At 45.5% G+C, this 126,491-nt stretch overlaps 3 protein-coding genes across 6 annotated transcripts; 2 read left to right on the top strand and 1 right to left on the bottom strand.

Moving 5' to 3' along the window:
- Nucleotides 1–57,282: 57,282 nt before the first annotated feature.
- Nucleotides 57,283–81,680, bottom strand: ASB8 (ankyrin repeat and SOCS box containing 8). 3 transcript variants are annotated; one of them, XM_040356537.1, is made up of 5 exons: nucleotides 81,586–81,680; nucleotides 75,369–75,423; nucleotides 64,050–64,165; nucleotides 60,528–60,632; nucleotides 57,283–57,953 (listed from the first exon to the last, which is right to left on the bottom strand). In XM_040356537.1, exons 2-5 carry the CDS (start codon nucleotides 75,397–75,399, stop codon nucleotides 57,321–57,323), a joined length of 885 nt encoding a protein of 294 aa, XP_040212471.1. In that variant the 5' UTR covers nucleotides 75,400–75,423; nucleotides 81,586–81,680; the 3' UTR covers nucleotides 57,283–57,320. The 3 variants fall into 3 exon arrangements, with proteins under 3 accessions (XP_040212471.1, XP_040212472.1, XP_040212473.1); XM_040356538.1 differs by lacking the exon at nucleotides 81,586–81,680 and adding an exon at nucleotides 81,385–81,556; XM_040356539.1 differs by lacking the exon at nucleotides 75,369–75,423 and having other exon boundaries at nucleotides 81,586–81,652.
- Nucleotides 81,681–83,733: 2,053 nt separating this feature from the next.
- Nucleotides 83,734–93,867, top strand: NHLRC4 (NHL repeat containing 4). Its single transcript, XM_040355592.1, has 2 exons — nucleotides 83,734–84,048; nucleotides 92,483–93,867. The coding sequence occupies exon 2, from the start codon at nucleotides 92,487–92,489 to the stop codon at nucleotides 93,552–93,554; it is 1,068 nt and encodes a 355-aa protein (XP_040211526.1). The 5' UTR covers nucleotides 83,734–84,048; nucleotides 92,483–92,486; the 3' UTR covers nucleotides 93,555–93,867.
- A 5,170-nt stretch (nucleotides 93,868–99,037) lies between these two features.
- On the top strand, nucleotides 99,038–125,475 carry PIGQ (phosphatidylinositol glycan anchor biosynthesis class Q). Of its 2 annotated transcripts, none has more exons than XM_040356536.1 (11): nucleotides 99,038–99,144; nucleotides 103,522–104,167; nucleotides 106,452–106,583; nucleotides 107,298–107,418; nucleotides 110,242–110,368; nucleotides 110,682–110,835; nucleotides 113,701–113,812; nucleotides 116,171–116,251; nucleotides 121,409–121,523; nucleotides 123,503–123,564; nucleotides 125,074–125,475. In XM_040356536.1, the coding sequence occupies exons 2-11, from the start codon at nucleotides 103,527–103,529 to the stop codon at nucleotides 125,224–125,226; spliced, it is 1,698 nt and encodes a 565-aa protein (XP_040212470.1). In that variant the 5' UTR covers nucleotides 99,038–99,144; nucleotides 103,522–103,526; the 3' UTR covers nucleotides 125,227–125,475. The 2 variants fall into 2 exon arrangements, with proteins under 2 accessions (XP_040212470.1, XP_040212469.1); XM_040356535.1 differs by lacking the exon at nucleotides 99,038–99,144 and adding an exon at nucleotides 101,137–101,294.
- The last annotated feature ends 1,016 nt before the right edge of the window (nucleotides 125,476–126,491 follow it).

Genomic DNA, 126,491 nt, shown 5'->3' with positions numbered 1-126,491 from the left:
CAGGTGTAATTGACTTACACCGTCGGATCTTAGGATGCAATTCTAGGCTGGCCGCTAGGTGGCGATTCCATTGCGGTCGGCGTAGAATATGCAAATGACTAGTTACGGCGATTCACGAACGTACGCTTTACCCATCGCTCTAAATTTACGTTGTTTCCGTCGAGATACGCCGCGTAAAACTAAGGCTGCCCTCTAGGTGGTGTAACCCATGTTAAGTATGGCCGTCGTTCCCGCGTCGAAATTTAAAATTTCACGTTGTTTGCGTAAGTCGTCCGTGAATGGCGCTGGACGCCATTTACGTTAACGTCGAACCCAATGACGTCCTTGCGACGTCATTTAGCGCAATGCACGTCGGTTAATTTGACGGACGGAGCATGCGCAGTACGTTCGGCACGGGAACGCGCCCAATTTAAATGGTGCTCGCCCCATTTGAATTAGACGGGCTTGCGCCGAGCGGATTTACGTTACACCACCGCAAGTTTACAGGTAAGAGCTTTGTGAATCAGGCACTTACGCTGTAAACCTGCGGCGGTGTAACGTAAATGGGATACGTTACGCCGCCGCTGCGCAACGTAAATGTACCTGAATCTGGCCCAATAAGCTGGAAAAAAAACTAAAGCAGCTGACAACTACGGGCGCTTTGTTATCTTATATTGTTATATACACTCAGGAGATTGGAGACAGCAGGTTGCATTAGTATATATGTTGGGCAATCTATGAAGTCTCTCTCTTCCTTCTGCAGCAGGACACGTCAGATTTCTTGCTGCAATCCCCAATGTACAGAAATGTCAACAGAGAAAGTGCGATCCCCTTATAACAGCTGATGGTAGAGAGACCGAAGAATTCTGGTGCAGAGATCTTGCTGTTGGAGCCAACAAAAAATAGCTTACCGTATTTTCCGGCGTATAAGACGACCTTTTGTACTTAAAAATATCGTTCAAAAGTCGGGGGTCGTCTTATACGCCGGATGCAGAGTCAGTCCATTGTTCAAAAGTCGGGGGTCGTCTTATACACCGGATGCGGGCGTCCATTGTTCCAAAGCCACGCCGCTTCCTCGCTTTTTTAAATAACAAATATGGTGGGCCAAATCTTCAAAGGAGATACGCAGGCGGAACTGCTGTTCAGCCTGCGTATCCCTGTGGCTATCTTTGGAAACGATCCTCAGAAGGATTTTTCCAAAGATAGTCAGAAGATCCGACATCTGTAATAGACTTACACTGTCGGATCTTAGGATGCAGTACCGCATCCGCCGCTGGGGGCATTTCGAGTCGAAATGCCGCTTTGCGTATGCAAATGAGTACTTAGGCAGATCCACAAAGCTTTTTAGCTTTGTGTTTTCTGCGTAAGTTACGTTTTGCATGCGTAAAATTAGGGATGCTTTTACAAGGCCTAAACTGTTTAGACCTTTTTCGATCGCCGCGTTTTTTTTTAAATTTTGAATTTTTTTTCCCGGCGCGTATTTTTTTCTTTTTTTCCCGACGCAACTTTATTGTCCCGTCGCGATCCACAAAGCCCGGCGTAAAGTACGTTCGCGCGATGCACGTCGGGAAAAATTATGTCACACGCATGCGCCGAACGTCCGGCGCGGGAGCGCGCCTCATTTAAATAGGAATCGCCCCCTCGAGCAGACGACCGCCTTGCGACGGAGGCACTTAGGTTACACGGCGTGTAATTTCTAGGTAAGTGCTTAGGTAGAAATTTAACGCCTGTGTAACTTAACTGCTGAAAGTTAAGTTAGGCAGCTTTTTTGAGAATTTGGCCCGTTATACTTATCTGTTCTATGGAATGGTTTTGCACAGAGAAGTCCTTCTCCTCCTCTTCTGGAGTCTGCAGCCAGCGCTTCTGGCTCTTCCTCTCGCCAAGTAAGCTGGGGAGAAGGCGCTGCAGGGACTGGTCTAACAGCAGAGAGGAACTGAGGATCAGTTAAGTAAATCTGCTTTTCTGTGTCCCCTAGAACTAAATGTTCCTCTCCCTTTTATAGGTATTATGTGATGTGCATCTGAGATCCCTTTATGAACCCAGGAATCCTAGGGGGACGCAGCCGATCACATTAGGGCAGGGGGAGGCAACCCAGGGCCCTCCCAGCTGTTGTGGAACTACATTTCCCATGAGGCATTGCAAGGCTGGCAGTTACAATTCCTCCCAGAGGCATAATGGGACTTGTAGTAATGCAACAGCTGGAGGGGCCCCCAGGTTACCCAACCCTGCATTAGGGTGTGCCCCCCAAAGCTAAAAAAAAAAAATGTGTGTGTGTGCGTGTATGCATGTACGACGCTGTTGCAGATTTATTTCTGGGTTCGCGGGCTCCAGCAATGCGATTGGTCGGAGCTACGATGACGTCGTCATATGCTGATTCAGTGACTGTGCAAGTTTAGGAGATAATCCCGATACCTACAGGTGAGTCTTATTATAGACCTACCTGTAGGTAAAAGTGGTGTAACAGGGTTTACGACCGCTTGCCACCCGCCCACCGTCGAATGATGGTGGGACGGTTTTGGCTCTCATTCTGGGTGTTGCTAGGACACGGCGCGACCTGATCTCTGTAAAGGGCTGCGGATCTTTAACCATGTGATCGGCTGTGTCCAATCACAGCCGGTTACATGTAAACACGGAGATGCCGGTTATTGGCTCTCATCGTCTGACAGTGGCAGAGTGTGTGGCAGGAGAGCCAATCAGCGGCATCTCCTCGCAGGGGGCATCGAGACACGTAATCAGGGCACTGATCACAATAAAGTGCCACCAATCAGTGCCCATTAGTGATACCAGTCAGTGCTGCCCATCAATGCCCATCGTTGCTGCCCATCAATGCTGTCAGTGTCCACCTGTGCCCCATATCAGCGCCACCTATAAGTGCCCAAAAGGTGTGGCATATTAGTGCCGACTCAGCGCACATCAGTGAAGGAGAAAAATTCCTTATTTACAAAATGACCGAAACTAAGGAAAACTTTATTTTTTTATTTGTCTTTTTATGTATTTATTTTTTTCTTATTTTTTTTCTGTTTTATATATTTTTTTCTGTCTTTTTATTTTTTTTCCTATTTATTTATTTTCTGTCTTTTTTTTATATAAACATTTTTTGTAAAAAAGCAAAACAACCAAAAAAACAACCCAGCAGTGATTAAATCCTACCAAACGAAAGCTCTATTTGTGTGAAGAAAATGATAAAAAATTTCATATGATTAAAGTGTAGCATGACCGCGCAATTGTCATTCAAAGTGCGACAGCGCTGAAAGCTGAAAATGGCCTGGGCAGGAGAGGGTAAAAAAGTGCCCGTAGGCAAGGGGTTAAACACCACAGGGTATGGTTGCTGACACAGAAGAAAGGGTAACCTCTACAAAGACCATCCCTGAGCTCCAATCAGAGGCTTTGTCTAGGCTGCGATGATGTCATCAGTCTCCTCCCCCCTTAGGGATCAGATTGCAACATTGTAACAAACTTAGAACATCAGGGGCTGGTCTGTGTCAGGCATTTGTGGACACAGACAAAACCTGCACAGGCACCGGGAATTACATGACATGATGAGTCACCTCTGATGCAGCATTTTAGCCCAGGTGACCCTGGATGATGCCTAAACACAGATGGTGCTGTCCTTCTGGAGAGATAAGCAGATGTAGGAGGTGTCAGAGGGTGCGCTGTGATCTCCAGGAACATCCATCAACCTAAAGAGAAACCCCGGACCTCAGCTACCGACACAGATCCAATATGTAGATTAGAGCCGCATTGCCCGCCACAATGTCTGATATCTGTGAATACCCCGCCCACTCCCCCTCCATAAACTGATCAGCCAATCAGCTGCTGAGCTGGTGATTACAGGGAGGAGACTGCACTCAGCTTTCTGTCCTCATCATAAAATCTTTATTATTTTCTCGGGTTATACCGCCCCCTACAGGAGGCCCGGACACCCGCACACAAAGCTGTAGCCCAGCCCCCCTATGAATGGGACCCGGCAGGGAAATTATAAAGGGCCCCGGGGCCCCCGGTATGTTCTATAGGAAGTTCCTGGTAAATGATGAGGCAATGACCTGAAGAGCGATCTGTGGGGTCACTTCTTCCCAGAAGAGTCCTGGAAAGCGCCCCACATAGAACCCGCCCTGAAGGTCACTTCCAGCCTATCCCTGCCATGGACTCACCCTAGTGCCCGCCCCCCTACTGGAGGTCGGTGATCGGAGCTCCTCCCCCATGGCTGTGATTGGCTGAGGTCAGAGCGTCCCTTAACCCCTTCCTCACCGACGTACATCTCTCATTATCTCAGCTTCTGGAAAGGGAAGAGGATGGAGGAGAAACCCAGGAAAAACCTTCTCTTCTCATCCCCATTGGGGAGATTTACCTTCACTTCCTGTCCCATAGACACAACAGGAAGTGAGAGCAAATCCCTCCAAATTGAGGCAATCACCAGAGCTGTCCCCACTGGAAGATGCCCCCCCCCCCCTCTATTCCTGTTATGGTGACTTTTTCTGTCCTAGGTGTCCCCATTGGGGAGATTTCCCTTCACTTCCTGTCCCACAGAGAACACAGGAAGTGAGAGGACATGTCTCCAAAGTGAGGGAATCACCGGAATTAGTGTCCCCATTGGGGAGATTTCCCTTCACTTCCTGTCCCATTTCGTCTGTTTACAGCTGCGGATGAGAGTGGCTAGTTTTTATAATATTATTTATGTTATAAAAGTATATATAAATATATTATACATACATACATTTTTTTTGGTTTCTATTATATTATCTAAATTCTATTATAAAAAATAATAATAATACCATTTTATATATATATTAGTGCTGTCAAGCGATTAAAATTTCTAATCGCGATTAATCGCATTAATGTCATAGTTAACTCACAATTAATCGCGCGATTAAGGAGGTTCACCCTTTAAAACATTTTTTTTTTTGTTTTCTTATTTTTATTTTATTTTTTTATAATATTAAATTGTGTTTTTTTTTTTTTTTACATTTTGATCACTTTTATTGCTGTCACAAGGAATGTAAACATCCCTTGTGACAGCAATAGGTGGTGACAGGTACTCTTTATGGAGGGATCGGGGTCTAAAAGACCTCCGAGCCCTCCTTTGCACTTCAAAGTATTCAGATCGCCGAAAACGGCGATTCTGAATACTGTGTACTTTTTTAAATCCGGCGCCATTGGCAGCCGAGAAACCCGGAAGTGACGTCATGACGCCGCTTCCGTGGTTTCAATGCGGAGACTGAATCAAAGCCGTTTACGGCTTAGTGTCAGTCTCCGCCTGAACACAGAACGTGGCGGATGGAGGATCGGGTCTCCCGGTGGGACGGGAGGCCCGGTCAGAGCGGCGAAAGGCGGCGTTCGGGGGGGGATGTCCCCTCCCACTCCTCCGGCATAACAACAGAGCGGCTTTTAGCCGCATCGGTTGTTATGTTTGGATAGCCGATCGCCCGCTCTAAACAACGGTACCGGGATGATGCCTGCGGCTGCAGGCATCATCCCGGTATAACCCCTGAACGCCGAGGACGCATATATGCGTCCCGTCGGCGTGAAAGGGTTAACCACTAGCCGACCGCGCACCGCGGGCATACGTCGGCAGGTCGGCTCGGCTGGGCGAGAGCACGTAGTATAACGTCCTCTCTCTCAGCCGCCACTAGGGGCGCGCGCGCGCCCCCCCCTCGCCCCCGACTCCCGTGCGTGTGCCCGGCGGGCGCGATCGCCGCCGGGCACACGCGATCGCTCGGTACAGAGCGGGGACCGGGAGCTGTGTGTGTAAACACACAGCTCCTGGTCCTGTCAGCGGGGGAAATGCTGATCTTCGGTTCATACAATGTATGAACCGAGGATCAGTGATTTCCCCTAGTGAGGCCACCCCCCCTCCCACAGTAAGAACACACCCAGGCATACTTAACCCCTTCCCCGCCCCCTAGTGTTAACCCCTTCACTGCCAGTGGCATTTTTATAGTAATCCAATGCATTTTTATAGCACTGATCGCTATAAAAATGCCAATGGTCCCAAAAATGTGTCAAAAGTGTCCGAAGTGTCCGCCATAATGTCGCAGTACCGAAAAAAAAAATCGCTGATCGCCACCATTACTAGTAAAAAATATATATTAATAAAAATTTCATAAAAATACCCCCTATTTTGTAAACGCTATAACTTTTGCGCAAACCAATCAATAAACGCTTATTGCGATTTTTTTTTACGAAAAATATGTAGAAGAAAACGTATCGGCCTAAACTGAGGAAAAAATTTTTTTTTATATATTTTTGGGGGATATTTATTACAGCAAAAAGTAAAAAATATTCATTTTTTTCAAAATTGTCGCTCTATTTTTGTTTATAGCGCAAAAAATAAAAAACGCAGAGGTGATCAAATACCACCAAAAGAAAGCTCTATTTGTGGGAAAAAAAGGACGTCAATTTTGTTTGGGAGCCACTTCGCACGACCGCACAATTGTCTGTTAAAGGAGACGCAGTCCCGAATCGCAAAAAGTACTCTGGTCTTTGGGCAGCAATATGGTCCGGGGGTTAAGTGTTTAACTGACAGCACTAATATATATATATATTATATTTTTTATATCTATCTATCTATCTATCTATCTATCTATCTATATATATATATATATATATTATATTACAGTTTTGTTTTTATTATACTATTTAAATTATATATATATATATACACACACACACACTAACACAATATTTTTTATGTTTTAAAACAGTTAAATATATATGTATATATATATATATATATATATATATATATATATATATAAAAATAATTTAAATAATATTAAAAAAAAAACATTTCTGTGTGTATATATAAGTTGTTGTTATTATTTTTTTTAAATATAAATACGATATATATATTTTTTTAATAATATAATAAAAAATAAAAAAATAAATAAAATAAAAAATGATGTGTGTGTATATATATATATATATATAATTTTTTTATAATATAAATAATATGGTGGGGAGGTGTGGGCGGGGACACATTACAATTCCCCGCCCCCAGAGTGTTGTTTATGCTCCTCGGTCTGAGGGATGTAAACAATGTTAGGGGAGGTCTCTGAGGTTCCAGCTGCAGGGGAAAATAACGGTCAGGTCACTAGAATCTTCGAGCTGGAGAAAGAATAAGGTCGCCATGGCAACAGAAGCCTTGTTGTTGTTTGATGCTGTGACATCACAGTACAGAGGGGTATATAAGGCAGAGCGAGGGAAGATTCTCACAACGGACTGGACCTTTGAAGAGACATCTCTTATAAGATCATTTTACTGGTAAAATCTGATGGAAAGAATTTGATTGACACGAAATAAAACACGATAGAGATATTTAGAACAATATTTAATAGAAAAAAAAACGGGTGACAGTTTATTTTCCCCGCATATATTTGAACTATACATTGCCTTTGTCATCACACTCACCTCCCCCTCCTGTGGCTGGATTGCACCGCTGCGCATGCGCTCTCTCCCACCAACGGAAAGCGACAAGACACCCAAACTCCCAGCTTGATAGGTAGACGGGTTAGGTTGGACACGAAAGCTCATTCGGATGTACGATTGGCTGGCTGTCATCACGTGGGCGGGGAGTGTATATAAGAATAAAACTTCCTGTGTGTGTGAGACGCCCAGATCCAGGAATCTTCATCTCCTTGGACCAATCAGAGGAGGGTTGGTCACATGACCAGGTTCCGGGGTGATGTCAGTGAGGGGCGGGGTTTCTAGCACAGCTGAGCAGAAGGGTGCTGAGCGGTGTGTGAGGAGAAAGGTCCGTTATTTCTCTGACCTCTGACCTTCCTTCTTATCTCCTCCATAGACATCTCATTACAAGGTCACCATTAACCCCTTCAGCTCCATCACTCCCCTACACATTTGTTTCCATGTAACAATCAGTATTTTCTCATAAAATCCTCAACATTTACACATTTTATTAAAGCAGAGACCTTGGAGAATAAAAAAAAAAAATGTGCAGATCAGGAGAGTTAAAAAAAGTTTTTTTGCGATTTTTGCGTCACTTTAACTGACAATTGCGCGGGCGTGCAGCATTGCGCCCAAACAAAATTGACGGGTTCCCCCCACAATTAGAGCTTTCTTTTGGTGCCATTTGATCACCTCTGCGTTTTTTATTTTTTGCGTTATAAACAAACAAACAGCGACAATTAAAAAAAATTTTTTTTTTCATTTTGGTATAATGCATATCTTAACCGCTTGACTACCGGCCACCGTCAATTGACGGCGGCGCGATAATCCTCTCGTTCTGGGAGGACGCCATATGACGTTCTCGTCTTGTCGAGCCACTAGGGGGCGTGTGCGAGCCTCCGCGTTACTGGGAACCCAATGCGCGTGCCCGGCGGCCGCGATGGCCCAGTAACTGAGCAGGACCGTGTGTAAACACAGAGATCCCCACGTCCTGTCAGGGAGAGAGGAGACCGATGCTGTGTCCCTTGTGCATAGGGACACAAATCAGTCACCTCCCCCCAGTCAGTCCCCTCCCCCCACAGTTAGAATCACTCACTAGGATTCACATTTAACCCCTTGATCGCCCCCTAGTGGTTAACCCCTTCCCTGCCAGTCACATTTACACAGTAATCAGTGCATATTTATAGCACTGTTTGCTGTATAAATGTGAATGTTTCCAAAAAAGTGTCAAAAGTGTCCGATGTGTCCGCCGCAATATCGCAGTCACGATAAAAAAAAAAAAAAAAATCGCAGATCGCCGCCATTACTAGTAAAAATAAAATGCTATAAATCTATCCCCTATTTTGTAGCTGCAATGATGGGGCACTATTCCTTCCAAGCGTGTAAGGAAACCTGCGCTGGGATATCTGGGGTTAAGAGGCTGCTGCCTTCCTGAAAAACTGTCCCCTAGAGGGCAGAAAGAATATAAAATGTGAAGGGTTAGGAATAGTGGCGCTGCCTAAGTGTATTGCTACACTTAAAGGTCCCGGTGTGGGTCTACCTAGACCAAATGTGGTAAAAGTGTGCTCCACTTAGTGCAGTATGGACTGAACCGACTAAGGTCTATGTTGGTAGGAGTCCCACAAAGTCGGAGGACTGAGGGAGCATGAGCTGAATGGCCAACAGCTACACTTAGAGTGCTAGGGAAAGGGTGTAACTGGGTGTAAACCCAACAACTGTGCACTGAAAGTGTGCTGCTGATCAGTGAAATGTCTGGGCTAGTATACCTCTGTATAGTGAACACTAACACAGTGTGCAGACATCAGTGAATAAACACACACAGATTGCAATAGGTGAGCCCTATGTTTCTCCGGCAAACATTGTATGTGCAAATGATCACTGTAAATAACTAAATAAGAAAACACAATATAGCTGTAGCTAAAAACAATTGCATAAATAACACATGCATAAATATTGTGTAATCAACCAACAACACCGGTCCACCCTGTGGTCTACACAGGACAATGCTGGATGGAAGTATATGCGGCTGGCTGGTAGCCTATGTAAGCCAATGGTATACAATGTCTATAAATATCCGAGAGGAGATAATATTGGGATGTGGAGATCTTGATGGAGTCCAGTAAAGGGATCTGGATGGTGAAAAAGGGGTGCTCCTATAACACACTCCGACGTGCTCCCGGTGCTCCCCTCCAGGTTCCCCACTCACCAGAAAGAGGTCCCCTCTTGGGATAACAGGCACGTAATTTAGACGTTCCTCTGCTCCAATTTTTCTCCTTCCTTCCGATGGATTTCAAGCTTCCAGTGTCTCCACTCCTTAGCTGTGTCGATTCCTCAAAGGGAACAAAACCAGGGGCTCCAATGGTATAATAACGTATGGCCAAAAAGTGTTGTCAAAAGTTCAAAAGTATTTATTTAAAATAAACAATAAAACATAACCTGCAATATATCTGGCTGCTGCAGCGGATGTAATAAGACCAAAGTCCACATGTGACTCCGATGCCAGAGTGTGCAGGGAAAACACTGAAGGTGTATATAATATGCAGGTAAAAAATATTAAAAATATATAAAAGAAAGAAAAACAAAAAAGCGGGGCCGTTGTCTGCAATGTAGCAGCTCAAAGGGCTGCTAATAGCCGGCGTTAGGTACCGTCACCTAGCTATTAAGCACGACAGCGTGTGCTGTCTGAGTGTTTGGCTTGCGTTCCAGCCGAACCACCCGACGTTCACCCGGAAGTGACGTAGCACGTGACGCAGCCTGACGTACGTTTCGAATTGTGATTCGTCCTCGGAGGACGAATCACAATTCGAAACGTACGTCAGGCTACGTACGTCATCCCAATATTATCTCCTCTCGGATATTTATAGACATTGTATACCATTGGCTTACATAGGCTACCAGCCAGCCGCATATACTTCCATCCAGCATTGTCCTGTGTAGACCACAGGGTGGACCGGTGTTGTTGGTTGATTACACAATATTTATGCATGTGTTATTTATGCAATTGTTTTTAGCTACAGCTATATTGTGTTTTCTTATTTAGTTATTTACAGTGATCATTTGCACATACAATGTTTGCCGGAGAAACATAGGGCTCACCTATTGCAATCTGTGTGTGTTTATTCACTGATGTCTGCACACTGGGTTAGTGTTCACTATACAGAGGTATACTAGCCCAGACATTTCACTGATCAGCAGCACACTTTCAGTACACAGTTGTTGGGTTTACACCCAGTTACACCCTTTCCCTAGCACTCTAAGTGTAGCTGTTGGCCATTCAGCTCATGCTCCCTCAGTCCTCCGACTTTGTGGGACTCCTACCAACATAGACCTTAGTCGGTTCAGTCCATACTGCACTAAGTGGAGCACACTTTTACCACATTTGGTCTAGGTAGACCCACACCGGGACCTTTAAGGCCCCATACTCACGAGCAAACATGTCTGCTGAAACTGGCCCGCAGGCCAGTTTCAGCAGACATGTTTGGTCGTGTGTGGGCGCGAGCGGGCCGAATTCCAGCAAACATTTGCCCGCCGGGCCTTTTCCCAGCAGACAAATATTCCTGGACTTGTTTTAAAACAGCCCGCTGGAATTCAGCCCGCTCGGACATGTACGGTCGTCAGTACAGACCTACCGTACATGTCCAGCCGCCCGCCGTGCCTCGCATGCGTCGAATGACTTCGACGCATGCGTGGAAGCATTTTAAAGGCGGGCCGCCCACGTCGCCGCGTCATTGTCGCGGCGACACCGCGTCATCGACGCGGCGACACCGCGGACACGCCCCGCGTATTGTTTACGCGCGGACTTCTGTACGATGGTGTGTACAACCATCGTACAGAAGCCCTCTGGCAGACATGTATGGTGAAAACGGTCCGACGGACCGCTTTCACCATACATGTTTGTCCGTGTGTACCCGGCCTTAGTGTAGCAATACACTTAGGCAGCGCCACTATTCCTAACCCTTCACATTTTATACACTATTCCTTCCACTTACACTAATGATGGGACACTATTCCTCCCAATGACACCAATGATGGGACACTATTCCTCCCACTGACACCAATGATGGGGCACTATTCCCCCCACTGACACCAATGATGGGACACTATTCCCCCCACTGACACCAATGATGGGACACTATTCCCCCCACTGACACCAATGATGGGACACTATTCTTCCCACTGAAACCAATGATGGGACACTATTCCCCCCCCACTGACACCAATGATGGGACACTATTCCTCCCACTGACACCAATGATGGGACACTATTCCTCCCACTGACACCAATGATGGGACACTATTCCCCCCACTGACACCAATGATGGGACACTATTCCTCCCACTGACACCAATGATGGGGCACTATTTCCCCCACTGACACCAATGATGGGACACTATTCCTCCCACTGACACCAATGATGGGGCACTATTCCCCCCACTGACACCAATGATGGGACACTATTCCTCCCACTGACACCAATGATGGGACACTATTCCTCCCACTGACACCAATGATGGGACACTATTCTTCCCACTGACACCAATGATGGGACACTATTCTTCCCACTGACACCAATGATGGGACACTATTCCCCCCACTGACACCAATGATGGGGCACTATTCCCCCCACTGACACCAATGATGGGACACTATTCTTCCCACTGACACCAATGATGGGACACTATTCTTCCCACTGACACTAATGATGGGACACTATTCCTCCCACTGACACCAATGATGGGACACTATTCTTCCCACTGACACTAATGATGGGACACTATTCTTCCCACTGACACTAATGATGGGACACTATTCTTCCCACTGACACCAATGATGGGACACTATTCTTCCCACTGACACTAATGATGGGACACTATTCTTCCCACTGACACTAATGATGGGGCACTATTCTTCCCACTGACACTAATGATGGGGCACTATTCTTCCCACTGACATTAATGATGGGGCACTATTCTTCCCACTGACATTAATGGTGGGGCACTATTCTTCCCACTGACACTAATGATGGGACACTCTTCCTTCCACTGATACCAATGATGGGGCACTATTCCTCCCACTGATACCAATGATGGGGCACTATTCCTCCCACTGATACCAATGATGGGGCACTATTCCTCCCACTGACACCAATGATGGGGCACTATTCCTCCCACTGATACCAATGATGGGGCACTATTCCTCCCACTGACACCAATGATGGGGCACTATTCCTCCCACTGATACCAATGATGGGGCACTATTTTTCCAATGAACTTTCCACTGACATTCATTGTAATTTGTTATGTGTGATATTTAAGTAAAACAAAAAAGTGAATGTCTTCTCTTTCTCTTTGTAGGCGACAGAATTCTGAGAGCCAATCAGAGCGCTTGGTTGAGTTTATTTTCAGCGTTGACGTCTGAAGTTACTTCGGAAAGCAGTTTACAGTTTTATTTTTTAAAGAGCATCTTCTGGAAATCTGATCCAATCAGTAAGTATCATTTTCTCTCTCTTCCCCTCATCATACACGGCTGGCAATCTATAACATTGGATTATCGTCTCGTTTTCTTCCATCCCTTCCCCCATTTCTTGTATTATATCTGACCAATGGGTGATTTTACAGAGCAGTTGATTGGTGTATGGCCGGGTATCCGGGCAAGACTTGTGGTGAACCCTTTACCCTCGGACCCCATGATAAGGCTCCAGGGTCTGCTATGCTAGTTGTCCTATCCCTCTGTAAAGAAACCCAACCCGGAAGTAGACAAAGTCACCAACGGGCCCCATTTACCCCATTCCTAAGCACATTCCTTTCACCACTTCCCCAAAATCCATGTACCTGAAGGTCCGTTCGAGGAAGTGGATGTACCGGGGGAAATTGCGCAGACTCATGGAATGGCGACAAACTACGGTACTTAAAAATCTCCATAGGCGACGCTTTAAAAAAAAAAGATGGTTACCAGGTTAGAGTTACAGAGGAGGTCTAGTGCTAGAATTATTGCTCTCGCTCTGTGTGTGATTTGAACACCATTTACATATGCAGGCGCGACTTACGCGTGCGTTTTCTTTGCTGCGCGAGATCCCTTGTGACAGTCATAGGTGGTGACAGGTACTCTTTATGGAGAAATCGGGGGTCTAAAAACCCCAAATCCCTCCTTTGCACTTCAAAGTATTTAGATCGCCAAACACAGCGTTTCTGAACACTGTCATTTTTTTTAAAACGGCGCCATTGGCAGCGTCGTGACGTCGCTTCCGTGTGGCTTTGTGCCAGTCTCTCTCTACCCGGCGGGAGTGCTGGATTGTTGAATCGGATCTCCCGGTGGGACAGGAGGCCCGGCAAGAGTGGCAGAAGGCGGGAGGAGGGGGGGATGTCCCCTCTCGCTCCTCCGGTATAACAGCAGAGCGGCTTTTAGCCGCATCGGTCGTTATCCCTGAAGAGCCGACCGCCCGCTCTAAAAGACGGTACCAGGATGATGTCTGCAGCTGCATATCACCGCAGTATAACCCCTGAAAGCCGAGGCCGCATATGTGCGTACGCTCGGCGGGAAGGAGTTAAGTACCGTAGTTATTCGCCATTCCACGAGTGTGCGCAATTTTAAGCCGTGACATGTGAGGTATCTATTTACTCGTAAATAGAGTAACATCGACTTTCACATTATACAAAAAAATTTGGCTAACTTTTACCGTTTCGTTTTTTTTTTTTATATTACTGAAGTGTATTTTTTCCCAAGAAATTGCATTAAAAAAGATTGCTGCCCAAATGTTTGCAACGGCCGCCATTTTATTCTCAGGGTCTTTGCTAAAAATATATATATTTATATAATGTTTGGAGGTTCTACGTAATTTTCTAGCACAAAAAATGATTTTAACTTGTAAGCAACAAATATCAGAAATAGGCTTGGGCCTTAACAAGTAGTTAATATGCATAAATAGTACACAAGGGTCCTAAATCCTAGGGGCCCTCATGCAGCTGCAGAGTAGGCCTTCTCCTGACTCATTTTAAATAAGTTTAATATAATATTAAAGCAAAGCGCCGACCAAGACAGGTTTAAAATGGAAAGGAGAAGGGTTAGCACCTCAGTTGCGTTATTGCTGTTTGCGACCCCACTGGGAGGATTCTGCTCACTTCCTCTCCTGCTGAGATAACAGGAAGTGAGGAGAAAATTTCTCAGTCAGGACATAAAAAAAAACACAATGAAACATTTAAAGCCTCTCCCTACTCCATCCAAATCTAAAAAAATATATATATTTTTAAATGTTACCTAAATTTACCATCTTTGTTTTTCTTTATAGGTGAAAATGAAGAGAGCAATGGACAAAAAAGTGGTCGACCAAAAGGAGGCCGCTAGAAGGCGACTTGAAGAACTTAAAGCCGAGCAGGAAAAAGCTTTAAAAGAAAAGAAAAATGCGGCGGCTTTAGCACGAGCCAAAAAGCAAGAGGAGAAGAGAAGGATTGCGAAGGAGGAGGAGAAAAAACTACAGAAAATACGAGAGGAGAGCAAAATGGAGAAGATGAATAGAATGAAAGAGAAAGAACAGAAGGAGAAAGAGGAAAATGAGAGGAGATTTGCAAAACTTAGAGAAAGGGAGGAAAAGCGACGACAGTCTAACGCCTCACTTACAGAAATTGAGAATGACGCAAAAGCATTAAGAGGGAGCGAGGCTGGAGCAATGATGAAATGGAAGCATGCGGTGAGGAAGAAAAAAGAGAGAAGAGAGAGAGAGGAGACAGTAGAGAAGGAGAGAGCGGAGAAGGAGAGAGCGGAGAAGGAGAGAGCGGAGAAGGAGAGAGCGGAGAAGGAGAGAGCGGAGAAGGAGAGGGCGGAGAAGGAGAGGGCGGAGAAGGAGAGGGCGGAGAAGGAGAGAGCGGAGAAGGAGAGGGCGGAGAAGGAGAGAGCGGAGAAGGAGAGGGCAGAGAAGGAGAGGGCAGAGAAGGAGAGGGCAGAGACGGAGAGGGCAGAGACGGAGAGGGCAGAGACGGAGAGGGCAGAGACGGTAGAGAAGGAGACAGAGACGCAGACAGTAGAGAAGGAGAGGGCGGAGAAGGAGAGGGCGGAGAAGGAGAGGGCGGAGAAGGAGAGGGCGGAGAAGGAGAGGGCAGAGAAGGAGAGGGCAGAGAAGGAGAGGGCAGAGAAGGAGAGGGCAGAGAAGGAGAGGGCAGAGAAGGAGAGGGCAGAGACGGAGAGGGCAGAGACGGAGAGGGCAGAGACGGAGAGGGCAGAGACGGTAGAGAAGGAGACAGAGACGCAGACAGTAGAGAAGGAGAGAGTAGAGAAGGAGAGGGCAGAGAAGGAGAGGGCAGAGACGGAGAGGGCAGAGAAGGAGAGGGCAGAGAAGGAGAGGGCAGAGAAGGAGAGGGCAGAGAAGGAGAGGGCAGAGAAGGAGAGGGCAGAGACGGAGAGAGCGGAGAAGGAGAGAGCGGAGAAGGAGAGAGCGGAGAAGGAGAGAGCGGAGAAGGAGGAAAAGCGACGACAGTCTAACGCCTCACTTACAGAAATTGAGAATGACGCAAAAGCATTAAGAGGGAGCGAGGCTGGAGCAATGATGAAATGGAAGCATGCGGTGAAGAAGAAAAAAGAGAGAAGAGAGAGAGAGGAGATAGTAGAGAAGGAGAGAGCGGAGAAGGAGAGAGCGGAGAAGGAGAGAGCGGAGAAGGAGAGAGCGGAGAAGGAGAGAGCAGAGAAGGAGAGAGCAGAGAAGGAGAGGGCGGAGAAGGAGAGGGCGGAGAAGGAGAGGGCGGAGAAGGAGAGAGCGGAGAAGGAGAGAGCGGAGAAGGAGAGAGCGGAGAAGGAGGAAAAGCGACGACAGTCTAACGCCTCACTTACAGAAATTGAGAATGACGCAAAAGCATTAAGAGGGAGCGAGGCTGGAGCAATGATGAAATGGAAGCATGCGGTGAAGAAGAAAAAAGAGAGAAGAGAGAGAGAGGAGACAGTAGAGAAGGAGAGAGCGGAGAAGGAGAGAGCGGAGAAGGAGAGAGCGGAGAAGGAGAGAGCGGAGAAGGAGAGAGCGGAGAAGGAGAGAGCGGAGAAGGAGAGAGCAGAGAAGGAGAGAGCAGAGAAGGAGAGGGCGGAGAAGGAGAGAGCGGAGAAGGAGAGGGCGGAGAAGGAGAGAGCGGAGAAGGAGAGGGCAGAGAAGGAGAGGGCAGAGAAGGAGAGGGCAGAGAAGGAGAGGGCAGAGAAGGAGAGGGCAGAGACGGAGAGGGCAGAGACGGTAGAGAAGGAGACAGAGACGCAGACAGTAGAGAAGGAGAGAGTAGAGAAGGAGAGGGCGGAGAAGGAGAGGGCAGAGAAGGAGAGGGCGGAGAAGGAGAGGGCAGAGAAGGAGAGGGCAGAGAAGGAGAGGGCAGAGAAGGAGAGGGCAGAGAAGGAGAGGGCAGAGAAGGAGAGGGCAGAGAAGGAGAGGGCAGAGAAGGAGAGGGCAGAGAAGGAGAGGGCAGAGAAGGAGAGGGCAGAGACGGAGAGGGCAGAGACGGAGAGGGCAGAGACGGAGAGGGCAGAGAAGGAGACACCAGAGAAGGAGACAGAGACGCAGACGGTAGAGACGCAGACGGTAGAGACGCAGACGGTAGAGACGCAGACGGTAGAGACGCAGACGGTAGAGACGCAGACGGTAGAGAAGGAGACGGTAGAGAAGGAGACGGTAGAGAAGGAGACAGTAGAGACGCAGACAGTAGAGACGGAGACAGTAGAGACGGAGACAGTAGAGACGGAGACAGTAGAGAAGGAGACAGTAGAGAAGAAGACAGAAGAGAGGGAGAGAAAAGGGAGAGAAGAGAGGGAGGAGCGTGTGAGAGAGCAGGAAAGACAGGAGAGGGAGAGAGAAGAGAGGAAAAAAGAAGAGCAGGGAAGACAGGAGAGGGAAAGAGAAAAGAGAGCCAGAGAAGAGGCGGAGAGAGCAAAGAGGGTGAGAGAAGAGAGGGAGAAAGAGGAGCGGGTGAGAGAAGAGAGGGAGAAAGAGGAGCGGGTGAGAGAGCGGGAAAGACAGGAGAGGGAGAGAGAAAAAAGAGGAAGAGAAGAGGAAAAGGTCAGGGAAGAGAGGGTCAGAGCACAGAGGATGAGACAACAGAGGGAAAAAGAGGAGCGGGTGAGAGAGCGGGAAAGACAGGCGAGGGAGAGAGATGAGCGGATGAGAGAGCGGGAAAGACAGGAGAGGGAGAGAGAAAAAAAGGGGAAGAAAAGAGGAAAAGGTCAGAGAAGAGAGGGCCAATAGAGCACGATATCTATTAGACAAATATAAGTGGAAGTATTATGGTGTATGGAAAATGGAGGGGGTGGATGGGGTTTTACAAGAAGCGGCACTTTTTGGCCGACTTGTGCGAGATAGGGGGGGGGCAGAAAGGGAACGGTTTTATGGGTATGGGTTAGGAGGGCACATTGTTATGTGTTAGGAGAGCACAGTAAGGGGAGTTAGGAGAGCACAGTATAGGGGGTTAGGAAGGCACAGTGCAGGGATTTAGGAGGGAGTTAGGAGCAGGGCTGGTGCAAGGATTTTTGACACCCTAGGCGAAAGGGGAGAGGGAGGAGAGAGAGCAGAGGGGGCAGACGAGAGGTGGCAGGGGGGAGTGAGGAGAGGGGGAGAAGGGGAGACGAAAGGGGGAGAGGGGAAGGATGAGAGGGGGGAGAGGGAGAAGAGAGGAGAGGGGGGAGAGGAGAGGGGAGATAGGAAAGGGCAGACGAGAGGTGGCAGGGGGGAGGAGGGGGGGAGGAGGAGGGGAGAGGAGAGGGAGGAGAGTTGGGAGAGGAGAGGGGGGAGAGGAGAGGGGGAGGTGAGGAGAGGGGGAGGGGGGAGAGAGAGAGAGAGAGGAGAGGGGGAGAGAGAGAGGAGAGGGGGGAGAGGAGAGGGGGAGGGGGGAGAGGAGAGGGGGAGGAGGGGAGAGGTGGCAGGGGGGAGTGAGGAGAAGGGGAGGATGAGAGGGGGGAGAGAAGAGAGGAGAGGGGCTATAGGAGAGAGGAGATAGGAGAGGGGAGAGGAGAGGGGGCAGATGAGAGGTGGCAGGGGGGAGGAGGGGGGAGGAGGGGTGGGGAAGGAGGAGAGTTGGGAGAGGAGAGGGGGAGAGAGGAGAGGGGGGAGAGGATAGGGGAGGAGAGGAGGGAGAGAAGATAGAAGGGGGGAGAGGAGAGGGGAGAGGTGACATATACCTCAGTGCTGTATAAAGATCACCAAGCCAGACACATCAGTTTCTTTTTTTATACTTTACTGTTTACAGTGTTTTATTGTTAACTATTATTTTCTTTGTAGGTACGCCATTCAGCTGCAGCACTGATTTATTTATCTTGACAGCAACAGCATTTGCTCTCACGATACGTAAATCAGCGACTCCAGCGCTGTAGGAGGTGATTTCACCACCACAGTTGAAAAAAAAAAAGCATATATGTCGCATGGGGGCAGGTTTGGAGGGGCGATTTGCCCAGATAAAAACAGGACTAACATTTATTTATTGACACACACTGGTCAACATACAATGACTGGCATGCACTGACCGACTTTAACAGAGGACAACCAGATGTACATAAACTGACCGCTCCATGCTTTAGAGAGATGCACACAGACCGACAACCAAATTAGGAGAGAGTAGATCACACACACAGATTATAGGATGAGGCCGTACTACAAACATACATCCAACATTAGAAAAAGGATGACTAGCATCCAGTAGGGTAGCTTAGTGTAGTTAGTGTAGGTCCTGCCCTAAAAGAGTCTACCTTGCCGTGGTGGGCAGGCTTGGAATCTCTTGGTCAAAAGTGTGTCAGCGAATGGGCGAGAGGATCACTAGATCTTCACTTCTGGCCAATTGATTTTACCAAAGGACTCTTGGTTTAATCAGAGTATATATATATATATATATATATATATATATATATATATATATATATATATATATATATATATATATATATATATATATATATATATAGTTGGAAAAGGAAAAATTGTTGCTTCCTCCTTTATTTAATCCTTTCATGACGGGGGGTCATTACCACTTGGATGCCCGGCATATCTATATCTATATATATATATATATATATATATATATATATATACACACACACATTTGCAAGGCTGGAAGGGGCTCTATGGCTACTTCTTCCACTTCTGGTGTAGGGATGTGTAATAGGTGTTTATGTATTAACATGTGTCCTAACCATGTATATATGTATGTACTGACAAGCCCCTTATGTGACAGTAGTGACAAGGTCCTCTCAATGGAGACATCAGGGGTCTTCTAGCTTCATCCCAAAGAACAGGAGATACGATTAAATCCTGTAATGAAACATTCCCCTTAACTAGGAAAAGATATCAAGTTCTCAGGGAATTTTATATAATTTATTTTTAAGCCCTTTTCTAGTCTCCAATAGAATTGTAAAATTCTTAATTTTAAAATCGCTTTCACACTGGGGCGTGGACGGTGTTGGCGGTAAAGCGGCGCTTTGTCATTTCTGCGGAGACGCTTTTAACCCCCAATAGCGGCCGAAAAGGGGTTAAAACCACCCACAAAGTGCGGGCGGTTCGGCCGTGCTGCCCATGGACAAGAGCGGTGGAGAACGCAACGCTCCTTCAACCCCATTCAAAGATGCTGCTTGCAGGACATTTTTTTAACGTCCTGCCAGTACACCGCTCCAGTGTGAAAGCCCCGGGCTCTCACTGGAGTGAATGGAGCCACTCTTTGAGGGGCCAGATTCACAAAGCACTTGTGCCGACGTATCTCAAGATACGCCACGTACATTTACGCTGGACGCATGGTGGCACTCACATTGATCAGCCATTCAAATATGCAAATGAGGAAAATACGACGATTCACAAACGTACGTGCGCCCCGACGCAGTGCACGTAAGTTATACGTCCGGCGTAAAGAGGTGTAACTCAGCAGCAGCCATACAAAGGGCTGCACCAGGGAACCCAAGCCGGCGTAATTCACGTTGGACGTGTGTGACTGGGCGTAGATTACGTTCAGGGCGTACGCAGTGATCCGGCGTATCTTAGGCAGTTGTTCCGACGTGGTTGGTGAGCATGCGCACGGGGATGCGTTCACGTCCTGGCGAATGCGCAGTTCGTTATACGTATCTGTCTGGCGCTCGGCCCATCATTTGCACGGGGTCACGCCTCATTTGCATGGCTCATGCCCACTTCCACCTACGCCGGCTTACGCCTTGGACACCCAGCGCAGTTTTGGGAGCACTGGCTTTGTGAATTCTGTGCTTGCCTCTCTGCGCTGCGTCAGCGTAGCGTATATTATTTGCGCTACGGCGGCGTAATGTGCGCCCGCTCTCTGTGAATCCGGGCCAATATTTTTAGCATTATAGCGCCTCAGTGTGAAAGGGGTCTAAAGGTTTAAATTGTTTTCATTAAAATAATAAACATGTTATACTTATCTGCTCTGCGTAATGGTTTTGCACAGAGCAGCCCTGATCCTCCTCTTCTCAGGTCCCTCATCGGCGCTCCTGGCTCCTCCCCTCGTCTGCTATGGGTTACTTGTGTGTGCTTGATCCGAAGCATCACTGTCTTTGTCGATTGTGTAAAAAACTTCTGCACTTGGTGACAATTCAATGACACAATGAAAATAATTGTGACGCTCAGAGAAAGCAGCAATGTGTTTAAATATATCAACACCCAAAGAAATGTCACTTTAGCTGGTTTGTTGCGCTGTTTCTTTTAAATTGTTACATTGATATGAAAAGCTTGATTGAAAATGACACAATAACAATGGGACTAGGCCCTGACCCCGGGCTGTGCTCACAGCTTTTGACTGGCAGTAGCTGGAGCCAATGGCTCCCAATGCTCTACCAGGGGTCTCAAACTGGTGGCCCTCCAGCAGTTGCAGAACTACAAGTCCCATCATTCCTCTGCCTGTGGGAGTCATGCTTGTAACTGTCAGCCTTGCAAAGCCTCATGGGACTTGTAGTTTTGAAACAGCTGAAGGGCCACCAGTTTGAGACCCCTGCCCGGGTCTAAGCCAAGCCTGTGAGAACGGGGAGAGGGGAGAAGAGCTGCTGCAGACGTGCATAGTGCTGGATTGAAATTGGTCTAGGTTGAGTATTAAGGGGGGGCACTATTAAAAGGTTTTTACCTAAATGCACTTTCATTTAAAAAAAAACTCCAATAGTACAATGGTAACCAATAACATTTTGCTTCTCGGGGGAACAACTCAGGTTATCTACCTTTGTCTCTATCCTGTACAGTATGTCCTGAGTCTCTTTGTCATTCAACTTTTACCAGAGAGGAGTCCAGCATTACAGACATAAATATTTTTTCTATTTTCAGTAGTGCTGTAGGAATAAAAGTAAAAGAAACAACCACTGGCGTAGCATAAGGGGGGGGGGGGGGGGGTGGCACCGTGCGCTGAATGAAGATGCAGAGACAAAATCCAAGAACGCAGAAGAACTACAGGTACAAGGCAACTATGTTCTGCTCTTTTCAGCTGGGCACTGTGGATAAGTTTGCTAAATAGGAGAGTATTCAGTGAAAATATTTGTAAAGTGACTTTGTGCTATTAGGTAAATGATGTTTGGAGGCACTGCGCTATGACTGTGTGTATTTCCTTCCAGCTAACTATTATGTCAGTGTAGCGCCTGGTTACTTTTGAGTACCGGTGCCATTTTAATTTAGAGGGAAATCAGAGTGTAGTTAAACTCTGATCCAAATTGTTATGTTCAAAACACGGTCTCTGTCTCAGCTTGGCTGTGCTGTGGGCTCATTCTGTTGTGCTGGGGTGTTCTTCCCACCCCAGTGCAGTAGGTGGCAGCAGTGGAGTCAAGGTTTGGGTGCTCTTCCCCAACAGCCAATCAGGAGGGTTTAGCCTCGCTTTGCATGCTGGGGGAGGGTATTTATGGGGCAGACGCCATTGGTTCTGGGTCTGTCTTCTTCGTCCAGTGTGGCACCCACCTTTAGGGTGGCCACATCGCGTTATGGCCCACCTGGCCGGGGCGTGCGTGCCACGCAGTGTTCCTGGTTCCGGGGCCATGTTGGCCTGGAACATTTCAGCAGCAACGGGGACCCAGTGAGCGACTGGGTTCCCACCTTTGAGGATCCCAAGCGGTAGTGAGGAGTTCGTCTGAGGAGCGCCATTGAGAGGCTGGCAGTCCAATAGGATTTCGACAAACCATCGGGGATCAAGGTAGCCGGACACTGAAGGATTGATCACCTGTCAGTCAGTACCTGGGCGACATAAAGAAGGAGATCCAGGCGTAATTCACATAAGGAGAATTGCCTCCGTAACTATAATCAGAGAGGGCCTGTGGCAGAGGTTCTCCCTGACGTTCACCAAGGAGAGTCTGTGGCAGAGACTTTTCCTCAAGTTCAAGTTCACCAAGGAGGGTCTGTGGCAGAGACTTTATCCTACAAATGTCCGAGTGATACTCCGGCTGCCAGGTCAGTGAGAGAGGCCTGTCCGGGTACACTAAACCCACTCAGGCAGAAGTGGTACGGAAAGTGTTACATATGGGAGCAGGACTGTTCCAAATACTACACCTGAATCTGCTGTTCTTCTTCCTTCAACTCTATCCCTTTCATCACCAGTCTGGGTAATAAAGAGCACAGAAAAGACACTTGTTGTGGACATTCCTTTACTACTGCTATACGCACCATTCACCACTAGGGATTCGGAAGAGCCACGAGGTAAATGTGCCACCCAAAACACACCAGCAGCTCCCCTGGCTCCGGGGGTAGTGCTACATCAGGTTCACACCAATGTGTTTGCTGTGACTCGCATTCATTTAAATGGGCTGCTGTACTTGCAGGAAACACAGGAAAAAGGTCCCTGCACCTCCATGAAATCACAGCCGCAGTGAAATCACATGGTGCTTGTCATGAACCTTGGAATGCAGAAGTGTCCCTCCCTGAAAGCTGTTACACAGTGGGGGGTCTTCTTCCCTGTCTTAAAGCTCCAGACGGCTCCATTGTTCCGTGTCTGGCTATTGTGTACATTGATTGCCCCCTGGGGCTTCTGTCTCAATACACATAACAGTCCCTCCATTCAAGCTATCGGACCAATTCCTGCTGACTCATGTTCAAGTCCTCATTTGCATGCCTAAGAGGACCTGAAGGAGAACTCCATGTACTTTACAATTGACCAATAGGAAAGCGATTGTTGGGAGGTGGGATGTTCCAAATTCTGTTTAAAAGTGTGTTGTGTACTTCCAATAAAGGTCTTCCTGTTTGAACTTACATACAGTCTGCCTGGTGTTTGTTCTAATGGATCCCGAACGGCACATAGCTGTAGTTCGGATCCCGGAGCCTTGGATGACCGAACCATCAGACATTGCAATCTGCAAGCTGACTCACTAGTAGCAGAGGAGTGTCGGGAGAGCGGAAGCGAGCGAGCAAGGGTCTCGTTACAGTGCTTTTGCACCAATGCGAATTCCCACATCTGAAAATGTGCTGCATCTTCAGAGGCGTGGGGGTGCCAGTAAGAATAAATGTCAGCCTTGCGTGTCTGTAAAAAACAGGGAATTTTGGTGGCTGTGGGTGTGGGAAAAGGTGCCATTTACACGCTGTCAGCAACAGCGTGAACCTAGCCTTGGGTCGTTTACACTTGCGGTTGGGGGCAATAAAACATGCTGCTGAGCCTCATTTTACCGCTCCCTATCACTACCCCCCCCCCCCCCCCCATTTAAGCTGAAGAGGCAGAAACTGGAGGTGTACAGATGGTACTGCTGCAATATTTTTATTTACAGTTGCGGCAGGAATTATACCCCCCTCCCCCATAACTTTCAGCATGCACAACCGTGTGAATGGGGCCACACTGAAACCTCCCCGCAACTGCATGCAATGAACACTGTTGTAGTGCAGCTTTGGGGGGTTTAAAACCGGTGATGAGGAGGCAACATATTGCCTACATATACCTATTGTGGGCAGAAGAAAGAGGACGCCTGCTGAAAACACACCTCAGTCTCAGCGCAGTGCCACTGGGGAGTGAGGGCAGACTGCCTTCTTGTCATGTGATATATATGACTGGAGAGGGGAAGACAGAGAAGCTGCCTTCATTTCCAGCGGGAGCCACACTGAGACCAAGATGTAACCTGTGGGTGCATTTTGTCATCCTTGCCCGGTGCACTGGATGACCTTGTCCTGGCACTGCCGTCAGGTATCTGTCCTCGGGATGGAGCCAGTGCGGGAACTCCGTGGGGGGTATCCTTGAATTCAGTAAATATTCCTGCTGGCCGCAGCTTCCTCTGCTGTGCACTCTCTCCCTCTGCCTTCTCCCCCGTGGGGTGTCTGTCGCCCCGCCCCCCCGCCAGCCTGTCATTGGTTGCTAGGTCTGCCAGTGTCCTAGCAACAATGACACTTTTGCCGCTGTGCGCGCACACATGATTTTCTTAGAGACGCTCCACCTCCCATTCAGCTCCATCCCCTAACTCCGGACGGTTCAGACACACTTAGCCAGTTCCCTCCCAAACTCTGGCCGGTTACCACTCACACAGCAGCTTTAGTGACTGTCCTTGCTGCCGGTAAGGCATAGACAATACAACAGAATGGGATGCTATAAGGGGGGGGGGTCTCTCTCTAATAGAGGTATCAATGGGGGAGGGGACTCTGAGCTAATGGGGGGTTCTGACTGCTGATCTAAAAAAATAAAATAAATGACGTGTGCCGCTAAAGTGTTTGGGTTTGGATTGAAGAAAAGGTGGCAACCCTATTTAGCACCAATGTTCCAACTCTCCCCCAAGTTAGAAATTAGCACATTGCCAACCATAGGCATCCGCTCCATAGGGCAAGGGGGGGCAATTGACCCCCCCTGAAAAATCGAGAAGGTGTTGAAGAGTCTTGCGGCCGCGGGCTGTCAGAGCGGTCTCGGGCCGGATGTCACACAGACACAGCAAGCAGAGTGAAGCCGCCTCCCCCTCCAGTGTTTATGTGTACACAGGAGGGAACCTGCTGTGACCCGGCCATGCTGATGGCTGATCTGAGGCACTGAATGGGATGGGGGGAGGGGAGGTCCATCTGTGCTGAAGGGGGGGGTCTGTGCTGAAGGGGTGGTCTGTGCAGAATGGGGGGGCTGTGCAGAATGGGGGGGCTGTGCTGAAGGGGGGTCCATCTGTGCTGAATGGTTGACACCGGGCCAATTAGGCCTAGGTGTCACTGACTAAATGAGGGGGGGACGACAGGGTTAAGTGAGCCTCATCCCCCTCCCTTTCTTTACTATAGGGGACGTCCCATAGGTTGGCAAGGGACCAATAGTTTTTTGGTTGGGGGGTAGGCCTAGGTGGGACAGAGGGTCTAAAAGGAGGGGTGAGACCCCTCCCCACTTCCTCTTACCTGGACAGCGCCAGCGGAGAAAGCTTCCCGCCCTCCCGCCCCTATTTTCTGGAGTACCAGGTTTAAAAAAAAAAAAAGGAAAAAACAAAAAGATGGATACAGCAAACAAAGGCTGGCTTATTTCGATATAATTATGTTTCACTGGTGTTATGTCGTTGGCCTGACAGGCCCTGGTTTATTTGCTTTGTTATGTATGGGTGTTTCTATTGCTTATTTAAGTCACAGCTGGCGGTACAGGAGAATAAAGCCATGGAAAGGAGAGGTGGAAGGCTATTATGCCCGTCGGCTTAGGCCGGCGGCTGGCTGTTGCTTCCCCCTGGTGAGCAACCTTTGAAAGGTTGATTAAGGTTAACAAGTTCATGTTGTAATTTTAACAAAATAAAGCTGTGGCCGACCCCTTCGTCCATTCAAGAATAAGTCGTTGTCAGTGTCTTTATTGTAGGTTACAATAGGGGGGTGAGACGAACAAATGGTTACGGTAAGGGGTTGTTCAATTAGTCTGGAGGGGTCTGTGCTGAAGGGTGGTCTGTACATTATCTAGGCTATATTTATATGGGCACGAAGTGAAGCTGAATTATCTCAAGAGCTATTTCACACTGCCAACTGGCCGTGTTATCGTTAAAGCGCCACTAAAAAGTGCTGCTTTACCATAGTTTTAGCTGCGCTATTCGGCCGCTTGCGGGGCGCTTTTAACCCCTGCTAGCGTTTGAAGAAAGGGTTAAATGTGTATCGCTGCTGCGGAAGCGCCCCCCCCCCCCCTGAAAAATATTCAGCGGATGCCCATGTTGCCAACCCCCCCATTTAACACCAATGCCCCATTAGCTTGGCACCAATATATTCGCCTATATCCAGTCTTTGCACTATCCCCACCTAACATTGCACTCCTACTGTAAGTTGTAGCCGCTCTTCTAAAGAGAGGATTTGGGGGTGAGAGAAGAGCACTTACTGGAAGGGGGGTTGTAAACTGTCCTTTGAGACATGCATTCTTGATCCCTGCAAGCTGTACGTAGCACAACCATGAACTCTGCAGTGCACTCTCTACGCAGTGTACCTGTGAACTCTGCTCACTCTGTGTAGCGCACTCCTAAACTCTGTGCACTCTTGAGCTCCTCACTCTATATAGTGCACTACTGAACCCTGTATTCTGTACCTAGCGCTGTCCTGAACTTTGCACTCTGTACGTAGTAGAATCTTAATCCTTTCTCTTTGTGTATAGCACACTCCTAATCTTTGCACTCTGTACGTAGAGTACCTCTGAAGTCTGCACGGTGTACGCAGTGCACTCCTGAACTCTGTTTGCAGTCCACTCTTGAGCTCTTCACTCTGTATGAAGTGCACTCTGAACTATGTACCTAGCACTCTCCTAAACTTTATACTCTGTACTTGGGGTACTCCTGATCTTTGCACTCTGTACACAGTACACTCATGAAAGCTGCACTCTGTGCAGAATGCACCACTAGTATTTAACAATGCCCCATTAAGACTCTCCCACTGTTAGGCGGTGGTGGTGTGGTTAATGTCCTGCACTTATTCTCTGAGAAAAAACTTCCTACCTATAGTATGTCTGCAGTCTCTGACTGTTTCCTATAGTGTGTCTGCAGTCTCTGAACCTCTCCTGTAATATATTACTATGTTACTATGTCTGCAGTCTCTGAACATCTCCTGTAGTGTATCTGCAGTCTTTGACCATTTCCTGTAACATGTCTGCAGTCTCTGACCATCTCCTGTAGTGTGTCTGCAGTCTCTGACCATCTCCTGTAGTGTGTCTGCAGTCTCTGACCATCTCCTGTAGTGTGTCTGCAGTCTCTGACCATCTCCTGTAGTGTGTCTGCAGTCTCTGACCATCTCCTGTAGTGTGTCTGCAGTCTCTGGCCATCTCCAGTAGTGTGTCTGCAGTCTCTGACCATCTCCTGTACTGTGTCTGCAGTCCATGGCCATCTCCTGTAGTGTGTCTGCAGTCTCTGACCATCTCCTGTAACATGTCTGCAGTCTCTGACCATCTCCAGGAGTGTGTCTGCAGTCTCTGGCTATCTCCAGTAGTGTGGCTGCAGTCTCTGACCATCTCCAGTAGTGTGTCTGCAGTCTCTGACCATCTCCTGTAGTATGTCTGCAGTCTCTGACCGTCTCCTGTACTATGTCTGCAGTCTCTGATCATCTTCTATAGTATACCTGCAGTTTCTGACTGTCTACTGTAGTATATCTATCACTAAATAATATGCACAATGTTTATACAATTTAATGTACAAAGGGATCTGTGTTGGCCACAGCGACCAATATGATTTATCATTTCATTTTAAAATTGACACTGGAAACATTAGTGGTAATATCTGATGCAATGGTGGGGGGGGGGGGGGGGGGAGTCATTTAGATAAATAAAGGCCAACATAAAGAGGCTGAGAGGGCCTCCTGCAGTACACTCATCTCATAGGCAATAAAGCAATCTATGGTCTTGATATGACAAGTTTATGTGAACAAAGTACAGAGGCCTATTTATTCTATTAGGGGAACACATGTGAAAAGGCGCATGACCATCTTGCAGGAAAGTAAAAATGCTTTCCCTTGTTGGTATCTCTCCATTTTTTCCCCACAGATCCATGCTACTCTATGAGGGGTAGCTAAGCTAAGAGTGATAATTACTACTAGCTAGATTCAGCAAGATTGCTGATAGCTTAGCATGTTTAGGCTACGCCGCCAATGGACATGTACGTTCCACCCATTGGCTATTACACAGAACGATGTACGGGTACGTTGTTTAGTGCAGCCGTGCTGCCTTGCTGCAGTACAACTGCGGCGGTGGTCGGCAAGTGGTTAAAGAACTGTCCTGCAGATGTAGCAGTTATGCCCTGATGAAAGTCAGCTTCATCGGATATCTGATGAAAAAATCCATCGGTTCGTTTTCATCAGACGAACCGATCGTGTGTACAGGGCATTACAGGGATGAGACAAACCATTTGACACTGAGAGGGGTGCTTACAATGGTCAGATTTGATTTATTTATGTAAAACCTTTGTCCCAAAAGAAAAAAAAAAGTTGTTGCTGTAACTGCTTAAAATTATTTAGTATAGCTAAATCTCCTAGTGCATCTAATAATAATGCATGTAACACTTCCCTCCACCCAGACTGACAATGCTGCTGTCCAAAGGAATCTCTGTTCTTCATACAGAGTGGGGGCACTCTAAAGGCCTGTACACACGATCGGATATTCCGTCAACAATTGTCCGACGGACGTGTTTTGTCAGACAATCCGACCGTCTGTACGCTCCATCGGACAATTATTGTTGAAATTTCTGACAACAAATGTTGGCTGTGCATGCTCTCAAATTGCCTGACAACAAATGTGTTCCATCGAATTATCCAGTCGTGTGTACACAAATACGTCAAAATAAAATATAAAGTACAAACACACATACTCCGAACCAATGCTAACCATGTGACAAGCAGAAGTTGCCCAAAGGGTGGCGCTAAAGAGCAGAAAAAACACATTGTTTCCTGAATGTTGGATGAAAATGTTCTGCCATCTGTATGCAGAACAAGTTCACGGCCAACGCCCTTCGCACAAAATTCCACAGATTTGTCTGATGGAAATCTGATCGTGTGTATGAGGCTTAAAGGGGTTGTAAAGAATTTTTTTTTTTCATAATAAGCATCCTTTACCTGCAGACATTCCTCTTTTCACTTCATTGTTCATTTTTTCTCAGAAGTTGCTCTATTTCTTCTCTGTTCTGTTCACTTCCTGCTTGTCTGATTTTACTGACCCCCTGTGATGGGAGGCTTTACTGCGGTGGTCAGTAACGTGCTCACCCCCTCCTGGGAACTACATCTGTGCGGCAGGACGCTCTCTACGTGTTAGAGACTTCAAGGAGGTGTGAATTACTGGGCGTGCCGCAATGCATACTGGGAAATGTAGTTCTTACATGAACGAGCAATGCAAACCAGGAAGTGAATGAGAGAACAGAAACTAGAACGCCAGAGGTGATATAGATGAAGGAATTTAATAGGTATTTACTCGTTTTTTTAACCGAATCATTACACTATTCTGTCCGTCTACCTTGCAGACATTAATTTTAGGCAAAAAAATGTTTTCCTTTACAACTCCTTAAATACCAGAGGGGTGTTACAGGTGAAAACAGGCAAAATGCCTAAAAAATAAAACAAATTATTTCTTCTGAGAAATCCTCACTTCCAGGACGCTCTCTAAGTTGCAGATAGAGAAAGGAGCTGTGTGTTAGTGGGCGTCCTGACTCTCCTGTAGTCCAAGGGAGGGGGCGAGCACGACACTCCACACCAGGGAGAAAGCCTTGCATTACTGTGTGGAGTTACAGACAGAAGAACAGGAAGTGAGGATTTCTCAGAAGAAATAAGGACATTTAAGAGCAAAATGGAAGGATGAGGTAAGTGAAGGAGGACTGCACTAAGGTAAAGGAAGCTATTTAGGGAAAAAAAATTGTACCTTTACAACCCCTTTAAGTACATAGATCAATGTACAAACCTATAGCAATCAAACAAAACTCACATTTCGTTGCTTTGAAAGCTGCTATAGGTTGCTGCCTTCTTACAGAATAAGCCTGAATGACTTTCAGGACTCATTAGCAAACATGATGCCACTTAAAGCCTCTTATTTTCTGATTTTATTCTTATTTTTTTTGTTCAGTACGGAGCCCAGCACTCCTTGTTCGGGCTGTTCTGACCCTGTCTGAGATCACAATGGTATCTCGAGAGATCCTGCCTGCCAGGAGGATGTGTGCTCGAAGCTGAAGCCATGGCAGAGCCTCGCACCAGCGGGCACCGCTGCCAGCCCATGCAGATGAGTAAATAAGTAAGCCAGCAGAGTTCACATAACCCTGGGGACAGCCACAGGACACTGTCACCACCGATCAGCGTCACTGTCACTGGACCTCACTGCTGCCCCATTAAACACAGCTCCGGGCTCATGTAATTGGCTCAGACTGAGGGTTACCCTTAAACACGAGAGCGTGGCTACCAGCACTCATTTGCAGCAGGTCCCAGACTTTTAACCCTTCGCCTACCGCGGGCCCGCGATGACGCTTCAATGTCATCCTTCTAACACATAGCGCCGCATACAGCGTATCTAAACCTGAAAACAAAAATGTCATATATTGCAGCTCCTTGGATGTGGTGGCTGCTTTATTTTTTGGCCTTTATTCCATTATTTATAACTGCTGATCCTGGCAGTAACACACTTCCTGTCTTAACCACTTAACCCCCGGACCATATTGCTGGTCAAAGACCAGAGCACTTTTTGCGATTCGGCACTGTGTCGCTTTAACTGACAATTGCGCGGTCGTGCGACGTGGCTCCCAAACAAAATTGGCGTCCTTTTTTTCCCACAAATAGAGCTTTCTTTTGGTGGTATTTGATCACCTCTGCGGTTTTTAGTTTATGCGCTATAAACAATAATAGAGCAACAATTTTGAAAAAAAATAATATTTTTTACTTTTTGCTATAATAAATATCCCCCAAAAATATATTAAAAAACATTTTTTTCCTCAGTTTAGGCCGATACGTATTCTTCTACATATTTTTCGTAAAAAAAAAATCGCAATAAGCGTTTATTGATTGGCTTGCGTAAAAGTTATAGCGTTTACAAAATAGGGGATAGTTTTATGGCATTTTTCTTAATATTTTTTTTTTACTAGTAATGGCAGCGATCAGCGATTTTTTTCGGTACTGCGACATTATGGCGGACACTTCGGACACTTTTGACACATTTTTGGGACCATTGTCATTTTTATAGCGATCAGTGCTATAAAAGTGCATTGGATTACTATAAAAATGCCACTGGCAGGGGTTAACACTAGGGGGCAGGGAAGGGGTTAAGTATGTTCCCTGCGTGTGTTCTAACTGTAGGGGGGGGTGGCCTCACTAGTGGAAATGACTGATCGCTGTTCATACATTGTATGAACAGATGGTCAGGCATTTCTCCCCTGACAGGACCGGGAGCTGTGTGTTTACACACACAGCTCCCGGTCCTCACTCTGTAACGAGCGATCGCGGGTGCCCGGCGGCGATTGCGCCCGCCGGGCACGCGCGCGGGAGTCAGGGACCGCTTCGAGAGGCCGACGTATAGCTACGGGCTCTGTCCGGCCCCCCTAAAACCCCCATTTTACTTACCTGAGCCCCGAACTTCCATGGGCGCGATCCCGCGTCGTTCTCTTAATCTCCGAACGGCTCCCTGTTTGGATAGATTGATAGCAGCGCAGCCATTGGCTCACGCTACTGTCAATCAAATCCAGTGACGCGGCCGCCGGGGGGGGCGGGGCCGAGATATACACTTGGCGGCTATGCACGCCGAGTGTATAACACAGGAGTGTGCCCGCAAGGTGACCCCCTCGGTAGAGAGCTTCCCAGAGAGGGTTAGCTCTTGTGGGGAAGAGCTTAGACAGCCGCCGGGGGACCCCAGAAGAGGACGTTTGGGGCAACTCTGTGCAAAACAAACTGCACAGTGGAAATAATTATGACATGTTTGTTAATTAACCACTTCCGGACCGCCGCATGTACATTTACGTCAGCAGAATGGCACGGACAGGCACATTGGCGTACCTGTACGTCCCTGCCTAGACGTGGGTCGGGGGTCCGATCGGGACCCCCCCCCCCCCCGTACATGCGGCGGTTCCCGTGGCTTCAGGAGCGATCCGGGACGAGGGCGCGGCTAGAAACGTTTCTAGCCGCCCCCTCGCGATCGCTCCCCGGAGCTGAAGAACGGGGAAAGCTGTATGTAAACACGGCTTCCCCGTGCTTCACTGTGGCGGCTGCATCGATCGAGTGATCCCTTTTATAGGGAGACTCGATCGATGACGTCAGACCTACAGCCACACCCCCCTACAGTTGTAAACACACACTAGGTGAACCCTAACTCCTACAGCGCCCCCTGTGGTTAACTCCCAAACTGCAACTGTCATTTTCACAATAAACAATGCAATTTAAATGCATTTTTTGCTGTGAAAATGACAATGGTCCCAAAAATGTGTCAAAATTGTTCGAAGTGTCCGCCATAATGTCGCAGTCACGAAAAAAATCGCTGATCGCTGCCATTAGTAGTAAAAAAAATAAAAATAATAAAACTATCCCCTATTTTGTAAACGCTATAAATTTTGCGCAAACCAATCGATAAACGCTTATTGGGATTTTTTTTTTACCAAAAATAGGTAGAAGAATACGTATCGGCTTAAACTGAGGAAAAAAGTAAAAAATATTGATTTTTTTTCAAAATTGTCGCTCTATTTTTGTTTATAGCACAAAAAATAAAAACCGCAGAGGTGATCAAATACCACCAAAAGAAAGCTCTATTTGTGGGGAAAAAAGGACGCCAATTTTGTTTGGGAGCCACGTCGCACGACCGCGCAATTGTCTGTTAAAGCGACGCAGTGCCAAATTGTAAAAACCTCTTGGGTCATTTAGCAGCATATTGGTCCGGTCCTTAAAGTTGAGGTTCACCCTCAAAAAAATTTCTGACAATACACGGAGTCGAGCCATCCTACCGACAGAATGCCGGCTTTTTTTTTTTTTCTCAGCACATACCTCGTTATCAGGATTTTTACCTCACGGCAATCCCGTGGGCGTTCCCAAGCACTGCCTGTGATTGACAGGCTTCCGAACGGCGCATACTGCACGTCACAGATTGCCGAACGTCGGTGCGGCTCTATACGGCGCCTGCGCACCGATGTTCGGGTTCTGTCGGCAACCAGTATGCGCCGTTCGGAAGCCTGTCAATCACAGGCAGTGCTTGGGAACGCCCACTCCCACGGGATTGCCGTGAGGTAAAAATCCTGATAACGAGGTATGTGCTGAGGGAAAAAAAAAAACACCGGCATTCTGTCGGTAGGATGGCTCGACTCCGTGTGATGTCAGAATTTTTTTTAAAGGGTGAACCTCCACTTTAAGTGGTTAAAAAAAAAAAAAGCTATAACATCACTTTAAGCCCCGTAAACACAAACCGATTTTACGACAGGAACTGTGTGATGACAGGCTGTTGTCGGAAAATCCGACCGTTTGTACGCTCCATCGGACAATTGTTGTCGGATTTTCCGCCAACAAATGTGGGATAGCATGCTTTAAAATTTACCAACAACAAATGTGTGTTGTCGGATTATCCGATCGTGTGTACAGAAGTTCATCGGATCAAACTCCAAAGTACAAACACGCATGCTCAGAAGCAATGCTCACCATAACACAACATTGGCATAAGTTGCCCATAGGGTGGTGCTGAAAAAACATGTAGTTTCATGTTTGTTGGCCAACAATTATGTGCCGTTTGTATGCAAGACAAATTCCCGGCCAACGCCCTTCAGACAAAATTCCTATGTTTTGTCCGTGGAAAATCCGATCGTCTGTACCAGGCTTTAGGGTGTCAAGGCTCACTCAAACTATTGTATATATGGGGGAGCTGACAGTGACAGAACACCTCCTCTTCTCCACGCCATAGGGGGGGTGTTCTGTAGTCCACAGAAATGTCCAAAAACAATGCTAAATAATAACAGTCAACAGACGCAAAAAGCACAGGAAGTTATCTGCTCAAAAGTTTTCAGGCAGGATCAACATATTTTTTTTTCTTTTGTGCTTATCAAACAGATATACAGTAAAACCTTGGTTTGAGAGTAACTTGGTTTCAGAGCGTTTTGCAAGACAAGCAAAATGTTTTAATACATTTTGCCTTGATATACAAGCGATGTCTTGATATAAGAGTAGCGTCATGTCACAACAGAGTATAAAAGAGAAGAGAGGAGTCTCTAAGTGTAGTAATATGGTTTCATTTAATGAAGGTACAACATTTAGCAACTTATTGCTACACTTAGAGGCGCCTCTCTTCTCTTTTATACTCTGTAAAAAATTGCTTTGATATACAAGTGCTTTGGATTACAAGCATGTTTCTGGAACGAATTATGCTTGCAAGCCAAGGTTTTACTGTATTAGGAAATTTTCCATGGTATATTTTTGAGACCAAAAGGGGGTAAATAAGAGACATAATTTGTTAGGGTGTACATTACCTTTAAATTACAGCTTTTATTTCTTTTGTTTGACAGTCTATGTCCTATGGAGGATTTTCCCTTCACTTCCTGTTTCAGGTGACACAACAAGAAGTGAGGGAAAACTTCTCCAAATTCAGGGGTCCTGTATCCTGATAGGGCAGCCAGTGCATTATGAAAACTCCTCCTACAATAGTCACCAGGACTGAAATTAGGGGACATTAAGTTGTCACTAGATCAATAATTGACTGGGTATGTTCCATCAAAAACGTTCCAGTTTACATAGCTGACGGAGCCGCGTTCTTAGTGCCCCCCTTACGTTGCAAAAGCAGGGAGATAGGGCCGCCATCAGGAATTATGGGGCCCCTTACACAGCTTCAGCAGGCATGGGCCCCTTGTAACAGAGAACCGGGGGGGGGGGGGGGGTGTGCTGCCACCTCAAATTGAGAAGTGGGGGGGGGGCCTTAAAAAAAAAAAATTATATATATATATATATATATATATATATATATATATATATATATATATATATATATATATATATATATATATATATATATATATATATATATATATATATATATATATATATAGATAGATAGATAGATAGTTATATAAAAAATAACATAACGATGACAGAAAATGTTGGATACACACGTCGGAAGATCCGACCAATAGCTCATATCAGACTTTTTTTTTACGGAAAATCCTATCGCGTGTACAGGGCATTGGAATAAATTTCCCTTACTTTGGAGAGATTTCTTCCCACTTCCTGTGTCTTCCTTGTGTCTATAGGACAGGATGTAAAATACATTTTCTCCTAGGGGACACAGATAGCAAAAAACTGACAGGGATTTTAACCCCTCCCTCCTTTATTCAAAATGATAAAAAAAAGAAATTATCAGTGGCACAACAGCGCTACTAAAATCTCTGGCAATTAAGCGCTAAAGCCAGCCATAGACGGTTCCAATTTCAGGCCACTCCCTGCTGATTGGCAGGGCAAATTGTGTATGGACAGGCTGAATGTACCCAAATCGATCGATCAATCCAGTTGGGTTCAACCAGCCTGTCAGATTTTACATGAAATTATTGCTAGTGGCTATTATAGCCTCTAGTAGTAATCACTGTATTCTCACGGCAGGAGAACAGAATCATGGTCGCAGGAAAAATCCTAAATAGCTTCCTTTACCTTAGTGCAGTCCTCCTTCACTTACCTCATCCTTCCATTTTGCTTTTAACATTGGCATCTATGGGTCAGCTTGGCATGGCACGGCTCCAGTAACATTTAACATTGGCGTCTATGAAAAATCTTGGTCAGCTTGGCATGGCATTGCCCCCGGTAAAATGTAACATTGGCGTCTGTTGGAAAATCTTTGTCAGCTTGGCATGGCACTACTCCCCACAAGTTAACATTTAATATTTAGCGTCTATGGAAAATCTTGGTCAGCTTGGCATTACTGTGCCATGTTAAGCTGACCAAGATTGCATGGCACATGTACGAGAGGTGCACAGAATCCAGGAAGAAGGACACTGTGGCTTCAAATGCCCACACTGGAGATGGCCGCGCTGTGCAGGAACTTCACAAAGTAAGAAAACGATGCTGCACAAATAGAAAACTAGACATAGTTTACAGCATACCTTTGTTGCATTGCACGAGGCATTAGTATTCTAGGGGTATTTTTTAGGGCTGTTACTGATTCAAATTTTCCTGTTCGATCAATCGTTTTTTTTAAATCGATTAATTTCTAATTAATTAAAAAGCACATACATTTTTCAGATCACCACCATATATAGTCCCCACTGTAATATCCACAGACATCTCCCCCACTGTAATATCCATAAACAGCTCCCCCCACTGTAATATCCACAATCTCCCCCACTGTAATATCCACATCTCCCCCACTGTAATATCCACAGACATCTCCCCCCCACTGTAATATCCACAGACATCTCCCCCACTGTAATATCCACAGACATCTCCCCCCACTGTAATATCCACAGACATCTCCCCCCCACTGTAATATCCACAGACATCTCCCCCCCCACTGTAATATCCACAGACATCTCCCCCCCCCACTGTAATATCCACAGACATCTCCCCCACTGTAATATCCACAGACATCTCCCCCCCCCCACTGTAATATCCACAGACATCTCCCCCCCCCCACTGTAATATCCACAGACATCTCCCCCACTGTAATATCCACAGACATCTCCCCCACTGTAATATCCATAAACAGCTCCCCCCACTGTAATATCCACAATCTCCCCCACTGTAATATCCATAAACATCTCCCCCACTGTAATATCCACAGACATCTCCCCCCCACTGTAATATCCACATCTCCCCCCCACTGTAATATCCACAGACATCTCCCCCCCACTGTAATATCCACAGACATCTCCCCCCACTGTAATATCCACAGACATCTCCCCCCCACTGTAATATCCACAGACATCTCCCCCACTGTAATATCCACAGACATCTCCCCACTGTAATATCCACAATCTCCCACTGTAATATCCACAGACATCTCCCCCACTGTAATATCCACAGACATCTCCCCACTGTAATATCCACAGACATCTCCCCCACTGTAATATCCACAGACATCTCCCCCACTGTAATATCCACAGACATCTCCCCCACTGTAATATCCACAGACATCTCCCCCACTGTAATTAACAGATATCTTTCCACTGTAATATCCACAGACATCTCCCCACTGTAATATCCACAGACATCTCCCCCCACTGTAATATCCACAGACATCTCCCCCACTGTAATATCCACAGACATCTCCCCCACTGTAATATCCACAGACATCTCCCCCACTGTATAGGAAGATTAGTGCTTGCTTAGTCTTACCAAAGAAGCTGGCTGAACATGAGCAGTTGAGGCCAGGTGATGACGTCAGCGCGCCGCTCTAGGCTCACCTAGGCCGTTACCGGGTGGACCAAGATGGCCGCCGCTCCGCGAGCTAGTCCGAAGCCGCGGCCTTTCCTATGGCCGAGGCAGCAGCGGTGCTCTGTAGATCACATGGTGTGCCGATCAGCATATGGTGACCCGTTTGGATCACAGATCATTTAAGATCCGTTGCATCACTAGTACCGATCAAAAGAATGAATGACTAAGCGAGGAATTAATCGTTAATTTCCGCAGCCCTAGTATTTTTATCTTAAAAGTCATATTTCAGCCGGAACTCCGCTTTAATACAGTAGGAATCAGAGGGCCCTGCTCGTTAGAGCTTACAATCAAAAGAGGAAAGTATTCGTTTAGGGGTGTTCGCACTTTCAGCAGACATGTTCGGTCGTGTGTACGGCCGATCGGAAAAATGTCCAGCGGATCGGACAGGTTTCCAGTGGACAAATGTTTCTTAGCATGCTAAGAAACATGTCCGCTGGAAGCCTGTCCGTCGGACATGTTCGGTCGTCTGTACGACTTACCGGACATGTCCGATGGGCCGCCATCCCTCGCATGCGTCGAAGTGATTCGACGCATGCGTGGAAGCATTGACCTTCCAGCGTCGCGCACGTCGCCGCGTCATCGTTGCGGCGACGGTGCGGCCACGTCACCGCGCTGTCTGTCCACGCGGATTTCGGTTTGATGGTGTGTACAACCATCAGACCGAAATCTCCCAGCGGACATGTCCGATGAAAACAGTCCGGCGGACCGTTTTCATCGGACTGTCCGCTGGTGTGTACAGGGCCTTATACAACCATATTATTTTTATTTTTTATTTTTACTTTCCTCCACCTGAAAGATTTCAGTTTGTTGTTCAACTGAGTTGTATAGTTTATAGGTCATATTAACCACTTAAGCCCCAGACCAAAATGCTGCCTAAAGACCCAAGGGGTTTTTACAGTTCGGGACTGCGTCGCTTTAACAGACAATTGCGCGGTCGTGCGACGTGGCTCCCAAACAAAATTGGCGTCTTTTTTTCCCCACAAATAGAGCTTTCTTTTGGTGGTATTTGATCACCTCTGCGGTTTTTATTTTTTGCGCTATAAACAAAAATAGAGCGACAATTTTGAAAAAATACTTTTTGCTGTAATAAATATCCCCCAAAAACATATATAAAATTTTTTTTTTTCCTCAGTTTAGGCCGATACGTATTCTTCTACCTATTTTTGGTAAAAAAAAAAAAATCGCAATAATCGTTTATCGGTTGGTGTGCGCAAAATTTATAGCGTTTACAAAATAGGGGATAGTTTTTTTGCATTTTTATTTTTTTTATTTTTTTTACTACTAATGGCGGCGATCAGCGATTTTTTTCGTGACTGCGACATTATGGCGGACACTTCGGACAATTTTGACACATTTTTGGGACAATTGTCATTTTCACAGCAAAAAATGCATTTAAATTGCATTGTTTATTGTGAAAATAATAGTTGCAGTTTGGGAGTTAAACACAGGGGGCGCTGTAGGAGTTAGGGATCACTGTGTATGTGTTTACTAGTGTAGGGGGGTGTGGCTGTAGGAATGACGTCATCGATCGTGTCTCCCCTATAAAGGGGATGACGCGATCGATGCGCCGACACAGTGAAGCACGGGGAAGCCGTGTTTACACACGGCTCTCCCCGTTCTTCAGCTCCGGGGAGCGATCGCGACGGAGCGGCTATAAACAAATAGCCGCGCCGTCGTCCCGGATCACTCTCCGAGCGGACCCAACCTCCGCATGTACCGGGGGGGGGGTCCCGATCGGACCCCCCACCCACGTCTAGCAGAGGACGTACAGGTACGTGATTGTGCCTGTCCGTGCCATTCTGCCGACGTAAATGTACATGAGGAGGTCGGGAAGTGGTTAAAAGGCGGGAAAAGTTCTGAAATGATTTATCTTTGTCTCATTTCACAGCACAAAAACCTGACATTTTGATAGGGGTGTGTAGACTTTTTATATACACTGTATTGCAACTTAGGAGGACTCAAATTGATAAAATCATCACAATCAATTGATGGAAAAAGTGACACACAGTATAAAATAGCAGCAGCAGAACCCTGTAGATGTTTGTGACAGGTCCATTTGAACCCAGTACAGTCATACACAGCTCTAGTGGCGGTTCGTCCATAGAGGGCGCTGGAGCGCCGCCCCCTCTGGCTCTCATCGCCACTGAGTCTAATAACATAGATTCATGCATTGCACGAATCTATGTTATTATCGCCGCTGTTCTATTCAGATGGTCAGCGCTCATGTCCGGCCATCTGAATAACGGCAGCTGGTTGGCTGTACAGAAGTGCCTATCAGAGCCAACGGCCCTCGGGTCCCAGAAGCTTATACAAGGAACGCACTAGGGATACGCTCCTTGGATAAGACTGACACGCGTCTCAGCCAATCCAGTTGGCCGATTCTGGCTACCGGTAACCTGATTGGCTGAGACGCCTGTCAGTCATCGTTTAATGGCATGGCACAGTGGTGCGAATTGATGGCACAGTGGCTGCGTTTAATGGCATGGCACAGTGGTGCGAATTGATGGCACAGTGGCTGCGTTTGATGGCATGGCACAGTGGTGAAAATTAATGGCACAGTGGCTGCGTTTGATGGCATGGCACAGTGGTGACAATTGATGGCACAGTGGCTGCATTTGATGGGCACAGTGAGGCTGCAATTTTTTTTTTTCCGTTTGCGCCCCCCCCCCCCCCCCAAAATTTTGAGCACCAGGCGCCACTGCACAGCTCTATTTCAAATGATTTCCATAGTAAAGAAATGAAAATTGATATTGAGTAAAGAATGATGTGTCTGTCATGTCTTTGCCTGTCGCCCTAATATATTCTTAATTTCTTGTTACATTTATGTACCATTATGTCCCCCATTGTCTCCAGTCACTTAATGTCCATTCACCGTCGACCATTTTATTCGGTGTCGGTTATAAAGTGACTTTGTGATGAATTGTTGGTGTTCTCTGAATGTTCCGTTTCCTTGCCCGATTCTCCTCACCTCTCCCTCCCTTCCTCTCCCTCTGTGGATGGATTGGTTGTGTCAGACTCAAACAGCCGTGTCCCTTCATCCCCCCCAGCTTGGTGCTATCATTTATCCCGATCACAGGGGAGAGGGGACCTGTCAGGGCAGCCTCATGTCTCGCTTTCCAGTGCTGCACACAGAGGGGATGACAGAGCTGTGACTCTGTGCTATTAGGTGGAGCGGGGGTTTAAACGCGCCTCAGTATGTCTAGGTGCGCACTACAAATGTCTTTCCGTTTGGTTTCATAGGAAATGGAAGATACAGGAATAAACAATTTACCTGCCGTGTCCTACATGATATAGAAGAGAGCGTATGGGAAAGGTCAGAACATGGAATGGCGTTTCGCTTTACATTGCGCCGGTCAAGCTTTGTCTTATGATGGTCATACTCAACGCTTGCTATAAATAAGACCAGTGTAGTAGACAATTTTTGAAACCAATTGAATATTTTTTTTCTCTTTTGGACAGCATAGGAAAAAAGGTAAAAACTCAGATTTTTTTTTATTTTTTTTTATTTGCTGCCCTTGGGTTAATTCACCTACATTTATTGCATATATTAACCACTTAAAGACCTTAGGTGTTTTTCAGATTTGGTGTTTGCAAGACTAAAACATTTTTTTCTGCTAGAAAATTACTTAAAACCCCCAAACATTATATATATTTTTTTCTAACACCCTAGAGAATAAAATGGCGGTCATCGCAATACTTTTTGTCACACCGTATTTGCGCAGCGGTCTTACAAGCACACTTTTTTTGGAAAAAAATTCACTTTTTTGAATTAAAAAATAAGACAACAATAAATTTGGCCCAATTTTTTTATATATTGTGAAAGATAATGTTACACCGAGTAAAATGATACCCAACATGTCACGCTTTAAAATTGCGCCAGGTCGTGGCGTCAAACTTTTACCCTTAAAAATCTCGATAGGCGACGTTTAAAAAATTCTATAGGTTGCATTTTTTGAGCTACAGAGTAGGTCTAGGGCTATAATTATTGCTCTCGCTCTAACGATCGCGGCGATACCTCACTTGTGTGATTTGAACACCGTTTTCATATGCGGGCGCTACTCGCGTATGCGTTCGCTTCTGCGTGCGAGCTCGTCGGGACGGGGCGCTTTAAAAAAAATATTTTTTTGGTTTTCTTATTTATTTTTATTGATTTTATTATTTTTTACACTGAAATAAAAAAAAAAAAATGATCACTTTTATTTTATGTAAACATCCCTTGTAATAGAAAAAAGCATGACAGGTCCTCTTAAATATGAGATCTGGGGTCCAAAAGACCTCAGATCTCATATTTAGACTTAAATGCAAGAAAAAAAAAAAAAAGGAAAATTTGTCATTTAAAAAAATGACAACAAAAAAATTGTCTCTTTAAGAGGCTGGGCGGGACTGACGTTTTGACGTCACTTCCGCCCAGCAGAGCTATGAGGACGGGTGGGGGCCATTTTGCCCTCACTCAAGTCCTCGCTCTCCAGGCGGCAGCATCCAATCTCCTCCGCCGCTACGGTAAGCGGCGGAGGGCGCGGAAAAGCGGCGGAAGGGGGGGCCCCTCTCCCGCCACCGATAACGGCGATCTCGCGGCGAATCCGCCGCGGAGACCGCCGTTATCGTTTACACGGCCGCCCACAGAAAATATGGATACCTCAGTTGTGGCAGCGGCTGCTGCCGTTACTGAGATATCCATATTTAAAAAGAGGACGTACATTTACAATACGCGGGTCATTAAGTGGTTAAAGCGGGGTTCCAACCACAATTAGCATTTTTTAAATGTATGTCCTTTCATCCTGCGTTTTTATAATATAAATCCGGTCACTTACTATTTTACAATCCGCCGCCGCTCCGCATAGTTATTCAAAAAAGATAGTTTTATAAACTATGTCCACACCGTTGCCATTTTGCTTGTGGGCATTGTGAAGCCCACAAGCACTTACTTCCTGGAAGTCTTGGATGGGGAGTTATAATGGGGGCTCGCACTGCATCCTGGGAAATGATGACACACATTTCCCAGGAGCATTAGAGGGAGAGGATGTCAGGATCCTAGGTGATTCCAAAGGCAGATTTTGTGGGACTGCATAGCAACAGGCATTTCCAGATGAGTAAAAACATTTTTATTTATTTTTTTATTTTGAGCACAATAATGAAAAAAAAAAAATTTGGGATGGAAACTCCACTTTAAGAGCCGGTTCACACAGGGGCGTCTTGTCAGGCGACTTAGCCACCTGAAAAAGGTTCCTGTACGACTTTGGGGACAATTTCAGGGCGACTTGCATTGACTTCAATACAGAAGTCATTTTGCAAGTCGCCTCTGAAGTCGTGTGCAGATCGCCTTGCCGAGTCGCTCGGCAAGGTGTGCCGCCCCAGTGCGAACCGGCTCTAACAGTGTCACGGGACCCTTTTTTTTATTGTAAGACGTACGCCTGTCGGATCTAACCCAGATGCCGTCGTATCTTGTTTTGAGGATTCAAAACAAAGATACGACGCGGGAAATTTGAAACGCCGGCTTACTCTCTTTGAGGATCTGCCCCACAGTAATCACACCTCCTTGATTAGTGACCACAGAGAGAAAGCTCCCAGTACTGTGGTTATCAGGAAACAGACAACCAGGAAGTGTTGAGATCAGAGAAGAATTACAGCAACTTGAGAGCAAAAACGAACAATGAGGACATGAAAACAGCACTGCATTAAGGTAAAGGAAGCTATTAAGATAAAAAAAAAATTCCTTTACAAACCCTTTAAGGCTTACTCGTAACTACCCTGGATTTCCCCTAAACCTGCACGGTTTAGGAGATATCCCCCTGTGTCTGTATGTGCCAAAGTGATCGGCACATGCGCATTGAACTGCCGTTGCTTCAGTTAGATATGCCGTTACCGGCGGCTCCTGCGCGCATGACATCATCGCGGCTCTGGCCAATCAGCGCCGGAGCCGCGATACCCGGAAAAAAGCTTCGGAGAGATGTCCGCGGCCAGAGGGGGGGGTCGAGGACGGCTGCGGGGGGTTCAATCTAAGGTAATTCATAATGAGGTAGCATGCTATGCATACTAGCTCATTATGCCTTTGTCTTACAGGTGTTTTTTTTTAAGGGTTTACAACCACTTTAATAGTAAGACCTAAGTAAATGTAAAGTTCTTTGTAAACCTGCTAGCATTATATACTGTACATACCTATAATAAATAGGAGAAGGGCCAATAGAAAAACCTTTGTGACTCTACAGGTGTGAACCGATGGCAAGTTTGGGTAACAATGGTATCCAAAACAAATTCATGACTATAGCATATTGTGGTATGAAATATGATGATTTTTTTTTTTTTTTTAGAAATGATAACCTCAGTTTTATAAAGTTTTTTTCCCAAGTTTTCCTCACCTTTTCCACCATCCCTAAACTCCCTACCAGACCCTGATTATTCTCAAAGCAACAAAGGCAGAGGCCTAGGGTCCAGCTACAACCTTCACACTCCTGCGTAATTACAGGGAGTTGGGGATTTGGTCACAACTGTGCACCTGTCTGTCCCTTCACAAGTGAGGATCAACCTAAAAGTAGTTGGCGTGCAAGGTCATGGACCATGCCAGGTTAGATTATGTAAATGGTGCAACTTCCCTTTGTCTACTGCAATCCAAATCAATATCAAGAGGATGGGGGAGCCAAGAAGAAGAGTTGGAGGGCATTGTTTACACTTGGCTTTTCTCAAAACGCCCCCCCCCCCCCAAAAAAAACAAAAATCGCTCTTTAGACCCCTTTCACATTGGGGTGCTTTGCAGGCACAATAACGCTAAAAAAAATAGTAGCACCTGCAAAGCGCCCTGAGAGAGCCGCTGCTGTCTTTCCAGTGTGAACAGAAAAACAAACAAGGCGCCTCTAAGTGCAGAAATATAAAACTTTTAATATCCCCCTAAAGGGGTTAAAAACACTTACAAGATGGTGGATGAAGCAGGCATGTAGCAGGTAAGTGTGTCCAGAAGATGTTCCAGTGGCAGGGCAGTCCCAGTCTGATGATAAAGCTTCCAGGGAAGTCCACAAGATAACAGCCAATTTGTGCTGTTTGTGTTTAGGGAACACAATGGTGATGGCGCCTGGGGATGATGTCAGAGGAAGTGGGACAAAAACCAGCATGGAACACAAACAGGAAGAGGGCAGGAAGTGTGTCATAGAGGCGGGACACGTTTCGGAACAGCTCATTGCCACTGGAACATCTTCTGGACACACTTACCTGTTACATGCCTGCTTCATCCACCATCTTGTAAGTGTTTTTAACCCCTTTAGGGGATATTAAAAGTTTTATATTTCTGCACTTCGAGGCGCCTTGTTTGTTTTTCTGTTCCCATTAGAGATTGCTTGTCTCCCTGAGTGCTGCCTAAAGTGTATGAAGATCTGCTACCCTCTCCAACACAGACTTTATCTGTCAGGATTCAAATTCTTGGAGCGCCCTGGATATACACATTTTTCTGTCTTTCCAGTGTGAAAGCCCAAGGACTTTCACACTGGAGCGGTGCGCTGGTAGGACACTTAAAAATCAATGGGCACGATGGCTAAAGCGCCAGCAAAGTGCCACTATAGAGGCGCTTTGCAGTGGTTTTAACCCTTTCTCGGCCGCTAGCAGGGGGGATAAAAGCACCCCGCTAGCGGCCGAATAGCGACGCGAAATTAACGGTAAACTAAATTACCGACGCGCCCACCGCCCCAGTGTGAAAGGGGCCTAAGAGTGCCATTTTCTGCATTGAGGCTCATGGACAAAAGACTTGCAGGAAGATGGTTTCTCTGTTGGGGCCTATGGAAATAAATCATATATTTGCATTATGTCGTTGCCTCCAAAAGGTAGCTAGGGGACTGGCGGAATTAACGTAGACCTTGGTGGGTGAAGAAGGTCTCCAGCTAGTCTGAGGTAGAAGGAATGGAACGGCTAGCATTTCAGATTTTAAAAGTAAGGTTATCCTTTGACATGTTAATAAGTAAAAAGTTACCATTCACTGTGTACATTCTGTTTATTCATATATTACAGGTATTTATATAGCGACAATTTATGCAGGGCTTTTGATATTCCACATTTCACAACAGTCAATGCCCTCAAAGAGCTTACAATCTAAGGGCCTTATCTCACATGCATACTTATACAGTGGGGAAAATAATTATTTGATCGTCTACAGATTTTGTAAGTTTGCTCTCTTACAAAGAAATGAAGGGTCCATCATTTTTTTTATCATAGATGTATTTTAATTAATAGGGACAGAATATCAACCAAAAAAAACACATGATGTATATACTAGGACCAATGTAGACACGAGCCAAATAGTTTTACTTTGGAGTGTGGGAGGAAACCAGAGTTCCCTGAGGAAATCATTGGCAGCCAGGGATGGACTGGCCATTGGGACTACAGGGAGGCTCCCGGTGGGCCGATGGCTCAGTGGGTCGGCTTCAGTGACAGCGGACTGCCGCCCCCCTCCGCTCCTCTGTCTCGTCTCTCCCTCCCCGCAGAGCTCACCTGGGAGAAACAAAGAAGCAGGGGGAGGACCAGAGGAGCAGGGGGATGACAGAGGAGCATGGGGGGAGGGGACAGACAGCTGACTCAACAGCTATGGCCTGGGAGTTCCTCACTTCTGCCTAATCTTGTCCCATAAGGGGGGCACCAAACTGATTCTTTGCCCCGGGTGAAATAATGTCTAGCTTCCCCACTGGTACTGCCTATAAGAGTACCAGTACCAGCCGCTCTACTCTAATAAAGTAGAACGGCTAGTGGCTAGTGAAGGGGGAGAGGGGGCTTGGATGGCCAGGGGGGGGGGGGGGGGTGCGGAAGTTGTCCGGCCGCCATGGGAGAGACCCTTTCAAAGTGGGCCAGTCTGGATGAAGTCCAGGGCCAAATTCCTGTCCCAGTCCAGCCCTGTTGGCAGCCCAGAGAAAACATGCAAACTCCACGCATATGGGGGTAGATTCAGATAGATTTCGCGGATCTAAAGATCCGCAAAATCTATCTGATTTACGATCCGCCGACGCAAGTTTGAGAGGCTAGTGCTGTATTCAGAAAGCACTTACCTCAAAACTTGCGCCGGCGGATCGTAAATCCCCCGGCGGAATTCAAATTCCGCGGCTAGGGGGAGTGTAGTATTTAAATAAGGCGCGTCCCCGCGCCAATTTAACTGTGCATGCGCCGTCCGCGAATTTTCCCGGGCGTGCATTGCTCCCAATGACGTCGCTAGGACGTCATTGGTTTCGACGGGAACGTAAATTCCATCCATTCGTATTCGCGACCGACTTACGCAAACGACGTAAAAAATTCAAAACTCGGCGCGGGAACGACGGCCATACTTAACATTGGATACGCCGCATATAGCAGGGGTAACTATCCGCCAGAAAAAGCCGAACGCAAACGACGTAAAAAAAAAAGAGACGGGCGGGCGTTCGTTTCTGAATCGGCGGATCTCCTCATTTGCATATTCGTCGCGTATACAAATGGAAGCGCCACCTAGCGGCCGGCGGGAGATTGCAGCCTAAGATCCGACGGTGTAAGTCACCTGTTGGATCGAAGGGAGATCTATACGGAACCTGATTCTATGAATCAGCCGCATAGATCCGACCGTCGGATCTCAGAGATACGACGGCGTATCTCTATCTGAATATGCCCCATGATGTCTTGGCTAGGATTTGAACCGAGGACCATGGTTTTCCTCTTTCTCTCTCCTATACTGTAGTCAGTGTTGTTTCATATCCATCTAGATCATGAGTCTGTAAATTATAATACAGATCTTTCACCAGGTTAAGTTACCATAACTTTATATATCGGACTGGAGTTGCCTTCTATAACATAGTCTTGTCATTGATTTTATTTTTTATATCCATGCAGCAGCCTTTCATCTGCTGGCAGGACACAGGGAAGAAGGTCACCCCAGCTAGTCCTTAAGACTGGTTCTGGCAGGGACAGGGCAGCAGAGAGATCTGATGATCAGAGAGGGAACTGATTAATGAGCCATTGCCCATGTCTCTTCTCTGCCAGGCCCCAAGGCCTGATCTGCTAGATACTGACTGATAGTCATCTGAATAGGTCACAGGTGAGTTATGTTAAGTGGTGCGCGATCGTTTTTCCCATCGTTATGAAAAACCTATTAGCATGCACGGATCAGTGCTCCTATCCCTGGCTCCTGTCCATAGGCAGTACGACTGGGTTTACGCCTATTCAATGCTTCTGAGCCGGAGCCACTACAGCTGTGTTCTTCTACCATCATACCGGGTACATGTCTGTTTATACGAATGGAAACCAACTGGAATTCAGTCTTTCCAGTTCTGACCTATGCACATGTTACATTGTTTTTAGGGGTTACATCGCTTCACACTGGAGGCCGAGGTGAGATATAGCTAAGCTCTGAGCAAAAATTGAAATACACAGTTGAAATACAGATGACAGCAGATATAAATAAAAATAAAAAATACAATTTACTGCAGTTGTGTATTTTTTTTTTTAATATAAAAAAAATTGTAGATAGTTACTAGACAAGAAAACATGCAAAAAAATGTTACATTCATTTTTCAGGTGCTCCCATTGTAGTTTATTTTCTGTCTAAATTTGCAACTCTTTCTCAAAATAATCTTTGAGCTTTAAAGTGGAAGTAAACCTATTGGCTTAAAGGAGTTGTAAACGAGTAAATACCTATTAAATTCCTTCATCTATATCACCTCCGGCGTTCTAGTTTCTGTTCTCTCATTCACTTCCTGGTTTGCATCGTTCGTTCATGTAAGAACTACATTTCCCAGTATGCATTGCGGCACGCCCAGTAATTCACAGAGAGCGTCCTGCCGCACAGATGTAGTTCCCAGGAGGGGGCGAGCACGTTACTGACCACCGCAGTAAACCCTCCCGTCACGGTGGTCAGTAAAATCAGACATACAGGAAGTGAACAGAACAGAGAAAAAAAAGAGCAACTTCTGAGCAAAAACAAACAATGAGGAAGTGAAAAGAGGAATGTCTGCAGGTAAAGGATGCTTATTATGAAAAAAATGTTTTTCTTTTACAACCCCTTTAATGGTTTCAGGAAAAAATTACTGGTATATTCCTGGCATGCCAGGATTGCTGTTTGTCAACATTTGCTTGTGCTGTCAAACCAGTAAATGGCTTGGTGTCATAACTGATCACATGTGCAGCATCATGGCAGCTTCTTTGGCTGAAAATGATAGGAGGGTTTACTTTCACTTTAAGTGACATCACGCTCAGGTGTGCATGTGTGCCACTACATATATTGGAGATCTTAAAGGGGTTGTAAAGGAAAAACATTTTTTTCATAATAAGCATCCTTTACCTGCAGACATTCCTCTTTTCACTTCCTCATTATTCGTTTTGGCTCAGAAGTTGCTCTATTTCTTCCCTGTTCTGTTCACTTCCTGTTTGTCTGATTTTACTGACCACCGTGATGGGAGGCTTTACTGTGCCATGCCATCAAAACGCAGCCACTGTGCCATCAATTGTCACCACTGTGCCATGCCATCAAACGCAGCCACTGTTCCATCAATTGTCACCACTGTGCCATGCCATCAAACACAGCCACTGTGCCAATTGTGGCCACTGTGCCAATTGATGCCATTGTGCCCATTGATGCCACTGTGCCCTGTATAATGCTCCTCCCCTGCTTCGGGTATTTTCGGAAGGTGTGACGCGCTTTAGCAGCCCGTCAATCAACTCCGCTTGGCTTAGGAACGCCTATACCCGGAAGGAATCCCTGCTCGGAGCCGGATCTTATTGGACCACCGGAGTCATCTGTACCTTTTTCCATGGGTGTAAGCCAGTCTGCTTTAGTTCTCCTTTCGGCAATTTTTTTGTCCCTTCTTAAGGTACGATGTGAATAACCACGCTCCTGGAATCTCCGGTACAATGACTCTGACTCACGACGATAGTCTTCATCGGTGGAGCAGTTCCTCCGAATGCAAAGTAACTGCCCCATCGGGATACCCGTACAAGAGACCCGGGGTGGTGGCTATCAGCTTGTAGCAAGGTATTAGCCGCGGTTTCTTTCCGGAATGTCTTGGTAATTAATTTACCACCTTCTAATCCAGTGGACCTGGGGGTCGAATGAGGATTTGTCTCTTTGTAATCTAATAAAACAATTTTCTATTTTTCTTTTTATATATTAGATTACAAAGAGATAAAAAGATGGTTCAAGCATATAAGCAGCACAGTGGAAACGTGGGAGCAAAACATCAAAGTACAGGTCATTGGTCAGGTCTTCCCGACTAGTTTCGCCAAACCTTTGGCTTCATCAGGGGATTTGTGACATGACCAGCTCTGTGAGTGGCTCTGAAGAAATGAGACAAGAATTATTTATCATTCATTGGTTGTCTCATTTCTTCAGAGCCACTCACAGAGCTGGTCATGTCACAAATCCCCTGATGAAGCCAAAGGTTTGGCGAAACTAGTCAGGAAGACCTGACCAATGACCTGTACCTTTGATGTTTTGCTCCCACGTTTCCACTGTGCTGTTTATATGCTTGAACCAACTTTTTATCTCTTTGTAATCTAATAAAACAAATTTTCTATTTTTTTTATATATGTTCTGTGTTTTTGGTTTCTATTTGCTGGCACCGTAATAATCCCACACCCCTCCATTCCTCTTTTACAAAGAGAAAGAGTGGTACATCCTAAAATGTATAAACAGAAAAGTCAGTGCTACTACCCATACACCACATAGATAGCAGAGCTCCCGGGTGCTCGATCCACAGTCGCTGGCTGAGTATAGTAATGAGAAAAAATGATCCGCACTCCGGTTGTTGCTCTTTAAAAAAAAATCTTTGTTTTTATTGACAAGCCATAATGAACAAACGCAAATGAGAACAGTTGACGCGTTTCAGCCTATAAGGCCTTAGTCATAATAATCTAAATCCTAATCCTAAAATGTAATATAAGGGGTTATAATACTGTGCGAGCGGAAGGGACTCGCTAGAGAGCGCTAAATGTCCGTGGGTTAGGGGGCGCAAATGACTTGTCTTGCCTTGGGTGCTGACAACCCACGCTACAAAAATAATTTTACTGTTAGGGGTCCCCACAACTTGGGAAATGTTATCAAAATTCACGGCACTAAAAAGATTGAGAACCACTGCTCTAATCTGATTGAGAGATACAGAAAGGGAATTTCATAGGGGTCAACTACGTATGTCAAACGTATATTGTGCGTGTTATTGCCCAATTCCTCCATGAATTCGAGTTCCGTATGGGTTCCGGACCATACCATCAGCACATAGTCAATGTACCTTAGCCAGGTGTGGGCGTGGCCAAAGTACACTAACGAGGCGTAACCATCTCTTACTCCCACCACCCAAGGTAAAGGCAGGCATAAGCTGGTGCCCAAGGAGCTCCCATGCATGTTCCAGGGAGCTGCTGGTAATAATGGCTTGCAAATTGAAAGAAATTGTGTTTCAATGCTATATCTAACAGTTTGAGTATGAACTCGTTCTGTGCTCCCATATTGGGAAATTTCTGATCAAGGAAATGATGCACTGCCAGAATACCCCATTCATGTGGGATTGATGTGTGTAAAGATTCCACGTCTATCCTCACAAGGAGAACCTCACCCGGGAATGTAAAATTGAGAATTTTGTTAAGCACATCCCGTGTCACGCACGTAGGAAAGCAAAGATTGAACCAGTTCTTTAATCAAATAGTCTATATACTTGCCAACCTTTTCCAGGGAACCTCTGATGGCAGATACAATTGGTCTTCCCTGGGGGGTTCTCCCTAGGTTTATGAATTTTGGGGAGAATATAGAACGTTGGAAAGTTGTAATTAACTTTTAGATAATCAAGTTCTTTCTTAGTTATCGCCTCAAATGCCAGTGCCAATCTGCTATTGACGAGTTCAACCGGGGGTCTGAATGGGTTATGGTCAAGTCTCCTGTATGTAGATTGATCAGTTTACCAACTAACTTCTGTACAACCGCCTTGTTGGATTTTTGCCTCTCAATCAGCGCCACAGGCTCAAGCCAGCACTGTTGATCAGTGTATTATGGAAGGGAAGCCTTCCTTGCTGTCAGAATACAATAGCTCAGCAGGAAGGATTCCCCCATAGACCTTGAATGTGTGGATGGGGGAATCAAGTCTTTTTTTTTCATTCAACCCCTTGATGAATGAAAAAAAAAAAAATTTTTTTGCTTGCACATGATTGCTGTACATAGTATTAGCTTACTTTAACTCCCCAAAATATGACAAGTCACTGGATTCATTACAACCTGTACAATACTTTATTTTCAGTATTGTAAATCTGTTAAGTTCTGATAGCTTGAGTCTAAATTTCATACCGTATGAAAGGGTCCATATACTGATTAGTTCTGTCCATTGGCAAAACATTGAAAAGGACCAGTCCACCCAATACATGTATTTTAGTCAGTTTGGATTCCATGCTTATTTAAGAGAAATATGTAAGCTGCCATTGCTAACCTGTTTCCAAGAATGCTAGTTGCCTGCCTGTTATAGTCACTACCCCCAAGAACAAGCATGCACATTAGGAAAGGCCAAAGTGAAATCAGAATGCCCAATATGCATATTTATTGCAGGTCTGTAGGTCAAGGGATTGAAGGCACTATATCGGCATGACAGGCAAGCAACTAGCATTTTCAGAAGGGACTTAGGACTGCCACAACCCCTGTGTTCCTATTGGTCTCCTATCAGCTTCTTATATATTTTATGCTCTTCAGGGTTCTCCAATCTTTCCACCTTCGAACACAACAAGTAGATCTCACTTTCCAAGCTGGAATTTCCTATGTTCTATATTGAGGCATGCAAAGTTGGAAGTTTCCCGATACATAAGGAAAAAGTCTATATAGAGGAATGGCACAGGCAAAAGACCTGGAGGGAACATCTCCCAGACAGTGCCCAAAATATATAAAGAGCCAAGTGTGGTAATGCACCACTATTTGCTTATAAATGGAACATCAGTCTTGGGTGGCCTTACCATGACAACCAGTCATGACAGGACCTGAACATTCAGTCTTAAATTTTGACTATGAAGGCTTATGTATAAAGAAATTTAGACCCCCCCCCCCCTTATTTAGTGTAAATTGGTCTAACTCTTCGTATTGAGTTGTCAGGGATCCCCTGAAACCTGGGAGTAGATGCCCTGCTGTCTGACCTCAAACCAGCTACAGTGCTCAGTTAGCTTAGGCTTGGTTCACACTTGTGCGGGTGGTTGTCCACTGTAGGATCACACATGTTCCCGCACCAGCAACCAACCACAGACAAAAAATGTGCTGCAGTTTAGGCGATGCATGGGGGTGGCATTAATCCTAATGGCACCCTCAAGCACTGGAAGCTGCAGCACAGTTTCCACACACTGGTGGTTTGTGTGCAGGCTGCGTTTTCAGAAAATGGGCAGGGACCTTTTCCCTGCGTTTGCAGGAGGCACAGCAGCCCATTCAAATTTTATTTCGTTCCTCCCTCTTTTTCCTTTTTATGAAGATGATATGCATGGTAGATCCAAAAGAATTTATAATGTATTCAATTAGTAATGGCAGATGGTCATCATTTACGTTGCTTAGACAATACACTAATCATTATTAGGCGTCGGCTGCGAGAAATAGCCAGGAAAGGTTGGAGGGCCGTTGGAAGACTCCAGTTGTTCAGGATGAGGCAATTAAGGCCACTATAAGTAGCCCAAAGGATTACCACGAATTGGGCTGCATCATCCTAAGGCTGTGTGAGTAGGAGAGCAGTGCAAGAAGGTCTTCGGTGGAGGTGAGGATTGATTTTTCTGTGTGATAAAAATCAAAAAAGACTATTGTTTGTGCTGTATGACCAGCACTGTCTACCCAGCAGTAGGCTGTGTTAGACTTAATAGATAGGTTCCTGTGTGGAAGGTACCTGTGTGGAAGGTAGACGCCCAAAGTGGCTAGGATTTATTTTTTGTTTGATTTTGTTTATGCTGTTTGGATGCTTGCAATTGTTTTACAGCAAGATGGAAAAATAAACCAGAAACTTTGTTTTCAACCGTCTTCGACTGCCAGTCTGTATAAATTCAGTGTGTGGTGAACCCATCCAAGGGGTCACACACCCCGCTACCGAGCTAACCCCTCACACTAGCCTAATACTGGTATAAACACTGAGCAGCCGGGAGAGAGTTTGCAAGTAGGGATAAGTGAATTTGAAAGATTTCATTACCATGATGGAAAATTTTAAGATTTTGGCAAAATCTGCCTATTTTTGCATAAAGTAATTTTTAATGAAAACTTTTTAGTTTTACTTGATATACAAACACTAACAACCAATACAAACCCACAGATCACCTTTTTCCTTCCATGGTCAGTTCCCCCTAAATACTTACCTGAGCCCCATCTTGATCCAGCACTGTGTTTGAGAACAGCAGTGCAGCTCTCAGGACACGGAGGCAGCAGCAGGAGCCAGTTTCAACTGTCAATCAAATCCAGGAAAAGGAGCAGGATTGCTATGGGGGCAATCAAAAGGGAGGAGAAGCTGAGAGCGCCAGCGGTGGGTCCTGGAAGAGGAAGTTCGGGGCCAACAGAGCAGGTAAATATACAAGTGAGGGAAAAACATATTTGATCCCCTGCTGATTTTGTATGTTCACCCACTGACAAAGAAATTATCAGTTTATAATTTTAATGGTCGGTTTATTTTAACAGTGAGATAGAATCGCAACAAAAATATCCACAAAAACGCATTTCAAAAAAGTTATAAATTGATTTGCATTTTAATGAGTGAAAAAGGGATTTGATCCCCTATCAATCAGCAAGATTTCTGGCTCCCAGGTGTATTCTATACAGGTAACCAGCTGAGATTAGGAGCACTCTCTTAAAGGGAGTGCTCCTAATCTCAGCTTATTACCTGTATAAAAAGACACCTGTCCACAAAAGCAATCAGATTCCAACATGGCCAAGACCAAAGAGCTGTCCAAGAATGTCACCAATCAGCTTGGTGAGAGGGTGATAACAGTTGGTGCGATATTCGCAAATGGAAGAAACACAAAATAACTAACTATCAACCTCCCTCGGTCTGGGGCTCCATGCAAGATCTCACCTCGTGGAGTTTAAATGATCATGAAAATGATGAGGAATCCACCCAGAACTACACGGGAGAATCTTGTCAATGATCTCAAGGCAGCTTGGACCATAGTCACCAAGAAAACAATTGTTTTCACCGTGAAGGACTGAAATCCTGCAGCGCCCCAAGGTCCCCCTGAAGCACAAGTGCAGGCTGTCGGAAGTTTGCTAATGAACATCTGAATGATTCAGAAGAGAACTGGGTGAAAGTGTTGTGGTCAGATGAGACCAAAATTGAGCTCTTTGGTATCAACTCAACTCACCGTGTTTGGAGGAGGAGGAATGCTGCCTATGACCCCAAGAACACCATCCCCACCATCAAACATGGAGGTGGAAACATTATGCTTTGGGGGTGTTTTTCTGCTAAGGGGACAGGACAACTTCACTGCATCAAAAGAATGATGGACGGGGCCATGTACCGTCAAATCTTGGGTGAGAACCTCCTTCCCTAAGCCAGGGAATTGAAAACGGGTCGTGGATAGGTATTCCAGCATGACAATGACCCAAAACACACGGTCAAGGCAACATAGGAGTGGCCAAACGTCAGCCTTGCAACCTTAATGACTTGGGAGAGGATCTGCAAAGAGAAGCGAGACAAAATCCCTCTTGAGATGTGTGCAAACCTGGGGGCCAACTACAAGAAACGTCTGACCGCTAACAAGGGTTTTGCCACCAAGTACCAAGTCATTTATAAAAATGCAATTCAATTTATAAAACTTTTTTGAAATGCGTTTTTCTAGATATTTTAGTTGTTATTCTGTCTTTTACTGTTAAAATACTGATCATTTCTTTGTCAGTGGGCAAATGTACAAAATCAGCAGGGGATCAAATACATTCTTCCCTCCCTGTAACACGTTTGTTATTTTAATTAAAAAAAATTCTAACTCTACAAATCACTTTAACCACTTCCCGACTGCTGCATGTATATGTACGTCCACAGAATGGCACGTACAGGCAGATGGGCGTACAGGTACGTCCCCGCCTTTCCGCGGGTCCGATCGGGACCCCCCCCCCTCTACATGCGGCGGTCGGATACCCGCGGGGAGCGAACCGGGACGACGGCACGGCTATTCGTTTATAGCCGCTCCGTCGCAATCGCTCCCCGGAGCTGAAGAACGGGGAGAGCCGTATGTAAACACGGCTTCCCCGTGCTTCACTGTGGCGGCTGCATCGATCGAGTCATCCCTTTTATAGGGAGACTCGATCGATGACGTCAGTCCTACAGCCACACCCCCCTACAGTTGTAAACACACACTAGGTGAACACCAACTCCTACAGCGCCACCTGTGGTTAACTCCCAAACTGCAACTGTCATTTTCACAATAAACAATGCAATTTAAATGCATTTTTTTCTGTGAAAAGTACAATGGTCCCAAAAATGTGTCAAAATTGTCCAAAGTGTCCGCCATAATGTCGGTCACGAAAAAAATTGCTGATCGCCGCCATTAGTAGTAAAAAAAAAAATTGTCTGTTAAAGCGACGCAGTGTCAAATCGCAAAACCTGGCCTGGGCATTTAGCTGCCTAAAGGTCCGGGGGCTTAAGTGGTTAAAAGGTATTCCGCTGGTATTGTTCCTTATTTAGTGACCCCAGCAGTCAAATTTCTGGATCAAGAGCAATATTTACCTGTAACACATTGTTCATTCCATATTCAAACTCCCTTCAATACCAGATTAGCCAAGGGCATTTCCCCAACACATGAAGTAGATTTCCTGGCCCTCTTCTATATTTGGGGCAGTTTGGTGTTTTTTTTTTGCCGCACTGAAACAATTTTGCTAGCATACAGTAAATTCTGAGAAGGATAAAGCTCTGGGTGAGGTTTTGAGGGGAATGAGAGTGATACAATAGGGATTAATGCTGTATTCCATTGTTACTCATCTTTCTCCCAGTCAGCGCTACTCAGCAGAGTAACTTGGTTTTGATAAGACACAAGAGAAAGGTATATGTGGGAAAACAGAAAATGTTTTAGTGAAATTCATTGAAGACGATGGGGAAGGTGAAATTAAAGGGTAAGGGAGCTTTCAAATAATTTTTCCGATAATTTGCCAACCTTCACTGAGCTGATCCAAGAGCCCTTTCACGATGGGGGCGTGGGTCATGTTAGTGGTAAAGCACCGCTCATATTAGCAGCACTTTACCGGCGCTGTGCGGTGGGAGCAGGGCGCTTTTAAACCCAAAGAAGGGGGTTAACAAGGGGTTAAAAGCACTTTGACAGCACTACCCATTGATTTTAATGGCAGGGGTGGTGCAGGAGCAGTGTATACACCGCTCCTGCACCGCCCCAAAGACGCTGCTTGCAGAACTTTTTTTTTCCATCCTGCAAGCACACCGCCCCAGTGTGAAAGCACTCGGGCTTTCACACTGGAGAGACAGAGGAGGAAGTTACAGGCGCTATTTTTAGTGCTAAAATGCCTGTAAAGCGCCTTCAGTGTAAAAGGGGTCTAAACTTTCCCCCCTCCACAGCTGCATACTTACCTACAGTAGTTCAGGTGCCGCCCTGTCCAGCTGTGCATCTACTTCTGGCTGGCCGGTCCTCTTATGCATGCACAGTAGAACTCAAAACTTCTATTGGATTTTTCCCATCCTTAGGGGAGACGCCCAGGTAATGGACATCGCATGGAAAGACTAGGAAGGGGGCAAATACACATCTTTTATAAGCAAGCCTGTAGATCTATAAACGTAAGATGAATACTGATATGTGTGCATATATTCAGTCATGACTGGTTCTCTTTAATTTACTCTATAAGCAGAAGATAGTTCTGGATAGATTTAGGAACAGGCAGCTTAGTCACTACATTTGAGAGCAGGCGTTCTCCGAGACTACGCCTAACCACTCTCCTCGCCAGAGCTTTCAAAGAGCCAGGTTCTGAACACAGCTTGAGAAGGCGTTGGCACAGTTCAGCATGTCGTGCGGCCTCAGGGGGCACACCTCCTTCCCTTCTCATCCGCAGATTCCCACAAGCTCTGTGCAACAGTTCCAGACATTGCTCCTCCCTCTCGCCTCCCAAACCTCTGCCCATTAGAGCTGCAAGCCTCCCGGCAGGGTACATCCCTTTGAGGTTGGTGGTATCAGGCAGTGCTCCATAGTCTAAGAGCAATCGCACGCTCTCCAGATTGCCTTTCATGACAGCCCAGCTCAGAGGTGTGTCCTGATTATAGTCTACGGCGTTCGCCTTGGCCCCGCCCTCCAAAAGCACCAGCACGCAGCTGTCCATGTTTTTAAAGGCTGCCCAGTGTAAGGGTGTGTCCTGATTGCCGTCCAGTGCGTTAGGGTTGGCGCCATACTCCAGCAGGATCTCCACACACATTTCATCCTTCTCTGCTGCGTAGTGGAGAGCAGTGCGCTGGTAACCATCTTTGGCATTTACCTATAAGAAAGGAGAACTCATATGACAATGCACACTCTCCTACAAAAAACGACCTTCATGGATATTGGCTCACCAATCTTTAAATATTTTTTACAAAATGGCCAGAAAAATGTAACATTACAATCATTCATTTTATCAGAAGTTTAGAAAAAAAAAAGCGGATTGCTGCAATTTGTATCACAATTATGATTCAAGCAATTCATAATTCTTAAAGACAAACTCCAGACTAGAAGTGAGGGGAATGGGGTCACCAGGACCAGAGGACAAAGACAGCAATAAAAACTTGACAAAGGTTGTGTCCTCTAATTTTTGTTGCTGTCCATGTCCCCATTGGAGAGATTTCCTATCCTTCTGACATCGAGAGGGCAATAGAGACACACACTGTAATAAAAAAACAAGACTATGTCAAGTCTTCTTTGTGATGGTGCTTGTGGCGGCTGGGGCGGATGGGCAGGCGGCCAACATTTTTCTCCTCTTCTACATTCCACCTACTCCCCCCACCCATCTTTTCTATCCCTAAGGGGCTTCCTTTTTTCCTTTTCTTTTCGCTTTCTGTTGTGTTCTCTAAATGCCTAGTAAGAGATATCAACCACCCATTTAGCTAGTGTTTTTTTTGGTTGGTTACTTTTTTGCGTCTTAGTGAGCATGTGGTATTTTCTGCTTGGGATGTTTTCCTCTCACCTGCAGAATGGCTGCAATTTATACTCAATTTCTCTCCATTATATGCAATGTTAACGTTATTCTTTCTCTGTGTCTTGGCCTATCTACTGCCTCATACACACGCTCAAATTTTTATCGGACAAAGCCTAGGACTTTTGTCCGAAGGGCGTTGGCCGTGAACTTGTATTGCATACAAACAGCAAAGAATTGTCGGCCAACAAACACAAAACGTGTTTTTTCAGCTCTTTTGTGCCACCCTTTGGGCAACTTCTGCTAATGTTGTGTTATGGTGAGCATTGCATCTGAGCATGCGCATTTGGACTTGTGTACACCAACGTCACGCAAGCGGAAACGAGGGGGAGAGGAGGAGCCCTAGCCTGAGCAGATAGTTTGCTTGGCAAATGGCGCCAATACCCCTAGTACAACGCTGCTGTAATCACACAGCGTCTGTATGTCGGAGTCAATGATTGACGTCAGACACACGGCGCTGGGGGGCGTGGCTTCGATGAGCAGCGTGACGTACGCCCCGTCCCCCGGCATGGGATGATTTCACGATTTTCAAATGTATTATGCTGTAACAATCATGACATGTATATAGCCATCATGTGTTATATGGATTAATCTGCCTGACTTCTTGTATACTATTACCAAGTACTGCAATGCTTTTATGCTATAATTTATTATATGTATATATATATATATATGAAATAAATATCATTATTATGTATTATTGTTCTGTGTGCGGAGTATAGAGATTCAGCTAGTACAGCTTTAACACGCATTCTACTGGTCAGACACCCATTGTCCGTTATCACTCATTTAGGTGCATGTTTCATACAAAGTCCCAACCTTCCTTTCAACAACATCACACATTTATTGGCGGACAATTTTAAAGTATGCTATCCTACATTTGTCCGCGGAAAATTCAACAACAAATGTCTGATGGAGCATACAGACCGTCAGATTTTCCCACAACAGCCTGTCATTCCCCTTGGATAATCCGATCGTGTGTACAAGGTTTAAGTTTGCAACTACGGTACATGCTACCATTGTTGTTATTTGTCTGTCTGTAACACATTCCACCCGTGTTGTGGACTATCATCTGTTTCTGTAACTGATCAACACCATTGTTCCCATTATGGTGTTTAAAGTGGGATTCCACCTGCAAATTTTTTTTTTTTTTAAGTCAGCAGCTACTAACAGTGTAGCTGCTGACTTTAAAAAAAATACACTTACTTGTCCTACTTGCCCGTGGTGATGGCCCCCCCCCCCCCCCCGATGCCGATCCCACGATCGATGCAGGTCCCGCGCCGCCATTCACACTAGGGGAAACAGGCAGTAAAGCCTTACGGCTTCACTGCCCATTTCCTACTGCGCATGCGCGAGTCTCGCGCCGACTTGTGAATGGGCGGCTGCTCTCTGAGAACACACACAGTTCCCAAAAAGCAGCGCACCCCATTCACTAGGAGAAGATGAAGAACAAGACGGACCGCGGCTACGGAAGAGGCAGATTACGAACTTCCGCATAGCAACAGGTATTTCGGGTGAGTATAATTTATTTATTTTTTTCACCTTTTTTTTTTCATTTTTTTTTATGATTTTTGGGCAAATGTTTTTTTCCTGGGTGGAACTCCACTTTAACCTTTTTTATGGAAACCTTCAATAAAAATATTAAAATGAAAACCCGATCATAAACACAGAATTATAAACTGCTAACTGGGAATCAGCATTGCAGTTTGGCTACACAAAGCTTTAGTGATGTGTACTCCCTTTCTTGGGTCTGTAGTGTGTGGCTAGTTGTAGCACCTAAAAAACTGCAGCAACAAGGCATAAGATGCTATGACAGCCATAGGTAGCCAATAGAACATCATTGGTATAACCGTTCTAATGGAGAAAATGATTGGTTACACTGACATTGGCTCCGTTCTCCAAAAGCAGCTCTATGCAGTCCGCGTCACACACCATACAGGCGCTATGCAGTGGCAACAGCGTGTCATGAGGAATGTTCACATCGGCTCCCTGCAGAAAGAGAAAGACAGGATATCACTGCTTAGCACCCTGAGAGTCAGTTCTTAAGAAGTTACCACCAGCTGCAGTAACCATACAGGTCTTGCTGGTCATTAAAGTTCTCCAATTACAATTTTTGTCTACTCTTATTAATTAATGCGGAGTTCCAACCACAATTAGCATTTTTTAAATGTTTGTCCTTTCATCCTGCGTTTTTATAATATAAATCCGGTCACTTACTATTTTACAATCCGCCACCGATCCGCATAGATATTCAAAAAAGATAGTTTATAAAACTATGTCTACACCGTTGTCATTTTGCTTGTGGGCATTGTGAAGCCTACAAGCACTTACTTCCTGGAAGTCTTGGATGGGGAGTGATAATTGGACAGCGCACTGCATCCTGGGAAATGATGACACACATTTCCCAGGAGCATTAGAGGGAGAGGATGTCAGAATCCTAGGTGATTTCAAAGGCAGATTTCGTGGGACCGCATAGCAACAGGCATTTCCAGATGAGTAAAAAAAAAAAAAAAAAAAAAAATGTCTTACTTTTTTAGGTCTAATGAGCACAATAATGAAAAAAAATTTTTTTGGGATGGAAACTCCACTTTAAACTTGGTAAATATGAATATAAGTTTGATTCACTCCTACCACTCTTGTAAGAGGAGTGTGCCAACTCTAAAATGTAACAGACAGTATGGTCCCCACCAGCATTTACTCTAAAGCAAGGGTCTCCAATCTTTCTAAACAAAGAAACAGTTTACTGTGCTTCAGACTTTAGGGGGGCTGGACAATGGTCAGTAGGAGGAAGCAATGTCTCATCTTTGGTTTTAGAGGAATTATTTTGTCCCCCGCTCGTGGCGTCACTGGGGAGGAGCAGCGAACCGCTCGTGGCGTCACTGGGGAGGAACAGCGAACCGCTCGTGGCGTCACTGGGGAGGAACAGCGAACCGCTCGTGGCGTCACTGGGGAGGAACAGCGAACCGCTCGTGGCGTCACTGGGGAGGGAACAGCGAACCGCTCGTGGCGTCACTGGGGAGGGAACAGCGAACCGCTCGTGGCGTCACTGGGGAGGAACAGCGAACCGCTCGTGGCGTCACTGGGGAGGAACAGCGAACCGCTCGTGGCGTCACTGGGGAGGAACAGCGAACCGCTCGTGGCGTCACTGGGGAGGAACAGCGAACCGCTCGTGGCGTCACTGGGGAGGAACAGCGAACCGCTCGTGGCGTCACTGGGGAGGAACAGCGAACCGCTCGTGGCGTCACTGGGGAGGAACAGCGAACCGCTCGTGGCGTCACTGGGGAGGAACAGCGAACCGCTCGTGGCGTCACTGGGGAGGAACAGCGAACCGCTCGTGGCGTCACTGGGGAGGAACAGCGAACCGCTCGTGGCGTCACTGGGGAGGAACAGCGAACCGCTCGTGGCGTCACTGGGGAGGAACAGCGAACCGCTCGTGGCGTCACTGGGGAGGAACAGCGAACCGCTCGTGGCGTCACTGGGGAGGAACAGCGAACCGCTCGTGGCGTCACTGGGAGGAATAGTGTCCCAAGGGCCGGACAAAGGCAAGTAAGGGGCCACATTTGGCCCGTGGACCTTAGTTTGGAGACCACTGCTTTAAAGCAAGAGGACATGATGTAGGCAAGACAATTGGAACATAAAGCAGGTACGGGATTCAACTGGTCTATGATGTCATCAAGCAGAAAGGCCGTCTTGGTAAGTTCTCAAGTTAAGGGGAACAAAGCAAGCTCTATAAAAGATGCGGTTTAGTGTGCAGAGCTCAAGTAGTCTGCACACAGCCGGGGGCCAGGTCTTCATATCCAACATCTGTACCTGACCCTTCAAATGCGATTTTGGCTAAATGGGCATGAATTTCCACGAACAAACTCCAAAACCTTGTAGAAAGCTTTCCCAGAAGAGTGAATGCTGTAACAGACACATAGGGGGTGCGTAATGTCACATTTGAGTCGATGGCTTTCATATGGGATCTCCAACAGGCTTATATTAGGTGCGATTGTCAGGTGACTACAAACTCTGGCAATATAGCACCTGTGCAACTCTCACATTGGGAATTGCTACCACAGCACATGAAGCTGATGGAGAACACTGCAAAAGAAATATTGCCATTATTTTTCAAACATGAGCACAAAGCGATCTTCCATGCATTTTGCATGTACAGTAAAAACCAAACCATGTCCCAAACTGGCCTGCAGCAGAACTGTACTGCAACGTGACCTACATCTTCCGAAAACCATCTCACATCCAAGGCCTTGCTGTTTTTTAATAGAGAGAAAAACAAAAGCTGAAGATGGAGCCACATACAGGAGAGTTTACAGGTACACTTTACCCGGGATGGTAAGAAGTTGATGCATTTCAAGACTTTGCCACAACACCGTTGGTGTACTAAAGGCCACAACGCCATGCGACAAATTCACTGAAATAACTGTGGTCACCGGACAGCAAGGTAGTACAGGATAGCTTTTTACCATCTGCAAGGCCTTCCCCCAATGTCCACCTCCACAAACCCCATAGATTCATAGCCTCTTCCAACAATAAGTCACTGTTAAAAATAAGTGGTTCTCACCAATAAGGTTCCTTCCAAGGCCCCTTCCACACGGGGATGGATCTGCTTTCAGTGGTCCGCCAGCTCAGCAGGAGATCTCTCCGCTGAGCCGGTGGATGACAGGTCCCTCTCTGCTCACTGAGCGGGGAGGGGCTTGTGCAGCGCCGCTGTCTCCTATGGAGAGATCTGACGAAAACAGCATGTCCGTTTTCATCAGATCTCTCCCGGTCCGATCCACCATGGATGGATGGATGGCGATGTATCGCCATACGTCTGATTTTAGCGGATCGGATGTCAGCGGACATGTCTTCATTGACATCTGACGCGCCATAGAGATGTATGGAGCGGCCGTTCAGGTCCGCCGACAAAACTGACAGGCAGACCTGAACGGTTGTATTAGGGTGTGCACTCCAAAGCTCAAACACACACTACCGATCACCATGTTCATTCAGAAAGGGAAGGGGCTGATAAATACATATTTACCGGCCCCTTCCCTCACTCATCCTAAAGCATCTCCGTAGCAACAGCCGGCAGGAGAGGAGAGAAGGGAAGCCGAAAGGTGCTGCATAGGGAAGGAGTGGGGAGCCAGGGTTGTAGGGGGAATCTGTACTGCACAGAATGATTAGAGTGTGCCTGGGCTCATCCGGCACACCCTGTGCGCACGCCTATGCCCTGACCGTTACAGTAATGATGCTTTCAGAATTCACGTTTATTAGTACGCACTGCTTGAAGTTGAAGAGAATGATGCAGACCAGGTACTCTGACTTTACTTCTAGAATGCTTGCTCAGGACAGCCAGGCAGCCAGCATTTTATGGAAGACAGTAACGGCAGATTACTTAGAACAAGTCTACCTCTTTCTACTCACCTTGCCAATCAGAGATTCCACAGTGTCGCCAGGCAACGACCGCACGGAGGAGATTGTGCGGATTAACCTCTCGGAGAGAGAGTACTTTCTATGCACCTCTATCATTTTTCGAATACCTGAAATATAAAATAAAAATATATATACACAATGTAAAGAGATTTTTACCCACAGATTTATCCAATAACTGTATTTTAATGTTTTATTTATCCAATAACCACCTTAGCCTCTCAATACTAAACATTTAAAATGCCAAAACATTGACATTTTTGGCTGTTCAGACACCATAACAATAGTAACCAGAAAATCCCCAGAATGATCTCCTTTAGGGCTCCCGTCAATTGGGGTTCTTGTTTTTTTTTTTAAACGTATAGCCAAAATGCAGATCACCTGCATCAAACCAAACAGTCTACAGACTTACAGTTAAAGTGGATGTAAACCCAAATTTTTTTTTTTGCCGTTACAATGTAGAGTAAAAGATTTCCCATCATCTGTGCCCAGTCTTGCCACAAAGAGTTAATCCAGCTCTGAGCAATCCTCTTTTATTGTTCAGTGAAATAAAACGGACTTGCAGAGAAAAACCTTAGTCCGTTCCGCCCCCTTGCTGTGAGTGACAGGTTATTTACATATCTCATGCACTAGCTTGGAGACAGACATTATTTTTTAATTCTTGTGACGTTATCGAATGGGGCGTGCTGGGTCAGTGACGTCACAGGGAGTTTGGTATGGATTTTTTTTGGGGGGGGGGGGGGGACGGACGACGACTGGGGACCAACCTTGTTAGATGCAGATAAGCCCCCTGCATCATATCGCAACATAAAATCGCGGCAAAATTTGAATGACTTTTAGGTTGCACAAGTGTAAACGGGGCCTTAGGCTTTATGCACACTGGACCTTTTCTATTTCTCCTAGACATTTTTCTTCCTGGCATAGGCATTTGGCATAGGCATTTTGAAAAAAAAAAGACTCAACGCTTGTATGTATAACATGTTTAGGCGCGTTTAGCTGCGTCAAGCATTTGGGCATTAATTAATTTCATTGGCCAGAATAATTATTTGAATGAATTAAATGTTCAAGTGTTAAAACGCACCTAGCGTTAACATGCATTTAGATACGTTTAGAAGCATCAAGACATTTTTTCTGTGGGTTTTTTTTTTCCCCCCTGCCTCCAGCAGCCAATCGCTTCCTCCATGGGAAATTACATCAGAGGAAATCCTTCCAACAGGATAAGTTAATACAAACAACCAATGAATAATTGGAAAAGGAGCCTTATGGGTGTGTCTGAGCAGAGACAGGGTGCATGCATTTTTTTCCTGTACCTGGAAGCTAAACAAAAGAAGCCGCATGGCTTTCAACCATAACAACCCAAAGACTCCCGTATTTCCACTGACAGGAATCCTTATTCTGCATTGTTCCAGCGAACAACGCATACCCCGATTATACTACCGTTCCTTGTGGATGGGAGGCTATCTGCAGGTGTGCGCTGCAAATCTCGACATGTGCTGATCAGACAAGGCAGAGACTAGAGCGTACATCCGCCTATAACCGATAATGTCCTTGCAGAGCGAATATATCGCCCCAGACGATGCAATGCACAGGGGCCCCATTCGCTGGCGGACATACCCCCACTCTGCAAACACCTCTCTCCAATCCCAGGAAGTTTTCCACTACCAGACAGGACTCAACCAGCGTCAGTCAGCTCTTTAGAGGGGGCTGTGGGGAGTACCAAACACTGGGCGACACTATGACAATACACATTAAATACATCTTCATAAAATTTCCACAACATGTGCCCATAACGTCATACAGGCAATCCTGTGAAAGTTGACTGTAATCTTTCACACTGCCCACAAAACCAAATGCCTCTCCAATGTTAACAAATGGTACCCCAAGATCTGAGAAAAAGTGTCAGGCCCCGTACACACGTCCAAGAAACTCGACGGGCAAAACACATCGTTTTGCTTGTCGAGTTCCTTGTGAAGCCGCCGAGGATCTCGGCGAGCCAAGTTTCCTCATTGACCAACGAGGAAATAGAGAACATGTTCTCTATTTGGCCCGACGAGTTCCTCGTCGGTTTCCTCGGTCGAAAGTGTACAGACGACCGGGTTTCTCGGCAGAATACAGCTCCCATCGAGTTTCTGGCTGAATTCTGCCGAGAAACTCGGTCGTGTGTACGGGGCCTCAAACTTCTAAGTTCCTTGCAGCTATTAACGGGTTCCTCCTGTTGACCTCCACCTTACTATGGTATCCTGTAACAAGTGGAGCCAGAAGGAGGAACCAGCAAAAGCTAGAGAGACCCAGGACATATCAGGACCCGAGCAGTCTGCTACATTTAGGATAGAGAGTCTTCCAGAATGTTATTGCTGTCTTTGTCCCAACTGGGGAGAAAAACCCTCTCCATATGACTGGATGGAATATTAAAAAGGTTACAGTTGTCCACATAACATGGGATAAGGGTAAACCTTCCAGTGGGGATACCTGGTCCAGTGGCAGCTGTCTACGAGGGGATTTAGTCTCAGGTTTTTTTTATAGGTCACCATGTCGCCTTCAGGAAGGGACTCTGCAAGGCCCCAAAATGTCAGTTTCTTAAGACGTAACGCTGTCTTCACAATAAATATGTGAAATGAATTTGGAGCGGTAGAGTCTTCGTATTTGGTTTCGGCAGGCCTCATCCATAGAAGATCACTTTAAGCACCCACCTATTATCTAAAGGTCAAGTGCTGTGAGGAGCTCAGCTTCTATGTGGACGTCTTGCTGTTTTTCAGGAAGTAAAGGGAAATCTCTCTAATGGAACACAGGACAAAAAAAAAAAAATGGCCGTTTTTTAATTTTTATTTTTTAAGCCTAAAGCCCCGTAAACACGGGCCGAATATCGGGCGGTTCAATAGAACCAGCCAACATTTGGCCCGTGTGTACTGCAGCTGGTCTGGCTTCTGTCAGCATCTAATGGCTGAGAGGGCTAACCGGTGTGTTCTGGCAGGGGGGCTGTCCCCATCAGAACAAGATAGCTCAGTGGGGAGATCTCTGTACTAACATCGGATTGTTAGTACAGGATCTCCTCCCTAACTCTCCCTTAGACCCCTTTTGCACTGGGGCGTTTTTCATGCCCTTTAGCGTAAAAAAAAAGCACCTGTAAAGCGCTTGAAAGAAGCTGCAACTGCAATCCCAATGTGAAAGCCAGAGTGCTTTCACACTAAAGCGCCTGAAAAACGCCCCAGTGTGAAAGGGGTCTTAGCGTTAAAAAAAAGCGCCTGTAAAAAGCCTTATCTGCAATCCCAATGTGAAAGCCCGAGTGCTTTCACACTGAGGCGCTGCGCTGGCAGGGCGTCAAAAAAAGTCCTGCAAGCAGCTTCTTTGCAGCGCTTTAGGAGCGTTGAATACACCACTCCTTCCCATTGAGGTGCTTTTTTTTTTTTTTTTTAACCCCAAAGCAACTGAAAAAAAAACCGGTGTGAAGGGGTTATCAGCGGAGCTTTACCAGCGTGTTTTCCGGCGCTGGCAGTGTGAGGGCTTTCAGACTGGAGCGATGCGCTAGCAGGACAGTATCTTTGAAGCGGTGGTGTGTATACCGCTCCTGCCCAGTGAAATCAATGGGACACCGTGGCTATACCGCTGGCAAAGCAGTGGTTTTCAACCCCTTCGTGGCCGCATAGTGCCCCAAATTTGGTGGTAAAGCGATAAAAATAGCGGCGCTTTACCGCTGACGCACCTCCCGCCCCAGTGTGAAAGCTAAACGCTAAAAATAGCACCTGCTAGCCGCATCTTTGGAGCAGTGAAGGAGTGGTGTGTATACTGCTCCACCACCGCTTCTTCCCATTGAAATCAATGGGGCACTGTGGCTATACCGCCAGTAAAGCACCTCTGCATAGGTGCTTTGCGGTGGTTTTTAACCCTTTCTCGGCCGCTAGTGAGGGTAAAATCGCCCCGTTAGCGGCCAAATAGCGATACGAAATTCACGGTAAAGTGCCACTAGAAATGGCGCTTTACCACCGATGCCGCCCCGCGTGAAAGGGGCCATAGTGTTTACCAGGCTTTAGATATACTATACATCCTGCAGTGAATCAGGTGGCAACAGGCCAGCCATCCACTTTCCAAGTCAGTATTTGCATATTACAACTAGGGTTGTCCCGATACCACTTTTTTAGGACCGAGTACAAGTACCGATACTTTTTTTCAAGTGCTCGCCGATACCGAATACCGATACTTTTTTTTAAATGTGTCCCCATATGCAGCCATGTCCCCCCACATATGCAGCCATGTCCCCCCACATATGCAGCCATGTCCCCCCCCTATATGCAGCCATGTCCCCCCCCTATATGCAGCCATGTCCCCCCCCTATATGCAGCCATATCCCCCCCCCTATATGCAGCCATGTCCCCCCCCCTATATGCAGCCATGTCCCCCCCCCTATATGCAGCCATGTCCCCCATAAATGCAGCCATGTCCCCCATAAATGCAGCCATGTCCCCCCATACCTAGATGCCGCCGCCGCATGGGTTAAACAGCGCGCGGGGAACATCGCAGCTTTCATTTGAATAGCTGTAGTATTCCCCGCTGCGCCGCGTATAGACACTCCCCCTTGCTCGGCATTGGACAGATCCCGAGCAAGGGGGAGAGTCTATACGCGGCGCGGAGGGAAATACTACAGCTATTCAAATGAAAGCTGTGATGTTCCCCGCACGCTGTTTAACCCATCTGGCGGCGGCGTTGTTGCGGTATGCGACGGGGTCGGCATTCGTTGCGGCGGCGGCGGGGTTATGGGTGGATTTTGCAAGTATTCTATTTAGGTATCGGGGGTATTTGCGGGAGTACAAGTACTGGCATCGGTATCGGGACAACCCTAATTACAACACATTTAGAGGGTTCTAGGGGTGCTCAAGAAGATACCGAGTGCTACCAATACCAATAGGCACAAAAAGATAACATTCCAGTTGTGGGTTTACAGATGTTTGTCTATGGCAGTGGTCTCCAAACTGTGGCCCGAGGGCCGGATGCGGCCCTTTGCTTGCCTTTATCTGGCCCTTGGAGCACTATCCCTCCCAATGATACGAGACACTATTCTGCCATCTGACACCGACAATGGAGCACCATTTCTCCCACGGACACCACTAATGGGGCACTATTCCTCCCTATGATACCAGCAATGGGGCACTATTCCTTCCCCTAATATCGGATGTTTACTCCCACTGATGCCAGGAAAATTTTCACTACCGCTGGCCAAAGTCCGGCCCTCCAAGAGTCTGAAGGACAATAAACCGGCCCTCTGTTTAGAATGTTTGGAGACCCCTGGTCTATGGAAAGGCTTGCGTTTAGGGTTGTCCCTATACGATACTAGTATCGGGACCGATTCCGAGTACTTGCGGGACTTGTACTCCCGCAAATGCCCCCGATGCCTGGCCGAATACTCGCCCCCCCCCCCGCCGCCACCACGCCGCGTCCCCGCCGCTTGGTTAATACGGGCGGGGAACATTACAGCTTTCATTTGAATAGCTGTAGTGTTTCCCGCCGCGTATAGACACTCCCTCTTGCTCGGGTGAACTGTCCAATCCCGAGCAAGGGGGAGTGTCTATACGCTACGCGGCGCGAAACACTACAGCTATTCAAACGAAAGCTGTAATGTTCCCCGCCCGTATTAACCAAGCGGTGGCGCGGCAGCATGTAGGTAAGGGGGACATGGCTGCATATATGGGGGGGGGCATGGTTGGATATGGGGGGGTGACATGGCTGCATATGGGGGACATGGCTGGATATGGGGGGGGGGGGACATGGCTGCATATATGGGGGACATGGCTGGATATGGGGGGGGACATGGCTGGATATGGCTGCATCTGTGGGGGGACATGGCTGCATCTGTGGGGGGGACATGGCTGCATCTGTGGGGGGGGACATGGCTGCATCTGTGGGGGGGGACATGGCTGCATCTGTGGGGGGGACATGGCTGCATCTGTGGGGGGGGACATGGCTGCATTTGGGGACACATTTTAAAAAAAGTATCGGTATTCGGTATCGGCGAGTACTTGGAAAAAAAAAGTATCGGTACTTGTACTCAGTCCTAAAAAAGTGGTATCGGGACAACCCTACTTGCGTTAAATATAAAAACTCTTGTGTAAGCTACATGACTAGTTCTTTTTAAGCCTTGCAACCAATTTTCTTTAAACCTCTGACTGGGCACACAGCATGCAGAACCCCTCACAATGTTTTTATATCCGAGTCTTATTATAGAAAATATGATACGGGATGGGATAAGGAAGGTCTCTGAAAAGGCCGGGCCCATGTCCTGGTAAACAAGGTTACAAGCATAGTCTGAGGTCCCGTTTCTATGAACTGTTACTGACGCATTTGAGGACTTGCGGAGGTGCTCTGTTCTCCCTCCGCTCCCCCTCAGGGAGGCTCCCTGCCTCTGGCACTCAGAAGGCACATGAGACGGGCCAAGGCGATGCCTCCCAGGGCTGCTTTTAATGGATGAAGAGCAGAGAGCATCTCCTTCCATTAATTCCTGCTCGGATGGGATGAAATATTCAGTAGCCATCAGAAGGAGGAGGGTGTGGGGGGGGGGGGGGTAAATCGGCTCGGGCTCCCTCCTAGCCAAACAGACTGTGCTGCCAAATCCTCACACACAGCAAATATTAGGGGAGACGTTAACCAGTTTGTTGCCAGGGGAACCAGATGTAAAGTGCTAGTCTGGTAGTACGGAACAACATGACAGGACTTGGAGCTATAGGCTAACACACAGCAGCTGGAAACTGTCAGCTAGATTACAAGAGGGAGGCTGTATTCTCCATGCTGCTAACTTTGCCCCCTTTAGGAATTTTAGCACTTATGACATACAATGTTAGCATAAGAAAGCACATGCACAGAACTGACATGTAACATATTACACAGAGAAATGGGAAAGGTTAAGCTGCATTGTAAAACAAGGAGCCATCAAAAAAAATAATAAAAGAAGGATTCTACTTTTTGAGGACACCGTGTCAAAGGAATCACCAGATACATGGAGATACTGAGAAAGGAAGCAAACCGTTCCTCCTCAATGGTTTTAGTGGGAGGAATGTTGTCCTATTGTTGGTAACAGCAGGAGAAATGGTGCTCTATTGTTGGTATTTATGGGAGGAATGGTGCCCTATCATTGGTTTCTGTGGGAGGAATGGTGCCCCATCATTGGTATCAGTAGTTGGAATGGTGCCCTAATCACTTAAAGTGGAGTTACAAGGACAATTGATTTTTTTTCTTTTTTAAGCAACTCTTAAAGCGGAGAATGCGTAGGAGTGACGTCATTGCGGCTCCGGAGCCACGATACCCGGAAGTAACTCCTGGTTGACATGTCGCCGGCCGGTGCTGTGTCTGGCACCGCAGTGGGGGCTTCGATCCCAGGTTGTCAGTTTTTTTTTTTAAAGTGGGTTTACAACCACTTTAAGACTCCATTCACACAGGTATATGTGCATTTTATGCATGGAATGCAGGCAGAGATAGCAGAAGATCCTCCATAAAATATGTACCTAAAGTACTCGCTTTTAGATGCGTATGATTCTTCTAGGGGCTTTTTGTGAATACACATAGAATCTACAGATATGTGCAGCCCTCAGGTGCAGCTCTGTGCTAGTTTATTCTACAGGGACGGGGAAGCTGGTCAGAGTGGATGGGAAGATGGATGAAGCCAAATACAGGGCAATCTTAGAAGAAAACCTGTTATGCCGCGTACACACGATCAGTCCATCCGATGAGAACAGACCGATGGACCGTTTTCATCGGTTAACCGATGAAGCTGACTGATGGTCCGTCGCACCTACACACCATCGGTTAAAAAAACGATCATGTCAGAACGCGGTGACGTAAAACACAACGCGACGTGCTGAAAAAACGAAGTTCAATGCTCCAAGCATGCGTGGATTTTTAACTGATGGTTGTGCGTACTAACGATCATTTTTTTCCCCATTGGTTAGGAATCCATCGGTTAAATTTAAAGCAAGTTGGCTTTTTTTTAACCGATTGTTAAATAACCTATGGGGCCCACACACGATCGGTTTTGACTGATGAAAACGGTCCATCAGACCGTTGTCCTCTGTTTAACCTATCGTGTGTACGAGGCCTAAGAGTCTCCAAAACACTTGAGACTGGGGCGGAGGTTCACCTTCCAGCAGGACAACGACCCTACACATTCAGCCAGAGCTACAATGGAATGGTTTAGATCGAAGCATATTCATGTGTTAGAATGGCCCAGTCAAAGTCCAGACCTAAATCCAATTGAGAATCTGTGACAAGACTTCAAAATTGCTGTTCACAGACGCTCTCCATCCAATCGGACAGAGCTTGAGCTATTTTGCAAAGTAGAATATTCTAAGAGGTCATACACCCCAGGAATATTTGGGAGGGGTTTTCTCAGCTAAGCACACCCTAATGCAAGCATGCCTGAGCTAAGGGCAGATGGATTCCAGGAAGTAAATGCTACATGAATTATCTGCCTCTACTTAAGATGGCCACAGCCAGAAATGCTAGAGAGTGTTTTTCAAAGTGATCCCTTAACAAAATAAAGCATTGGAGACATGAATGGATGGACAAGTTTATTTGGAATATTTAAAATGAATTAAGTAGCGTTTTTGGTTTGTGGTGTAGTTCCGCTTTAAATTTTTGGTAGTTGTCCAAATTTCTTGAATCAATACTTATGAATCACAGACCCAGAACAACCACACAGCAAATTTAAGCCAGGGAAAGGTCAGAAGCCCTAACATTTACACTTATTCTGGGTCAGTATTGAAGCCGCAGCCAGGAAAACAACATGTTCATGCCAGGGGCACTTTAAGCGCGCCCATAATCTCCGACAAGCCTATCAGTATCAAATCCTTTCCCGTCTGTCCTGTACAAGATTTACTGAATTGCTTCTTGTAGGAACCGGTCAGTCACTTACTGCAACTGTCATACCTTTCCCGTCAAAATTTCAGAAACAATTCTGACTTGTGGATTGTCCATTTCTTCCACAAAACCAGCTGCCTTGGTAAGAAATAATAATAAATTATGTAGGTGTTACAGGGAATGGTCTTTTTTTAATTCTCCTTTATTTCCTAAAAACTGCACCAAATGGACATCATGGCTGCTTCTAGAAGGCCCACGTCCCCTTTGAAGCTTCTAACCTGGTAAACCACCCAATCATAACCCACATTCTGTCTCACCTCACTATAAATACCTCTGAGCTGTGGATAGGCAACATTATGTAGGTACTCCGATCACCAGGATCGACGCCACTCTCCTGGGGCACTTCCAGAACAGAGTGAGTAGCAGGAAGGCCACAACATCCTCTCTGGAGCCACCACACACCACCAGGCTTAAAGGGGAGTTCCACCCAAAAGAGGAACTCCGCTCAATTTGTCTCCTCCACCCCTCCGGTGCTACATTTGGCACCTTAGGGGGGGAGCAGATACCTTTTGATAGGTATCCTGTTCTCACTTCCAGGAGCTACAGCCGCGGCTGTTGACATCACTGCTCGACTCCCTCCTTCTTCCCTCACCGCCGGACCAGTAGGAGAGAGGAGAGGAGCGGAGCCTCACTCATGTGCAGTAGGGTTCCCGGTGTGAAGTCATAAGGTTACACTGCCGGTGTTTTGTCGAGATGGTTCCCCTATCAGATAGGGTTCGGCCTCAACTACGTCGAAGGCCACGGAAATCCCCAAGCCTGGACAGCCGTTTATCAGCTGTAGACGGAGCATGCGCAATGAACACGGCGCTCGCTTCCGAAGCTAGGGGCTAGTTCTACACGCCGCTCTCCGCTTGCTCTTTACAGCAAGGGGCGGATACTTTTCTCAAAGGGGTGGATATGGTTATAAGTGCTCGGATCTCAATACAGCAAGTGGCGGATATGGTTATAAGATGCCGTATGATGGCCAGCGCTTTTCTCAAAGCAGCCCCTTTCAAAAAAGCACTGCCCATCATAAACCACTGGCCATTATGCCTCTTCTAACCATATCCGCCCCTTTCAGAAAACCGTCCGCCCCTTGCTGTATAGAGCAAACTGAGAGCGGTGTGTATAACCAGCCCCGAGCATCAGGAGCGTGCGCCGTGTTGATTGCGCATGCTCCGTCTACAGCTGACGAACAGCTGTTCTGCCTCAAAGATTTCCATCGGCTCAGATTGCGCCTGCACACTCCAGCACAGACCCTATACGATAGGGGAACCATATAGTTAGAACACCGGGTTCCCTTACCCGCAACGGCGGCAGCAGCACCCGACAGCTGATGAAAACATCAGCTGCGGTCCCGACATTGCTGGACTCCAGGACAGGCAAGTGTCCGATTATTAAAAGCCAGTAGCTGCAGTATGTGTATCTGCTGGCCAGGGGATTTTTTTTGGTGGGTGGACCTCCACTTTAAAGTGGCTCTAAAGCAGTGGTTCTCAACCGTGCTAGTGCCGTGGCCCCTTGATACATTTTCCAAAGCTGTGGGGACCCCTAACAGCAAAATTATTTTCGTAGCGTGGGTTGTCAGCACCCAAGGCAGGCCAAGTAATTTTAATGGCAACTGTAATCACAGGTAGTGTTACTCACTGTGTTTCTGGCTCAGTCGCAAAAAGAAAAGGCTAGGAGAGCGGTGCGGGCTTCAGGAACAGCCCAGGATTCGGTGACCCCTGGCAAATTGCCATTCGACCCCCAGGTTGAGAACCACTGCTCTAAAGGTAAAAGGTTCCCCCCTTCCTAAATACTCATCTGAACCTAATCTCAGTCCATCGCCGTGCATGTCTGCAGCAGCTCTTCTCTCAGCTATGGCAGGCTTGGTTGAGAGCAGCAGGAGCAGAGAGAGAGCAGCATGGAGGGGGGACACAAACCCGGAGGGGGAGAGCAGCACGGAGGAGGATACAGGGACAGTCCAGCGGTGATCAGTGCGGCTTTGGGGGAGTTACAAGCACCAATCACAGCTGTATAAAAAGGGGGCAGATCGGTGCTTGTAATTCCCCCCGCCGCACCGGTCTCCCCTGACTGCCCAGGTATCGGGTGAAGCATCAGAGCATTTCCTTGAGTACAAGTACTCTGGGAAATGCTCGGTATCGGGAAAACCCTAGTTTTTGCATTTGAAAAGCTGGTTAAACTGCCTGAAAACTGACTCCTCTATGGCCAGATTCACAGACCTGATGGCCCTAAACTGAAAACTTAGATCAGTGTGTTTAATCTATTTCATTTTTTGCTAATTTTGTTCCTCTCTTTATTGAATAAGTATGACAAAGGGCTGTTATGATATGGACTTGTCAATGAATGCAGGCATTTTGCAAGACACCTTTCAACAATACTGTAAAACAGCTAAGAAAGAAACAGTATGCACACAGTCTAGTTCAGCGGACCTACCTGTGAAATCACAGGATGGGTTTAGGGTCATAGTGCTGAAAAGCAACAGCACCACCTAGTGGAGAGAAACACAAAAGACATTAGAAAATGGAAACGGATGCAAAGGTACAAAAAGTGCCCATTAAAGGATAAGTTCACTTTTACAAGAAAGAAAATGATAAATTAACATTAAGGATGAGCTCCGGCGTGTTCGCATAGAACACGCGCAGAGCCCGCCAGGAAGTGTGCACGGCGCTGTGCTAATCACAGCCAGGGAGACATTGTCCCGATGCTCGGCTGCAGAGATCGGGACAATGTCTCCCTGGCTGTGATAAGCACAGCGCCGTGCTCACTTCCTGGCGGGCTCTGCACGTGTTCTATGCGAACAAGCCAGAGCTCATCCTTAATGAACATATTTTAGCAGAAAAAAAAAACGTGCATTGTTTATTTTTTCCTGCAGGAGCCTGGAAAGCATTGCAGCCTTGATCAGTAGACCACAGGTGCAATGTAGGCTCCTGCAGACATGTCCTCTGGCTTGCAGACTCTGCCTCTGTATGGGGTTTCTGTTTAACCACTTAAGCCCTGGACCATTTGGCTGGCCAAAGACCAGGCCACTTTTTGCGATTCGGCACGGCGTCGCTTTAACCGACTATTGCACGGTGGTGCGACGTGGCTCCCAAACTAAATTTACGTCCTTTTTTTCCCACAAATAGAGCTTTCTTTTAGTGGCATTTTATCACCTCTGCGGTTTTTATTTTTTGCGCTATAAATAAAAATAGAGCGACAATTTTGAAAAAAAAATGCTATATTTTTTACTTTTTGCTATAATAAATATTCCCAAAAAAAATATATAAAAAAAAACGTTTTTTTCCTCAGTTTAGGCCGATACGTATTCTTCTACATATTCTTGGTAAAAAAAAAAAAAAAAAAATATCGCAATAAGCGTTTACTCATTGGTTTGTACAAAAGTTATAGCGTCTACAAAATAGGGGATAGTTTTACTAGTAATGGCGGCGATCAGCGATTTTTATCGTGACTGTGACATTATGGCGGACACATCGGACACTTTTGACACATTTTTGGGACCATTGTCATTTTTACAGCGATCAGTGATATAAAAATGCTCCGATTACTGTAAAAATTACACTGGCAGTGAAGGGGTTAACCTGTAGGGGGCGAGGAAGGGGTTAAATGTGACCTAGGGAGTGATTCTAACTGTTAGGGGGCGTGGCTTGCCGTGACACGTCACTGATCGCTGTTCCTGATGACAGTTAACAGACGATCAGTGACATGTCGCTAGGAAGAACGGAGAGATATTGTGTTTACACTGACATCTCCCCATTCTTCAGCTCTGTGACCTGATCGCAGGTCATCCGGCAGACATCGAGTCCGTGGGCATGGTCACAGAGCTCGAGACACAGCGCGCGCGACCACACAACAGCAAATTAAAGGGGACGTATATATACACGCCCATTTGCGCAGCCGTGGCATTCTGTCGACTTAAAAACTTGTGTGGCGGTCGGCAAGCGGTTAAAGTGGTTGTAAACCCTTCCTGTGCTATTTCCACCTTATCAACCTTTCCTACCTTATAAACAAGTTGCTCTATGTAAAACGCTTCCTACCTTATCCCTTTCTGTGTAATCTGTAATTTTCGAATGAATGACGTAATCGGCACATGCGCAGTTAGTGCCGTTTTTCCGGCCGGCTCTTCTTCTGGCCGGAAAACTGTGTACTTGCCAGGGCTGCGTAATTTCCTCTGACTGACGTCAGCCCCGAGATCCCGCGATACTCTCTCCCTGAGAAGCTGATTCTAACCCCATGTGACTCGCTATGTCACAGGGGTTGGAGCGCAGAGCCGAGGACAGAACCTGCCTGTCTGAAACGAAAACGAGGCTTGGCTTCAGGAAGGAATGCGCACGTGCGGGATTATGGACACAGAAGAAGAGTGAGGGCGGAAATAAAATACTACTGAAACGCGGAAGACAGGAGTCATAATGGCAGCGGCTGAGTACAAGCAAAGGCAAGCATAAAAAGTAATTTTTTTCAAGTAAGAGCGTTCTATTTGTATAATGTATGTAGCGCATAGCTGCTAAACAGCAAGATGAAATTGCATATTGCCGATTTGGGGTAACATTATCTGAGTTTACAACCACTTTAAGGCCTGGTTCACACCAATGCATTTTTTAGCACATTTTCAGTTTTGCAGAAACACACTACAGTCCATTTCACATGGTTTGCTATGGATGTAATTCACATCTGTGCATTTTATGGAAAGGGCCAGCGACTTTTTTCTGGCTTTTGGTTCCATAGATCAAAAACGTGTATTGAAAAATGCACCTAGAATATGCAAACTGCAATCCGCATAGGTGTGAACCAGGTCTAAATGCCGAAAGAACATGGTCAGTGAACTACGAGAGCGCTTGTCAGCGCCCCCTCCAGCCCACTGAAACTACAAGTCTGTCTGCTACAGTGGTAGACAGTACTTGTACAGTGGAACCTTGGATTATGAGCATAATCCGTTCCAGGAGAAAGCTCGTAATCCAAAGCACTCGCATATCAAAGCGAGTTTCCCCATAGAAGTCAATGGAAACTAAAATAATTTGTTCTGCATCGACTTCTATGGCATGCAATACTGCACGTGGCCAGAGGTGGGGGGGCACTGGAGAGCCTCAGAAATACTCAGGGACAGCTCGGCTGAATTCAAAAACCCTTGGAAAGGCTCGGGAACTGAGTATTTCCGAACGGCTCTAATCGGCTCAGGCACCCCAGCACCTCTGGCCAAATGTGGTCCTGCACAACGTAGAGGCTTGAATCCTGCTCGTTTTGGGAGACAACACTCGCAAACAGTCAGGATTTTTTTATAAATGCTCGTATTGCAAAACGCTTGTTATCCACGTTACTCACAATCCGAGGTGTCACTGTAGTTTTATTCATTCAGGAGGAATTTGTGAATGAATAATGTGAATGTGCAGGTGGAGCTGCTCTGTTTTTAAAAAGTGATAGTGGAGAGAAGAATAGGGTGGAACATGTAACATGTTTCAAAAGTAAACGTATAGCCAGATTCACAAATAGTTATGCCGGCGGGCTCTGCACGTGGAGTGTGCGAACACGCCGGAGCTCAATCATCTCTACTGAGAACTGACTGATCACATGACCGCTGATCACTCAGTTCTCAGTCTGCTATGAGCAATCAGTCACCACCAGCGATTGGCTTCGGCTCTCGGCCTGCGGTCTATCATTCAGCTGGGTAGATCCTGACAATATGGTCAGGATCCTTCCAGATCCTGGGGCGGCTCTGTGACGTCAGCCGACTTTAGCTCACTAGAAGTTGACTCTGGGTCACCGGAGAGCAAAGGTGCCTCCTTGTGACCCATAAGAGAGGCATCACCAAAAAAAATCTTTGGCCATACTTCTTTTAATTCGGGAGGGCGAAGTTTCTCTTTGAGGCTGAGTTTATGCCGCATCCAATTCGCATGTCAGGAGATTGTGACCGGCTCTCTATGGTGCCGGGTCACACATCCCCGGGACGGCTCCGGTGTGAATCGCACAGAGTCCTGCCCTAATTCAAGTCTAATTTTCAGCCAAAAATCGGATCTGAAAAGGTGAACGGGGACGCACTGGACCCCTGCCTAAAGCTGAACTCCAGGTTTGGATTTTTTGGCACCCACTTGGATCAATGGAACTATACATATACCATACCTGTGAATCTCTGTGGAAGTGGAGAATCTCTGTAGTAGTCGGCACTACTACACCAATCACTGCCATCTTGCAGGACCCGTGCTACATAGTGAGCACAGGGCTCATTCACTCAGCATGGGCACCATTTACAGGACACCTTGGCCCAGATTCAGGTACATTTGCGCTCTATTTGCGGAGGCGCAGGGCAACGATTTTGCCCTGCGCCCCCCGCAAATATTTTGCGCTGCCCTCGATTCACGGAGCAGTAGCTCCGTAAATTGCGAGGGCGCGCCGGCAAAATTGCCCGGCGTAAGCGCGCGCAATGTAAATGATCCCGCCGGGGGCGGGAATCATTTCAATTAGGCGCGCTCCCGCGCCGAGCGCATGCTCCGTCGGGAAACTTTCCCTACGTGCATTGCGGCAAATGACGTTGCAAGGACGTCATTTGCTTCAAAGTGAACGTGAATGGCGCCCAGCGCCATTCACGAATCACTTACGCAAACTACGTAGATTTCAAATTTCGCGATGCGGGAACAACGGGTATCCTTAGCATTGGCTGCGCCTGCTATTAGCAGGAGCAGCCTTACGGTAAGCACGCCGTACGGAAACGACGTAACTTGCGTACGCAGGGCCCGCGCAAAACATGATTGGAGAGGCAGGGCTGTAACACCACAATCTCCACCTCATCCAATCAGAGAATGTTTTGCATTAGGAAAAAATACAAAGGGCTAGATTCAGTAAGGAGATACGCCGTCGTATCTCGGAGTTGCGGCGTCGTATCTATGCGCCTGATTCAGAGAATCAGTTACGCATAGATTTCCCCAAGATCCGACTGGCGTAAGCATCTTACACCGTCGTATCTTAGGCTGCATATTTACGCTGGCCGCTAGGTGGCGCTTCCGTCGATTTATGCGAGGAATATGCTAATTAGGTAGATACGCCGATTCACAAACGTACGTACGCCCGGCGCTATTCTTTACGTCGTTTACGTTAGGCTTTTTCGGCATAAGGCTGCTCCTGCTATTATGAGGCGTACGCAATGTTAAGCATGGACGTCGTTCCCGCGTTGAATTTTGAAATTTTTACGTTGTTTGCGCAAGTCGTTCGCGAATAGGGCTGGACGTCATTTACGTTCACGTCGAAAGCAATGACGATTTGCGGCGGAATTTCGAGCATGCGCACTGGGATTCTTTCACAAACGGCGCATGCCGTAAAAAACGTAAAATACGCGGGGTCACCCATGTGAATTAGGCGGGCTTACGCCGGCCCACATACGTTACGCCGCCGCAACATAGGGCGCAAGTTCTTTATGAATATGGAATTTGTGCCCTAATTTACGGCGGCGTAACGTAGCTGAGATACGCAGGGCCATCTGAATCTAGCCCACAGCCTTCTGTGAATGGCGCCCATGCCAAGCAAGCGACCCCCCCAAGGTCACTATGCATCAGGGCAGCCTCAGCAGTGATCAGTGTAGTACAAGGGTGTCCAAACTTTTTTCAAAGAGGGCCAGATTTGATGAAGTGAACATGCGTGAGGGCCGACCATTTTGCCTGACATTCTTTGACCCATTCAAATTTGGTCTAAGTGTGTTTGCCCGAGCACTAATACACGGCCCAACAAGAATTATATTGCCTTTGTGGCTGTGTGTGGTGAAGAGATGAGCTTGGGGGTGTTATTTGGATATACTGTATTTATCGGCGTATAAAACGCACCTTCACTTTAGGAGGGAAGTTTCAGGGGAAAAAAATGTAAATAAATAAAGAACTGTGAAGCAAATTAAGGGTCATTGCCCATCAATGCAGCCCAATCAGTGCCTATCTGCAGCCTCGCCATTGCCATGAATGCAGCCTCGCCACTGCCATAAATGCAGCCTCTCCATTGCCATGAATGCAGCCTGATCGATGCCCATCTGCAGCCTCGGAGGGGAGGGCGAGACGACCGCCAACAGATTACATACAAGAGAATCTTCTGTTTACACAGCAACCTCTCTAATACAATGTCCCGCCTCCTATGATAGACAGAGGAGTCGTCCAATGGCAGCCCAGGAGACAAAACGTCCTATTACAGATGCCGCAGTAAACAGGAGATTCTCCTGTATGTAATTTGACAGCACTCGTTCCCCTCCCCCCCCCTCTGTTCCCTCCGAGGCAGCGCCGATAAATACAGTATATATCCAAATTAGCAGGGGGGCCACATTAAACTGGAACGGGGGCCGCAATTGGCCCCCGGGCCGGACTTTGGACATGCCTGGTGTAGTAGCAGCGACTACTACAGTGATTCTCCACTTCCACAGGTATGTCATGTATATACTTACATTGCTCCAAGCTGAACCTATGTGGCTATACAATAAAATCCATACCTGGGGTGCAGTGAAGCCTCCACTGATCAATATAATTCAATGTCCATGTTGTGCATAAGTCCTGCTCCTCCCCCTTTGCATTGTGACGTGTAACAGGGTCACTTTAATCCCTGGGACACAGCCATTCTCCTACACTTGTGGTATATACACATGCTTCCCCCCTCTTCCAGCACTGACACCGCAATGTAAACATACACTCACCCGCTCAGCTCTCTTAGCACGCTGGCCTCACCCAACAGTCTACAGCTGGCTATAGGATCAGCCAATCACAAGCCTGTCTGCTTAGATAGACACAGCTCTTCGCCAATCGCAGCGCAGCCCACAAGCCTGTCTGCTTAGATAGACACAGCTCTTCGCCAATCGCAGCGCAGCCCACGCATAAGGCGGAGGTCAAGCAAGAAAGACGCACGGTGTATGGTGCGGCTCAACGTGCTTCCGTATACAGCGTACGTACTGTTTTTGGATCGTGCGTCTTACCGTAGTTCGCCATATTTGGTATTGGCAATGTGTTATGCCCATTATTAGAGTGTAGGGGCAGTACTGTCTGTTGGCGTTTATTATTATCAGTAGTTGTGCCCATGAGACAAATAATGTAAAGTTATCCATAACAACCAGCCTGTAATTGCTCTAAAGTGCTGAAATATGCCAACTTGACTTGTGACGTCACCGATCGGCGCATGCTGGGTCTGGTATGGACCGGGGAGGGGGGTTTTAAAAAAATGGGTCAACAGTATCGTCTTCTGAACAGCTACATAACGCTGCTCCACCACCTGTGAAAAGGGATCCACTGCGGATCGCTTAAAGCGGAGGTTCACCCTAAAATAATTTCATACCATCCCGTCCAGCATACTTGCGTCAGCTACAGTATGCTTCTTTTTTTTTTTGCGCTGTATTTACCGTTTAATCCCTCAGTTTCTTTTCAGACTCCCGCAGGAAGTAGGCGTTCCTATGAAGAGGGGAACATGTTTGACGTCCAGCTATGGCGCGTCACGCGTTCCAAAAATAGCCAAAATAGGACTCGGCTGTATATGGCGCCTGCGCATGTCAGCTCCTAGTCCGTGCGCAGGCGCCGTATAGCACCGTGAAGAGCCGAGACCTAGTCCGGCTATTTTCGGAACGCGTGACGCGCCATAGCCGGAGGTCAATCATGTTCCCCTCTTCATAGGAACGCCTAATCCCCGCGGGAGTCTGAAAAGAAACTGAATGATTAAACGGTAAATACAGCGCAAAAAAAAAAAAAAAAGCATACTGTAGCTGACGCAAGTATGCTGGATGGGATGGTACATAGATGTTTTTTAGGGTGAACCTCCGCTTTAATCTTTCATTAAAATCAAATCAAATAAACTATCACTTAAAACAACAAAGGGCCAGATTCAGGTAGGGGCGCGCAAAACTGCGGCGGCGTAACGAATGACATTTGCGCTACGCCTCCGCAAGTTTTACGGGCAAGTGCTTGATTCACAAAGCACTTGCCTGTAAAGTTGCGGCGGCGTAGCGTAAAAGGGGCCGGCGTAAGCGCGCGTAATTCAAATGATCCCGTAGGGGGCGTGGATCATTTAAATTAGGCGCGTTCCCGCGCCGAACGTACTGCGCATGCGCCGTCCCTAAAATTTCCCGACGTGCATTGCGGTAATTGACGTCGCAAGGACGTCATTGGTATCGACGTGAACGTAAATGGCGTCCAGCGCCATTCACGGACGACTTACGCAAACGATGTAAAATGTTCAAACCGCGACGCGGGAACGACGTCCATACTTAACATTGGCTGCGCCTCCTAATAGCAGGAGCAGCCTTACGACAAAACGACATATGCAAACGACGTAAAAAACTACCGCCGGGCGCACGTACGTTCATGAATCGGCATAAGTATGTAATTTGCATATTCTACGCTGACATCTATGGGAGCGCCACCTAGCGGCCAGCGTCAGAATGCACCCTAAGAGACTTATGCCAGTCGTATCTTAGGCTAAAGTCGGCGTATCTAGCTTTTTGAAACAGAAAGTAGATACGCCGGCGCTACTTAGCAATTACGCTGCGTATCTATGGATACGCAGGCGTAATTGCTCTCTGAATCTACCCCATAGTTTCTGCCAAAATCTACCCAACTCCCGCAGCTCTGCTTTCTGTACAGTGATGATGTCACTGCTACTTTACAAGGTCAGATCTAGGCTTGCAAAGGCTTTTTGTGCATATATTGGATTTGTATAATTTGTGGCTATTACCTACTCTCAATTGCTGCGACCTCATTTTCACCCTCCAGTTCTGACACATATTATTACAGTAAAAAAACAGCAAATGCATGCAATCTAACATTATGTACATTAATGTGTGTTTTATTCTTTTTTTCTATCCTGAAGTTAGTTATTTAAATTTTTTTATCATCTCGAGCCAGTAAGGATATATCATGAGTTAAGAGGAAGTGTTCAGGTTTCTTTGTATAGAAATGTGAAAGAACAAATACCCATTAGCCGTATCAGTGATTATCTAGCGATCCATGTTTATGTAGTGTTAAGTTTAATAGGTGTTGCTTAATCTTGGTCTCTAACAACATAATATCCAGGGAAGTGCGAAGGAAGGATTAGAAGAGAGTGATTCGATTTTGTGGTGTACGGAAGATACACGTCCACCGGGAAGTTTCGAAGTTATCGGAATTTAGAATCACTTGTAAGTACTACAACCAATATCTATGCTATATATATTTATATCCAGGGCTTTTTTTCAGCAGGAACGCAGGGGAACGCAGTTCCGGCACCTTCCGAACTGAATGTATGTAATGGAAAGAGGTTCTGGGGTGTGCTGGGGAGTCTATTGAGGCTGGCTTCTGGGGGGTCTATTGTTGCTGGAGGGGATCTATTTTGCAAAGGAAGGGGTCTTTTGTTGCTGGGGAGTTCTTCTGTTGCCCGTGGGGAATCTATTGTTGCTGGGGGGGGTCAGTCATTGCTAACAGGGATGTACTGTTGAGGGAGGGGTTCAAAATGAAATAGGGGCTAACAGGGATGTACTGTTGAGGGAGGGGTTCAAAATGAAATAGGGGAAGGGAAAAACATAAGGGAGGGGTCTTTGTTGCTGGCTGCTGGAGGGTCTATTGATGCTGGCTACTGGGGAAACTATTGTTGCTGGAGGAGGGGATATATTTTTTTAGCAGGGGAGTCTATTGTTGCTGGTGGGGGGTCTATTGTTGCTGGAGGTGGGTCAATCATTGCTTGGAGGGATCTGCTGGTTGCTGGAAGGTCGATTGATGCTGGCTGTTGGGAGTCCATTGTTGCTGGGGTGGATCTATTGTCGCTGGGGTGTACATTGTTGCTAGATCTATTTTACTGCCTTTCTTGTTATCATTAACAAATTCTATACAAAATACTTAGCGTCACAAAATTATACTTGTTTCTGCATTCTCTAAAAGGGGTGGTACTGGGAGGTGGGTAATGGGTGGAACCGAGGAACGGTGCTCGGAGGTGGGTAGGGGGTGGAATCAAGGGGTGACTTGGAAGGGAGGAGTTCCTGCACCTATTCTCTGAGAAAAAAAGCCCTGTTTATATCACTTTGCAACTATTCTGTCACTTCTATCTAGATCAGGGGTCTCCAAACGTTCTAAACGAAGGGCCAGTTTACGGTTCTTCAGACTTTAGGGGGCCGGACTGTGGCCATTGGGAGTAGAAAAGGTCCAGATGTCAGCAGGAAAAAAAGTCCCATCTTTGGTGTCAGTGGGAGGAATTGTTCCCCATTGTAGGTGTCATTGGGAAGATTTATGCTCCATTGTTGGTGTCATTGGGAGGAATTATGCCCCTTCACTAGTGTTAGTGGGGAGGAAATGATGCCCCATTGTTGGTATTAGTGGATGAAACAGTGCCCCAAGGGCCATATAAAAGCAAGCAAAGAGCCGTATCTGGCCCCCGGGCCGCAGTTTGGAGACCACTGATCTGGATTAAAGAGCTGCAGAACAGATGATGTTCAGATTTTTTCAAGTAACCAGCAGTGGAAAATGAGTTGTTTGTCATTTGTGTAAACCAGTCTTTTTTTTTTTTTAATTCTTTATTTCTTCAAAGCAGAGAAATCGGTCCCACCGGACCCAGACAACAGTGTTCACAAAGTACATCAAAATACATATAGAAGCATAAAGATTAACAGGTAAAAGCGTGGCAACCCCGGATGGGAATCAGGTGTGGGTATCATGTTGCCTGGGGCCACTAAGGGCACCAGGCCAGGTGTGTGTGAGGGATAGTGACCCTGCACCCAATAAGGGGGGGAGCCATCCCACCCACCCGTGGGCGCCCGTCAGCAAAGTCTAGGGCCGGCAGGGCTGGTTCGCTCCGCAGGTTTTATTTATCTAAGCAGAAACCAGAAAAAGAGAGTAGGGTTAAAGAAAGGGTGAAGGTGTGAGGACAGGTTGGGAAGAGTCCCAGCAGAGGTCCCCAGGCTAAGGGGTAGGGGGGGGGGTAGAGGCCAGGGGGGGGGGGGAATAGTACCGCTTGGGGAGATGAGTGTGTTAACCAGTCTTTCCAAACCTTTTTACCCCAATCAAAACCTTGAAATATTTTTCAAGTCTTGGGGAACCCCTGCTAAAACCTATTGGTGGTTAGTAGGAAAAATGCTCTCCATACAGTGGTGATCAGAATAAAACCCTAAAGCCCTGTACACACGATCGGTCCATCCGATGAGAACAGTCTGATGGACCGTTTTCATCGGTTAACCGATGAAGCTGACTGATGGTCAGTCGTGCCTACACACCATCAGTTAAAAAACTATCGTGTCAGAACGCGGTGACGTAAAACACAACGACGCGCTGAAACAAACGAAGTTCAATGCTTCCAAGCATGCGTCAACTTGATTCTGAGCATGCGTAGATTTTTAACTGATGGACGTGCCTACAAACGATCGTTTTTTTTCCCTATCGGTTAGGTATCCATCGGTTACATTTAAAACAAGATTGCTTTTTTTTAACCTATGGATAAATAACCGATGGGGCCTACACACGATCGGTTTTGGTCCGATGAAAACGGTTCATCAGACCGTTCTCATCGGTTTGACCGATCGTGTGTACGCGGCATTACAGACAAATTACTGTTATGCAGCTGCCAGCTAGCTCTTCCAAGTAGCAATGGCCTTGCACCTATGCATGCATCCTAGAATGGGAGATCAATCAGCCACAATTCAAGGAATCCCCAGCAACCTCCAGAGCAGGGGTCTCCAAACTTTCTAAACAAAGGTTCAGTTTACTGTCCTTCAGACTTAAAGTGGAGGTTCACCCAGAAATGACAATTTTTAAGATTAGATTCATGCTCATTTTGTCTAGGGGAATCGGGTGTTTTTTTTTTTAAATCGAAGCCGTACTTACCGTTTTAGAGATACATCTTCTCCAACGCTTCCGGGTATGGGCTGCGGGACTGGGCGTTCCTTCTTGATTGACAGGCTTCCGACGGTTGCATCTATCGCGTCACGATTTTCCGAAAGTAGCCGAACGTCGGTGCGCAGGCGCCGTATAGAGCCGCACCAACGTTCGGCTTCTTTCGGCTACTCGTGACGCGATAGATGCGACCGTCTGAAGCCTGTCAATCAAGAAGGAACGCCAAGTCCCGAAGACCATACCCGGAAGCGGCAGAGAAGATCGCTCTCTAAAACGGTAAGTACTGCTTCGTTTTTAAAAAAACTAGCCGATTCCCCTAGACAAAATGAGCATGAATCTAATCTTACATTTTTTTTTTTAGGGTGAACTCCCACTTTAAGAAGGGCTAGAGCCGCTAGACTGTGGCCATTGGGAGTAGAAAAGGTTCTGACATCAGTGGGAATAAACAATGCCCCATCTTTGGTTTTAGTGGGAGTAATAGCGCTGCATCGTTGGTGTCAGTGGGAGTAATAGCGCCCTATCTTTGGTGTCAGTGGGAGGAATAGTGCCCCATTGTTGGTGTCATTGGGAGGAATTGTTCCCCATCATTATTGTCACTGGGCCACATTTGTTGGTGTAATTGGGAGGATTTGGGCCCCATATTTGGTGTCATTGAGAGGAATTCTGCCCCATCGTTGGTGTCCTTGGGAAGAATTCAGCCCCTTCATTGGTGTCAATAAGGGCAATAATGTCCCATTGTTGGTATATCAGTGGATGAAAATAGTGGCCCACAGGCCAGATAAAAGAAAGCAAATAGCTGCATCTGGCCACAGTTTGGAGACCACTGCTCTAGAGGAACCCTGGTTGAGAATGGCTGATGTAAACTAATGTAGGTGTGAGATGAAAGTCTCCCATTTTGGATGCTTTTGGCCATATCAGATGATGAATGCATGTCGACGAAGTAGCTGCAGACAAGATCTGCTGAACAGATCTTTATAAAACTGGACAGATCTCCATGGATACCCTTACAAAGAGCTAAAAATATCATTGGTGTCATGTTGCTGATTCTGCAAAGTGGCATTGACCATCAACAATGGAGGCATCATCAATTGGGAGGCCAATCAGCCACAGTTCAAGCAACCCCTAGTAAACCAGTAGCCCCTAAGCAACACTACTCTTTAAATAGTAGGACTGCTTTCCTCGTCCTTTAACTATTTCTACTGATAATGGAAATAATATATAACCACAAATATGCCCTATTAATTATGTCTAATGGTAAATCCGGTGATCTGCCGATATGGTTCCGGCTATCGAGATGGTTCATGTAAGGACTGCGCAGGCGCAATCCTTGCGGACGGAAATCTCCGAACCTTGGCCGGCATCCAGGGCGACGTGGAATTTGAGGAAAGTGGCCAGTCGGCCTCACGTCCTCGCTTCGCTCGGATGGCTCGCTCCACTCGCTCGGCCTCCTGGCTCTTTTTTTAACATCCTCCAATCCACGGGGATGTTAAAGAATGAGCCTGGATGCCGGCCGAGGTTCGGAGATTTCCTTCGGCAAGGATTGCGCCTGCGCAGTCCTTACAGGAACCATCTCGATAGGGGAACCTTAACGACAAGTCACCGGCTCTGCCAGTATGGGAACCCTGGTTTACAACTCTGGATTACGCTGTGCCCCAACCTTCACCACATTTCCCCACTCTTTTCCTTTACTCTTTCAGAGCCATTGCAAAACACTTAGTGCTTCAAGGTATGAGGAGCATGTGATGTCCTCCAAGGAGGCAGTGCCAATCGTTAGGCCCATACACTGTCATGTGAGGAAAGGTTGACATACAACTCTGTGTAATCAACTATACAGAGGTTAAGTAAGGTTGGTCAGGGTTAAGTCAGGGCTCCGAGGAATTATAGGTTATAAGGGGGCTGATTTGGGCAGAGACCCTTTAAGAAGCTGGAGAGTCAGCTCATTAACCACTTGCCGACCAGTCACGTACCTGGTATGCCATCAGGGTTGCCAACCATCTGTAATTTTATAGACAAATCCATAGATTGAGAGGTGCTGGGTAACATGATAGTCTTTACAGTTAAAGGTAGGGTGACCAGACATCCCCGATTTTTGGGGACAGTCCCCGGATTGAGGACACTGTCCCGGACCAAGTCTGTCCCCGGTTTTGTCACTGGATTGGATTTGAACAGGGGCTGGGGCGATTTCAAAAACAGTCAGTGCAGAATAAAAAAAAAAAGAAAAATTCTGAATTACACCCCCCCTGCTGCTCCAATAGCTTGGGGGGTGTATTTTTTTCCATTATCTGTGCCCCTTTCTGATGATCACGTGCTGGTCGGAGTGGAGGGAATATTTCTTCAGTTTCAGGTGCATGCCCATTCAGCTTCGCTCGCATGTTCTTCTGCCTTGGCTCAAGTCCTGGCCAGCCGCCTGCCTGCTTATCTTCTTGCCTTCCCTGGCGGAGTGATCTTCCTCCGCTCCCCACCCAGTAGCAGGGGGTAGAGAGTAGGACTTGACAGGCTGTGAGGTGGGCGGTGATGGACAGATAGTCGCCGATTGCCACCATTACTAGTAAAAAAAAAATATGTCCCCGGATTTCATTTTAAAAATCTGAGACCTTAGTTAAACGTGCCAAGACAAGAGCTCAAGACAAGAGAGGAGAGGCAATTTGATTTTATGGTTATTGTTTAGTTTTTACATTTTTTATTTTTTTATTGTTTATTGCGATATTGTATGGATTTTTTTTTTTTGCACAGCACGGTAATTTAGTGATATAAATTTACGGACAGTTTATTTGTCTATAAATATCAGGCGCTGATAATTTTTCATGCTGTGTTGACCTTTTCAGTGTAAACCAGGCAAATTACTTGTTATGGGTATTTTCAGAATGTCTATGTGTTTACACTGTTTAAATATCAATTGTCTTGAATAGGAGTTCTGTTGTTTTTCATGTTGTCAGTAAATAATGTGCTCTGTCAGTAAAACGTCCATGTTTTGTCATTAAAAAATGCTGCGGGAGGTTGGCAACACTGTACGTCACTGGACTTCAAGTGGTTATACCGGGATGATGCCTGCAGCTACAGGCATCATCCCAGTAGCCGTCTTTTTAGAGCCAATGGTTGAACAAAGACTTTGTTCGGCTTTGGGTTATGACCTGACATCACTTCTGGTTTACCTGGATGCAAACAAAGTCATTCTCAAAAATGAAAAGCATTCGAACACACCCATCAAATACTTTAAAAGGACAAAGGAGGGGTTTGGAGTCTTATAGACCCCAGATCTCTCCGTATAGTGTATCTGTCACATGCCTTTTGCTGTCACAAGGGATGTTTAAAGGGGTTGTAAATCCTTGTGTTCTCACCTTAACCACTTGAGACCCAGTGGACGTCCTGGGACGTCCTCGGCTTTGTGCGGTGATATCTGAATGATGCCTGCAGCTACAGGCATCATTCAGATATCGCCGTCTTCAGCCGGCGATTCTATGCACCAGAAGAACGATCAAAGCGGCGTTCTTCTAGGCAGCGGGAGGGGACGTCCCCCCCCTCCCGCCGCCATCCGGTGCTTCTCCGGGCTCTCCCGTGCCATCGGGGGCCCGGAGAGCGAATCGGCCGGCGCTCGCTGCAGAACCATAGAGATGACTGGTGACCAGATGGTCACAGTCATCTCTATGACCGTCGGAGGACCGGGCGCGACGTTATGACGTCACGCCCGGTACCCGAAAGTAAACAAAGCCGCTATCGCGGCTGTCGGCATGTAATCGGTGATTTTTTTTTCACTGATTTCATGCTTGTAAGCCTGTAGGAGAGATGTGGGGTCTTATTGACCCCACATCTCTCCATAAAGAGGACCCGTCACAGTGATTCTTATTACAAGGGATGTTTACATTCCTTGTAATAGGAATAAAAGTGATCAAAAAAAAAAAAAATGTAAAAAAAAGTGTAAAAAAAAAAAAAATTAAGTAAAAAAATGAAATAAAATAATAAAAAAAAAAATTAAAATGCCCCTGTCCCGGTCGCTCGCGTGCAGAAGCGAACGCGCATGCAAGTCCCGCCCACATATGTAAACACCGTTCAAACCCCACATGTGAGGTATCATCACGTGCGTTAGAGCGCGTGCAACAGTTCTAACACTAGACCTCCTCTGTAACTCAAAAATAGTAACCTGTAAAAAAAATTAAAGCGTCGCCTATGGAGATTTTTAAGTACCGAAGTTTGGCGCCATTCCATGAGTGTGCGCAATTTTAAAGCGTGACATGTTAGGTATCTATTTACTCGGCGTAACATCGTCTTTCACATTATACAAAAAAATTGGGCTAACTTTACTGTTTTGTTATTTTTTAACTCATGAAACTGTTTTTTTCCCTAAAAAAAAGCGTTTGAAAAATTATTGCGCAAATACCGTGCGAGAAAAAAAGTTGCAATGACTGCCATTTTATTCCCTAGGGTGTCTGCTAAAAAAAATATATAATGTTTGGGGGTTCTGATTAATTTTCTAGCAAAAAAATTGTGATTTTTACATAAAGGAGAAAAGTGCCAAAATAGGCCCGGTAACGAAGTGGATAATGTATCCTATGCATTAAGGTGAAAAAACACCTTGCTGTGTCCGAGCACCCGTTTTACTTACCTGAGCCCCAAATTTCCGTTTGCGCAATCCCACGTTGCTTTCCTCACGTCTTGTCGGCTCTTCATGGGATAGATTGATAGCAGCGCTACAGTCCCGCGATCGGTCCCCAGAGCTAAAGAACGGGGAGAGCCGCGTGTAAACACGGCTTTCCCATTCTTCACTGTGGCGCTGTCATCGATTGTGTGTTCCCTAATATAGGGACGCACAATCAATGACGTCAGACCTACAGCCACACCCCCCTACAGTTGTAAACACACTTCAGGGAACACATAACCCCTTCAGCGCCCCCTTGTGGTTAACTCCCAAACTGCAACTGTCATTTTAACAATAAACAATGCATTTTTTGCTGTGAAAATGACAATGGTCCCAAAAATGTGTCAAAATTTTCCGAAGTGTCCGCCATAATGTCGCAGTCACGAAAAAAATCACTGATCACCGTAGTTGAAATAATAATTTTAGTAGTAAAAATAAAAAAATGTATAAAAATGCAATAAAACTATCCCCTATTTTGTAAATGCTATACATTTTGCGCAAACCAATCGATAAACGCTTGTAGCGATTTTTTTTACCAAAAATAGGTAGAAGAATACGTATCGGCCTAAACTGAGGGAAAAAAAATGTATATATGTTTTTGGGAGATATTTATTATAGCAAAAAGTAAAAAATATTGCATTTTTTTTCAAAATTGTCGCTCTATTTTTGTTTATAGCGCAAAAAATAAAAACCGCAGAGGTGATCAAATACCACCAAAAGAAAGCTCTATTTGTGGGAAAAAAAGGACGCCAATTTTGTTTGGGAGCCACGTCGCACGACAACGCAATTGTCAGTTAAAGCGACGCAGTGCCGAATCGCAAAAAGGGGCTTGGTCTTTTACCTGCATTTTGGTCCGGGTCTTAAGTGGTTAAGTAGCCCTTAAAAAAATATATATATTTTTGCGTGGGAGATCCGCTTTAAGAAAAAATTCAAAACCCACCAATTTATTTTCTAGGGCCTCTGCTTTAAAAAATATATAATGTTTTAGGTTCTAAGAAATTTTGAGCAAAAAATAGTGATTGTTACATATAAACAATAAGGGCCAGAGAAGGCCTGGTCTTTGTCCATTTTATGACAATCCCAATTTTAGGTGGACTGACCTCTTACATCTATTTCCCTTTCAGCATCATGGACAGTTCTTTGGAGTTCTGTCGCCAAAAGGAAGATCTTGTCCGCACAGTGAGGACCCTGCAGGTTGCCACTCAGAACACGCTACAGAAAACAGTCCCTCTCCTCTCTTCCCAGATGGGTCTGGGGCTCCTAAGACCTTCCCATGTAAATGAGCTCTCCGAGAAGACCAGTCAGGTTTGCAGAGACCTAGAAAACGTTGGTAATCTGCTCTTATTTCGTCAGGATGAGCTCCTTCAGACAATATCAGTGCCCAGGACAGGAGGCTCTAATTCTCTTCAGTGGTGCTCAGATGGCTCTCTCTATGTATGTGGATATAATGGACCCTATGTTCACTTACTAAATAGCCATGGAAAACCCAGTCAAGCCCTTTATTGTCATGATGATGACCTCTTCCTTCCAGATAGTATTGCCATGACCCGTCTTGGTTCTATAGCGGTCACTGATATCACCAAAGGCGTTGTGCGTATTCACAATCCCGCCTCACATCCACCTTGGGTTAAGGTGGGTGGTCATTTCCAGTCTCCGAAAGGTATCGCGGTGGACTCATCTGGGCAGATCCTAGTTGCAGAATACATGACTGGAACAGTCCAGGCTTTCCACATAGACAGAATTCATAGAGTACATGGAATTAAAAAGGTTTCTGGTCTTCAGGGTCCACAGAACATATGCGCTACATCAGATGGGGGGTTTGCAGTGTCTGAGGAGTGTGGAGATGTGAAGTTATTTACAAGCAACTTGAAGCTTTGTGGTTCCATCTCAGAAATATACCAGCATAAGTTTGGGAATCCATCAGGAATTTGTGCTGACCCCGAAGGGAACATATTAGTGGCTGATGTCCAGAAAAGGAATGTCACCCTCTTCCCAGTTAGTGGGTCCCCTATTTGTATTGTCTCCAAGGGCCTTTGCAAGCCATCAGGCCTATCATGCTCTCCATTTGGCCTCCTGTATGTGGCAGATTCTGGGGACAATTCTGTTAAGGTGTACAAGTATCGTGCAAAGCCATACTATGCTCCCATCAGCCCTAGGAAGTCTGGAGATGCTCAGTCTCAGACCCCAAGGGCATAAGGGCACCTTCACCCACTGATACATACCTTCGCCACCCTTCACTGTTGTGGGGGGCATAAGGGCACCTCCACCCACTGATACATACCTTCGCCACCCTTCACTGTAGTCGGGGGCATAAGGCACCTTCACCCACTGATACATACCTTCGCCACCCTTCACTGTTGTCGGGGGCATAAGGGCACCTTCACCCACTGATACATACCTTCGCCACCCTTCACTGTTGTCGGGGGCATAAGGGCACCTCCACCCACTGATACATACCTTCTCCACCCTTCACTGTAGTCGGGGGCATAAGGCACCTTCACCCACTGATACATACCTTCGCCACCCTTCACTGTTGTCGGGGGCATAAGGCACCTTCACCCACTGATACATACCTTCGCCACCCTTCACTGTTGTCGGGGGCATAAGGGCACCTTCACCCACTGATGCATACCTTCGCCACCCTTCACTGTTATCGGGGGCATAAGGGCACCTCCACCCACTGATACATACCTTCGCCACCCTTCACTGTTGTCGGGGGCATAAGGGCACCTTCACCCACTGATACATACCTTCGCCACCCTTCACTGTTATCGGGGGCATAAGGGCACCTCCACCTACTGATACATACCTTCGCCACCCTTCACTGTTGTTGGGAGCATAAGGGCACCTTCACCCACTGATACATACCTTCGCCACCCTTCACTGTTGTCGGAGGCATAAGGGCAACTTTACCAACTGATACATACCTTCGCCACCCTTCACTGTTGTCGGGGGGCATAAGGGCACCTTCACCCACTGATACATACCTTCGCCACCCTTCACTGTTGTCAGAGGCAACACATGTCCATCTTCTTGATCAGGCTGCAGTGTTTAGGCTTCAGGGCAGGGCTGTCTTTAATGTTGATTGGACCCTGGGCAAAACATTTCTTGAGCCCCCCCCCCCCCCCCATGCAATTTTGCTCTCCACATGCTCTGAGACATACAATAAATATCAGCTAGACTTAAAATCAGTTTACTGTATCAGATCAGACAGCGATTGTGATTTTTCAGAGGTTACAGCATATCATTACCACTTACTGACTGGTTGCTAGAGGTTACAGCACACAATGTGGCTCACTGATCAGTTTCTAGAGGTTACAGCACATGATTTCTTCTTGTTGATTGGTTGCTAGAGATTACTATACAGTAATACTGCTCAATGATTGGTTGCTAGAGATTACTGTACAGTAATACTGCTCACTGATTGGTTGCTTGAGGTTACAGCACATCATCTCTTTACTGCAGAGGGGCATGATAAACATATGAGAGAGCCACCGGGAGGCCCACCTGGGATTTTCTGGGGCTTCCTCTTTTTGGTGAAAAAGTTGGGTTCACACTATCTCATATCTACACATAATGATTTGGTAACTATGTAAATTCTTATATATTTCTCTCTCTCCTCTGCAACTTAGGGAAAGGGGGGGGGGGGGGGGGAGAGCGAAAAATACGTTTGAACGAATTATGTATCTTCTTACAGCAACATCAAAACCTCTGAAGAAGACACTCCAAAGGGTTGAAACGCGTTAGGAATTGCTTCATGCTTATATACGCTATATGCTAAGCTGTATCACATTCTTTTGTGTTTGCTATTCATCATGTGTATGAAATTTTAAGAATATGCGGTACCGGAACTCATATCTTAATTGTCACGATTTTTTGCATAATTTTTTACAAATAAAACACTTTTATATATACATTGTCTTCAGTTTATCAACTGAGCTGCCTTAAAACCCCATTGGGGGAAACTCCCATATCACGCATACCCGGGGTGAGCTGCAATTTTCCCTCTGCATTACTTGTCTTTTCCATTTTGATATACATATGAATGACGCCCGCCTCAGCTATTTACATATGAATGACGCCCGCCTCAGCTATTTACATATGAATGACGGTTATTTACATGTAAACACAGGTGAGTCATCTGTACACAACAATAGGGCAGAGCTGGGAAGCATTAGAAGCAGCACTTCACACTGAGATATTAGGACACAGCACAGGACTGAAACTTCAAGGGACAGGGGAAGTTAAACCGGGATAGTTGGCAAGTAAGGGCGCGTTGGCACAGTCCACGTGCAGAGCCCGCCAGGAAGTCGGCACTGCGCTGCGCTAATCAAAGGCAGGGAGACATTGTCCTGATGCTCGGCTGCAGACATGGGGAAATGTCTCACTGTCTGTAATTAGCGCAGCGTGGTGCCGAGTTCCTGGCAGGCTCTGCACATGGATTGTGCGAACACGCCAAAGCTCATCCTTATTGGCAAGTATGAGTCAGCTGCTTTTGGCCCCACAACAATGACAGGGCCCAGGGCAGCTGCCCCTTTTGCCCTGCCTTAAAGACGGCCCTGCTTCAGGGGCCCTTCGCCTAGCCTGAATCCTGTCACATAGGGAAGCTCTGACAATGACCAAGGCTGAACTTACACAGCAGTAAGAACCAGCACTCCTGAAGGTGAACCATGTGGCAGAGGAATACAGTATATAAGTGGGTGGTGGAGCCCTATCAGGAAAACTTGTAATTTTGCCATGAAAATGCATAGTGGCAGATTTTCTCTACAAATGCTTCTCTGAAAAAAGATGATGGGGCAGATCCACAAAGAAATTACGCCGGCGTATCTCTTGATACGCCGCGTAATTTCAAATTTTGCGCGTCGTATCTTTGTTTTGTATCCACAAAACAAGATACTACGGCATCTCGGCTAGATCCGACGGGTGTACGTCTTAGTACGCCGTCGGATCTAAGCTGCAATTTTTCGGCGGCCGCTAGGTGGCGTTTCCGTCGAATTCTGCGTCGAGTATGCAAATTAGCTATTTACGGCGATCCACGAACCTACGTCCGGCGCATTGTTTTTATGTCGTTTGCGTTCGGCTTTTTCCGGCATATAGTTAAAGCTGCTATTATGAGGCGTACTCAATGTTAAGTATGGCTGTCGTTCCCGCGTCCAATTATGAATTTTCTACGTTGTTTGCATAAGTCGTTCGCGAATAGGAATTTGCGTAGAATGACGTCACCGTCGTAAGCATTGGCTGGTTCCGGTTTAATTTCGAGCATGCGCACTGGGATACCCCCACGGACGGCGCATGCGCAGTTAAAAAAAAACGTTTACGTCGAGTCACGACGTATTTACATAAAACACGCCCCCATTACATCCATTTGAATTCCGCGCCCTTACGCCGCCAAAGATACACTACGCCGCCGTAACTTACGGCGCAAATTCTTTCAGGATTCAGAAAAAATTAAATAAGTTGCGGTGGCGTAGTGTATCTTAGATACGCTGCGCCCGGCGCAAAGGTACGTGGATCTGCCCCGATGTTTGTAGCAAACCATTTGTCATCTAAAAATGAAAAATCTGGTTGTTTGCTGTGGGCAGGACCATTGTGCAAAGAGCAATTCCAGACTGATAAAGGATTGGTTTTGATTGGTTCCTGTGGTTTATGAGCGGCATCATTATTCTTTGAACTACTTTATAAAGTGTATTTTTATGTAGAGTCTGCAATGGTCTGTCTGATCTGGCACCACACCTAAATGATATATTTCTTAGCAGAACAATGTAGTGATGATGTACAATCATAGAATGAATTGTATGCATTGTGCTTATAAGATTTTATGGGAAAAATAAATGAATTTGTAGCAATGTATGTATTTTATAGTGTATGTATGTACCTTGAACTGTATCCTGTGTATTGGGACAATAAACTCTTTATTTTTATTGTGTATTTATTACGCTTTTAAAGAAAAATTAAGTTACAGCGTGTAGTTATGACATTCTTCAAGACAAATAGACCTTAATGGAGTATAAACACAAACAAGCAATCAACTGCTTAAAAGAACACTAAAGGCAGAATTTTTTTTTTTTTTAAATAACAAACATGTTATACTTACCTCCACTGTGCAGTGTCCCCGATTCCGGTCTTCTGGGGTCCCTTGACAGTGGGCTCGGCTCCTCCTCGCAAAAGCTTTCCACCTTCATGCGAGCGAGCTCGCATGGTGGAAAGCTTTTGCAGGCACCCTCCCGTGATTCAGAGGAGGGCATAGCCGCCGACCGTATCACTCAGCCCCGCCCCCGGCGCGCCCCGTCATCGGATGTGATTGACAGCAGCGCCAGGCCAGCTCCTTGATCTATCTGCAACGTAGAGAGCGTCCAGACTCTCCGGTAGTCCAAGGGAGGGGCGAGCACGACACTCCACTCCAGGGAGAAAGCCTGTGTGGAGTTACAGACAGAAGAACAGGAAGTGAGGATTTATCAGAAATAAGAACATTTAAAAGCAAAATGGAAGGATGAGGTAAGTGAAGGAGGATTGCACTAAGGTAAAGGAAGCTATTTAGGAAAAAAATTGTACCTTTACAACCCCTTTAACTCTAACCTCTTACATGCCACATACACACCATCACTTTATGTGATGAAAAAAACGTCATTTTCTGTGAAGTAAAAAACAACGTTTTTGAAACTTAAATTTTCAAAGACGAAGTTGCCTACACACCATCGTTTTTGTCACAATGTTCTAGCAAAGCGAGGTTACGTTCACCACGTTTTTCCATTGAAGCTCGCTTCATAACTAGCTTCTGGGCATGCGCGGGTGTAAAAACTTTGTTTTAAACAACGTTTTTTGCTACACACGTTCAATTTCTGTGAAGTAAAAAACGACGTTTTGAAAAACGACACATAAAATTGAAGCATGCTTCAATTATTTTTTGTCGTTTTTCAGAAGACATAAAACGACGTTTTCCCCCACACACGGTCATTTAAAGTGACGTTTTTAAAAACGTCGTTTTTTTTCATCACATAAAGTGATGGTGTGTACGCGGCATCACCCCTTTTAACGAAAATAAATAAATAATAATAAATGAATAATAATAATAAAAAAAGAAATAAAAACAAATGAAAAAGCAAAAAAAACTGAAATACCTAGCAACAAATGATGCAACAGATAATAGTTTTCTTTATTGGCTAATAAAACAATGCTAAAGCTCAAAAATGCAGTATAAAAACATGCACAAGTCACGCATAAAAATGCACCAAAAATTTGCAAAAAAAAATGCAGAAAAAACACTCAAAGATGCTACGCTCAGGTGTGAATGCAGCCTTAGCTCTGTTCCTGTATGCTGTGTGAAAGGGGGGTGTCACTTCCCTCCAATCAGCGCTCAGAGCTCTCCCTACTGAGTTCTGCAGAGTGTAATTTCAGCATTCCGCCCCCTTTTTTCTGAACTCTCAGACAAGCTTTGTAATTCAGCACCTTGAACAGATGTAGAAAAGTGAAGACTGCAGATAGACAGATACATGAGAGGATTTGTATCACCTGAGGATAGTCCCTTCACTGGGTATATGTATGGGTTTACAACCACTCTTTCCAAATAACCCTTGTAATGTTTGTGGTAGGAAGAACGGGACTAGGAGCCCAACCCACATTCCTCTAATATACAGGCTTACCCCTTTGCTTATCTGTACACCATATTGACACCATCAACACGTAGGACACTGGGCGGTTTTTTAGTGGCACTAAAGTCAGTAGGAAGGGGCCATTATCAGCCAGTGTTATCAGGAGTCAAAGCCTGTTCTGCCGTTACCAGCAGTTTGTGAGTATTTAAAATGTATTTTATATATATATGTGTATCTGTGAGTCTGTATATACAGTATTACATGTATGCAAAAACCATATATATGTTGAAAACGGTTACTGACCCCAAAATCGAATTCATTTTTTATTTTTTTTTGCTTTCAAAATATTATGCTGATTTCAGTCAAACGCCAACGTCCCTATAAGAAGAGACACTAAAATTCTATTCATGTGCATGCGAGGGCTTTCGGCCGAACGGACATGTACGGTGAGTCTGTACAGATGACCGAACATGTCTGATGGACAGGCTTCCAGCGGACATGTTTCTTAGCATGCTAAGAAACATTTGTCCGCTGGAAACCTGTCAGATGCGCCGGAAAATTGTCCGGTCGGATGTACAGACGACCGGACAGGTCCACTGAAACTGGTCTGCGGACCGGTTTCAGCAGACATGTTCGGTCGTGTGTATGGGCCTAACTGGGAATGTATGTCTTGATTTTGACGTTAAATACCGGGGTTATGGCTGCAGCTAGATGCCATAACCCCAATATCATTGTTTCCCTTAGGCGGCCAGCTTTCCAATAATAATCCCAGTGGCGGATTCACTGCCAGATCACTTCTATAACGGAGCCATCCGTTTAAGCCCAGAAAGGATCCAATGCAGCCCTTTGCTGGCCAGGAAGTTGAGTGAGGGCAAGATGGCCCCCATGGATCAATTAAAGGATACTGAAAACTGTCTATGCAGATAAGAGTACAAATTGTTCTAGGAGGGAAAAATTAGGAAGGTGTGCTAGAAGTGGTGATTTGAGTGGATTTGCATTGGGGGAGGGGGGGGGGGGTTGTGCTAGGAGGCAGAATTGTGCTACAAAGGGTATTATGGTAGGGGAGAATTGGTGCTGGAAGGGGGGATTTGGAGTGGGAGGAGAGGATTTGTGGGAATTTTTTTTCAGGTAAGGTTGGATTTGTGTTGGTGGCATATGGACAATGAGAGGATTTGAGCTGATGGGTTTGGGGGGAGGGAGGGCAAAGATTTGTGCAGGGAAGGGAATTTTCCTGCAGGGGGCTGAATTGTACTGGGGGTTAAAGTGGAGGTTCACCCAAAAACCTAATTTTTAACCTTAGATTGTTGCTCATTTTGTCTAGGGGAATCGGGTAGTTTTTTTAAATCGAAGCAGTACTTACCGTTTTAGAGATAGATCTTCTCCACCGCTTCCGGGTATGGGCTGCGGGACTGGGCGTTCCTATTTGATTGACAGGCTTCCGAGGGACGCATCCATCGCGTCACGATTTTCCGAAAGTAGCCGAACGTCGGTGCGCAGGCGCCGTATAGAGCCGCACCGACGTTCGGCTTCTTTCGGCTACTCGTGACGCGCTGTATGCGACCGTCGGAAGCCTGTCAATCAAATAGGAACGCCCAGTCCCGAAGACCATACTGGAAGCGGCGGAGAAGATCTATCTCTAAAACGGTAAGTACTGCTTCGATTTAAAAAAAAACACCCGATTCCCCTTGACAAAATGAGCCTCAATCTAATGTTAAAAATTGTTTTTCGGGTGAACTCCCGCTTTAAGCATGCAGATTCATAGCTTTTTTTGGGGTGGGGTTCTTATACATAATGCTCATACATCTTGGGTGGAGATGCAATTTGGCATGTTCACCCTGGGAACTAGATGACCTTGTCCCGGTGTCCTGTCAGATTAGCTAACCCATCAGAATGGAAGTGACATTCTGTCAGCTGCGCATGCATTCAATTCTCCCCGGTTGCTAATCTGACAGAACACCCGCAGTCAGAAGGTGGCAGAGGACATCTTACTCCTCCAGAGGACAATATAATGATCTTTGCTCGTCACAAAATTTTGAATCCCCCCAATATAAAGGCAGACATCATTGGAGAAACACTCGTTTATTTGTCGTTGTTGCTATACTGAGAGGCACAAAAGTGTCTTCAGCCATTCTTTCTCCCGGAACCAAGAGATACGGGCATAGTTCCCCCCTGACACTTTAGACAGCGGACCGCGTCCCTTAGTTACGGAAGTAGAGAAACCGGAAGTGGATGAAAATGTCAGCCTGCAGGGACAAGTGACCTCTTTATGCCACTAATTAACCTTTAGAGTGGCTGGACGGGGATGTTCTAGTGCAGAGAGGAGAGGCCGGTCGTCCTGTGAGATCAGGTGAGGGGGGACTTTATGTGCTACTTACTGAACTGCAGGCAGGGGGGGGGGGGGAGATCTGTAGCAGGGGAACTACATGTTCCAGCAAGTCGTGTGTGCCAGTGTCATTTATTATGCAGAGCTGCATTCCGCACAGGAACTGATTGTCAGGTGAATGTATTGCAATGCTGAACACACACACCCACTAACTTTCAATTGCAAGAATGATCAAATGAATGCAGACACAGACCAACAGATGTGACTGTCATGTAGAATTTGTTGATGGCGGGTTGCTGCATTATTTGCCATGTTTTGCAATAAATAACGGGTTGAAATTGGCCTCAAATTGTGTGCATGGGCAGCAGCGAGTTGTATTATATGATTGTCTGATGGGTGTGGGGGGGGGGGGGCTAATGTACAACTAAATACACAACCTTTTTCCTTTTTGATAAAGTAAGGAATGTAATTTTTTATATATTTTTTTCAATTAAGGTTGAGCTCCGGTGTGTCCGCAAAGCCCACGTGCAGAGCCCGCCAGGAAGTTGGCACTGCACTGTGCTAATCACAGGCAGTGAGTAGGGATGAGCTCCGGCGTGTTCGCACAGTCCGCGTGCAGAGCCCGCCAGGAAGTCTGGATGGCGCTGCGCTAACCACAGGCAGGGAGACATTTCCCGATCTCTGCAGCCGAGCATTGGGACAATGTCTCCCTGTCTGTGATTAGCGCAGCGCCGACTTCCTGGTGGGCTCTGCACGTGAACTGTGCGAACACGCCGGAGCTCATCCCTAGCAGTGAGACGATTCCCGATCTCTGCAGCCGCACATCGTGACATTGTCTCGCTGCCTGTGATTAGCGCAGTGCCGACTGGTGGGCTCTGCACGTGGGCTTTACAAACACACCGGAGCTCATCCTTATTTGCAATCTGTGTCTCATTGAGGGAATTTTTTTTTCACTTCCTGTTCTGTAGCTAAAACGGAAAGTAACAAGAAATCCCTGCAAAATAAGGGAATCCTTGGTTGTCACCTAAATGAATGTCCCCATCGAAAGATTTCTTCTGTTTTTCTGTGTTGGTGACAGCCCAAAATTTGGTATTTTCCTCTCCTCAATGGGGACACAGACAGCAATAAAAACTGATCTCTCTCTCCTCCACCCCCCATGGTTATCGGCCAAGGAAGCTGCCATCTTGGCCTCGGTTTGAACTGCAACTGCCATGGTGCTGCACATGTGATCAGTTATGACACCAGACATTGAATGGTTTGGTTGAGGACACAGCCGGTGTGACAGTTATATTTCACACATTTTGGTAACATAATTATTAATGTGGAATGTATGTTCCTTGCTAAAGAACATTATTTTTTAAGTTTTTATGGGTAAAGTTCCGCTAAAGTGGCACTTACAAAAAAATAAAAATAAAAGTGTTTGTGAACAGGCAGGCTTTTTAGTGTAGAAGAAACACTTTTATCGACTATTCACAAAGCATTTACAAAGGGATAAGGATTTACAATCACTTTTAAAGTGGTTGTAAACCCTTACAGACCACTTTCACCTACATGTAAGCCTAGATTAAGGCTTACCTGTAGGTGCTTGAAATATCTCCTAAACCTACACGGTTTAGGAGATATTTACAATTTCCTCATACGGCGATGTCTTCCGCGCATGCGCCGGCGTATTCTGTGCATGCTAGATGGGGTCATGCCGTGACTGGCGGCTCCCGGGCACATGCGCAGGAGTGACGTCACACGACTCTGGCCAGTCACAGAGCCGGAGTTCGTGGTCCCGGAAATAAGAAGGGGTGAAGAATAGACGCTTCCAGCCAGCGAGGAAATTGAGGACATCGCAGGCTTCAGTTTCAGGTAAGTGACACATAATGGGCTACTATGCAATGCTTAGTATCCTATTATGTTTTACCTTTGCAGGGAAACAAAGAGAACTAGAGAACTGACCATGCTGTGGTCCCATGCTAGTGTGGTCAGTTTTTACTAGGAAATCGGAGGGACTGTCAAGAACACCAGGGATTTCACACAAAGGAAGCAATACAAAGAGAACAACATCCAGTGCTGGTTTCATGCTCTGTGTCCTTATGCTTGCCGTAGGCATGTGAGTTTCTAGCAATTAAAATTATGAGGCTTGTTAACACATAACAGGTTCCCTTCAATTAATCCAAATAATTGTTGATATGTAAAATGTGCATCTAAAAAAAGGGCAGTGTGTATTGATTTATCTGAATTCTTCTATTTGTTTTATTTGCAGTCATTATGGCTATTAAGATATTCTTCCCTAACTGCTGTTCGGCAGCAGAGAACGGTCTTCTGATTGGACGCTGGATGGCAGACCACAGATCTGCTGTAGTTCTGGCCACGCTGCATTTTCCTTTCATCCCAGCCAGTGTGAGGCGCTATCTGAGCCAGATGGAGAAGAAGACCGGGCTGAGCCTCTCTGTAATAGGGACATGGAGCCACAGCAAGAAGGACAAGGACAAGGATGAGAAGATGGATAATTTCCTGGGAGAACTGGGCAGTATCTTCAGTCACCAGCCTTGGCTGCGGATCACTCGGGAGGCTTCCAGCAAGTTCTTGGATTGCAAGGTAGAGAGGATGGAAGGCGAAGAGTCAGAGGATGTGATCTTGGTGTACTATGACCAGAGGAAGCTGATGCTGTCCGAGTTACATTCTGCGTCTGAATATTCTGAGATCACTGCAGTGTTTGATACTGTGGCCAAGAACCAGCCACTCTTTGCCAAGGACAAGTATGATGAGGAGCCGGTGAACTTAACGCACTGGCAGTCTGAAGGGGTGGAGGCCAGTATTATTGTGGAACTGAGCAAGCAGGCATCTGTGCCATTGTCTGTTGTCATCTCCTTTTTTGTCTCACTGATCACCAGAATATGTAATCTCAGGTAAGAGGCGAGTTCTAATGGACTTCAGAGGTTCTGGCACATGACCATAGTAAAAGGCCTTGTTTGGGGTCCGGTAGGGCTAATGCCACATAACATGAAAACAAATGTTTGTTGCTCTGCCTTCATCCCTCATACCAAGAGCAGCAGTCAGATGTGGCCCAATGCTAATTAGAATAGTGTTGGTCAATGATATATGCCTTTTACTACAGTAACAGCAGTCACTTAGTACTCTGGTTAAAACGGAGCACAATATGGAGCCTCTGATGTCCTTTGGTGCGTGCATAATACTGCAGAGAACATTTGTAGGTCAAAGGAGAGCCTGTCGCATGACTTTATAACAAGTTATGTGATGGCATTTTCTCTGCAGAGTGTCCTCCACCACCTTTATTAAAACAAATGGGACTTCACATGTGTAGTAGCCCAAGAGCAAGGCACAAAGGATTTTTTTTTTTTTTGAAAAGCAGTAATTTGGTTAGGATGCTTTATAATTCTTCTCACTAAAGCTGGCCATACCTGGATTGAAATTTGTCTGGTTCAGCCAAATTTCAATCCATGTTTGGGCATGCTGATTGTACGGAAGTCAATCCAGCATTCAACTTGGGTACAACCAGCTTGTCTGATTTTTTTTCTTCATAAAATTAGTGCCAGCGGCTATAGCCACTGACCGTAATCGTATTCTGCCAGCCCAGAAGGCTCCCTATGCTCCACTGCCAGCAGAATACAGTAACGCTGCAGAAGGCACTGACTGTGTTGATGGGGGGATCGAGCAATCTTCTTTTCAACTAAAATTGGTTAATCTATGGCTTGCTTAAAGGGTTTGTAAAGGTAAGATTTTTTTCCCCTAAATAGATTCCTGCTTAGTACAGTCCTCCTTCACTTACCTCATCCTTCGATTTTGCTTTTAAATGTCCGTATTTCTTCGGAGAAATCCTCACTTCCTGTTCTTTTGTCTGTAACTACACACCGCAATGCAAGTTTTTCTCCCTGGTGTGGAGAAAGCGTCTTGAGGGGGGAGGGGGCGAGCAGGAGTGTCGGGACATTACTTTGCAGATAGAGAAAGGAGCTGTGTATTAGTGGGTGTTCTGACACTCCTGCTCGCCCCCTCCCCCCTCAAGAGGCTTTCTCCACACCACTTACAAATGGGATCGGTTGTGATTGTATTTGGGAGACCCAGCAGTAGAGCTGCACGATTAATCGTAAGAAAATTTGTGATCTCGATTTTTGGGTGCGGCCATAGGAAAGTCCCTGGCTTTGGCCTAGCTCCGGAGCGGCGGCCATCTTGGTACACCCGGCGGTGGCTGTCTCGTAGGAAGTGAAGTTTCGGCGCCGCCATCTTGCTCCACCCCACACTCCTGCACAGTAATGGTAGTGAGAAGGGGGCAAGCGGACATCTTGTTACACCCAACAGTTATTTTTAACACAAAACCGAGCTTATGTGGTTAAATACAGTATATGTAAATCTGACAGACTGTTTACATGTTAAATTTTAAAAGCAGCACCAAACCTTACATGTTTGCTAATGTGACAGAACACCTCTGATTTCCACGTTTAGTTAAATGTGAAAATCAGAGCTGTTCTTTCACATTAGCAACCATGTAAGGTCAGCAGGTTTGCTGCGACTTTTAAAATTTAACATGTAAACAGTCCGTCAGATTTACATATACTGTATTTAACCACATAAGCTCCGTTTTGTGTTGAAAATAACTTTAAATAAATACAATTTTGAGAATCGCAAGAGAATCGTGATCTTCATTTTATACAAAAGAATTGCGATTCTCATTTTTCCCAGAATCGTGCAGCTCTACCCAGCAGGGCTTCTCATTGATTAGCTGTAGGAGGCAGCCCCAATGAAAGCAAAGGAAGGCTGAACGCTATGTGCTCACCTGTAATTGCTCATGGAGAGATTACCTGCGAATGATCAGCCCTGGTGCTGGAGCTGTCGCTGTTGGGTCTCCCGCATGTAATCACGGACAGCCCCATTCGAAAATGTAAGTAGGGGCCTTACAGTAATAGTGGATGTCAGTAGCTGGCCTTGTACTTGTTATGACTAATTTCCGACTTTTATGAAAAGTGTGGCAACAAGAAAATGTAAATTGTCTATGGAAGTGGTCACCAAACTGCGGCCCTGGGGCTGGATGTGGCCCTTTTTAGCCTTTATCCGGCCTTTATCACACATCTCACCAGGCACTGATGGACCTCAGCCACTTGTGGGTGTTGGAGTGAAATAAGAATACATTTACTCCCTTGTTGTCTTATTAAGAACGTTAATCCTCCTCTACTGCAGGGTTCTTAGCGGGAAGCCTCTTTCTTTCCTGTGGAACAAGATGTCTACTTGTGAACAGCTGGGGAGACGTTTGGAAAACCTTCGACTGGTCAGCAGCTCAGAAAAAGCCAAAGACCATGTGACTTTCATGAGGTATGTACTGCTTCCCCTAATGCTTTGTGCTGTCAATGACTGCTTTTCACATCTGCCAGCCTCCTGTCATCTAATTGTCTTTCCTTCTTTCTTGTCATGATCGTTAAGTGCATAACTATGCATGATAAAAAGGCTGCTGGACTTACCCTTTCCTGATTGTGATTGCAGTCATGGACACATTTACTCATAAAATAATCCAAAAGCTGCTCTTCTGCGCTCAAGTGATATGCTTAGAGGTGCACAGTACATGTATTCTTCATCTGTGCCAGTGCCTTTGTTGTCCCCTCAGGACAATGGGTATCCTTATAGACTGCAAAACAACAAGAGGAGGGCGCACTGACCTAGCACATTACTAAATAAGATTTTATATATAATCATAGCTATATACATATCATCATAGCATATATGTGAGAACAATCGCCTTCCGGTCTTCTGTAGTCTACCAATAGTGTGGGAACACTCGCCCCCTTGCCCCTCATTTTCAGATCTCGCCCCTCATTTTCAGATCTCGCCCCTTGCCCCTCATTTTTCACATCTCGCCCCCTTGCCCCTCATTTTTCACATCTCGCCCCCTTGCCCCTCATTTTTCACATCTCGCCCCTCAGATCTACAGCAACTGCACTTGTAGTGCACGTGGATTTTCCTTTTAGTAGATAAACCCTTATGTGTTCCCACCTTGGTGTTAATTGTTTGTCTATGTTTTCTGCTTTACAGGAAGGCCAGCACTTTCCTGTCGCTGTTTGTAGATATAACTCTGGGCATTCTGTTGATGTGCTGGCTGTACCAGGGCAATCACATAGGTCAGATGGCTGATGCTCTCATCCCTGTCGCTGATGTAAGTGGGTTTTTTTTTTTTTTTTGATTTTTAAGTGCATGCATCATAGAATCTTCTGCCAGCTTTCCAATATATATAAAAATTTACTATAGATTTCAATCATGAAGTTACTTTTCCCTCTGTACACAGCAGGCGTTTCTAAACTTTTTTGTGCAGAATACACTAGGAATTTGTGAGGCAAGAGAAAGCAGTGACAAGCCGCTCTGAAGTCCTCAGAATGCTCTCTGCTTCCAGATTCACTTTCTACTTTTGTGACAGGGTTCAGGCCTAGAAATTGCCTCTCGGGCACCAACCACTGCATTATGGGAGGGTAGGGAAGAGTGTCACAACTTACACCATACCTAAAACGGCTGCGATTTAAACTGGGTGGCAGCAGTGTTTAGGGTGAATGCACTGGATGCCACCTAGCACACAGATGGTAGAGGTCATTTTTTGAATTGACAGTTTTGCTATAAAATATTGGCTTTTGGATATCTTGTTCAGACCGTGCTATTTATTTATGTAGTTTAGGGGTTTCTATATGATATTGTTTCAAAGAGGTATATTTAAAGCAGAACAACTTATAACAACGTCTTTAGCAAGGAACATACATTCCACATTATCAATTATGCTATCAAAATTAGTGTGCGCTGTAAATTGCCTCCTGCATTGTTTCTTGTTGTTAGAGGCTGCCATTTTGTTGAAGCCCAGAGCTCCTGAGCAGCAGCAAATCTTTAAGATGTCAGCAAATTGGCTTCTACATTTTCAGCACAGTGCCGAAAAATAGAGGGCAACTGAACATGTGCAGAGCAGGATGAGACAGTACTTTTTTAAAAAAAAAAAAGGTTTTACATAGCTATACCTGCAAAAGGGGCCAGCCTGAAGTCATCTAGCAGGACTTAAAGCGGGAGTTCACTCAAAAATAAATTTTTAACATTACATTCAGCCGAGTTGTCCTAATGACAATCGGCTGTTTTTTTTTTCCCCCGTACATACCGACTTTCACCGCTGCTTCCGGGTATGTCGTCTTCGGGACTGGGCGTTCCTATCTGGTTGACAGGCTTCCGACCGTCGCATACACCGCGTCACGGGTTGCCGAAAGAAGCCGAATGTCGGTGCGGCTCTATACGGCGCCTGCGCTTCGACGTTCGGCTTCTTTCGGCAACTCGTGACGCGCAGTATGCGACGGTCGGAAGCCTGTCAATCAGATAGGAACTCCCAGTCCCGCACAAGACATACCCGGAAGCGGTGGTGAAAGTCGGTATGTACGGGAAAAAAAAAACAGCCGATTGTCATTAGGACAACTCGGCTGAATGTAATGTTAAAAATAGATTTTTTGGGTGAACCTCCACTTTAATTTTCTAACTATAGTTTCACTTTAAGAGCATTTTCACACTGGGGCAGGGAGGAGTCGGCGGTAAAGCCCCGCTATTTTTAGGAGTTTTACAGGCACTATTTTTAACGCCTAAATAACACCTCAGTGTGAAAGTAGCCTAAAGCGAACGCATGGCCAAAGCTCTTTTGGCTGTACTTCTCCTGAGGATCACAAGAGTGCAGTTTGTCCTGTGACCCATTTAGGCTGTGGAAAGATCCCGAGCATATGGTTGGGATCCTCCCAGAAGCCTGGCCCAGCAGCTGGCTCAGGCTTTCAGAAAGCCGCTAAGAGCCTAATGCAGCTGCTCCCTACCCCTCCACATCTCTGTGCTCCAGTGAGCTTTGGAGTTACAGAGAGCCGGTGACTGAGAGTCACCAGCTCTCTGCTCACAGAACACTGAGAACTGAGCGATCAGCAGACTTGGAGCCGGTGTGGGAACACATGCAGCATTGATGCACCTAGGTGAGTATAATTTTATTTTATTTTTTGTTAACCCATACCTCTCTTTTAAATGCAATATTGTACTTTAACATTTTTTGGAGAGGGACAGATTGTTATTTAGTATAGTAATAGTTTAGTATATTTGGAACACTGCGGGAGTTCCATTTTGATCCTTACATGAAATATATATATATATATATATATATATATATATATATATATATATATATATATATATATATATATATATATATATAATTATATATACAGGCTGTGATTTAGTCCAAGGCCCTCCTGATCCTCTTCGCAGCAATCTTCGGTCAACTGCCAAAGTATCTAATGCCCACTGAAGTTCTGACACTTGACAGGATGGGGCTTATTCCTGAACTGATTAAAACCTGGGGCCCTATGCATAGCTTGGGCATTTCTGGGATTGATTTGAAGGATAACTCTGGCTTCTGAAAGCCCCAGAAGGTGATGCATTTCAGCACTGTTGTACTTTTAAAATATTTTAGGTTTAATTTAAAGGAAACCTGTGCTGAGAAAATGATGAAGTCCGCCATTGCTGTGCTCCTGAAAACGCTCGTTGCCTTCCAGTTGTGCTGATCCTCTCATTTCAGTATTTGGAGTGAATGACCCGGAACAAACGTACTGCCAGTAAAATCAACATGACTGTCAGTGGCTTAGGAAGCATTGAAGACATTAGATGCAGGGGTCTCAAACTGGCGGCCCTCCAGCTATTTCGAAACTACAAGTCCCATGAGGCATTGCAAGGCTGACAGTTACAAGCATGACTCCCACAGGCAGAGGCATGATGGGACTTGTAGTTTCACAACAGCTGGAGGGACGCCAGTTTGAGACCCCTGCTAGATCAACAAGACAACATGTTCAGGAGCAAGACGGCAGTGGTAGCCTCAAGACTTACTAACATCCCAGGTTTTCCTAAAGCAAAGGTTCCGTTTCCTGGTGTTTACCATTTCACATTTGTGTACTCTGTAATGTGTTTTACTATATTGCTTTTTATTTAGAGAATCGCTCTAGAGCTCCAGGAGCTGCTGCAGTGGCTGATGGGAGCTCCCGCTGGGCTGAAGATGAATCGAGCCTTGGATGAGGTGCTGGGAAGATTCTTTATGTATCACATCCACCTCTGGATAAGTACGTTTGTAGAAGTTCCCAAGGGATCAAAAAGTTTTTCCTTATAAGAAAGCACTCTTCCTGGCAGTGCTAGACTGTGTTTTACGTCTGTTATTACTGCTGTGTTTTCTTTCTACACCATTTACAATATGACCTAACATTTCATCAGGTATTTTTCTGTACTGAAATATTAGTAATAGAATACACAGGCTGCTACTTATGACTTGCTTGTTCACACCACTTGCCAGCCAGCACACTGCCAATAAATAATATGATACCCCTGAAACTCTATGTACCTTGGCTCTAATGCATGACTTCATTATACTGTTTACAGGTTACATCCGCTTGATGTCTCCCTTCATTGAAGTGATTCTCTGGTACATCGGCCTGTCTGCTTGTCTGGGTTTGACTGTAGCTCTGTCCATCCTTTCTGACATCATTGCCCTCCTGACCTTCCACATCTACTGCTTTTATGTATATGGAGCCAGGTAGGAACACACCGGGTGGCATAAGAAGCCACAATAAATCCTGTGTGTGTGTGTGTGTGTGTGTATGTGTGTATATACCCTAGGAAGAATCTGACAAATCGCACAAGAAATTAAAGCGAAAATTTGCACAAAAGGGTGGGTGTGGGGAGCAGGTACATGGTTTTGACAGGTTACCCACTCCCACTTCCGGTCGGATCACCACATATTTTCCCCCCCGCAGCCTTCTAGGACACATCACAGAGCCCAGAAGACTGTAGGACCAAGCGCAGTGTGAAACTGGGTGTGAAAACGCAAGGCTTCACTGCTCGTTTCCCTTGGTTAAGATGCTGGTGCCTGGACATTTTTACATTTAGAGAGAGGAGAAACAAAGGTACCGCGCACTTGTATCATAAATTACATTTCATAAATCGCCATAGTGAGTAAACAAATAAATCTTCATTTGAATTATAAAAAAGGGGTAACCCCTGAGGACCGTCGGATGTAGGGTGACAAAACGGCATTGGGTTTTCAGATACGTCATTTCTGCTCAGCTGGAACGCAGGTGGAGTGCTAACCGGCGATTCCTATGCAATACATGCTGATCCTTGTAAGTACAATACAACCTCCCTTTACTCCTATCTATCTATATTATATATATATATATATATATATATATATATATATATATATATATATAATGTATTGTTCATAATTCAAATGAAGATTTTTTGTTTTGTTTACTCACTATGGTAATTTATGATATAAGAGCGTGGCTTCTTTGTTTCTTTTCATGTTATAGGTGTTTTTTACACTTTACAACATGCAGCTCTTTATCATAGTTTACTCGTTTTTTGGTCATTGTTTTGCGCAGGTTTGGAACCTATTGGTTCCTATTATTTATCACTTTTAACCCCTGATGGCTTCCAAAAAAGGGTTAAAACCGCCCACAATGCGCCGCTACAGCAGCATTTTGCCGGCGATGCGGCGGCGCTGCCCATTGATTTCAGAAGCGTTACACAGCACATGTTGATCTGGATATGATGAATTGTATTTTTTAACAACAAGGTTTGCCGTTATTGAAAAACATGTCCTCTCACAAGGCAGACATTAAAACACTCAGACACAATTCAGGGAGAAAAAAAACAAACAAAAAAAAAAATTGCACACACTGAATTGTATTTTAAGATTATAAACGTCTGCAGCACCACAAATAAAATGCCACAATCTACAATAAAACAAAACGAAAAAAATCAACAATAATACGATATAACATATAATTATCTTGGTGTCGTCTAATATCCGAAGTGCATATAATCACGAATGTGAACATAATCGTATAAATATACAGTGCAATAATTTTTTTTTTGCAGTGCAATAAAAAAAAAAAAACGAAGGTGCCTTAGTGCTCATATACATAAAGTGCAATAAAAGTCCATATAGTGTCTTTTGTATTAGTGACTCACCCCCCCCCCCCCCCCACTGATTCGTACTGCTGCCCATTTGTCCAATATTTGAACTGATCACCAACCAACCGCCATTGCGCAGACTTTTTTACTGATGTCACGCCGATGCACGATCTTGGTCAACAGAGGCTTTACATGTGAGTTTTAGCGCATTTAGCTATAATTCATTGTTTCTTGTCAATTGGATGCTATGTATGTACTTGGTCTAATTTTAATAAAATACTGCTCTGTTACGGCATTTACTGGCTCTGGTGTGAGCTTTGTTTGCTGCAGCTGAAATCGAACCTGAACATGGAACAGAGGAGATTACTATGAGCGGATGCATACGTTACCTGGGGTGACCCTTGCCTGGGATGACATGCTGCGTCTGCTACACATATCGTCGCTTTGGCAGCAGTCTGGATCAGTGGGTGGATGATTCACTAATACACAAGCCAATTTATGGACTTTTGTTGCAATTTATGAATGTGAGCACTAAGGCACCTTATTTTCTATTATTTTTTTGTACTGTATATTTATATGATTGTGTTTTTATATACGTTGATTATATGCACATTGAATATTAGATGACACCAAGATGCTTGCATGTTATATTGGATTATTGATGTGTGTTTTTTATTTTTATTGTAATTTGTGGTATTTTATATGTGGCTCAGCAGACACTTACAATCGTGGGTTCTGTGGGGTCTGTAATCCTTTTTATCAACCTATTCTGCTAGTAGCCTTTTGTATCAAAGCACAGGCAAGACATTGAGATATGATGGTTTCTATTAAACACAATGGCAAATGAAGTGGACAACATAAATCCTTGGAGAGTATTGCCAGCCCAGCTATTGATCTTCTTTTAACATGAAGTTAAAGGGGTTGTAAAGGTACTATTTTTTTCCCCCCTAAATAGCTTCCTTTACCTTAGTGCAGTCCTCCTTCACTTACCTCATCCTTCCATTTTGCTTTTAAATGTGCTTATTTCTTCTGAGAAATCCTCACTTCCTGTTCTTCTGTCTGTAACTACACACAGTAATGCGAGGCTTTCTCCCTGGTGTGGAGTGTCGTGCTCGCCCCCTCCCTTGGACTACCGGAGAGTCAGGACGCCCTCTAACACACAGCTCCTTTCTCTATCTGCAACGTAGAGAGCGTCCTGAGGAAAAAAAATAGTACCTTTACAACCCCTTTAACTTCATGTTAAAAGAATATCAATAGCTGGGCTGGCAATACTCTCCAAGGATTTATCTATCTATTTAGGAAGAAAAATTGTACCTTTACAACCCCTTTAATAGTCAGTTACATTTATTACAATGGTAACTTACAGCTGTGCCCTGGCTAGTTTAGGAACTCGCATCAGATGACTTGCCAGTGTTTGCCTTTTCTTTATAGAGGGCACGTGTTGTCTTTCTTGTTTGATTGTTGTCCAATTGTCTATCAGATTATACTGCTTCAAGTTGCATGGGCTCTCGTCTCTTTGGCGGCTGTTTCGTGGCAAAAAGTGGAATGTCCTGCGTCAGCGGGTGGACTCCTGCTCTTATGACTTGGATCAGGTATCTAGTCTTTTCAATAACTGCAGTTCTACCACATTTCCAGCAGAGGGATTATGAGCTGATGGAATTTCTGTCTTGCAATTTGAGTGAATTGCTTATGCTGGGAAAAGTAGGAGGTTCATTTAGGCTACTTTGACACTAGGCGCTTTACAGGCGCTATAGCGCTAAAAATAGCGTTAAGTACCTCTCCTGTCACTCCAGTGTAAAAACCCGAGGCCTTTCACACTGGAGTGATGTGCTGGCAGGACGCTATAAAAAAAGTCCTGCAAGCAGCATCTTTAAAGGGCGCTTTAGGAGCGGTGTATACACCGCTCCTTAAGCGCCCAAAATCAATGGGCAGCACCAGCAAAGCGGTGCTGCAGAGGCGCTTTGTGGGTGCTTTTAACCCTTTTTCGCCCGCTAGCGGGAATTAAAAGCATCCCACTAGCGACCGAAAAGCACAGCAAAAATTACAGTAAATCGCCGCCAAAAATAGCGGCGCTTTACCACCGATGCACCAGTGTGAAAGTGCCCTTAAAGTGTAACTAAAGCCCGCAATACATAACTCTGCACCAATAGGCCGACGCCTATGAGGTCCCTTGCCGAAGCCAGCATCTTCTCCCTGATTTCTTCCAGGTGTCAGTTGTTGGCCATCTTGATTGTTTGGGGCATGATGACATCATTCCCACCCATGTGCAGGAGTTTATTCTTCCTGGCATGCTGGCACTGTGCCAAAATGTAAGCTGAGCTGCACAGTGAGAAGAGCTCAGAGAGTTGATTGGATGGAAGGGACACATCCCACAGCATACAGAAACAGAGCAAAGGCTGTCAATCACAGTCTGTGTGCTGGAGCTCCCTCCCATGTCTCCTTTTTTTTTTTTCTCTTGGTGTCAAGAAAACTTGTCAGAAGTGACTTATGAAGATGGCAGGGGAATGAAACAACAGACAGAAATGACACTTGGTGCTCTTGAGACAAATAGACAATATAGAGGGCTATGCTTTGTTCATATTTCATGTCTGAGATTTATAACCTCCCCAGCTGTACCTACGTGTCTTTACATCACTTCTCATGTTGCTCCTTTTAACACTGGGGGTTAGTTTCAGGTTGTTTAGGAATTAGTTGTGGTGGGGAATAGAATTTATAGAGTTAAAGTGGTGTTCCTACAAAAAAAAAAAATATTAAGTCAGCAGCTACAAATACTGCAGCTGCTGACTTTTAATAAGCGTCCCAGGGTCCAGCGATGCAGGGGAATGGAGCCCCGCTTGTCTCCCCCTCCTCTCCGCGGCACCGGCATTGACACTGTGGGCGCCCATTGACACTGTGGGCGTGAGCCACTCTGCGCACCGTGATTGGCCGAGCAATCATCTGGGACCTGTGACGTGTCCCAGATGATTGCCGAGGGAGGAGGGAGAGGTGAACTTCCTTCCGGTGCCCAGGGAGGAAGTGGGAGCTGGAACCCTCTAAAAAGAGGGTTTCTGCTCTCCCACCCCCAAAAAAATGTCATGCCAAATGTGGCATGTCAGGGGGTCACCTTCCCTTAAAGCAGAAGTTCCATTTTTGGGTGGAACTCTGCTTTAAAGTGTATCTAAAACTAAAAACAAAAATGCAATATGTTGCAGCTTGCCAGCTTTTTTAGATGTGATGACTGCATTTGTTTTATTTTTCTCTGGCATGTCTGCATTTGTTCATCTGCATTACGTGGGTGTGATGGGATTAGTAGTTTACATAAAAGAGAGAACTTGCATTTTCTGTACTTGCTGAAAATGTTCTTCAAATGAAAAGTGAAAATGAATATAGCCAACACATCTAAGGACTAGTAACCTGCAATAATATATTCATTTTTGTCTTGGTGTAGTTATCCTCAGTCAGTGGGGGTAAGTATATACCAAATGTGATACAAGCTGTTCAAAGCAAAAATCTTTAGTGCCGGTGATCTGACGATATGGTTCCGGCTATCGAGATGGTTCCTGTAAGGACTGCGCAGGCGCAATCCTTGCCGACGGAAATCTCAGAACTTCGGCCGGCATTCAGGGTGACGTGGAATTTGAGGAAAGTGGCCAGTCGGCTTCATGTCCTCGCTTCGCTCGGACGACACGCTCCGCTCGCTCGCCCTGCTGGCTCTTTTTTTTTAACATCCTCCAATCCACGGGGATGTTAAAGAATGAGCCTGGATGCCGGCCGAGGTTCGGAGATTTCCGTCGGCAAGGATTGCGCCTGCGCAGTCCTTACAGGAACCATCTCGATAGGGGAACCTTAACAACAAGTCACCGGAACTGCTGTGGCAGCTACAAGAGGCCAAAAACTGTTGTACCCCATCCACTGTAATGTATTACTACTACAATGTACTGCTGTGACTGCATATCACCTCTCTCCTGCAGCTCTTTCTCGGAACGTTGTTATTCACAATCCTGCTCTTCCTCCTTCCAACGACTGCCCTGTATTACCTGGTATTCACCCTGGTATGTATACGATTCCTACAACCGAGGTCATTATAGTCTAGATGCCCAGACAACATTTTAGCAGCATCAGTATGCATTGGTTAGCTTGTCAAAAAGTATTTTTCCTTCTGAAATGAGTTTTACATTTTGTTTTTAAAGACATGGAAGGCTTTTATGTGGTGTGTGTGTATATATACAGTGAGGAAAATAAGTATTTGAACACCCTGCTATTTTGCAAGTTCTCCCACTTGGAAATCATGGAGGGGTCTGAAATTGTCATTGTAGGTGCATGTCCACTGTGAGAGACATAATCAAAAAAAAAATTCCAGAAATCACAATTTATGATTTTTTAACTATTTATTTGTATGATACAGCTGCAAATAAGTATTTGAACACCTGTCTATCAGCTAGAATTCTGACCCTCAAAGACCTGTTAGTCTGCCTTTAAAATGTCCACCTCCACTCCATTTATTATCCTAAATTAGATGCACCTGTTTGAGGTCATTAGCTGCATAAAGACACCTGTCCACCCCATACAATCAGTAAGAATCCAACTACTAACATGGCCAAGACCAAAGAGCTGTCCAAAGACACTAGAGACAAAATTGTACACCTCCACAAGGCTGGAAAGGGCTATGGGGAAATTGCCAAGCAGCTTGGTGAAAAAAGGTCCACTGTTGGAGCAATCATTAGAAAATGGAAGAAGCTAAACATGACTGTCAATCTCCCTCGGACTGGGTCTCCATGCAAAATCTCACCTCGTGGGGTCTCAATGATCCTAAGAAAGGTGAGAAATCAGCCCAGGACTACACGGGAGGAGCTGGTCAATGACCTGAAAAGAGCTGGGACCACCGTTTCCAAGGTTACTGTTGGTAATACACTAAGACGTCATGGTTTGAAATCATGCATGGCACGGAAGGTTCCCCTGCTTAAACCAGCACATGTCAAGGCCCGTCTTAAGTTTGCCAATGACCATTTGGATGATCCAGAGGAGTCATGGGTGAAAGTCATGTGGTCAGATGAGACCAAAATAGAACTTTTTGGTCATAATTCCACTAACCGTGTTTGGAGGAAGAAGAATGATGAGTACCATCCCAAGAACACCATCCCTACTGTGAAGCATGGGGGTGGTAGCATCATGCTTTGGGGGTGTTTTTCTGCACATGGGACAGGGCGACTGCACTGTATTAAGGAGAGGATGACCGGGGCCATGTATTGCGAGATTTTGGGCAACAACCTCCTTCCCTCAGTTAGAGCTTTGAAGATGGGTCGAGGCTGGGTCTTCCAACATGACAATGACCCGAAGCACACAGCCAGGATAACCAAGGAGTGGCTCTGTAAGAAGCATATCAAGGTTCTGGCGTGGCCTAGCCAGTCTCCAGACCTAAACCCAATAGAGAATCTTTGGAGGGAGCTCAAACTCCGTGTTTCTCAGCGACAGCCCAGAAACCTGACTGATCTAGAGAAGATCTGTGTGGAGGAGTGGGCCAAAATCCCTCCTCCAGTGTGTGCAAACCTGGTGAAAAACTACAAGAAACGTTTGACCTCTGTAATTGCAAACAAAGGCTACTGTACCAAATATTAACATTGATTTTCTCAGGTGTTCAAATACTTATTTGCAGCTGTATCATACAAATAAATAGTTAAAAAAATCATACATTGTGATTTCTGGATTTTTTTTTTTTGATTATGTCTCTCACAGTGGACATGCACCTACGATAACAATTTCAGACCCCTCCATGATTTCCAAGTGGGAGAACTTGCAAAATAGCAGGGTGTTCAAATACTTATTTTCCTCACTGTATATATATATATATATATATATATATATATATATATATATATATATATATATATATATATATATATATATTTTTTTTTTTTTAGTAAATGCCCGGTTGAGAAATGGACAATGTAATGTGACCGCCTGAGCTGAAAGGTTTGCCTGTAAACAAGGCTACGTGATCACCTTGTCAAAGCTGTCATGTGATCCAATGGTCGAAAACCATACCGTTGTTTCTTGACCATTAGGGGAGACCCAGAGCTGTCACCTGATAGCAGGGTCTAAGAAATAGGATTATACAAAGAACAAATACCCCCCCAGTGTGGGACTTTAAGGGCAACTTCATAAAATCTTTTCAATATTTATTCTAATTTTTCTAACAAACTTTATTGAAATATTGTTTAAAAACGGATAGGTGCATACATCACCGTATAAGACCTAAAATTGAAAATAAAAACAATACAGTTGATATAATTCAGAAATGTAGATCTCCTTTGTGTTTCTCCCAATGCGTTTCAGGATCTTTAAGGGATTAACATTAAGATCCTGAAACACGTCAGTGAAACACAAAGGAGATCTACATTTCTGAATTGTATTAACTGTATTGTTTTTATTTTAAACTTTAGGTCTTATACGGTGATGTAGGCACCTATTAGTTTTTAAACAATATTTCAATCTTTTTTTTTATATATTTTCAATATATATTCAGATTTTTCTATGAAGTTGCCCTTAAAGTCCCACATTCTGGAGGGTATTTTGTCTTTGTATAATCTGCTTTCGGGATGTTGGCAGCAACCTGGTCTTTTTAGGTGAAACCCCTTACCAAGTCTAATGCCGCGTACACACGACCGTTTTTCATGACGAGAAAAATGCAATTTTTTTAATTAGTCATTAAAAACGATTGTGTGTGGGCTCCAGAGCATTTTTCTTGTTTTTGATTGTTGTCCAATTGTCTATCAGATTATACTGCTGTTTTTTTTTTTTTTTTTTCGTGAAAAATGGGCATTAAAAATTTAGAACCTGCTCTAATTTTTCTCGTCGTTTTTCGTGAAAAACGGTCGTGTGTACGCTTTAACAAGGGGGAAAAAAACGTGCATGCCCAGAAGCAAGTTATGAGACGGGGAAATTGGCATAAGCAGCCCAAAGGGTGGCGCCATTCGAATGGAACTTCCCCTTTATAGTGCCGTCGTACGTCACCGCGCTTTGCTCGAGCATTTTTTTTCACGATCGTGTGTATGCAAGGCAGGCTTGAGAGGGAACACGTCGAGGAAAAACTTTTTTTTTTTCCATGACATGAATAACGGTCGTGTGTACGCGGCATCAGAAATAGGAATGCGCACAAATAGGTATTCCTAGTTTCTCATCTGAAACTTTAATTTAATGTTCTAATGCAGTAAACTCCTGAGAACCCTCACTTGTGCCAGCATGCTGCTGCTGGTACTTTTGAAATGTGCCCTACTGTGTGTGGCTGCGCCCACACAACAGTGTCATTCATTCATTCACAGAGATCCGTGAATGAATGAACTACAAGTCCCAACCGCACCTCACTTGTAATCCTCCTCTGCCTCTCCAACTGAAAGCCTGTACCTCGGTACAGACATAGAGGTGGAGTAGAGTCTCCAGCAGCCTGGCATTACATCTGCAACCCACTGATCATGGGTGTAGTGCGTTGCAGGCTCCTGGGGAAAAAAAATGCACTTTTTTTTTCCTGCAAAATATGTGCATTTATTTTATTTTTTTAGGGTGGACTTGGCCTTTAATTGCTGGATTACAAACACCATTTTGTGCTAACTAACGTGAAATATAATTTGACATTTCCTACAAGAGCAGCTCATACACATTTTTATAAATATGTATCAAGAGAAAATTTTAAAGAATTTGGTATTAGCCATAAAATTGACATTTGAGGTGACTGTGTTTTCCTAAAAACAGAATTTGCGTCTCAAAAGTTTTCAGTTCTGATGGCGTCCTGAAACGCATATATAATAAAACTGATCTTTTATTGACAATGGGTGTTATTTACTAAAGGAAAATTTAAATTTGCACTGCAAATGCACTTGAAAGTGCAGTCAATGTAGATCTGAGGGGGACACACAAGATACATAAAAAAACAGCAAATTTTAGCTTGCACATGATTTGAATGGTAAAATCAGCAGAGCTTCCCCCTCATTTCAGATCTTCCCCTCAGATTTACAGCGACTGCACTTGAAAGTGCACTTGTAGTAAATCGACCCCCATTGTGTTTTAAAACAGATTCCAGGACCAACACAATCACTAAGGCCCCGTACACACGACTGGATCTATCTGCTGGAACTGGTCCGACGGACCAGTTCCAGCGGACAGATCCGGTCGTGTGTAGGCCCAAACGAACAATTGTCCGGCGGATCGGACAGTTTCCAGCGGATAAAAATTTCTTGGCATGCTAAGAAATCTGTCCGTTGGAAACCTGTCCGTCGGACAAATCCGGTCGTCTGTACAGACTCATCGTACTTGTCCGACCGCCCGCCATCCCTCGCATGTGTCAAAGTGATTCGACGCATGTGTGGAAGTATTTACCTTCCAGGGTCGCGCACGTCGGCGCGTCATCGTCGCGGCCACGTCGCGACACGTCACCGCGTATGTTTTCCGCTGGGATTTTGGTCTGATGGTGTGTACAACCATCAGACCAAAATCTGGCAGCGGACATATCCGATGGAAACGGTCCGGCGGACCGTTTTCATCGCATAATCCGGTCGTGTGTACAAGGCCTAAAAGCTTTAAAATGTTTGTAATATGTGGCAATATCTTCCTTTTGTTTGGCACTTGCATCCATAGAAAAGGAAGCGGCACTTCACTTTAATGGGTAAAATGTAAATATTAGGTTTGTAAAAATTGATTTATGATAAAACAAATATGGAGCTGGCAGTGATCGGTATTTCACTTTGCTGAACTGCAAATAGGTTCATATGGAGAGCCCAACTATGCCTACCCTTTCCGCTCAGCTTCTCCATTCACAGAAATTCTACTACAGCTATTATGAATAATACAGGATCTCTGAATGGAGGATGGGTGCAGAAAGGGCATCCATAGTCCGGCTCTCGATATGAACCTCTGACAGCTCATTGGTTATGTTAACTCCCGCTGTAGGCTTTAAATGTTTGACAATTTAAAAAAAAAAAAACAAACACAAAAAATGGGAGTGTCACCCCTCCAGACCAATCAGATTCCAGTAACCTGTAAGAATGAAACCTTGTGTGTGTGTGTGTGTATGTATATGTATATCTATCTGTATATGTGTGTGTGTGTGTGTGTGTGTGTATATATATATATATATATATATATATATATATATATATTAGTTTTCCACCTTTTGCTTCCCATCTGCTTATATAACTCTCTATTTCCTCTTCGGACAGCTTCGTCTGCTCGTGATAATGGTACAAGGTGTCATCCAGATGACTATAAATCTGCTCAGCTCCCTCCCTTTCTATGCACTGCTACTGCGTCTCTGCCGTTCCTACCGGCTGGCAGGTAAGTCCCTTTTATCACTTTAATCAAAACCCGTTCTTAAATAAGCATGAAGTCTGCCAGTAGTGACGTCTCGCTGTAAATGCTGGTCTTCTGCCTCTCTGACTTGGAACCGGCATACAGCCAGTGAATCCATTGTGCAGCCAAAACATCTGATCTGCACATTTGTTTGAAGTCACCCGCTTAAAAAAATGTGAAGCCATTGAATCAGCAAGGCAGCCAAGCAGCTGGTATTTTTAAGAGAAGTCTGGCATGGCTTGCTTTGTATTTCTCTCAGCAAAGTTTTTATCTTTTAAGTGTATGTAAAACTCTAATTTCCTCCTTTTTGGTCTGCGAAATATAACACTAAAAGTGTTTTTGTTATATCGATTCCATAATAATAATAAAAAAAAAAAAAAATACCTATTGATCCTGCCAGACGTCTTGTAGGCTGATAACTTCCTGTGCACTCTAGGCAGAGCTGATAATGTGCTAAGGATGTTAGACCTACTGTACATGTTGTCATGTCAATCAGGAAGAGCAGTGTTGGCACAAGGTCAAGTGTTGGCTAAAAGGCCAGAGTGTGCCCCCCCCCCCACCCCCCACCATCTCCATGAGCTGTGAATTATTTTAGCAGCATATGTTGCATGTCCTACCCTTTTTTGCACAACCCCCTGTCTACCCCCTTCTTCCTGCTGAAGTGCCTATGGCTGGCCGTACATTATACAATTTTCTTGCACAATTTTCCTTTAAAAAGACCAAAACCATATAATAGGAGGTCAAACCTAAACACTTTCAATTTGTATGCAATCAGACAGACCCTTGCACTACATAGATGAAGGTAAATCTAAAGGCAATTCAATAAGAAAATTGTATACTGTATGACCAGCCCTAATACCTGGATCTAAAATCAGCCGGTTCAGGCTAATTGATCGACTTAAAGGGTCACTAAAGGAATTTTTTTTTTTTAGCTAAATAGCTTCCATTACCTTACTGCAGTCCTGGTTTCATGTCCTCATTGTTCGTTTTAGCTTTGATGTTGCTGTAAATCCTCTCTGTTCTGGACACTTCCTGGTTGTCTGTTTCCTGATCACCACAGTACTGGGAGATTCTCTCTGTGGTGACTAATCAAGGAGGTGTGATTACTGTGTGTAAAAAGAAACTGGATTGGTGCTGAGGAGTTTTAGACAAAGTATCACTGCTCTCTATTGGCTCTCTGTACATCAGAGAACCAGGAAACAACAGCAAAAACGAAACTAAACTGCAGGCACATTATATGATTGATTTTTATCTATTTTTAATCATTTTTAAAAGTAATCAGTTAACTATTATGTCTCTATACCCTGTAAACAGTCATTTCAGCTAAAACATTTTTTTCCTTTAGTGACCCTTTAGTAACCATTCACATCTATGCGACAAAACGCCCGACGCTTCTGCCGCTAGAGGGGAGAATTCCCATTGCTATCTATGGAGATGGTTCACATCTCATAGATGCCGAACGCCTGTCGCCTGAAAAAAAAGTCCCGGACCCTTTTTTTCAGGCGACATTGGCGTTCGCCCATTGACAGCAATGGGAATGCTTTGTAAAAAAAAAAAAAGTTTCACACTCGCCGCAAAATACGCCGCGTACGCCGTTGTCGCGGAGGTGTGAATGGAGGCTAAGGCACAACCATCTGATTTTTTTTTTTTACATTCAGTTACTGCCAGCGGTTATAGCTGCTGACAGTAATCATAGTGTTCTGCCAGCAGCGAAGGCTCCCGTGCACAATAGTGCTGCGGGAAGCATTCATTCAGTCTGTGTTGATGAGGAAGCAAGCGATTTTCTTGCTTTCCACCCGTGGTCAAAGGCAAGAAAATAGAGTAATCTATGGGCTGCTTTAGGCTATAGATTTATGAAGTTACAGTAAACCATTTAGCAAAGAGGTATAGAGGTGCTTAGATAAATGTGACCTTTTATACCTTGCATTTCCCGCTGTTGTAACTCCAGTTTTCTTGTGTTGCAGCGGGAGTAAAATTTTGCATGCTTGAGCAAGAAAAAGGGAAGCCACTTCGATTGTTGATGCAGGTGAGGTTAATATATCATGTGATAAAAATGTATTATTAGTTGAATAAGCTGTATAAAATGCTGTTTTATGATGCTAATGTTTTGATCTCTAGAATTTGTTTATTACGATTATCATGAAGGAAAATCCCCACGGTGGCTGCATTAGGTTTCTTTTTTCTGGCTTCTTCAATTTTTTATCACCAGCAATCCTGCCAAGTGTACATTTTCCCTACATTTAGAAAATGTACTTTGCTTGAAAAATGATGTAGCTGCCAATTATTTTTTTTAAATACTCCTTTTATTAAACTTTTCCTTTTTACACAACGCATACATACAATTTAATAAACAAAACACTTGTCTCCAGTTATTTTGATAGTTAGACACTCCATTGACATACAGTGAATACTTAATTATTCACTAATCTACCCATTATATATATATATATATATATATATATATATATATATATATATTATATATACTGTATTTATCGGCGTATAACACGCACCCTAACTTTAAGAGGGAAGTTTCAGGGAAAAAACTTTCCACAGCCCCCTGTGTATAACACGCAGGCACAGTTTACCCTCTATTTTCAGGGTAAAAAAGTGAGTGTTATACGCCAATAAATACAGTACATACATACATACACACGCACACATACCCTCTGCAACCTCCCCATTTTATTATATATATATATCTGAGAGATTCTCCACAATTTCCCATATTTCATTTTGTGTTAAATAATTATTAGAACCACCATGTAAATGTATATGTATGTATGTATATGTGTGTGTGTATATATGTAATATATATATATTGTACAACCAATTTTATAAATGTATATGGATTAACAGTAGCATGACAATCGGATGTTGTAACAGTATCGACAATTCAAATAACAATAGCTACAAAGGTAACTAGAGGCAAAGAAAAGGGGAAAGACGTCAGCAGAGTAGTGGATAAAACAGGGGGGAAGGAAGCATGTGGGTAGGAAAACAGTGAGGCGCAAGTGAAAAGCAGGTGGTAGGTATAGCACCCTGGAATTGGAATAATTCACATAAGTAAAGATAGATACCACATGCTTCCTTCCCCCCTGTTTTATCTACTACTCTGCCGACGTCTTTCCCCTTTTCTTTGCCTCTAGTTACCTTTGTAGCTATTGTTATTTGAATTGTCGATACTGTTACAACATCCAATTGTCATGCTACTGTGAATACATATATAACTGTAGTGTTGCTTGTTTCCAGCTTCTAGTTATGGTAAGTTTAGCCACTATAATAATGTGAGAGTTAGGAGGCCAGGAGGCCATGCCTATTCCTTAGGAGGCCAGTCTTGGGTCTGGTTTGGTTGGGAGTTTGATGATGAGGTTGCATAGTTTTAAAATAAAAAAAACATTTTATTCTTTTTTACATAAACAATAAAATCTGTTCTTCACAAGAACTAATTTTGTATGTAATTTTTAAGCGAATGGATACACCATTACGTTTATTTAAAATCTTTTTTTCTTTTTCTTTGCCGCTTTCTCTACAGATTAACCCGTTACCCTATGGGCAAGTGCTTGGCACCTACAGACTCCCATCCAGCAGATGTTACCCTAAAGACTCGTGGGGATCTTTGTGCAAGAAGCTGTTCATTGGGGAGGTCATCTACCCCTGGAAGCAGAAGCAAGAGAAACAAGACTAAGGGAGCACAGACAGTGTTTATTACATGAAGGACACTGCCAAAGGTCTTTGAGTTTATTGAAGTTCTCCACTAAAGCGTTAAATTTGTTTCCACTTCCTTGTTTAGTGATTTATAGACCCCAGCATATTAACTCCCTTGTGACCCAAGGGTTGTGTGAATCCTCAGCTGACTGACTGTTATGCCCTGTACACACGATCGGTTCGTCTGATGAAAACGGACCGATGGACCGTTTTCATCGGACGAACCGAATGTGTGTGGGCCCCATCAGTTTTTTTTCCCATCGGTGAAAAAAAATAGAACCTGTTTTTAATTTTTCGTATGGTTAAAAAAACGATCGTCTGTGGGGAAATCCGTCGGTCAAAAATCCACGCATGCTCAGAATCAAGTCGGAAGCATTGAACTTCATTTTTCTCTGCACGTCGTTGTATTTTACGTCACCGCGTTGGACACGATCGGATTTTTAACCGATGCTGTGTAGGCAAGACTGATGAAAGTCAGCTTCATCGGATATCTGATGAAAAAATCCATCGGTTCGTTTTCATCAGACGAACCGATCGTGTGTATTAGTTGTGGTAGGACATCCCCCTATGTATAAAAATCAATGTGGAAGTACCGTACCTAATAACCAGTCCTTTACAGCACAGATACATTTAGAAAAGAGCTCAGGCTAAACACAGCCCTCCATTCCACTGAAAATGAATGAGCCTTGGGCCTTAAATCCCTGCCTAGGCTTCTCCCGTAGACTTTGGGCTTGCTCATACTTTGTCTGTTGATCTGCATAGATCAATGCAAGGGCACATAGAAAACAATTTGTACCTGTATTTTTACGCAGTTCAACTCCCCACACCGCAATGCATCTGCTGAGGTACATAGATTTGATTGAAGTGTTATTTTGTAACCCTTTTTAATAAAGTAAAAAAAAAGGTAAACCGTGCTTTGCATTGTAACAAACCAAAGCACTGCCCCTACTGCCTGGTGTGGAGGAACTCTAACTTTTTACTGGAGAACTTCTGCATAGGAGAGTTTTACTTTGAATGGAAAATGCTTGTCTGCTTGGGATTTTGTCATGCCGTACCACAGAGTGGTCACACCTCCCTCAGCCCCCAGTAAAGGTGCTTATAGATGTAAGCATAGGCGTGCGCAGAAGAAGTCTCATCCAGGAGGCTGAAGTGGCTTTCATGTATTGGGAATACTGATGCAATTATAACATTTACCCTCCTGAATGGGACTGATGGAATTTATACTATATTGCAGTATTATATACG

The sequence above is a fragment of the Rana temporaria genome, chromosome 6 (assembly GCF_905171775.1).
Source record: "Rana temporaria chromosome 6, aRanTem1.1, whole genome shotgun sequence".
Classification (NCBI taxonomy): Eukaryota; Metazoa; Chordata; class Amphibia; order Anura; family Ranidae; genus Rana; species Rana temporaria.
The sequence above is the reverse complement of the archived record's forward strand: the minus strand, read 5'-3'. Positions and strand labels throughout refer to the sequence as shown.

Excerpts from the sequence above, each read along its gene's own strand:
- ASB8 (XM_040356537.1), bottom strand. The coding sequence starts at position 75,399 with ATGACCCTAAACCCATCCTGTGATTTCACAG. Across the intron at positions 60,633-64,049 it reads TGGAATCTCTGATTGGCAAG|GGAGCCGATGTGAACATTCC; the intron begins GTGAGTAGAAAG and ends CTCTTTCTGCAG. Across the intron at positions 57,954-60,527 it reads TTTTGGAGAACGGAGCCAAT|GTAAATGCCAAAGATGGTTA; the intron begins GTCAGTGTAACC and ends CCTTTCTTATAG.
- NHLRC4 (XM_040355592.1), top strand. The coding sequence starts at position 92,487 with ATGGACAGTTCTTTGGAGTTCTGTCGCCAAAAGGAAGATCTTGTCCGC.
- PIGQ (XM_040356536.1), top strand. The coding sequence starts at position 103,527 with ATGGCTATTAAGATATTCTTCCCTAACTGCTGTTCGGCAGCAGAGAAC. Across the intron at positions 110,836-113,700 it reads TTTTATGTATATGGAGCCAG|ATTATACTGCTTCAAGTTGC; the intron begins GTAGGAACACAC and ends ATTGTCTATCAG. Across the intron at positions 123,565-125,073 it reads CACTTCGATTGTTGATGCAG|ATTAACCCGTTACCCTATGG; the intron begins GTGAGGTTAATA and ends CTTTCTCTACAG.